General features: G+C 36.8%; 1 protein-coding gene across 3 annotated transcripts; it reads right to left on the reverse strand.

Moving 5' to 3' along the window:
* Positions 1 to 628: 628 nt before the first annotated feature.
* DNAJC10 (DnaJ heat shock protein family (Hsp40) member C10) lies at positions 629 to 62,330 on the reverse strand. 3 transcript variants are annotated; one of them, XM_089916598.1, is made up of 24 exons: positions 62,105 to 62,330; positions 61,494 to 61,544; positions 60,245 to 60,594; positions 58,295 to 58,457; positions 56,273 to 56,323; positions 50,530 to 50,612; positions 49,789 to 49,920; positions 49,129 to 49,222; positions 47,971 to 48,048; positions 28,716 to 28,759; positions 27,931 to 28,068; positions 25,842 to 25,931; positions 24,955 to 25,068; positions 23,307 to 23,361; positions 18,144 to 18,271; positions 17,727 to 17,843; positions 13,890 to 13,991; positions 12,518 to 12,673; positions 11,432 to 11,565; positions 10,724 to 10,777; positions 10,301 to 10,448; positions 6,759 to 6,878; positions 4,854 to 4,958; positions 629 to 3,718 (listed from the first exon to the last, which is right to left on the reverse strand). In XM_089916598.1, the coding sequence occupies exons 3-24, from the start codon at positions 60,446 to 60,448 to the stop codon at positions 3,707 to 3,709; spliced, it is 2,322 nt and encodes a 773-aa protein (XP_089772724.1). In that variant the 5' UTR covers positions 60,449 to 60,594; positions 61,494 to 61,544; positions 62,105 to 62,330; the 3' UTR covers positions 629 to 3,706. The 3 variants fall into 3 exon arrangements, with proteins under 3 accessions (XP_089772724.1, XP_022422907.1, XP_089772723.1); XM_022567199.2 differs by having other exon boundaries at positions 23,307 to 23,421; XM_089916597.1 differs by having other exon boundaries at positions 23,307 to 23,421; positions 62,213 to 62,320.
* Positions 62,331 to 144,179: the final 81,849 nt, after the last annotated feature.

The following is a 144,179-nucleotide window of genomic DNA, read 5'->3' on the forward strand; positions in this document are numbered from 1 at the left end:
CCACTTTTGAATCTTAAGCAAACCCTAATTTAGAGCAGCACAGACCTTTTCACATGATTACTAATTTTCAGGCTACTAAATAATTCACTCAAGTGACAAGATAATGCAATCAAGTGGTCAAGATACCACATTCCTGGATTTAATATTGATATGGGACAGTTTGGCATCAGCCTCTATCTGTTATTCTGGTTAGTTTCCGCTCACAAAATATATCCAGCTGCTAACAAGGGGATTGAGTGACAGTACAGTTGACCCTTGAACAATGTGTGGGTTAGGGTTGCCAACCCCCAGCACAGTCGAAAACTCATGTGTAACTTTAGAGTTGGCCCTATGCATCTGAAATTCTGCATTCATGGATTCAACCTACCAGAGATCATGTAGTACTGTAGAATCTATTCATTGAAAAAAAATCTTCATGTAAGTGGAACTGCACAGTTCAAACCTGTGGGTCATTTGTACAAGAACCTAAATGCAAATCTAGTGTTAAAAAAAAAAAAAAAAAAAAGACTCAAGCCAGTAAATCACTAACGTTTTTATATATGATCAGTAATACATTTATACTTAGCTTGGTGGTTGACCTAAATTTTCTTATTACTCTTACTAAAAACAAGGTTATTCACCAGAAGAATTTGGGTACATTTATTTATTTTATTTTTGGCTGTGCAGCATGGCTTGTGGGGTCTTAGTTCCCTGAACAGGGATTGACCCTGGGCCATGGTAGTGAAAACACCTGGTCCTAACCACGTGACCACCAGGGAATTCCCGTTGGGTACATTTAAAGTTTTGGTTTATATAAAGTGGTATACTATCAGAAAGGTTATTTCCTTCTCATATTCAGAATCAATTTTATCCTGCAAGTATCACTACAGAAAATTTTAAATGCATTTTAATTTAAACTTTGTACTATTTCTTAAACAGTCATGATGGACTGAACATGAGACATGTGAGTTTGTTGGTAGACCGAAGAAATTAGACTATTATACAAAAATTGTTTAAATGGCTTAGAAACACTACCTCTTCATTAAAAACTTTCTTATATAAGTATCTTTGTAAACTGTATCCCATAGGAAACAACATAGTAATGCTTTTCTAATAACTGTACTTCAAAGAAAATTCCTGCTTTGAATACTGTTAGAAAATAAGGACAAATTTAAAGAAAACCTTTAAAATATTAATAAAGAAAACCTTTAAAATATTAAAGTAGTTATAGTTATTTTGAAATAGTTATTTTAAAATCTTAATCATATCCTTAAAATGAAAAAGATATGAAAGACATTAAATAAAATTTGGGAAACTAGAGCAGGCAAGCATCATTAATGCCCCAAACGTACATTCCCAACAGTTTCACATAACCACATTAAACATCTAATTTTCAAGTCCTGCTGCCTGATAGAATGCACTCTGGTCTGCGAGAAATGGTGCTATGTTACCCAAGGCTAGCTGCACACAAAAATGGTGTTGCTGAGAAACATGCCATGTTTTACCTGGCACTCTAGAGGTGCTCTACTGCACTAATGTGGCCGTTAGAACCTTTAATCCTGTCAGCATGTCAATGATACTGACATGATTGCAGAAAATTCTGATGCATGTTACTTTTATGCTACATGTTACTTAACATGTCTCCCAGGTAGTCCTGGCTTTTGAGCTGATTCTACAGGCACATACCTAGGCCCAGTTACAGGATACATAATATTTACTATTTCATTTACTGCCTAAGATATTTCTCAACCAGTAAGTTTGGCATTCTATTTATAGGTAATAGTACAGGTATCTATAAGCTTGTTTATGGGTCCCATGTCAGAATTGTGAATTTACAGACACTAGGGAGACAGGGACTAAGCATTGGGTTTAGTTTACTTTTGCACACTTCTGTGTCCAGCATAGCGGTACTCTCATAATTGGTACAAGTTCAGTAAATATTTACCAAAACTTCTTTAGGCATTCCATTTTGGAATTCTTGTAGAAACAAACCAATTTTGAAAATGTTCTAGGCTTTGAAAATTTAATAAATGAAAGGCACTTGCCATTACTGATCATAAGTAAAAAAGGTGGTATAAAATTAAGGTTAGAAGTGGTGACTCTTCTGTATGTGCCCACATGTGTAAAGCAGAATTTAAGATAAGAAGTTAAAAGATACACAAGAAACAATATGGGTGAGAATATGAAGAATAGGGTTAGACTTGAAAATGAAAAAAAAATCGATTACTTTTTGGATAAATTGCAGTTATAAATTAACCTTTATGAGGAAATTTTGGGGAATGGGGTAAAACAAAACAAAACAAACAAAAACCCAAAATTCTCCCAACATAATAAAGCATGATTCAAATAGGTTTTTGGGAAAACTTAAGTTTTGAAAAAAATCTGTTGACCTCTTTTGATCAATTGGGATTTTACCATTCCATACATTCTGAATTATAACTAAATAACTACATGTTACAATGTTTTGTTAATGTGCAAGGAAAAACAATTTGGATTCCTTGAGCCTGAACAATTAAGAAACCAAAAGATCCCATCCTTAAATTTTTATCCTTGATTTTCTTACAAAATTAACTTCAGTTGTTAGGCCAATATTTATCTGAAAATGGCAGCCTCCAACAGTAAATAATTGGAATAAACACAGCATCATTACGAGCTTTAGGAAAACAAATCTACAAAGTTAATTTTTCCTTCTTGAATAATAAACATTGGACAAGAGTGAACAACCAAAACCATGAATAATAAACATTGGACAAGAGTGAACAACCAAAACCAGGAAAAAAGGCAAATGTAAATAAAGGATATGCATCAAAACCAAGTCCAGAAATCAAAAACAGATATTAGAAAGATGCTTCAGAAATCAATAACCATCACAGGGAAAACATTATGAAAGCAATTCAGAAAATAAATGAACACATATCTATAAAATACAGAAATATTTGGGGTACTCTACAATGCCCAGTTAATTGCTATAAATATTTTTTTCCCCTCAGGTATATGTGGATACTATAGAAATCAATAGGATTTGTTTACTTTCTGTTATAAAATTTTTTTCTCATATGTGAAAAATTAAAACCAATTCTTCAACCTTTAGAAAAGAAAATGAATCTCTTCACTATAATACAGCATGAAAATAGGGTATCTGTTTATTTTCCCACATTTTGAGTATGTTTTTTAAATGAAATACATGGTCAGATAATCAATTTCAGAGATATTTTTTAGGAGAACAGGTGACTGAAAACCAAGTTCTCTTTTCAGGCCAGCCACAAAACTTGAATTGATAAAGTACACTTTGTATAACTTGGCATGTACGTAGATCATAGAGCAGGCTCATGTTTGAGCCAGCCAGCCTAAACATCTTTCTGTGGGTCAGGTCAGCAATCTGTGGCCCATGGGCTGAATGTGGCTTGTGGCCTATTTGTGTACAGCCTTGAGGCTAAGAATGGTTTTTACATTTTTTAAAGGGTTGTAAACAAAATAAAAACAGAGAATATGTGACAAAGAACCATCTATGGTCTACAAAGCCTAAAGTATTTATGATCTGGCCCTTTAGGGAAAAAGTCTGCAGACCCTTCCTTTATATTAATGTTGTACAGAATTCAAGCAGTGCAATTACAAGTCCAAGATAATGTTCATTTATTCCCATCCAGAACATAGTAACATTCTGAAAAGGTGGCTTCTGACGTCATCTGTCAATTTCTTTTCAATTTTTTCTTCATTTTCAACATCATTAAAGTTCATCCTACAATAATAATGTAAAAGTGATTGAATTCCTTTCTCTTTCAACATCTAATGTTAAAAAGAAGTTAAAAATAATAAACTGACCTAAGTTTTACCTTTTCAAAAATAATTACTCAATATTCTTATTTAATAGATCAGATGAAGTATACCTCACCTGTTGTAACAATGGAAAAAGGGTATCTCACAATTCTCACCTGCCCGTGGCAGATAATACCAATTATAACTTTACCACACTTTCAAAGTCATATTTTGATGTGCTCTATAACTTAATTTCAGTTAGCATATTCTACTTTATGACTAATGTTTTCGATTTCAAATGTTTCACTTGAGATAAGTCACAATTTTAAAAATAAAACATCTTGAGAAAACGAACATAGCCAAAATATCAGAAAAACATTTTTGTTCACTAAAACAAAAAAAATAAAGTTTCATAACTATCTCTTTTCTATCTTTTAGGTTTGGATAAAACATAATTCTTGAGGTAGCTTGTAAAGCTTCCTATACCAGGGTCTGTAGTTCTAATATGGATCTATAAAGCTAGACATCTCTAGCCCTCTTCAGAGGCTGTGCTGTTCTTTCGTCTTTTCACCTTATAGGGAAAGAATCCAAGAAACCTCGCGTGTGACTGTATTAAATTCCATTCAGAAAGCACTCTAGCATTTGTAAACTCTCTGGTCTGTTTCTAAATATGTCCTAGAATGATACTGATTTAAAAAAGGAAAACATGAATAGCCCTCTGAAGAATAGCAGGAAAGAGGCTGCAATGCTTCTTGATAAATAATTCAAGGATGGGGGGCAAGATGAATACAGGTTTTAATACATCCTGACTATACCAAGAACAAAAGAAAACTTGCTCTCCAAAGTGTTATGAGGCTCAAATCAATGCTTTTACATTTAAACAAATTTTAATAACTTATGACCATAGTCACTATTTTTCTGTTAAATGGTTTTACTTGTCCCAATTTCTAAGCATTTAAGTGTCCAGAGGCTAAATTTGTCATATTTTCCAAAGAAGAAATTTCTAACTACTTACTAATTTTTGAAGCTTCATTTTACTGTTTATTGATACATATACTATATAGTAAGAATAAATTCAAATACTGTTTGCCAGAGTCAGTTCTAGATTTAGTCCTTACCTTATTTCTCTTTCCATGATTTTGGAGGTTTTCCAATTTTTCATATATTAAGGTAGTAATCTCTTTTGCATCTCTGGAATCTATTTCCTCTCCCCAAGTATTTCTCTACAATTGAAAACATTCTTCTTATAACCTTTTAAGTATCTAATCAAAACATGACATTTCCATCTAAGAAACTTGATTAACTATTCCTTAAAGTTCCAAGTGTTTAAAACTTCAATTTCTTCAAGGAAATGCTGCTGCAAAAGCAGTTAACCAATAATTTACCTGAAATAAATACTAACAATACTTTTATGGAAACATGTAAATTAATACCTCGATTAAAATGCATTGCTAACTCCAAATGCCTCAAAACGTCTAAATTGTTTAAGATGTCCCCAGAGGACTCAAAACATTCTAATCTAAAGTCACTGGCATAGACAAAACCTTGACCAACTACAACAGTGCAAAGCAATGTATATTTCCTGGTTCTCGTCTGCCCACAGCAGGAAGGTGGCTAAAAAGCAGGAGAGAAGACAGGTCAATACATCCAGGCCCGCTTATTTTGGATCTGGAGCCACCTGTTTCCTTCTTCCTGGTGGGAACTCCAAACTGTATGCTAGGATTTTGTTTCTGTGTATAGCTGCTCACCTGGTTTGAATTTCTCACTTCAATCACCATTCTGCTTTGGCCTTCTCTGCTGGACTTCTGGATTCTACCCCTGCCTTTCTGTTTGGACAGGGATATTTTGGGTCCTAATCTTATCCTCTGGACACATGGTAACATCATGTTTTCAAACAGCTCCCTGTATAGCCTGGTTAATTCTGTGACTGCTCATTATACTGATACTTCCCTAACATCATTCTACCTGAATAAGACGCCTATATATGTCACCTAATTCTCAAGTGTTCTGAGAGCTGGGAAGCTAGTGATTCCAAAGGAATTAAGATTCAGGCTCTGGTATAAAGCTCCTTTACTATCACTGAGTTCTGCTTACCCCAGACTGTTCTTAAGACAGAGATAGCTTCCTCATAAACCAAAATCCTTCACTGAAAAATCTAGATGTCTGACAAATCTACATTTCTGAAATTCATCATCTAATTTCTTTAGCTCTATTTCAAAATGTATTATAATCACAAGTAAGTAACACAAGATCTTAATCTGATATTCTTAAAAAGTATCTATTAAAACATTTGAAATTATTCATTTCAATGTTTTACAAGAAAACATGAATGCATGGCAGATATTTATTTTTATCACAGTTCTATTGTCAAAAATGTCTTATTTTACTTGGGAAGACAGCAAAGGTCATGAGTCCTTTCAGTTAGCAATTATACTGGCTGAAAGATATACGCTTTTGTATCAATGGCCATAGAGACCCACTGGTAAATGCCAAATTTTCTTGTTAAAAAAAAAAAAAGCATATTGTCAGTGGCCCAAAAAAGAAATTATGAATGAACCATGGAACCCTAACTTTTATTTTATAGTCTAAACCATTAATAAGTATTCCTCAAGGTAAATGCTCAGGTACTAAGGCTATTTTTAAGTATTATGACAGTATTCTCTTAATTTTCTCTTTCTTTCCCAGAAAGACTAATTATAAAGATAATATATGTTAATTCTATAAAAGTAGGAAATACAAAACTTCACAGAAAATAATTACCTTGAATTATACGACCCACAGAAAACTACTATTAGTATTTTGGTGTGTCTATTTAGTAGCTCCCTATTCAGGAGTATAAAAATTTTAAGGCAATGGAGATCATATCAACTGTGAGGCAGAAAAATCTTTTAAAATCACTTGGTGTGTATGTGAAAAGAAGCTTGTTTCAGTGACATGCAGTGAAATTAAAAATGACAAAGGGAAAGAAGCTAGAAAACGTTACCTGCTAAAGGAAAGGCACACAGAAGAAGGCATGTACATACCTTTGCCCTTTCATAGGGATAAAATTTAACAGTTGGATAGGCTCTGATACCAGCTTTCTGGCAGGTTTGAGCATAAGCTTGACAGTCTACTTTTCCAGCTTTCACTTTTCCTTTAATCATCTAAAAAGAGAAAAATATGCTTTGCTATTCTCTTTGGCATATACTATTCTGGCAACCACAAAGCAATGATACTAAAAATTTTAAATATATATAAATCTAAGGATTTGTTACTTAAAAAAATAAGTAGTTTTAATCATTTCCATTCAAACAAGATTGCTTCCAAATTCTTACTATCTCTGAACTCTTATGTACCTAGCACAGCCCCGCCAATAGCAAATAAACTCTCCTTTGCCTTATCAAGAAAATTGAGAAGCTTTATCCTGAACTCTTCTTCGCCTTCCTCCTGTTACCCACAATGTGTCTGTCACACCACAAACATCTCAGATTCTGTCCTCCACCTCCCTCAGATCTCTGGTCTCACCTGCTGAGGCAGCACTCTTCCTCCTGTGGAAGGCTGACTATGTCTATATTCTCTGGTCCCTCTCTCTCGGAGCTCTTTCTCACTCTTCACTATATACACATATGACCAAAATGAATTCCTTCCTTAATTGCACTGGTTCCTCTAGTTACCACCCTGCTTCTTTCTCTTTTTGAGCAGTTTATTCTTTGACCACTTCCTCATCATCTACTTATTATCAACACATTTTAGCTAGCTTCTGTTCTTACTGCTCCCTTCACTGAAACCACGAGAAGTTCACCAATAACTTCTATTTAGCCAAACTGAATGGACAGTTTTCAGTCTTCTTAATGGGTATCTGTCACTACTGACCACACCTTTCTTTCCTGGCTTATCACTATTCTCTTGGCTACTCTACTTCTCTGGCTATTCTTCCTCATTTCTAGCATGGGGACCTCCTCCTACACCCGCCCCTCAAATTAAAATGTCCAATCACAGATCCATCTCTCATCAACAATTTTTTTCACTGTGAAAAATCTCCCAGGGAGATTTTATATACCTATATGCTGCTGAACCCTATTATTCCCCTTGATTTCAGTCAACTATGTACTGGCCTGTTTCACTTAAATAAGCACCTTAAACATAACATTTCTAAAATGAATCCTTTCGCATTAACCCACTACTCCTTCTGTCCAACGATTCACTCAGTTCAGGCCAGAAACTAGGGCCATCCTAGACTCCTTTTTCTACTGTACTTATCACAGACAAATACTAAATCCCAGTCATTCTTATATCTCTCACACTTGTTCCATTCTTTCTATCACCACAGCCATAATCCTGGTTCAGGTTGTCACCTCTCACTTCAGGACAATTAAAATATCTTTGCTACCTCTAATTTTGTCCCCAGGTCTGGGGTACTCAACAGGTGGACTAACTTGTGCTAGGGCACCAGCAAAAATGCATCCAGAAGCATGTATGTGTGCGTGCACACACACACACACACACACACACACACACACTCATAGTGAAGGTCAGAAAAATCTAGTTGACTTGTACTTTGGGTTACAGAAGGACACCATATTGTTTTTGGTGCTCTGATCTTTCTCTGATCTTGATGGCTCATGTTCAGTCCATTCAATGTGATCCTTCTAAAATATAAAATGGATCCTGACACATCCAGCAGTTCTCTTCCAGTGCTTATATAGAATACATTCTGAACAGTATGAAAACAGTAAGGAAGAGTGTACAATGTGAGTAGTGTAGGCAAGCAGACCAAGCCATCTCCTTCTTGCTGCCTCAGTTTTTGCCACTCCCCTTCTGTCTTTATCTTCTGGTAATCCTGGACCAACAGTGGAGAAGCCTTAACATGCTCCACTGTGTTGTGTCCCTGTATCTTTGCAAATTCTGTCTTCTCTGTTTAGAGTACTCTCCAGCCAACCCTTTCAAAGCGCCACACTCCTAGTCATGTTGTAATTCTCATCTCAAATACTAACTTTTCTGTCCTCCTGGCATGACTCTGACCTTCTTCTTCCCATACTCTTGTTTCACTCTAATTTCACTATAGTAATGGTCCTCTTGATTTATATATATTAATTTGCATTTTATATTCCTACCAGATTAAAATCTTGTTAAAGACATGGAATTTTTGTCTTTCCATTTTTTTAGCCCTAATATTTGGCATAATGCTACTTGGTGCTTAGGATTTGCTGAATGACCTTTTTAATAATTTTCTGCTATATGCAAGATGTTGCTGCACTACAAAATATATAATTAAGTTTTTAAGGGATAAGGGAATAAAACATTTTTGTTAGACTTATTGGAGAAAAAGGAAGCATAAGAGGAAAAGAAGATATAAGTAGAAAAAAATGAATAACCTCTTATTTCAAAGACCAGTCAATAACTAAAATAATGTTTTACGGCTCCATAGGGCTTTTGAAATCCTTTTGCTAAAAAATTCCCCTGGCTTGGGATGTTCAGGTTTTGTTTTAGACTGGTGGAACTGGTACTGACTTTCTCATTCTAATGAATATTTCATAGCCAAAGGCAAAGTTCCTTGAGTATAGAGGTGAGGAAGCTATCAGTCTGGATGAGGCCACTGGACTGTTATGACAGAAACACCAAAACAGACTGCATTTAGTTTAATTTTATAAGCGTTTACTGAGTTAAGACAGAGGGGATATACAGATAGATAAGAAATGTATCTTGCCCTCACAAAGCTCATAGTTTTATAGAGGAGAAAGATATCTTAATATATAGTTAACACGCATTGTGTAAGCACACTGATGGAGTACCTGATATCCAGGTGACACTGCTTAAGTGGGAAGGTTAGAGAATACATAATGCCATTGGAGCTGGGTTTTGTACGATAGGGAGAAAAAAAATCTAGATGACCAAGGTAAGGAAAAGGCATTTTAGAGAGGAAACAGCATGTACATAAGGGTACTTGTTCAGAGAACCTGGAGTACTTTGTAGTGCCTGGAGTGTAAGGTGTGAGGTCAGGGAGAGAGATAAAGCTGAAGAGGTCAGAAGGGTCACATCAGAGATTTTTAGTCAAGGATGCAGGTCAAGTAACGTGGTTAACCGGAAGCCAGAGAAGGCAATATTTCAGAAAGATCATCAGGGTGGAACTGAAGAAGGTAGACTGGCAATATGAGACTTGTTAAGAGGCACATATGATTGAGTCTAGATGAGAGATGATGAAGGCTTGAACAAAAGGCTAGCAGAGGAGATGATAGGAGATGACAGATTTGAAGGGCATTTAGGAGATAGAACTGATAGGATCTAGTGACTGCCTGGATGGCAGCAGAGTAATGGTGATGGGAAGAAAATAAGGAACAAGCAGAAGTGAGGTTTCTGGCTATTTTGGTTAAGAAGACAATGTCAACCAAGATAAGGATGTTAGCTAAAAGCTTTAACAAAGAAGGAAGAAATCTACTGCAAAGATTATAATCACAGAAATGGAACAGAGTTTTTTAAATTCAAGGAAACTTTTAAGAAATATAATTATATTTACTATGTCTTATCTACTTATTAAAACATGCCAGTGACCACAACTTATTTAAGTAGATAGACATGACTTACTTACCCTAGCCAAGAGCTCAAACTCTGGAGCAAAGTTTTGGCAAGGTCCACACCAAGGAGCATAGAAATCAACCACCCAATGGTTTTTCCCTTGTAAAACTTTTTCACTGAAAGTCTGAGGCGTTAGATCTATAGATGCTTGAGGTAAAAATCTGTGACAAGGGATGAAAATTACTTTTCATTATACAAAACCAAAGCAAACATCTAAAATAGAATATTGCAAATCTTTCTAAGTTAAATGACTTCAAAGAATGACAATGTAATAATGTAATAAAGCACAACCTTATCTTGGTAAATTATAATTCTTTACTAAGTACTTTAAAATGCTAAAACCTTAAACAACTCAGTAAATTTAGCTATAGACATGAGAGGAAGGTAAATAGCATTGAATATAATTTATACAATGATACATATTTTAATTACTCACCCTAGACCCCAGATTCTTAGGGAATAAGCATCCCTATTCCAACCATTGTAACTACTGAAAGAAGAAAAAATACGTAAGTTGTAGACAGTTTTCTATTACTGGACATGTTCAGAAAACAATCTCTTTGTAGCAATTTAAAAGATAAGTTTAGTTGACTGACTTCATCTAGCATCTCTTTTCTCAGATATACCTAGCTGCAAATACTGCTTACATGGCTTTCCAAATACATTTTTCTCTAGTCTCGATGTCTTTTTGTACTCTGGACAGACCTGAATGTTTAGCCGCCTGCTGGACATTTCCTATAGATCTGTGGTAATGGCAGAACTCAAAATCTCCAAGGCCTTACTTTCTGAACCTTTATTCCAGTTATTACTGTCTATCAAATTCCTACCCACTTTTTAAGACCCATGAGGACTAGTGGAAATAATGTGAGCAAAAACCCACTGGTAGAATACCTGAAACCAAATAGGGGCTTAGTAAGTGTTCTTCCTCTCCTCATTTTGTTTACAAGATTGTCAGCTTCATGATCAGTGGGACTATTCAATTCACTTTTCATCTTGTAAATTTCTCATTAGCACACTATCTTAAACATGGTGGGCTCCCAAAAATACTGGTGGTTTAACTTTTATTTAGTTAGGATAACTTTTAAATTTTAACTGTATAAATAAATGATTATATAAACATCTTCAAATTTTAGAGAACACTTACTGATATTGATAAGCTTTATTTGATTTTGGGGGAAAAAATCTTATCTCAGGGTATCTCCGAACATTTTCTTGGGAACAAAAAGAATGATATTGTTGGCAGTTTATACTGCCCACATTGATCAGTCCAGTTAATGTCTATAAAAGAAAAAAAAGAGATCAAAGTAATTAGAATAAAATTACTATAACTATTTTATATATGTTTACAATAGAGAAATAGTCACTGTGAGATGATTATTATATTATTTATCAGTGATTTTCACCAAAAAAAATGGGTAAGGGCTTAAAACATAACAGAACATTTATAGTAATGCACTGGAAATCTAATTTTGTAGTCAAGAACTTATTACAATTATTGCAGATTAAATAATTGATTTTGTTCATCTATGACATGGGGAAAATTGTGTGGTTATAAAATTCAAAGTGTTAGAAACCAAGAACTAATGAAGTTCTTTGCAATGGTATTTCAAAGAGTTACTTTTTCAAATGCAGCCATGGGTCACAGCATACTGAGTCACGCCCAAATTTAAAAATTTTATTGAAAAGAGCAGAAAATTGTATTATTATGAATTTAAGATACTAAATAATTTTAACTCTTAGGTTTATTATTTATCTTAGAAATAAATACAAAATAGTAATTCCATTTTCCATTCTGGTATTTAAATAATTTGTTCCTGATCCTTCATGATTTATACCACTCTGTAGGAAATTTAAAAATCTGTTTCATTGAACAAGGCCAGTTTTTTCTTACTTTAAAGTCTCACAATATTGTGAAGAAACTGTATCTTTAAGCTGTAAAAATGACGAAGTAGAAAAAATGTTAATAGGAAATAAAGGAGATCCGTGTGTTTGATGCTAGCAGAAATTTGGTCAAATATACACCAAGTGACATAGAAAAAAGGGTAATTATTCTATACTATTCATATACCAGACAGAAGCAGAGTTGAAATCTAATTGGTATATAAAAAGTGATCAGAACTTTTATTAAGTGATAATCTAGAGGCGAGTTCACTCATCTCAGTTTCAAAATAATTGTTAAATAAACATTCTTAGTAAATGTTAAGATTTACAATAAACTATTTTACTACACCCGGGCCATTCTTTTCCATTCTGGCATTAAGACTTGACACGGATGACACCATGGAGAATAGAAATCAACCATCCAGACTTCGTCATGTTTTCTTTGTTTAACCAGTTCATTGAAAGTGGTGGGTGTCAAGGAGATCACTGAAGGATTCATAAGATCCTAAAGAGAATACAGCTTTCATTGTAACAGATATAAAAAGGAGTAGTTCATATATTCTTGGCAAATTGTTGGTATCTGTCATTTAGAAAGGTTCCTGTTTCTGAATAATCAAAAGATACATTAGGATATATAAAGAGAATCTATAGTGAATTATTTTAAAAAGTAAGAAATGATCCTTTATTTTTTAAGTTTGGATTTTGCCCATCAGTCTTATTAAATCAAGGTATATTTTCTTATTTTATACATCACTAAAATCATCTTAGGTAGAGAAAACAGGCAACTTGAATTAAGGTTAGAGGTAGATGAGGCAAGAGTTCCAAGAGCTGCCCAGATGTCTACACAGGCCATATAGTTCTTTTTGGAACCAATAATTGGTTTGGAAATGACCCTTTAATTATTTATGGAAAGCCTACTATTCTATTTTTCTGACATTCCGACGAGATACTGCACAACCTCAGATCACTTGCTCCAAATACTGTTTTAACAGAGCTTCAGTCTATCATGATTGGGTAATACTAATAAAGATGTTCGCTTCCCTGGGGAAACAATTAAAAACAACACAAAACAAAAAACTATTACTTTGGAGGAGGAGGGAGAGATGAGCAGGACAGAAAGTAGAATGGTCACTGCACAGATAATAAGCTAGAATTGTTCATTTCTTTCTTAGGAGTTCCCCTGTAACTATTTTAGTCAATTAAGACTATTAGTGAGAAAAAAGGAGATGTTGTAGATGTAGAGCACTTTTGGGCTAATAACACAGCAGGCTCGGCATAAGCTGCCTGGGCTTGAAGAAGCCCTCCATTGGCAGTTGGGGTAAGACTGTCCTTAGCCACATATTTCTTGGAATTATACAAGAATGGGGCTCACTGCTATCTCATCTATATAGGACTGAAAAGGAATAATCTGTGGTAATTCTACCTGAGAAAACAGGGAAAGGGGGTGACAAGGCTTTATGTAAAAATTACAATTTCATCTGTTAATAAATGTCCATAAGTACAAAGCACTATACTAGGTAACAAACAAAACATATACTTGCTATAAACTCTGAAAATAAGTCTATAATATTTAAAAGAGTAGAAAATTTAACAAATTAATGTTGTCAGAAAATGTTTTGGCATAAAAAGAACAAATCCTATTATTAAACATCATCAAATATTCATACAAAGTGTAAACATACATGGAAGGATTTATAGCCACAGGCTATAACTTAAAATACCTCTACGAACTCCAAGATCTGTTCTGCAGAGTGATGCCCTTCATATTCATGAATGTTGGACTGGTTGAATACCACTGTTGTTGGATAAGCCTGAATGTTATACTGTTAGGAATGAGAATACAAATTAAACAAAGATTTTATACACTTTACCCAATTGTTTCAAATTCATAACCAGCTTGCCTTTATTTAAGTAACAACAAGAAGATTTTTAAAACTCATTGCTAAACTGCTGGTGACTGAAAAATTTTAGCCTGGCCTGATTTAGCAAAGGAAATAGATTTATTGTTGTACTCCTGAGTATCTGATCCTTATAGTTACTCCATTAGCCATAAAATCCACAGGCACTGAAACACTGAGAAGTCCTCTTCTGCTCTCCTGAACCAAGGTGATGAGGATGTAAAGAGCAGACTAATCTCTAGCTTGAGTGTTTTTTTTTTAATACCATAATAAACACTCCAATTTGTTTAGAAGTAGAAGAAAAATCAAGGAAATAAAAATAGCAAGAATAAGGAAATAAATTAATAATTCATGTGTATAGAACCATATTTTAGGTTAAAGAATTATGAATCATGCCCTAAAAATGAGGTCACTTTTTATTCTTTGCTCAATTCAGCTTTTATGGTAAAAAATACTATAATTTCCTCCTCAGAATTAGTATGAACACTAATCCAGAAAGCACTTCTCTAAAGTTTTTCTTCTTATTTTTTTTAAAAAGTTATAAAGAGATCCCTATCTGTGGATTTGCTGTAGCTGAACTTTGCATCCTCAAAGTTGAAAAGCACTCATTAGCAAATTGGAATCTTTGACTAGGATTCAAAAATAATTTTAGAAAAAACAATGGAAACATTTATCAAACTTTCGTAAATGAGCACAAATAACCCATAAGATGAACAAAACAGTAATTTTATCTAACATTTGACAAGTCCTTATTATGTGCTGAGCACCTTTTTAGCACTGACATGTGGAGTTTCTCATCTGTTCCTCACAACAATTCTATTCAGAAGCTAAAATTACTAAGTCAACTTTATAGATGAGGAAACTGAGGTACTGAGAGGCTAAGTGACTTGGTCAAGTTAACCAATTAGTGAGTAGTGAATCCTGACCTCTATTCCAGGTGAATTTGATGCAATAGTTTTAAATCTTTAAACTTTGCTTAATTATCTATAGGATATTTAAAAGTTGAGATTAAAAGTAGAAAAACTACAGGAATTCAAATTAGTTTATCACAATATTTTATCTTTGCTTAGCACCTTTTTAAAGTCGCATACAAGGCATTCAAAACCAAAGAAAGGCCTTATTTATTTCATTTTTTAAACTTATTTTAATGAAATTTCAAACATAATGAAAAGAGAATAATCTAACAAACACTCACGTATACCTCTGCTACATTTAAAGATGATTAACTTTTCTGCCATTCTGGCAGACTGTTGAAAGTTCTTTCTTGATCCCATTTCCTTTCCTCCCTGACACCAGGAAAGAGCACGTATCCAATCCATTGATGTTTTAGACTCTGGCTACATGCATATGTATCCCTAAGCAGTATATTGTAATGTTTCAGCACTTATAAATAAACTTTGTATAATTTCATCATACTCTATATACTATTCTGCAACCTGCTTTTTTCATTATATTCTTGAGATTTACCCATGCTTGTAAAGACAGATCTAGTTTTAAGTCCTCTATGGTTATTCCACTCTGTGACTGGATAATTTATTTATTCATGTAATTGCTATTGTCAGCTAAATTAAAAAAAAAATTTGATGGACGGGGTGTATGACTATTGCTATAATTTGTACTTTCTTGATGACTAGTGAAGTCGAACATTTCCCATATTTATTGAATTTCCTCCTTTACAAAATTTCTGTACACTTTTCTCATTTTTCTTCTATTTAAAAAAAATTGATTTGTAGTCTTTAAATATTCTGGACAGTAAGGTTTTGTCAGTTATGTGTGCTGCAAATATTTCCTCACTCTGTTGTTTGCTTTGACTTTATAATGTCTCTTTCTCTGGCAATAGTTTTAAACACTTAACGTAGCCAAATTCATTCCCATTCATAATTTTTATCCTTAGTGTATGTGTGCCTACATAGGCATGCATGTCTGTGTGGAATGAAATTATTCCTCACACAGATGCATAAAGATTTCACCCTACATTTACTTCTATTATGTTCTTAAAACATTTTTTTTAAAAAAAATTGAGGTATAGTTTACAATATTTAGTTTCAATTGTACAGCAAAATGATTGTTTTATATATATATATATTTCAGATTATTTTCCACTAGAGCTTATTACAAGATATTGAATATAATTCCCTGTGCTATACAGTAAGTCTTTGTTGCTTATCTGTTTTATGGATAGTAGTGTGTATCTGTTAATCCCATACCCCTATCTGTCCCCCTCGCAAGCTTTGGTTAACGGTAAGTTTCTGTGAGCCTGTTTCTGTTTTGTGTATATACATATTCGTATTTTTTAGATTCTACATGTAGGTGATTTCACATAATATTTGGCTTTCTCTGTCTGACTGACCTCACTAAGTATAATACTCTCTAGGTCCATCCATGTTGCTGAAAATGGCAATATTTCATTCTTTTTAATGGCTGAGTAATATTACACACACACACACACACACACACATCTTCTTAAGCCAGCTGTCTGTTGATGGGCACTTGGGTCGTTTCCATGTCTTGGCTATTGTAAATAGTGCTGCTGTGAACACCAGGGTGCACATATCTCCTCAAATTAGTTTTTGCTTTTTCCGGATATAGATGCAGGAGTGGGATTGCTGGATCATATGACAGCTCTATTTTTAGTTTTTTAAGGAAACTTCATACTGTTTTCCATAGTGGCTGCACCAATTTATATTCTCACCAACAGTGTACGAGGGTTTCCTTTTCTCTACACCCTCTCCAGCATTTATTATTGTTTGTAGACTTTTTGATGATGGCCATTCTGACTGGTATGAGGTGATACCTCATTATGGTTTTAATTTCTCTAATAGTGAGTTGAGCATCTTTTCATATGCCTGTTAGCCATCTGTATATCTCCATCATAATAATTACTGAAAATCATCAGATATCCAGTGTTCAAGTTTCCCCAATTATCTCTATTGTTTTTTTCTGGAGTTAGTTTATTTGAACTGCATCCAAACAAGGCCTAGACACTGCATTTGAATGATATGTCTTGTAAGTCTTTTTCATCTCTTTTTTCCTTCTTTCAATGTATATATCCAATAAACTGGTGTTTGTCCTGTAAAGTTCTCTACATGCTGGGACTTGAAGATTGTATGTACCTGGTGTCACCTGACATGTTCCTCTGTCATTGGATTTCCTATACACTGGTATCTGGAGGCTTGATTTAGGTTTTTTTTTCCCCAAGGATATTTTATAATTTCTAGTTCTTCCTAAACTGAAGAGTATTTATTAACCTAAGAAAATATTTTGTATGTAAACAAAAGTTAAGAAGCTTGTTTAATTTCTATTAACTACACTTAAAAGACAAAGAATAAAAACTATAGACCACCAAAAGGTAATATTAAGTTAAAAAAAATCTTAAATAATTGAAAAATTGAATGATCATCGAATAATCATGTATTTTATCAAGTCAACTAAATATTTTTCTGAGTTTCATAAATAAGACCCTGTCTACATTGAACCACATATTATCTATTTACATTTAGTCCAATCATAATTTTATATCATTTTGTTGAAGTTATTTAATTTGTTACTACTCTAAATGTTAGATGTACATTTGAAAGTTATTTTATTGCTTTAACATTAGGCTGCCAAAACATTTTACAAAAATATTAATTAGAATAAATTTTTTGTACTTTGCCTTACCATGTTACAGAGTCCCTCGTGAACTGTACAATCTAATGTACCAAACTTAAGCTGACCGTAAAGATGCTTTGATGCTTTTCGTAACTCTGGCAATAAAGCTCGACATGGTGGACACCACTATGAAAGAAAAAATATTCATAAGCACTGAGCCAAATGAAACAAAAAAACACCATGTTTACAACAAGCAAATTCTAAGTAAGACAAACCATACTTAGTTACAAATCTTATGCATTTATATTCTCAATCCTTGGAGGGGAGGGGCAAGTATATCAGCCTTTCCTAGAAGTAATATGTGGCAGTGGCCAAACTGAGTAACATGATTCTAGTATTCATGGTTCAAGGTTACCCAGAAAATGTTTTTTTGCTGCGACAAGAGAAAATGACAATATCGAGATTTGACAGATAAACATAACTTACAGGGGCAAAAAAATCAACTAGCCATGGTTCTTTGTCATTGGCAGGAAAATTTTGAGGTCCCAGTGTGGTAACATGAGAATTAACACTTTCTTTGGCAAAGGCAAGTATATCATAAAGAATCTTCTTTCCTTTGAAACAGAGAAAGAGAAAAATTTAAATCTACATTCTGTCTTTTTATCCATAGAAACATTTCAAAGCTTTTGTACTTGAAATATTAAAGAGAAGATAAACTTATTAACAAATTGATTTTGTTGAGGTTTTAGTGTTATGTATACTATATACACATAGGTTTGCTCTGCCAGGAGAAACCTTTCCTTTACTCTGTTTCTTAGAGGATCAGATAAAATGTCAAGATCTCTTTGAAAAGTTGCTTCATCCTCAGAGGCAGAATAATTTCCTTGCAGTGTTGAGTTCTTTTTGCTTACCTGAACTACTGTTACAGCCTCTTAAATCTGTTTCTTCAACCTAGACTTCTCTTATGAATTCAAAACCTGTATTACCAACTGCCCAGTGGAAATATTTACTGATGTCATATAAACATTTTAAACAAAATATATCCAAATTGATGTTGAGCTATTTTCCCCTAAACTTGCTCCTTTTCTCACCTTCCCTACCTTGGCAATGGCATAATCATCCACTAGGTGCCTAAATAAGATTTCCCGGAGTTATTCTTGCCTTCTTTCTTTGTATCATAGCTCCATCTCCTACCATCTCCAACCCCAATTTAGGCTACTGCCTAAATTTAGTCTGACCTACTGAAATAACCAAGCTGGTCTTTCTGTTCTGCCTTCCTTAACTAATTCATTTTCTACATTGCTACCACAGGCAAGTTACAAAAACATTCATCTGATCATGTTGTCCCCTTGCTTAAAGACCACTGCCTAAAGAATATACTCCTTAGGGCTTCCATGGTGGCGCAGTGGTTGAGAGTCCACCTGCTGATGCAGGGGACACGGGTTCGTGCCCCAGTCTGGGAAGATCCCACATGCCGCGGAGCAGCTAGGCCCGTGAGCCATGGCCGCTGAGCCTGCACGTCTGGAGCCTGTGCTCTGCAACAGGAGAGGCCACAACAGTGAGAGGCCCGAGTACCGCAAAAAAAAAAAAAAAAAAAAATACACTCCTTGGCTTGGCAAATAATAGCTTTCTTAGGACCAGCACATAGTCCATTTTCCCATGTGCCCTCTGATTTATTCACTTGATAGTCAATATTAAGTCAAACACCTTTTATGTGTCAGGTCCTGTTTTAAATGCCATACTGCATGCAAAATTAAAAAAGATACAGACCTTCTCCTTAAGGAGTTCACAGGCCAGTAGGAGAAAGAGAGAGAGATTTTCATAAATATTTAGAGTGAAAAATGACACCACATTCTCCTGCTTTTTTCTCACTCTTTAGCTGCTGCTGCTTGAATTGCTTCATGAATTCTATCTTTGACAAGTGACCCATAGGGCCCTGATTTTGTCTCTCTATGCACTTTTGACAAGCTCATACTCACCCAAGGCTTCAATTACCATTGATATGATGATCATTTGTACCTACAGCTTTAGCCCAAACTCTTCTCCTAAGGACCAGGCCTATATTCAACTGTGAACTGGGGGTGTCTACTCCATGGCACCTCCCCCCGCAGGGTTCTCTTCCTCACGGAATGGTGCAATCAGTCACTCAGCTGCCAATTCACCAAGTCAGAAGCCTCGGTTTCCTTTTCTTATTCCCCTACATCTAAAATCTAAACACAATCATTGGGGCTTCCCTGGTGGCACAGTGGTTGAGAATCCGCCTCCCAATGCAGGGGACACAGGTTCAATCCCTGGTCCAGGAAGATCCCACATGCTGTGAAGCAACTAAGCCCGTGCGCCACAACTACTGAGCCTGTGCTCTAAAGCCCGTGAGCCACAACTACTGAAGCCTGCACGCCCTAGATCCGGTGCTCCACAACAAGAGAAACCACTGTAATGAGAAGCCCATGCACTATAATGAAGAGTAGTCCCCGCTCACCGCAACTAGAGAAAGACTGCACATAGCAACAAAGACCCAATGCAGCCAAAAAAAAAAAAAAAAACAACCCCCCCCCCACAAAACCAAAAATCCCCCCAAAACCCCCCACAATCATCAAGTTATACTGATTTTGTATTCTTGGTAGTTAAAAACTCTGTCCACTTCTTTTCATCCACATTACCACTATTTAGATAAGGTAGCCATCTACTCTTACATAAATGACTGCATCAGACTCTACCTGCTCTCCTTTCGTCCAATTTTTGTTTCTATCCATTCTAGGCAGCCAGTAGCCTTTCTAAAATGTAGAACTAGTTGAATCATATCTCTGCTTAAATCCATGAATCCCTCTGCTTTGCCTCCAGGATAGAGTCCAAATTACTTTACCTGACAGAGGAAACACATAATTTGGACCCCTGGTGCCCTCTCAAGCCTCAAGTCTCATTCCTTTTCACACTCAACATTCCAGTTATCCTGAAATTCTTGCTTTCTAAGAATGAATGAGGTACCCTTTTATTTCAGAGTCCATGAATACATTTGCTGGTTCCTGGGGTTGGAATGTGTTTAACACCTCTTTATTTGTATAACCATTACTTCTACTTTAGATCTCAATGAAGAGCTTGCTTTCTCTAACCTCAGAAAATTATTCCATCTATATGTTCTGCCTAAGTGCAACCCATACTTCTCTCTTATGGTAGTCAGTCTCCAAGATAGCCCCCAATGATCCCTACCTCAGGTTCTCATACCATTGCTGTACCGGGGTTGGTGGATGTGACCAATAGGATATGGTGGATGTGACGGTTTATATCATCTGAGATCAGATTATCATTGCTTGTGTGTGTGTGTGTGTGTGTGTGTGTGTGTGTGTGTGTGTGTCTCTCTCTCTCTCTCTCTCTCTCTGATAAGTCATTCTGAGAGAAGTGAGTAGCCATACAGAGAGGCCCACCTGGTAAGGAACTGAGGCCTCCTGACTATGCCATGAGTCAGCTTGGAACCAAATCTGCCAGCCTCAGTCTAACCTTCAGATGGCTGTAGTCCTTACCCACCCTGACTGCAACCTCATGAGAAAACCTGAGCCAGAACCACTCAGCTAAGCTGGTCTCAGAATCCTGAACACCAAAAACTGTGTGAGTTAATAAATGTTTGTTGTTTTAAGCTGCTAAGTTTTGCGGTAATTTATTACTCAGAAATAGATAATACTCCTCACTTCAGACATTTTAAAAGTTGACCATCTACATGTCTGTTTTCTCTACTAGTTCATAATGTTCATAAAAAACACCTATTTAAATCCAATACTCAACACCTATTTAAATCCAAAGAAATAATACAAGTTACACTATAAAGTTAGTGACAAAATACAAAAGGAAGTACTTGGGTATTCATGGTATATTACAGGGAGAAAATGCTTTATGCAAAGTTTTGAAGGGTGACTTGGAGTTTGCTAAATATTTTGAGGGGCAGGAAGAAATGATTACAATGCAGGAGCAAGAAAAAAATCTTGTGTAAAGGCACAGGAGTGAAAGAACATATTTTCAGTGATCTACAAGTAGCGGAGCTAAGATTATTTGGAGGGGCAGAGGTGGGAGATGAGGCTGGAAAAACAGGCAGAGGCAGAGAGTGAATGTACCCTATTAATTTAACAACTATTTACTGAGCTACTACGCACCAGCATCCTAGGTGCTGGAAATACAGTGGTGAGCAAGACGAAGTCATTGCTCCTATGCTAAGGAATCTGAAGTTTATTCTAAAAGAGATCAGGAGATCCAAGGCAAAAAAGTGACATGTGAATGTTCTAGGTATTCTAGGGTAATAAATCAGCAGATAAAACAAGTAATTAATTGTAAAGAGAAAATGCTATGAGACAATTATATTGGAGAATATTAAAGAAGATGAAGGAGATGATGGACCTGAAATAAGGCAGCGAGGGGGAATCTGAGAAATATTTCAGAGGAACAGAACTCCATTATTAAAACTTGGGTCATTTCCAGCACTTTCAGGAGGTGGCATAGTTTAGCGTGGCTATAAGCATAGGCTTTGGAGTCAGACACATTTGGATACAAAATCTACCTTGACCAATTACTGGTTGTCATGGGCAAGTTACTTTATCTTTCTGAGCCTCAGTTTTCTCCCTTGCTGGGTTGTTGTGAAGATAAAGATGGATATGCACAATATGCAAATTCTTTTAGAAAAACATCTCATTTATAAAAAGTACTGAATAAACAGTAGTTACTGTTAAGTTTATCTTGTCAAGTCTTTGATCACAGAATTCCTTCAGTCTACAGGGCCTCACTTGTTTTTCTCTTATTTGCTTTGGGAAATTGAGTATTCAAATGTCATTTTAATTCAAAGATCACCTCCTGACCTATACTATGCAAAAGTCTCTTTATTTAATCTTAGAATTTATACATAATGACTATTACAATGTTTTTCATATTTTCTTATAAATCTCCCTCCTCTCACCCACCGCTAGATGATATTTTAAGCTTCTTGAGAGCAGAGTCCATGTCTTATAATTTTGCATTCCTAACACCTAAAAGAGTGCTTGTCATGTAACAGGCATAGTTATCAATATCTGTTATTTACTAACTGTGTTATAGTCAGTAGTTTATGTCTCTCTTTTGCTACATTTGACCTTTTTTAGGACAGGGACGATGATGTATTCCAAACCCTAGGAATTGGAACTGTACTTTCATGATGCAGGGCTAAAGTCCCAAACAAGGTGAAATGCAGAAATATAAATTCAAGAGAGATAACAAAGCAGTTAATGGAGATGTCTGGTCATCTAGTGTTTGAAAAATCCAAAACAATGTCTAGAAATTGCCCCTAATGATTGAGATGCTACATTTGGCATACTGAAATGGAAACTAGGTGTTTCTTATTTTTGTCAACAAGACAAACCCTGAAATTCCTTACTAGCCTGACAAGTCATCAGAGCTCTTACTGAAACAGTGATCAAAATACTGGGGAGAAAAAAGGGATTTATTTTAAACAGTAAAGAAAATAAAACAACTATATTTAATTCAAAATATCCTTCCCCACAAGAAACAAATTTACTAATAAGTGAGAACAAAGTTATTTTTCATAATCATGTCCATATAAAACAAGGTTAAAAAGTAGAATTAAGAATTACTATTTGAAAATTGAGAAATTTTTATCACTTTTTCCCTTCTTACCATGATGAATTTCAAATTCCTTAGTTCCTTGTCCTTTAAATACTGCTAGACATGGCTGAAAAACATAGAGATTACTACAGATGTCTGGTGCAGAGGAACAGTCAAACTTGCCAACCTAAAGTATAAAGAGAAGGTTTAATCCGTTGAAAATAAAATCTTACCCATTCAGTTAAATATTCATAAGGATAATCCAAAAATGACATTGCATAACAACACAGCTTCTAAACAGAAGTTAATGGACCATGAAAGTAAGAGACAGAACTAATTAATTTACATTTAACACTGAAACTAAATTTAGTTATTAAAAAAAATGCCTCCTAGAGATTTCAAAAACCTGAGAGGAAATTTCCAAGAAAATATTAAGTTGTTTAAGAAACCACCCTTCTAAAAATGTAGAGAATATTTATATAATCGTGGGGTGGGGGAAAGAGAGAACGTCTTAAGAGAGACCCTACAAGCAGAAATAATAAAGAAAAAGGTTCACATTTTCATACGGTATGGAAAAAAAATCCAGTGGGCAAATGATAAACCAAATATTTGTAGCATTTAAGACAAAGGATCTATTAAGAAATAAAAATATGAACATCCTATCAGGAGAAAGAAAATGGGCCAGAGACACACATGGAAAATAAAGTAGAAAGCAAATAAATGAAAATGAGTATTATTAACAAATCACTTTTGGCCTATCAGGACAGTGCTAATTATAAAGAATGATAATACCAGGGCTGGCACTGGTATAGAGAAATGGTCACTTACATGCTGTCAGTAAGAATATAAACTGATATAAACTTCCTGGAAGACTCTGGTAATGAGGATAAAAAACTTTGAAGAAAATATATAACCTGGGTTCAAAAAATTCCTCATACTGCATTTTTGCAGTATATCTTTTTGATATAAAAATGGAAACAAAGTCACCAGTAAAAGAGGATTTGTCAAACAATCATGGTGTAACCATACAGTGAAATACTGCTTGGTCTTTAGGACGATGACTGATACATTTACATATACACACACACATATACACATATATATTACACTGGTATGTGGAAAAATTTATATTACTAAATGGAAAATTTTACAAAAGAATTTAGTGAATCTAATTTGATTAAAAAGCATACATATAAATTTACATGTATGTCTATTACAATGGCCATTACAATATGCATATATGTGCACACACATACATATGCCCACACTTAAAAAGCTTGAAAGGTTATAACAGTAAATTCTTAGTAGGTTTATTAACAGTGGAGAAAATGTGGATAATTTTTAGGCATCTACTTTAATTCATTTTAGTGCTTATTTATATATGCTAATTTAAAATAATGAATATGAAATTACTTACATAAAGAAATAAGAATTTAAAAAAGGGAAAGATATCCTATTCTATAGTATGCATTCCAGAAAAACTATCATACAGATTTATCACATACCAACTACCCAAAAGAAATGAAGGTTAACCTTTTTTGGATATCATTTTAACTTTTAATACAAAAAAGAAAACGCAACAGAAGAACAAAGGCATTTAGGGGTTTCTTAACCTAGAATTTCAAATAAACATTTTTATGTTATTTAAAACATAACTTTATGTACTAAATTAAGAAGAGAGCACGTAAGCAGAAGGCTAGGCAGAATACACTTTTCTTACTTGAATATGTTCATTTTTAAGTAGAGTTTTTAGCTTCTTCAACTCAGGATCATTTGAATTTTCATTTTTTCCAAAATGAAAAAATAAGAGCCACCGATGATGAGCCAAACGATCCTTAAAAGTGATTAAAGAAGAAAGTGATAAAGGAAAAGAAACATGAGAGATGGGAAATCCTAAGAGTTCTATCAATAATTTCTATTTCTTTGACTTAATTTTAACTATCCTACCCATTATTTCAAAATATTGTCTAAAATTCAGACCCAGTCATATTCTTATTTTGTAGTTTATTTGTAATAATGCTATATAAATCAATTATATAATATTACACAAAGAAAAGAGTCACTAAATCATAAAATCTTAAAGACGATGACTGTGCCAGGAAAAAGTATGATTTCAACAACACAGAGCCAAAAAGCTGAAAGGTGGGGAAGTCAGATTTCTTCAGGTTTAACAAAAAGTTTGGTAGGGATATAGACTTAGAACACTCTGGGATCAAAAAGTAGAAAAAATAATTGATTCTACTACAAACTGAATATTTCTAAAGTTGCCTCTTAATTCTCAGTGAACAATACAGATAGTTCTGTAAGCGAGAACTAAGAGTTCCAGATCAGATCCAAAGTTGCTTTGTGATCAAAATCTTGCCTTTCCTGGTGCACCTCCTGCAGCCTACCTTCAGGACTAGTTAGGTTTCCAAAACTACAGATCCACACTGAAGCTGCAACGCCAGCAACCCTGGCATTAGAGTTCAACCTAGAACCAACTGATATATATATAAGTCCTTTGAAACTGCTACTTCTTCTCCAAAATGAATAAAACGCTGATTTTAAAATGTTAAGTTCTGAAATGTTACCAACATTTAATACTATTTATTATTAAAAAAATATTACCTCTAGTGTGTTTGCCGAAAGTAGTTCAAAATCTGGAAGGTTATGCATTATTTCCAAATATATTTCTTTAGCATCCAATGAATTAAGAAACTAGAAGTAAGAGAATCATAATCTTTTTAATCAACGTTCACTTATTTTAGTATCTTAGTTTTTCAGTTTTCAGAGAAAGAACTTTTAAGGAAAGTAATCAGAGAAGTTACACAGTTTTTAAGCTAATTATCCTAAATGTTGTCCTTTTCCAAAAAAAAGAAAAGGACAGTATATCATATTGTGGCAATTATTAAACTGGGTTGTTTCTTTAAAAAACAGTGATGTAAAATAAATTTCATTATTAGGTGTTTCATTACCTGGAATTTTCTATTAACTATGCTGCATATTCTACGATAATCCTCAAAATAACCTGGAGTGACCTCTGGCTCACTGGGAAAAAGCTATGGTATGTTCAGTTTAATTTTAATGCTAACATGTGTTACAGAATGCCAATGCTTTACGAATTCTTGCTAGAACACTAGAATATTTGGTGATCTAAGATGCTTCATACCCCAATCAATAATTAATAGGAATTAAGAAAAACTTATTGGAAAACTGGAATGGACTTTATTATAGAGATTTTTAGAAATAATGTACCAAAACCAAACCACTTAGGAGTTTTACAGAGTAAAATGTATATATATAAAAGATATATTTTAAATTAAATATATTTTAGATCTAGGTCTCTTATTTAAAACAAAACAACTGAAATAGACACAACTTGATTCTAACAAACCTTCTTTATTTCTGTCCATATTTTATCCTCAGCATAATTTTCTCATAGAGCTCTCTTTGCTCTTCTAATTCTCATGGAAGCAGCTGCTATTACAGAGTGCAGCAATAGTTACATCAAGAAAATGTATACAGGGGTTGATGAAACAGTTTATTGTATATCTTTAATTATAATAAACTATTTGAAATTCATATATTACTTGAAAGATCTAAAACTCCATTAAAAACCTGTAGGAACTACCACTGTATTCACAGTTTAATTGTGTTTGACATGAGAATAATCAATAGAAACAATGTCTATAACCTAAGTACAGAAAACTCAATTTTCAGCTTAAAAAAAAAATCTATAGCATATTCCCAAAAAATCTATGAAATAACTTGTTACCAAAGGGCTTAAAAGGCCAAAACAGAAGACTTTCATGTCTCAGTACTATAAGCTCATTCACTTTAGTCACATTCATGAAGATTTTACTAAAAATACTCCCATAACAGCTTACATAAATATGTAAGTTACAAATCCAGTAGAACCTCTTATAAACCTGTTTGTTTTAGAGTAAAATTTGGCTGTTACATCTAGAAGGGTACTGTCCAGCCTCTGAATTTCACCTGCCAGACATATTTAGCTGGCATAGTGTTTTACATTTTTTAAAACCTGAATGCTTTTAGGAGGGACAGGGACTGCTAATTTGTCACTCTGTGTTGCCACGTTTCTAATATCACTCATTTATGTTTCCTAAGATCATATCTGAGCTTGCTGTTTTATATCAAAAATTAAAATACAGAAAAGAACACTAAAGGTAGTCTGTCTTATATCAGTCTGTTTTTCTTTGTGGGTTCTCTAGGGACCTATCCGATATGCCAGTATTTGTCTCAGCTCCTTGACAACTATCTTGAACCTCAGTTTCCTCATTTATAAAATTAGGAATGTGAACCACACCAGTAGATTGCCAAACTGAGTCTACACCAGAATCTAACAGGGTGCTTTAAAAAAACAGATACCAGATTCCATCTAAACCTACCAATGATCTATATTTTAACATTAGAAAATATACAAATAAATGGAAACCAATAAATATTCATTTAACCTAAGCATGTATTCCATACCTTTGGGTTTTTAAAACTGTAATGGTTTATGCCAGTTTAAAAATAATCCTTATAGCTTAACTTTATAAACTGAAATATTAAACAGAATCCCAGAAATTAAATATTCTAAATAATTAAGTGTCCTATAATCAGATGATATAAACTCGTTCCTTGTTTTGCTCATTGTTTACAAAATGATGTATTTGAATACGTGTGTGTGTAAAGAAATTAAAGTGATTCATACCAAAATACCACTTTTCTCTTTGTTATTTAAAGTGGCTCCAGGAGGAAAATATGCAGTAGTACTTGTTGTAATGTCCAAACTTTTACAAAGGTTGTCCTGGGTGGCACAGTCCATCCATCCTACATTAACAAGACCATCCTAAAATGGAAAGAAACAAAAAATCGTGTTGTAAGTGGAAGAATAAGTTAAAAGGATTTATATCTAGCAAAAACACAACTTTCCTACTATTAATTAAACTTTTAAAAAGAACACTCAAAAAATGATGCAGATTTGAATAACATGATTAATAAATTTAATCTAATATATATAAAAATTACACCTTACATAGGAAACATTTTCAAGCATACACAGAACATTAACAGTCTTCGTAAGTGGCAAACTCCCAAACCATAAGGCAGCTTCAATATTGTTAAAGTATCAACAACACACAGACTGCACTCCCTGACCATAATATGATGAGACTAAATAAGTAAAATAACAAAACGACAAAAAATAATGTTTAGAAATGACAAAAACACTAATATATAACTTTCTGGTTAAAGAGGAACTCTAATGGAATACTTAGAAGTGAATGATAACGAAAACACCACATGTTAAAATGTATTGAACACAGCTAATTAATTAGAAAGAAACTTACAGCTATGAATACATTTATCAGAAAACAAGAAAGATTACAAATAAGTGAGATAAATGTTTAAGAAACCACCAAAGAAAATATTTGGAATCAGTTTTTAAATGTGTTTCTTAACATGGTGATACAATTTTACAAAGTAATTGATGCTTACCAACATCCCACTTAACCTGAGACGTGTCTGTGAAGTCAAACAATCTGGTGGGGGAAAAAAAACTTATGAGGCAATTTCAGCTTAAGTCTGTACTTTCATTAGCTGTTCCCCCAAACCATCATGTTGATTCTTAGGCAATTAATTGGGCTGTGCTGGTAAATACTGAGACTTTTATTTACTAGGTAGACAAAGAGGTCAATGTCTCATTCTTCTCCCTCCCGTCCCCTTTTCTCTCCTTACCCCTCCCTTCCCTCTCCTTAGTCTTTTATTCTCTCCCCTTAGTTTCTCAGGATTTCCAGCTAAAAAAAAAAGAAGGAATTCCCTCTCAAGTACCTCTTTAGGAACAATTATGCTCAAATGTCTCCTCCTATCAACAGTCCCCTTTATCCAAGGGATCTCATGATTTGGGGTAATAAAATGTAATGCCTATTTGATAAATAACAATATGTGCAGAATCCTTAAAATACAATACAATCTTAGAATAGCTTCTTCACCGTTTTTATGTAAGTCCTATAAATATGAATGCTACCATACAATGAGACAGATTTAGAAGAAAGGGAGATGCAGCATGACAGAGCTCACAGGGATAGGTGAAATCAATCTACCTATGGTAAAAGTAAAATAATGTCAGAAAGCTTTAAAAGTTTTCCTTATGTGTGGAATGGAGAGAAACATGTGCATTAGGCCAAAATGAGGGAAAACCCCTCAATGACAGACTAAGTTTAAGGGTGATTTTTGCTGCAAGGCAATACATTCCTAAGATGGGCCTTACCCCATGAGGTGAGTGGCTGATTTTATCTGCAAGGCAATACCTTTCCAACACAGCAGCATAAAGGCTGAGAGGTGAAGTATGGGGAAAAGATCCATGTTGGGATTAAACATATGAAAATGCATTCATTAATTAGGATATTTTCTAACACTAGGACCAATTTTTAACCAATCTTATTGCTTGAATACAGTTTATGTTTGTGTAGGGTACTGAACTTCCAACTTAATTTACTAGGGGAAAGGGTCCTAGAAACAGAAAGTTATCATCTTCAAATATATATATATATATATACTTTTTTTTTTTTTAAGGTTGCAGCACATGACATGTGGGATCTTAGTTCCCCAACCAGGGATTGAACCTGTGTCCCCTGCATTGGGAGTGTGGAGTCTTAACCACTGGACCACCAGGGAAGTCCCCCAAATATATACTTTTATGAGGCAAACATGTACATTTTTGAAATGAATACATATGAGGGAAAGGCAGTAACTGCAAAAAATTATTATTTTGTGAGGGTTGTTATCTGTCAACAACTAATTATTTTTTTGAAGTGTCAAAAACATTTATAGCTATCTGATGGTATAATTTACCATAAGTATAATTAAGCTGAAAAATTTGCCTATTGAATGTAAACCATATGATACTTTAAGAAATTAATAACTGTAGAGGAGAGATCAAGATGGTGGAGTAGGAAGACATGGAGCTCATCTCCCCTGACAACATACCAAAAATACATCTACATGTGGAACAATTCTCATGGAAAACTAACTGGAAAATGGCAGAACTCCTACACAACCAAGGCTGCAAGAAAGATTTCCATATAACCAGGTAGGATGGAAAAGGCATAGGGTTGGGACCCCCACCTGAGATGGATCTGAAAGGAAGAGAAGGTCCCCATGGGCAGACCCTCAATGTGGGGAGCAAGTGGGTTGAACCACAGACTGGACATTCCAGTCCTGGGGTCCTGCAAGGAGGAGACAAGCACCCTTGGCTGCCAGAACTGCTGGGACAGACGAAGGGCTAGAGAAGCTTAGACTCTACTCATGAGGAGTACGCATGTGCTGGTTTACCAAAAATCAGGGCGGAGAGAGCTTTGCACTGGCAGCTGCCACTTGGCCACACTCCCCAATCCAAGCTGGTTGAACATCCCGGCCCCGCTCACTCCATACCACAGCCTGGTGCTAGATTTGAGCCAACCAAGCCCTGGGAGAAGACTTGGTCTAGCTATGCAGAGACAGACTGGGGTCCTGGGATGTGATCTGGGTGGAGTGGAAGTGGCCACTGTCAGCACTTGCTCAGGCAGTGTTGCAGGAGCACCCCGCAGTTTGCCTCCCAGTGGAGCCAATGCTCTGGCTCCACCCACTCCACACAGCAGCTTAGCCTTGGAGCTGGGGCAGACAGGTCTGGGAGAAGACTGCCATGGGGTCAGCCCAGTGCTCTGGTGGTAGCACAGCCACCTCAATTCCTGCAGCCACTACACCCCAACCCCCAGCCCCAGCCTAGTGAATGTCCCAGCCTCACCCACTCCACACCACAACCTTGCACTAGGTCTGGGGTAAACAGAAGAAGGGATGAGACCTTGGGCTGGTTCCGACTGGAGCCTCAGATGCCTACAGAGGTGGTGTACTGGTCCTTTGTGAGCACATGGGCCTCACTTGCTTCAGCAATCACCTCCTTTGGGGGCAGGGCACCACTCAAGGGGAATGGAGCCTGATTGAGCCCGACCCACAGGGCATTTACTCCAACAGCTAGGGAGCAGGCCCTGTCCCTGACAGGGCGGCAACAGCTATGCAGCAAAGAGGAAGTCCCACCTCACACCCTGCACAGTCTTTAGATCCCTCAAAACCAACCAAACCCCCTATCTAGGTGATAACGACCAGCATACCCCGAAGAAAGACATGGCTGGTGTCCATCATACACACAGAGTCTACACAGGGATGCTACCACATAAAAACACCCCTTTAAGACCATAATAGATAATTGTTTCTCCTATATTCAGAAACAGAGACTGTTAAGTAAAATGAAAAGGCAGAGGAAATACTCCCAATTAAAAGAGCAAGAAAAATCCCCTGAAACAAATAATGAAACAGAGCTCACCAGTCTACCAGACGCCAAGTTCAAAAAGGTGGTTATAAAAACGCTAAATGAATTAAGAAAGATCAATGTAAATGCATATCACTGTAACAAGGAACTAGGAACTACAAAGATGAACAAATCAAAAATAGATAAATAATTCAATTTCTAAGATAAAAAGAAATCTAGAAGCAATGTACAGCTAACTAAATGACACAGAAGAATGAATAAGTAAGCTGGAAGACAGAATAATAGAAATCGCCCAATCAGAAGAGCAAAGACAAGTGAAAAAAAAAATGAAAGGAACTTACAAGATCTATAAAATAATATAAAATGTGCCAACCTATGCATAATAGGGGTTTGAGAAGGAGAAGAGAGAAGGGGATCAAAAACTTATTTGAAGAAACTATGGCTGAAAATTTGCCAAACCTAAAGAAGGAAACAGATATCCAGATACAAGCAGCACAAAGGATCCTAAACAAGATGAACCTGAACAGACCCACAAGATATATCATAATTAAGATGGCACAACTTAAAGACAAAAAGAGCATCCTAAAGGTAGTGAGAGAAAAAGAGTTAATTACAAGGGAACCCCCATAAGGCTATCAGCTGACTTGCAGGCCAGAAGGGAGTGGCATAATATACTAAAAGTTCTGAAAGGAAAAAACCTGCAACCTAGGATACTCTATACAGCAAGATTATCATTTAGAATAGAAGGAGAGATAAAGAATTTCTCAGACAAGCAAAAACTAAAAAGATTCAGTAATACTAAACCTACCCTAAAAGAAATATTGAAGGGTCTTCTCTAAATGGAAAAGGAGCAAGACACTATAGGAAAGAGAAAATCAAAATAGGCAAGGCAAATATATAGTAAGAATTGAAGATCACTTAAATAAACTAGTATGTAGACTAAACAGTCAAAAAAATTGTAGAAGTGACTCTATAATAAAAATAAAAGGATAAGTTTAAACATGTAAGATAGGATATCAAAATTGCAAAGTACCAGGGAGGGGAATAAAAAAATGTACATCTTTTAGAATGTGTTTGAATTGAATGACTATCAGTTTACATCAAGTAGATAGTTATGGGTCAACACACCTGAATTCCATGGTAACCACAAATCAAAAACATAAAATAGATTCACAAAGACCAAAAAGAAAGGAAGTCATGCATACAACAAAAGAAAATCATCAGACCAAAAGAAAAAACAAAAAAAATAAACAAACTACAAAACAACTGGAAAACAAGGATTACAATGGTAATAAATACAAACCTATCAACTACTTTAAATGTCAACAGACTAAATGCTTTGATCAAAAGACTGGCTGATTGGAAAGAAAAACAAGAACCTGAAATATACTGTCTACAAGACACTTACTTCAGGATAAAAGACACACACAAACTGAAAGTGAGGAGAAGGAAAATGATATTTCAGGCAAATGGGAATGACAAGAAAGTGGGGGTAGCAATATTCATATCAAACAAAGTAGACTTTAAGACAAAGGCCATAAAAAAAAGACAAAGAAGGGCATTATATAATGATAAAGGAATCAACACAAGAAGAGGATATTATACTCATTAACACCTATGCACCTAATATAGCAGTACATAAATATATAAAGCAAATACTAAAAGACATAAAGGGAAAAACTGACAAAAATACAGTAATAGTAGATTTAACACTCCACTGACATCAATGGACAGATCATCCAGACAGAAAATCAAGAAGAAAACAGTGGTTTTAAATGATACAACAGACCAGTTGGACTTAATAGATTTCTACAGAATACTACATCCCCTGAAAACCCCAGAATACACATTCTTTTCAAGTGCACATGGAATGTTCTATAGGACAGACCACACGCTAGGTCATAAGACAAGCCTCAACAAATTTAAGAGGATAGAAGTTATTTCAAGCATCTTTTCTGACCACAATGATATGAAATCAGAAATTAACTATGGAAAGAAAAACAGAGAAAGAACAAACATGTGGAGGCTGAACAACATGCTACTAAGAAACAAATGGGTCAAAGATGGAATCAAAGAAGAAAGTATAAAATACCTTGAGATTAAGGAAAATGAGAACACATTACAAAATCTCTGGCATGCAGCAAAAGCAATTCTTAGGGGGAAATCCACAGCGATACAGGCCTAACTCAAGAAACAAGAAAAATTTCAAATGAACAATCTCACCAACCACCTAAAAGGATTAGTAAAAGAAAAAGTGCAAAGTCAGCAGAAGCAAGGAAATAATAAAGATCAGAGAGAAATAAAATAGATCAGGGAAAAAAATAGCAACAAAAAAGATCAATAAAACCAAGAGTTGATTTTTTGAAAAGATAAATAAAATCGACAAGCCAGGCTCATCAAAAAGAGAGGACCCCAATAAAGAAATTAAGAAATGAAAGAGGAGAAATAACTGATATCACAGAAATACAAAAAATCAGAAGAGAAATACAATGAACAGTTACATGCCAACAAACTGGACAACCTAGAAGAAATGGGCAAATTTTTAGAAACATACAGCCTGGCAAGACTAAGTCAAGAAGAAACACAGTTTGAACAGGCTAATCACTAGAAGTGAAACAGAATCTGTAATAATAATTAAAAGAAAAACTTTCTGCAAACGAAAGTCCAAGACCAGATGGCTTCACTGAAGAATTCTACCAAACATAAAGAACTTAAACTAATCCTTCCCAAACTATTCCAAAAAACTGAAGAAGAGGGAACACTTCCAAATTCATTCTATGAGGCCACTTTTACCCTAATTACAAAACTAGACAAAGACACTACAAAAAAAAAAAAAAAGTTACAGGCCAGTATCTATGATGAATATAGGTGCAAAAATCCTCAACAGAATATTAGCAAGCTGAATCCAACAATACCTGAAAAGGATCATACACCATGATCAAGCTGGATTCATTCCAGAATCACAAGGATGGTTCCACATATGCAAATCAATCAGTGTGATACACCGCATTAACAAAAGGAAAGATAAAAACCACATGATCACATGATCATCTCAACAGATGCAGAAAAAGCATTTCACAAAATTCAACATCCGTTCATGATAAAAACTCTCACCAAAGTGGGTGTAGAGGGAACATATTATGACATAATAAAGGCCATTTACAACAAAGCCACAACCAACATAATACTCAGTGGTGAAAAGTAAAAGCCTTCCCTCTAAATTCAGGAATAAGCCGAGGATGCCCACTCCCAGAGCTTCTATTCAACCGAGTATTATACGTCCTAGCCACAGCAATCAGATAAGGGAAAGAAATAAAAGGTATCCAAATTGGAAGGGAAAAGGTAAAACTGCCACCCTTTGCAGATGACATACAATACTCTTATATACAAAACCCTAGTCTTCACCCAAAAAAGTATAAGAACTAATCAAGGGATTTGGCAAGATGGCAGCATACAAGATTAATACAGAGAAATCTGTCATGTTTCTATACACTAAAAAATGAAATATAAGTAAAAAAAAAAAAATCCCGTTTAAAATCTCATCAAAAAATTTAAATACCTAGGAATAAACGTAACCAAGGAGGTGAAATACCTACATGCTGAAAACTATAAATCACTGGTAAAGGAAATGAAAATGATTCAAAAAAATGGAAAGATATCCTATATTCTTAGATGGGAAGAATATTGTTAAAATGGATATACTACCCAAAGCAATCTACAAATTTAATGCAATCCCTATCAAAATACCATGACATTTTTCACAGAATTAGAACAAATAATCCTAAAATTTATATGAAAACAAAAGGCCCAGAATTGCTAAAACAATTCTAAGGAAAAAGAACAAAGCTGGAGGCATAACCCTTCTCAACTTCAGAATATACTACAAAGCTACAGTAGTCAAAAAGCATGGTATTAGTACAAAGACATATAGATGAACAGAACAGAGAGCCCAGAAATAAACCCACACACCTACAATCAATTAATCTATGACAAAGGAAACAACAATATAGAGAAAAGACAGTCTCTTCAACAAATGGTGTTGAGAAAGCTGGACAGCTACATGTAAATCAATGAATTTAGAATACTCCCCTCCCACCATATACAAAAATAAATTCAAAATGATTTAAAGGAGAGAGTAATCAAGATGGCAGAGTAGTAGGACGTGATGCTTACCTTCTCCCACAAATACATCAACATGTGGAACAATTCTCACAGAATATCTACTGAACACTGCCAGAACACCTCAAACTGCTGAAAGGGCAAGAAAATCTCCATGTAACCAGGTAGGAAAAAAGAAAGCAAGAAAGGAATCGAGACAGGACCTGTGTCCCTGGGAGGGAGCTGTGAAAGAGGAAAGGTGCCAGCCCCCCTGGCAGGGAGACTGGCCAGGACAGAAGGGGAGCTTCAGAGACTCGGAGAAGAGTGCAGCAGCTAGCTTGCGGCAGCCAGAGTGAAGGAAGAACTGCACAAACGGTCAGTGCCACCACCCTGCACTCTCCAGCCAGAGGCATGTGTCTGTCAGTGCGGGCAGGGGCTGGGTACTGGAACTCAGGCTTCAGAAATCAGAACTGGGGAGAGGACTGGGGTTGACTGTGTGAAGACAGCCCTGGGAGGTGCTGGAATCCAGTGCGACCATGGCTGGTGGTGTGCACAGAGGAAGCCTGGGCCACCTTAGAGGCCAGATGCCATTATTTGGGGGGTGCGTGAGGGGAGGGGCGGGATGCGGGTTGTAGCCTTTTTCCCTGTGCACACACTTGCAGAGGGTAGGGCAGTGCCTGCAAGGGAATGGGGTGACGTCACAAGCTGCCACCACTGCCTGCCCAGATGCCAGGAGCGGTTGCAGGCTGCTGCCGCCTCCCTCCCAGACCTCAGGAGTGGTCGCAAGCCACCTCTGCTCCCATCGCATGCTCCAGGGGGTCGCCTGAGCTGCCACTGTTGTCAAGAACCCCAGGACTGGGCACCAGCCACTGCATCTGCACACCCCCTATCAAGGGGATGACAACAAGCACATGCTGAGGAAAGAGGTGACAGGCATCCATACTAAAAACAGCCCCTACAACAAATAAATTAAACCCACACAAACTACACAGGGATGCCCCCACATGTAAACAGCCATTCAAGACCACAAGATAATTGTTTCTCCTAAACTCAGGGAGTAAGAGAAATATAACTAAAATGAAGAAGCAGAGGAACCACTTTCAGTTAAAAGACCAAGAGCATTCCCCTGAAGGAACAAATAATGAAATAAACCTCTTCAGTCTAACAGACACCGAGTTCAAAACGGAGGTAATGAAAATACTAAAGAAATTAAGAAAGGCTATCAACAGAAATGCAGAATAGTGTAAAAAGGAACTAGAAACTATAAAGAGGAACCAAGAAAAATTAGAAAACTCATTTGCCGACATGAAAGCTGAGTTAAAGCAATGAAAAACAGAATGAATAGTGCAGAAAAACAAATAAGTGATGTGGAAAACAGAGTAATGGAAATCACCCAATCAGGACAGCAGACAGAAAGCCAAATGAAAAAAAAATGAAAGCAATATAAGAGACCCACAGGATAATATAAAGCAGTGGTCCCCAACGTTTTTGGCACCAGGGACCGGTGTGGAAGACAATTTTTCCACCGATGGGGGTGGGGGTGGGGGATGGTTCAGGTGGTAACGCAAGTGATGGTTCAGGTGGTAATGAGTGAGGGGGAGCGATGGGGAGTGGCAGATGAAGCTTCGCTCACTTGTCTGCCACTCACTTCCTGCTGTGTGGCCTGGTTCCTAATAGGCCACGGTAGTTGGGGACCTCTGATATAAAGCATGCCAACCTATGCATAATAGGGATTCCAGAAGTGGAATAAAGAGAAAAAGGGATGGAAAGTGTATTAGAAGAAATTATGGCTGAAAACTTCCCAAACCTAAAGAAGTAAACAGATATCCAGGTACAGGAAGCACAGGGGATCCCAAACAGACCTACACCAAGACATATGATAATAAAAATAGCAAAAGTTAAAGAGAGGGTTCTAAAGGCAGCAATAGAAAAACAAAAGAGTTAATTACAAGGAAACCGCCATAAGACTATCAGTTGATTTGTCTACAGAAACACTGCAGGCCAGAAGGGACTGGCAAGATATATTCAAAGTCCTGAAAGGGAAAAATCTACAACATAGGATAATCTACCCTGTAAGGTTATCATTAGAATAGAAGGAGAGATAAAGAATTTCTCAGGGGACTTCCCTGGCGGTCCAGAGGTTAAGACTCTGCACTTCCACAGCAGGGGCATGGGTTTGATTCCTGGTCCAAGAACGAAGATCCTTCACGCCACATGACGTGGCCAAAAAAAAAAAAACATCAGAGAGAAAAGAAGCAGGACAATATAGGAAAGAGAAAAATCACAACCTCAAAGTAAGTCACTTAAATAAGCCAGTACACAAATTAAAAAAAAGAAATCAAAAACTTCTGTGAACATGATGATAACCACAATGAACAGCAAAAGATGTAAACGGGGACATCAAAAATCATAAGATGTGGGGAGTAAGAAAATGTGTATATATTTTTTTCCTAGAATATATTTGAGCCTATAAGACTACCAGTCTAAGGCAAGCAGAAATAGGAAGGGTTAACACGCTAGAAAAGCAGGGTAACCACAAATCAAAAACATACAATAGATTCACAAAAACCAAAAAGAAGAGAACACAAGTATAATACAAAAGAAAATCATAAAACCACAAAAGGGTCATCCATTTACAATGCTTGGTGTCAGTTTATTTATCTCTTGTAAAAATAAAATACAGTGTGCATGTGTGAAAAAAAAAACGACAAAAGGGAAAACAAAGAGACAAAGAAGAAATATAAAATCAATGGGAAAACAAGGTTTAAAATGGCAATAAATACATAACTATCTATAATTAACTTAAATGTTAATGGACGAAATGCTCCAATCAAGAGACACAGAGTGGAAGACTGGCTAAAAAAACAAGAGCCTAAAATATGCTGCCTACTAGACACCCACTTTAGGGCAAAGGACAAACAGATTGAAAGTGAGGGGATAGAAAAAGATATTTCATACAAAGGGAAATGATAAGAAAGTAAGAGTTGCAATGCTCATATCAAACAAGATAGATTTTAAAACAAAGATCATAAAGAAGGATAAAGGACACTACATAATGATAAAAGGATCAATACAAGAGGACTTCACACTCATCAACATACATACACCTAATACAGTAGCACCCAAATGCATAAAACAAATATTAACAGAGATAAAGGTAGAAATTGATAGGAATACAACAGTAGTAGGAGACTTTAACACCACACTCACATCAATGCACAGATCTTCCAGACAATCAATAAGGCAACAGAGACCCTACATAATATAACAGAACAGCTAGACTTAATTGATATTTTCAGGACATTACATCCCAAAAAAATCAGAATACACCTTCTTTCCAAGTACACATGGAGCATTCTCTAGGATTGACCACATACTAGGGCACAAAACAAGCCCCAACAGATTTAAGAGCATAGAAATTATCTCAAGCATCTTTTCTAACCACAATGCCATGAAAGTAGAAATTAACCACGGAGAAAGAAATGAGGAAAAAACGATTACATGGAGACTAAATAACATGCTACTAAAAAACCAATGGGTCAACGATGAAATCAAAGAGGAAATTAAAAAATACCTTGGGACAAATGACAATGCAAACACAATGATACAAAATCTCTGGGATGCAGTAAAAGCAGTTCTTAGAGTGAAGTTCATAGTGATACAGGCCTTCCTCAAAAAACAAGAAAAATCTCAAATAAACAAACTAACCTACCACTAAAAAGAATTAGAAAAAGGACAACAAAACCTAAAGTCAGCAGAAGGAAGGAAATAATAAAGATCTGAGAGGAAATAAATAAAATAGAGATTAAAAAAATAAAAATAATCAATAAAACAAAGAGCTGGTTCTTTGAAAGGGTAAAGAATAGACAAACCCCTGGCCAGGCATACCAAGAAGAAAAGAAAGAGAACACAAATAAACAAAATAAGAAATGAAAAAGGAGAAATCTCAACTGATACCACAGAAATACAAAATACCATGAACAATTATATACCAACAAATTGGACAACCTAGAAGAAATGGATAGGTTTCTAGAAACATACAGCCCACCAAAACTGAATCAAGAAGAAATGGATAATTTGAAAAGACCAATCATTAGAAGTGAAAGAGAATTTGTAATTAAAAGACTCCCTACAAACAAAAGTCCAGGACCACAGAGCATCACAGGTGAATTCTACCAAACATACAAAGAAGAATTTATACCAACCCTTCTCAAACTCTTCCAAAAAACTGAAGAGGAGGGAACACTCCCAAGAACATTCTATGAAGCCACCATCACCCTGTTACCAAAACCAGACAAAGACACAACCAAAAAAGAAAATTACAGGCCAATATCTTTGATAAATATAGATGCAAAAAACCTCAACAAAACATTAGCAAACTGAATCTTACAACACATAAAAAAGATCATACACCACAACCAAGTGGGATCCATCCTAAATTCACAAGGATGGTTCAACATACACAACTCAATTAATGTGATACACCACATAAACAAAAGAAAAGGCAAAAACCACATGATCATCTAAACAGATGCAGAAACAGCAGTTGACAAAATTCAGCATCCATTCATGATAAAAACTCTTACCAAAATAGGTACAGAGGGAACATATCTCAAGATAGTAAAAGTTATTTATGACACATCTACAGCCAATACAATACTCAACCGTGAAAAGATGAAAGCCTTACTAAAATCTGGAACAAGACAAGGATGCCCACTCTTGCCTCTTCTATTCAACATAGTATTGGAAGTCCTAGCCATAGCAATCAGACAAGAGAAAGAAATAAAACACATCCAAATTGAAAGAGGTAAAATTGTCATCATATGCAGATGATATGATACTATATATAAATAACCCTAAAGACACCACCAAAAACTACTAGAACTGATAAATTCAGCAAGGTAGCAGGATACAAGGGTAACATACAGAGAAGCAAGAAGAACTACAATCCTGCAGCATGTGGAACAAAAACCACATTCATAGAAAGAAAGACAATATGAAATGGCAGTGGACTATGTACCAGATGAAAGAACAAAATAAAACCCTAGAAAAACAACCACATGAAGTGGAGACGGGCAACCTTCCAGAAAAAGAATTCAGAATAATGATAGTGAAGATGATTCAGGACCTCGGAAAAAGAACGGAGGCAAAGATCAAGAAGATGCAAGAAATGTTTAACAAAGACTTAGAAGAATTAAACAAACAGAAATAAATAATGCAATATCTGAAATGAATAATACACTAGAAGGAATCAATAGGAGAATAACTGAGGCAGAAGAATGGATAAGTGACCTGGAAGACAAGAATGGTGGAAATCACTGCCATGGAACAGAATAAAGAAAAAAGAATGAAAAGAAATGAAGACAGCCTAAGATACCTCTGGGACAACATTAAATGCACCAACATTTGCATTATAGGGGTCCCAGAAGGAGGAGAGAGAGAAAGGACCCGAGAAAATATCTGAAGAGATTATAGTTGAAAACTTCCTAACATGGGAAAGGAAATAGCCACCCAAGTCCAGGAAGTGCAGAGAGTCCCAGGGAGAAACACGCTGAGACACATACTAATCAAACTGACAAAAATTAAAGACAAAGAAAAATGATTAAAAGCAACAAGAGAAATATGACAAATAACATACAAGGGACCTCCCATAAGGTTAACAGCTGATTTCTCAGCAGAAACTCTACAAGCCAGGAGGGAGTGCCAAGATATATTTAAAGTGATGAAAGGGAAGAACCTACAACCAAGGTTACTCTACCCAGCAAGGATCTCATTCAGATTCGACAGAGAAACCAAGAGCTTTACAGACAAGCAAAAGCTAAGAGAATTCAGCACCACCAAACCAGCTCTACAACATATGCTAAAGGTACTTCTGTAAGTGGGAAACACAAGAGAAGAAAAAGGCCTACAAAAACAAACCCACAACAATTAAGAAAATGGTAATAGGAACATACATATCAATAATTACCTTAAAGGTGAATGGATTAAATGCTCCAACCAAAAGACACAGGCTCGCTGAATGGATACAAAAACAAGACCCGTATATATGCTGTCTATAAGAGACCCACTTCCCTAGGGACACATACAGACTGAAAGTGAGGGGATGGAAAAAGATATTCCATGCAAATGGAAATCAAAAGAAAGCTGGTGTAGCAATACTCATATCAGATAAAATAGACTTAAAAAATAAAAAATGTTACAAGAGACAAGGAAGGACACTACATAATGATCAAGGGATCAATCCAAGAAGAAAATATAACAATTATAAATATATATGCACCCAACATAGGAGCACCTCAATACATAAGGCAACTGCTAATAGCTCTAAAAGAGGAAATTGACAGTAACACAATAATAGTGGGGGACTTTCACACCTCACTTACACCAATGGACAGATCATCCAGACAGAAAATTAATAAAGAAACACAATCTTTAAATGACACAATAGACCAGATAGAGTTAACTGATATTTACAAGACATTCCATCCAAAAACAGCAGATTACACTTTCTTCTCAAGTGCACACGTAACATTCTCCAGGATAGATCACATCTTGGGTAACAAATCAACCCTTGGTAAATTTAAGAAAACTGAAATCATATCAAGCATCTTTTCTGACCACAACACTATGAGATTAGAAATGAATTACAGGGAAAACAAGTAAAAAACACAAACACATGGAGGCTAAACAATACGATATTAAATAACCAAGAGATCACTGAAGAAATCAAAGAGGAAATAAAAAAATACCTAAAGACAAATGACAACAAAAACACGATGATCCAAAACCTATGGGATGCAGCAAAAGCAGTACTAAGAGAGAATTTTATAGCAATACAATCCTACCTCAAGAAACAAGAAAAATCTCAAATAAACAATCTAACCTTACAACCTAAAGGAACTAGAGAAAGAAGCACAAACAAAACCCATAGTAGAAAGAAAGAACTCATAAAGATCAGAGCACAAATAAAAGAAAGAGAAATAAAGAAAATAGCAAAGGTCAATGGAACAGGATAGAAAGCCCAGAGATAAACCCATGTACCTATGGTCAACTAATCTATGACAAAGGAGGCAAGGATATACAATGGAGAAAAGACAGTCTTCAATAAGCGGTGCTGGGAAAATTGGACAGCTACATGTAAAAGAATGAAATTAGAACACTCCCTAACACCATACACAAAATAAACACCATACACAAAATAAACTCAAAATGGATTACAGACCTAAATGTAAGACCAGGCACTATAAAACTCTTAGAGGAAAACATAGGAAGATCACTGTGACATAAATCACAGCAAGATCTTTTTTGACCCACCTCCTAGAGTAATGGAAATAAAAACAAAAATAAACAAATGGGACCTAATGAAACTTCCAAACTTTTGAACAGCAAAGGAAACCATAAACAAGATGAAAAGACAATCTTCAGAATGGGAGAAAATATTTGTAAACAAATCAATGGACAAAGGATTCATCTCCACAATATATAAACAGCTCATGCAGCTCAATATTAAAAAGCAAACCCAATCCAAAAATGGGCAGAAGACCTAAACAGACATTTCTACAAAGAAAACATACAGATGGCCAAGAGGCACGTGAAAAGCTGCTCAACATCACTAATTATTAGAGAAATCCAAATCAAAACTACAGTGAGGTATCATCTCACACCGGTTAGAATGGGCATCATCAGAAAATCTACACACAGCAAATGCTGGAGAGGGTGTGGAGAAAAGGTAACCCTCTTGCACTGTTGGTGGGAATGTAAATTGATACAGCCACTATCAAGAACAGTTTGGAGCCTCCTTAAAAAACTAAAAATAGAACAACCATATGACCCAGCAATCCCACTACTGGGCATATTCCCAGAGAAAACCATAATTCAAAAAGACACACGCACCCCAATGTTCACTGCAGCACTATTTACAATAGCCAGGTCATGGAAGCAGCCTAAATGCCCATTGACAGACGAATGTATAAAGATGATGTGGTACATATATACAATGGAATATGACTCAGCCATAAAAAGGAACGAAATTGGGTCATTTGTAGAGATATGGATGGACCTAGAGACTGTATACAAAATGAAGTCAGAAAGAGAAAAATATCGTATATTCATGCATATGTGGAATCGAGAAAAATGGTACAGATGAACCAGTTTGCAAGGCAGAAATAGAGACACAGATGTAGAGAACAAACGTATGGACACCAAGCGAGGAAAGCAGGGGTGGGGGCTGGTGGTGGGATGAACTGGGAGATTGGCACTGACATATATACACTAATATGTATAAAACAGATAACTAATAAGAACCTGCTGTATAAAAAAATTTTTAAGTAACATACAGATATCAGTTCCATTTCTTCACACCAACAATGAAATAACAGGAAGAGAATGTAAAAAACCAATGCCTTTTAAAATCACAGCCCCAAAATAAACTACTTAGGAATAAACCTGACCAAGGAGGTGAAAGACTTATACGATGAGAACTATGAAACATTAAAAAAGGAAACTGTAGATGATTCAAAAAAATGGAAAGATAACCCATGCTCCTAGATTGGAAAAATTAATATTGTTAAAATGGCCATACTACCCAAAGCAATCTACAGATTTAATGCAATCCCTATCAAATTACCCATGACATTTTCACAGAATTAGAATAATCCTAAAATTCATATGGAACCATAAAAGAGCCAGAATTGCCAAAGCAATCCTGAAGAAAAAGAACAAAGCAGGAGGCATAACCCCCCCAGACTTCAGACAATACTACAAAGCTACAGTAATCAAAACAGTGTGGTACTGACACAAAACCAGACATATGGATCAATGGGACAGAACAGAGAACCCAGAAATAAACCCACACACCTACAGTCAATTAATCTTCAAAAGAGGAGGCAGGAATATACAATGGAGAAAAACCAATCTCTTCAGCATGTGGTGTTGGGAAAGTTGGACAGCCACATGTAAATCAGTGAAGTTAGAATGCACCCTCTCACCATACACAAAAATAAACTCAAAATGGCTTAAAGACTTAAACATGACATGACACCATAAAACTCCTAGAAGAAATCATAGGCAAAACATTTTCTGACATAAATCATACCAGCGTGTTCTTAGCTCAGTCTCCCAAGGCAATATAAATAAAAACTAAAATAAACAAATGGGACCTAATCAAACTTAAAAGCTTTTGCACAGCAAAGGAAACCATAAACAAAAACAAAAAGACAACCTACAGAATGGGAGAAAATATTTAAATGATGTGACCAACAGGGGCTTAATTTCCAAAATACACAAACAGCTCATACAACTCAACAACAAAAAAACCAAACAACCAAATCGAAAAATGGGTAGAAGACGTAAACAGACATTCCTCCAAAGAAGAAATACAGATGGCCAGCAGGCACATGAAAAGATGCTCAACATCACAAATTATTAGGGAAATGCAAATCACAACTACAGTGAGGTACCACCTCCAGTCAAAATGGCCATCATTAAAAAGTCTACAAATAGCAAATGCTGGAGAGGGTATGGAGAAAAGAGAACACTCCAACACTGTTGGTGGGAATGTAAGTTGGTGTAGCCAGTATAGAGAACAGAATAGAGGTTCCTCAAAAAACTAAAAACAGAATTACCATATGATCCAGCAATCCCACTCCTGGGCTTATATCCAGACAAAACTCCATTCCAGGGCTTCCCTGGTGGCGCAGTGGTTGAGAGTCTGCCTGCTGATGCAGGGGACACGGGTTCGTGCCCTGGTGGTCTGGGAAGATCCCACATGCCACGGAGCGGCTGGGCCTGTGAGCCATGGCCGCTGAGCCTGTGCTCCGCAACGGGAGAGGCCACAGCACTGAGAGGCCCGCGTACCGCAAAAACAAAAACAAAAAAACCTCCATTCCAAAAATATACATGCACCCCTATGTTCACAGTAGCACTATTCACAATAGCCAAGACATGGAAACAACCTAAATGTCCATCGACAGATGAATGGATAAAGAAGATGTGGTACATATATACAATGGAATACTACTCAGCCATAAAAAAGAATGAAATAATGCCATTTGCAGCAACATGGACGCAACTAGAGACTATCTACTAAGTGAAGTAAGTCAAAGAGAAAGACAAATACCGTGTGATATCACTTATATGTGGATCTAAAATACAACACAAATGAACCTATGAAACAGAAAAAGAATCACAGATATAGAGAACAGACTGGTGGCTGCCAAGGGGGAGGGGGTTGGGGGGGAATGGAATAGGAGGTTGGGGTTAGCAGATGTAAGCTTTTACATACAGAATGGATAAACAACAAGGTCCTACTGTATAGCACAGAGAACTATGTTCAATATCCTATGATAAACCATAATGGAAAAGAATATTAAAAAAAAGAATGTAAATATATGTATAACTGAATCCCTTTGCTATACAGCAGTAATTAACACAACACTGTAAATCAACTATACATCAATTTAAAAAAAAAAGATTTAAAGACCTAAATACAAGACACGACACTATAAAATTCCTAAGAGAGAACATAGGTAAAACGTTCTCGGACATAAATTGTAGAAATATTTTCTTAGATCAATCTCCCAAGGCAAAAGCAATAAAAACCAAAAATAAACAAATAGGACCTAATCAAACTTACAAGCTTTTGCACAGCAAAGAAACCTTCAACAAAATGAAAACTTAAGGAATGGGAGAAAATATTTGCAAATGATGTGACTGAAATGGGGTTAATATCCAAAATATGTAAATAGCTCATATGACCAAATTAAAAAAAATAACCCAATCAAAAAATGGGCAGGAACTTCCCTGGTGGTCCAGTGGTTAAGACTCTGTGCTTCCAATGCAGGGGAAGAAGGTTCACTCCCTGGTTGGGGAAGTAAGATACCACATACTGTGTTGCGTGGCCAAAAAGGAATAAAAAAAAAAGGGCAGAAGACCTAAATAGAGATATCTCCAAAGAAGACATACAGATGGCCAACAGGCACATGAAAGTTGCTCAACATGGCTAATTATTAAAGAAATGCAAATCAAAACCATGATGAGGTATCATCTCACACCAGTAAGTATGGCTATCATCAAAAAGTCTACAAATAAATGCTGGAAAGGGTGTGGAGGAAAGGGAACGCTGCTACACTGTCAGTGGGAGTGTAAACTGGTACAGCCACTATGGAAAACAGTATGGTGGTTCCTCAAAAAAAACTAAAAATAGAGCTATCATAGGATCCAGAAATTCCACTCCTGGGTATATATCTGGAAAAGACAAAAACTGTAATTTTAAAAGATACATGCACCCCAATGTTCATAGCAGCACTATTTACAACAGCCAAGACATGGAAACAACCCAAGTGCCCATCAACAGACAACTGGCTTAAGATGTGGTATGGATACAATGGAATATTACTCAGCCATAAAAAGAATGAAATATTGCCATTTGCAGCAACATGGATGGACCCAGAGAATATTACACTTTGTGAAGTCAGACAGAGAAAGACAAATATATGATATTATTTATATGTGGAATCTAAAAAATAATACAACTCAATCTATTTAATACAAAACAGAAACACATTTATGGACACAGGAAACAAATTTATGGTTACCAAAGGGGAGAGAGCGGGAGGAAAGGACAAATTAACAGTGTGGGATTAACAGAAACAAGCTACTTTACATGAAATAGATAAGCAACAAGGATTTACTGTATAGTACAGGGAATTATACCCAATATCTTGTAATAACCTATAATGGAATATACTCCATTATTGGAATATATTCCACAAAAAAACCAAACTGAGTCACTATGCTGTACACCTGAAACTAACACAATATTGTAAATATATACTTCAATTTCAAAAAAAGAAAAAGGAAATTAATTAATTTTATAACCTATGTGTAAAATAATCAAAAAGAAATATTCATTAAATAAAAAAATTATAACTGGGTACAAATTGTATTTTGAAAATAATCAATTATAGAAGCATACTTAAGACTTTCACTTTATCTAAGGGTACATACTTCCAGTTACAAGATTAATAACTTCTGGGGATCTACTGTACAGCATATAGTGATTATAGCTGATTATAAAATACTTGAAAGCTGCTGAAAGAGTAGATCTCAAATGTTCTCGCCCCAAGAAAGAAATGGTAAATAGGGGACAGGATGGAGGTGTTAGCTAATGTCATGGTGGTGGTCATCATTTTGCAACATGTAAGTGTTGCAAATCAACAAACTGTACACCTTAAAGTTACAGAATGTTCTATGTCAATTATATCTCAATAAACCCAGGGAAAAAAAAAGATTGTCACCTAAAAATCAAATGTCATGGTCTCTTCATCATAACAAAATAACAAATATTACCTCTTCCTTTGGAACAAAAAGTGATCAGCCAGCCAATACCAGCAGCAAATGCAGTTTGTATGGAGTTAACAAAATTTCCTTAAGAGAAAATAAAGAACATTTCTGATCATTTACTACTCCATAATGGAAACCGTTTTCTAAATGGGTTTTCCCTTCTAATGTCACCCATTTCCAATCCACTCTGAGTAGTTTTCAGGATTCCTAAAAATCCTCTTGAGCATATCAAATTCCTTCCACTATTTATTTTTTAATTACATAAAATCTAAATTCATTATTTCATTAAGAAACAAATTGGCAAGTAAGGCCCCTTGTGATCTGAGCTTTGTCTACCCATTCAGCCAGCCATATTCTTCCCCAAGCCACTCTACCCATTACCCATCTTTTTGTTAGATTCATGAAATACTGCCAGTTTCCCAAATATAGTGACCTTTTAAGGCTTCCTCTTCACTTTCAAGACAGGTTATATCTGACCCCGTTCAAGAAGAATTTCCTAACCCTTCCTCCTTTCCCCACCTGAGTTCTTTCATATCCTTCATGCTTCCCTAAGCTTACCTCTCATAATGGTTACTACACTGCATTTTAATGGTTTACTAATGGGGACCTGGAAGGCAGGGATTACATAGTTTATTACTACAGCCCTAGTATTTAACATAGTTTCGGAGACATAACTGTATTCAATGAATAAGAGCATCCCTTTAGAAGTAAATACTATAATTTCATGGGTAGTACAGATAATTAAATAACCCACTTAAAGTCACTTGATGAATTCAAAACCTAAGATTAGAAGAGTTTTTAAATTTCAAAATTAAACTGAATACAGGCATGAATTTACTGCCTGATGTAGTATACTTATGAAAGCAATAAAACACTTGGTTTACTAAATATTTAGTTGCACTTTCAAAGTTGCCTTTTCACCTAGCCCCACCTCATACCCATGTCCTACATCAAAACTGTTTTAGTTTATGTCTAAATATAGTTAATTTATTAAATGCCTACTATTTAGTAGGGCTCAGAACAAATGATACAATTCCCTTCTAAGAAGCATGGAAAAGATATTTAAAAATTTCAGTATCATGACCAGAACATTGCCACTGAAAAACTTAAAATACCAATTCAAAGTATCCTTGAAAATCAAGCAAATTATGAAAACAAAATTACCTGTCCATAATTCTGTCACTGTGCTTCTAACATGCTGCATGGCGAAATTCACTAAACTTTCCTTTGATCTGTCACCATGGTACTTCACTGCAGCCTATATTTTTATTTATAAAAAGAGAAATGTCTTTTACTTTTTCTTTTTAAAACTCATACCAAATACCTTGATTCTCCAGTATTCTGAATAAGTAAGCTCTGTCTCAATAGTACAGTGTATTTCTCACTGACATGCTAAGAATCCTGATTGCACACATTCCATGTCAGACATTTGAACAATACTATTTATAATGTTTTTAGTTTCACTTTTATCACAACACTGGGGAGAGGAAGGGAAGTCAGAACTTTACATTCAATGACAGAAAACACCTGTAAAGTGCTTTGTAAATTATAAAGTACAACATGCATACTGGTTAACATTATGTTCTTTAAGATGGAAACTGAAATTGGCAAACATTTAATTTTGAAATAGAACAAAGACAAACTAATGGCATCTAAAAGTATTCACAGTATAATAAAAAATGTTTATTATGACTACAGTTAGATGACATCTAAAATAAGACTTAAAAATCAAAAGATTCTACAAATTCACAGTGTTTTCTCTAGTATTCCCCTTGTTATAATGTTCTACCAATTAAAAAAAAAAATGCCAATTTTATCTCTTACCATTCCAGACCTAAAAATGAAGAGGCTGGGATAACTGTTCACTCCTTTCATTCGGCAAAGCATTCTATCATCACCACAGTTAACAGCTCCAATTCGAAGCAATCCATCTACTTCTTTAGCAAAGTCTCTCCACTATGAGGGAAAAAAAAAGTTTCTTCTGATAAGATCATTTATCTTTCCCTGAACATTCTTCAAGCTGTACTTTCCTCTTTTTTAAAATTAATTAATTATTTCTTTTTGGCTGCACTGGGTCTTTGTTGCTGCACGCAGGCTTTCTCTAGCTGCGGAGAGAGGGGGCTACACTTTGTTGTGGTGCGCAGGCTTCTCATCGCAGTGGCTTCTCTTGTTGCGGAGCACGGGCTCTAGGCGCGCGGGCTTCAGTAGTTGTGGCTCCTGTGCTCTAGAGCACAGGCTCAGTAGTTGTGGCATACGGGTTTAGTTGTTCCGTGGGTTTAGTTGTTCCGTGGCATGTGGGATCTTCCCGGGCCAGGGCTTGAACCTGTGTCCCCTGCATTGGCAGGCGGACTCTTAACCACCGCACCACCAGGGAAGTCCCCAAGCTGTACTTTCTTAAAGGAGATTATGCTCAGGAAATAAAACCATATACACGTGAAAAAATATTATAGTCATTTCTGTTATAGTTACTACTAATAGAAAAAACACTCAAATTTAAAAAAACACTCAAATAACAGATCAGTTGTGAATAGTAAAACTCTAAATCAGGATGTAAAAAATACGTACTGTGGGAGCTAAATCATGGCAGTGTGAACACCCTGGGGAGTAAAAGTTCACAAACCACAGTTCTCCAGAATTAACAGCAGCATCTGAAAGTACATAAAACCAAAACAACTTAGAACAACCAAAACAACCAATTTACTACAGGTTTGTACCTATTTTAGTTAAAAATTTTCCTTGAGATCAGAATGAAAAAAAGTCATATATCTCTCACACTGCCTTTATGATTTTCTGTATAATTTTTTCTTTAAGAAGAAAACGTACTATTTCAACTGTCAAACTAACAATACCTTTTTTTTTTTTTGACTCTTCCAAGCCCTACTTGAATAAGAAGCAACCTTGAACTGCATGATCAATGTCACCAAGAAGCTGTAAAAAGAAAGGAAGCAACAAAAGGAAGCAAGAGCCAAACCTGATGACAGTCTGTGTGGTTGAGAGAAATGAAGAGAAACAGTGCGAGAGACTGACATTTAAGCTCTTCTACTATCTGCAGCACTGGTTAAGCACACAGTCAATCAATTCTGACAGCTACTCCAGATTCTGAAAGAATGAAGAGACCTACACGACACAGTAAGGACTGTGGGGATTAAATCTAATCTTTGCTCTTAATAAGACATTTTCCTTGGAAAACTGTGTTATTTGAAATATTGGATCAAAGTTTTTAACAATTCAAAACATGAATACATATTTGCTAATAGATCTGAACACTAGATAATATCTACCCAACAATACATTATACGTTATAATCTAATCTATAAGAGGACCTGATATAAACAAAATTTATTCATTTAAAAATTTTATCATTGTAAGGATGTGCGCTAACAGTCAAGATAAAAAAGTTAAGAAAATTTGCTTTAAGTTAGAGTCTCCATGTAATTCCATATGAAAATCACTTATCAGTAATTTTTAAAGAAAATATTTTCATAAGTTATAATAAATTATACCAAGACATCAAAACATGCACACTATTCTAAATATGTGTAACTGATTCAGATTAATTAGTAACATGCACAATAATGTTCACCTACATTTCAGTTACAAGACACACAGATCTATGTGAAAAACAGTTAAACCATACATTACAAGCAAAGTGTATACATTAGCATTTTATCAGCTGTTCTTTGGCAAAGGTTAGAAAGTCTGACAAATAGACCACTCTATCTAGGTTGTCAAAATAATTGCCATGCTGACTTAGATCAACTGGTATGAATTTAGGTAAAATCTTATATGTTCTCGGCCCCTTTCCTCTGGGACCTCTATGATGCAAATGTTAGTACACATGACGTTGTCCCAGAGGTCTCTTAAACTGTCCTCATTTCTTTCTATTCTTTTTTCATTTTCCTGTTCAGCTTCAGTGATTTCCACTACTCTGTCTTCCAGCTTGCTGATCCATTCCTCTGCATCACCTAATCTACTGTTGATTCCTTCTAGTGTATTTTTTCATTTCAGTTATCGTATTCTTCATCTGTTTGGTTGTTCTTTATATTTTCTAACTCTTTGTTCAAAAACTTCTAACTTCTCACTCTGTTCATTCAATCTTCTCCCAAATTCTTTGAACATCTTAACAATATATTTAAAGTGATGAAAGGGAAAAACCTATAACCAAGAAGACTCTACCCAGCAAGGCTTTCACTAAGATTTGAAGGACAGGGCTTCCCTGGTGGCGCAGTGGTTGAGAGTCTGCCTGCTGATGCAGGGGACACAGGTTCGTGCCCCGGTCCGGGAAGATCCCACATGCCGTGGAGCGACTGGGTCTGTGAGCCATGGCTGCTGAGCCTGTGCGTCCGGAGCCTGTGCTCCGCAACGGGAGAGGCCACAACAGTGAGAGGCCCGCGTACCGCAAAAAAAAAAAAAAAGATTTGAAAGACAGATCAAAAGTTTTACAGAGAAGCAAAAGCTAAAAGGTCATCACCATGAAACCAGCTTCACAAGAAATGTTACAGGGACTTACCTAAGTGAAAAAGAAAAGGCCACAACTAGAAAAATGAAAATTATGGAAGAAAAAAAATCTCATTGTTAAAGTCAAATATACAATAAAGGCAGTAAATCAGCCATGTATAAAGCTAGTAGAAAGGTTAAAAGACAAGTAGGAAAATATATACTCAATAAATAATTAAGGAATATATAAAACAAAAAGATATAAAATATGACGTCAAAGTCAGTAAATGTGGTGGAGGAGGGAGTAAAAATGCAGGGCTGTTAAAATTAGTTAATAAGCACACACACAGAGACTGCTACGTACAGTGTGTGGAGTAGTCAACGACTATGTAATATCTTTGTATGGTGACATATCATAATCAGACTTACTGTAGTGATCACTTTGAAATGTACAGAAACACCAAGTCACTATGTTGTGTAACAGGAACTAACAGTGTTGTATGTCATTACACTTCAGAAACAAAACTCACAGAAAAAGAGATCAGGCTTATGGTTACCTGAGGCCGGGGTCGGGGGGAAGGAGAGTTGGATGAAGGTGGCCAAAAGGTACAAACTTCTAGTTACGAGACAAATAAGTACAAGGAATGGAATGTACTACATCATAAATATAATCAACAATGCTGTATATCATATATAAAGTTGTTAAGAGCAAATCCTGAGAGTTCCATTACAAGAAAACATTTTTTCCGATTTAATTTTGTATCTGTATAAGATAATGAATATTTACTAAACTTATTTTGATCACCATTTCACGATGGATGTATGTCAAATCATGCTGTACACCTTAAACTTATACAGTGCTGTATGTCAGTTATATCTCAATAAAACTGGAAGGGAAAAAAATAATGGCATTTAATTTGACACAAAACCTTATTTAAAGTTGGAAAAAAAAAATGTCTCCCATCTTGGTACTTTGTTTTCATAGACTACTTCTAACTTGTTTGCCCAGTTCCCACTATTATTAAAAATATTTTTAATACTGTATTATCAAAGCTCAATGGGATGTTTTTGCATAACCCAGTAACTCAGAATAGAACAAGTATATTTCAAAATGTGATTTTCAGCTTCTAAACTATACAACTATAGCTAATGTCTGTTAATATTTATGTGATTATAGCTAATAGCTTGTTAGCCTAGAAAAATGTAAAAAAAGGCAGAAGTGCTTTGAGTTCCTCTTTAATTTCTTGAGCTTGTCTTCAAAAGGAGAATGTATTGTGTGGGTACCACTCAAAATGACTACTGTTAAGTGCAAGATGTTCTCTGCTTTTGCAGATACTATTTAGAACTTGTTTTAATAACTGCGTAATACTTTTCTGTGACATATAAAAAGATAATATGCATCATGTTTAATGGGAAGGATAAGAACTTCAAAGTGAAGTTTATTAGTCACATTTTTTCTTTTGTACTATAGCTGAACACTTCAGAGTTCCACTCCTGATAAAAATGAACTATGTAATTTGGATTAACTCTTCCACTACAACTTCAGAACTGGACAAAATACAAAAGACTTCTGTTGAAAGCATCAGAGAGTTACCAATGCAGAGAAGAATTACAGGGCCCAGGAATGGGAGGAGGTAGAAATCAGGGGGGCACTGTTTGCCAGGAGGTAGTTGATAGGCAAGGAACTGAGCAGAGCTTTCAACAGATTCATGAGACTAGAGGGACAAAGATGGAGTTCAGGGCACATGTAGAGAAGGGTCCTGTAAATAAAGATGAACTGGAAGGAGACCAGTCCTGTACAAGTACAAAGCTCAGCTTTTGAATAATTTCAGTCTCTGTTTGGATAAAGCTGATCTGAGATTGTTAGTGACCCTAGTCAGAAGAAAATATAACTTCTCTCTGGAGCAAGAGAACATACATAACTTAAAAATAACTCCATAATTGTTTATATAATTAGTTACACAAAAGACCAGATTAAGTGACCCAAACCAATAGAAACTACTGGTAATGGAAAGAGACCCACAAGCAAGTATGCTAATGTGATATTTACATAGGCACAAGTTGATACAACTATCCATCCTTATTTATCGTCCTTCCTAGGCTTCTTCAGCTAAAACTTAAGGATCAGCTTGTCTTAGCCTAGTAATACACAGGGTAGTATTAGAGTTCAGACTGAATAGTGGCAACTTTGCACCGAACCTATCAATGTCAGTTAATTATTTCTGAAAAACTGTCTCTAAGGTTTTGTGACTGTTAATTAATTCTTAACTACTATTTGGAGTTCCATATGAATTATGAGCAGTTCTTAACCTTTTCTCTATAATGACAAATTTGAAAAAGTTTGAACCCATGTGCAATACAACCATCAGGAAAGTCTTTCATTCTGGGTGGATTCATGGATTAGTCAGCTTGCAGGTTTTGCTCAGTTTCTCTAATTCTTTCTCTAATTCCAAAGTTTTCTGCCCCACAGGACCACAAAATACTTACTGATTGACTAGCAGATGAGAGACAATAACCACAGAAAAATCAACAGGTTCATATAACTACAGTCCAAAAAGTTATGATTCTGCAAGCTTGTGACATGGGTGTCAGTTCTGTCTACCAACAGTACAAATGAATCAAATTATCCTCCATTTCCTCTGTAGAGAAGACACTCATTTTCCTTAGAGCTTGTTCAAGTGTTCACTACAAGACTTTTAACAAAATAATGTACTCAACAGCTACCTTGTAGGCCTGAACTCGCCAACATGATATACAAAGTAAGAATCCGATGTAATTCTTGCTTAGAAGGAACTGTACAGAAACAAGTGACTGCAACACATTGTTTATGATGATAACATGAGAAATTATATAAATCTATTTTGCATCTAGTATGTTATTTTAGTTTTTTAAATTAAATGAGACTGTAACATAGCAAAATAAAACTGAAATATGATTTGAGGTAAAATATGTTGGTTTGAAGTAGAAAAGAATATTTTATTACAAGTGTACAAATTTGAAAATGTAAGAATCTTTTAGGTTTTCTACAATGCAATGCAAAGTGCAGAAGTATATTTTTATATCCATTTTCACACAAATCACAGATCAAATTAAATCTGCTTCCAAAAATAACCACATACTTATTCAAAACCCTGAAATATAAAAGTTCTAAAACCAGAAGTATTTCTGCAAGTTTGCAGGAAGCTCACGTGGCATACAAACATATCCTGAACTGATATGGGGGCTATGTGTTATTTTTACTTCTTTTATTTAGTATACACACTTATGCATTTCACTGCTATTTTTTAAAAAATAGTATACTGCCCCACATTCTGCTAAGAGCTTTTTATCAGTGCTAATATTTTTATTTTGTTCTCATCCAGCTTTTATCCTCTATGCATATATGTGTATACCTTTTGTATGATTTGTATTATACTGCATACACAATTTTGTATTAGGCTTTTTTTTTTTACGTAACTACTCTTAAATATAAACACTTTTTAATAATGTGAAAAAATATAGAAAGAAGAATATTGGTTCATTATTTCAAATGTGTCAATTATATACAAACACACACGTACAGAATGTTGAGGATGTTGCTAGCTCTTCTAAGGTTTCATTTCAACTGCCAAATGAGAGGAATAATTACTGTTGCTAATACACAGAATGTCATAAAAGTTCACTGACATAATGGAAAGAAAAGGTGATGACGACAATAAAAGGAACTACGTGAAAACCTCAACTATGGTTATAGAACATTATTTAAAATACAGTATATACCATTTTACCTTGCTAAAATTTTAAAAATTTCTAAATACATTTGTCCTTGAGCATTTTAGTTAGGAGACTGGTCTTGAACTAGCTTTGGAAAATCATATACCCACAAACTTACCGAATTCTCTTCTATCCAATGTTATGATTTCAGGATCATCGTCATAAATACCTATTTTGAAAAGTACATAAAATTATAGTTAAAACTTCATCATAAAAATAAATTACCACATGAAAGATGTTACTTATTTTTGTTTCAATCATCAAAAATCATATTGCTATACTAAATCTCCAAGTGGAAGAATATGCAACACACTAAGAGAAAAGCAAAGAGTAATAATACCATTGGTGATACATTTAAAGAGTATCAAAAGACATCAGTTTCCTGATATGGACTGTCATGGAGTGTGTGTGTCTGCGTGTGGCAGGCGGTGGGGATTCCCAATATTCACACAATGTCATCTCCACAGAAAATTTCTGTTATACGTTTTTTAAAAAAAGTTTTTATTTTGAAATAATTATAGACTTGCAGGAAATTGTAAAAACAGTTCAGAGTCCTACTTATCTTTCATCCAGCTTCCCCTAATGGTGACATACTATGTAATTTTAGTACAATATCCAAACCAGGAAATTGGCACTAGTACATTACTGTTAACTAGATTACAGACCTCATTCACTTTCAGACTGCATGTTTTTTTTAATGTGTTATCGTTTAAAAATATTTTGTATTACTAAAAGTCTCATATAATTAGAATAGTTGAAGAGGTAGAAGCAAACTTAAGTAAATATAAATTTTATTTATAATAATAATTAACACCAATGTGAGAAAGTTTCTCATTACTACATAAATTATCTAAATATTAGTGACGGATATATACCAGGGGTTAGTAAATATTTTAGATTTTGTGGGACATATGGTTTCTGTCACAGCTATTCAACTCTGCCCCTGAAGTGTGAAAAATAATACGTAGATAAATGAACAAAACTGTATAAATAATACTTTATTTACAAAAGCAGGTGGCAGGCTGGACTTAGTCTGTGAAATATAGATTGCTGACACCTGTTAATAGACTATTAAGCTATAGTGACTATACCTGAAAATACTATTTTGGAAACTCAATCTTGAGAAAAAAATACTCCAGATATAAAGTGCATATATTTTATTTAGTCTAAGATAAAAGCATACTTCAGTTCTCTGACTGCATTTGAGGCTAATTAAGAGAGATTGTAAATATTATGTGTTACCCTTAAAACAATCACAAGAGAACTACTGGGTACCGGAATGCTCCCTCTTTGCTTGACACCTGTATTTACTTTCCCCCTCCCTCAATCTCTTTAACTTGTTTACTCTCTCTGCTCTTGTCTCATTTCTCATTCCTGTCAATACCTTCAACCATTATTAATCATTACTAATTAAGAAGAATGGCATTTCTACTGAAGTGACCACTATTAAAGGAAACTTTAGTCTTCCTTGGAAAATATGATGCTCTAAAAATACTGAAAGGCTTCAAAATTTAACTTCTAATACAAATATTTTTAAAAATTAAATAACAATCCTTATTTTAAAAGTATTTAGCAAGATTATGACCAAAACACCTTCATATTTATACAGATATCTATAAACTACTTGACTTTCCTTTTGAATTCCACTCTCATGTTATATTAAAAAGGTCAATGGGGGGCTTTCCTGGTGGCTCAGTGGTTAAAAATCTGCCTGCCCATGCAGGAGACATGGGATCGAGCCCTGGTCCGGGAAGACCCCACATGCCGCAGAACAACTAAGCCCATGCGCCACAACTACTGAGTCTGCAGTCTAGAGCCTGCGAGCCACAACTACTGAGCCTGTGTGCCACAACTACTGAAGCCCGCGCGCCTAGAGCCCGTGCTCCCAACAAGAGAAGCCACCACAATGAGAAGTCTGCACACCACAACGAAGAGTAGCCCCCACTCGCTGCAACCAGAGAAAAGCCCACGTACAGCAACAAAGACCCAACGCAGCCAAAAATAAAATAAATTAAAAAAAAGGTCAAGGGGACACATGTTAACTATGTAATAGTTTATACATTAGCTAAGTGGTGAAACAAAATTTTCTAAATTTACTCGAATAAACAATAATTTCATAAGAAATATCATATCATCTTACCAAAATCATAACGATAATAATTCCAGCTTTCATACTGGCCTCCTTGATTATCTGCAAGTCCCTTTTCTCCATATTTGTCATACTTTTTCCGCAGATCTTCATCTTTGAGTACTTCATATGCTCTGTTTATTTTCAAAAAATCACTATGTGCATCTGGGTTATTCTATTAAAAAATATTAGATATAATATTTGTTTCAGATACACAATCGATTTAACTTAATCCTGAGATTTCTGTGTGAACAGATACCAAGATAAGGAGTAGTACAATATGAAATGGGTGCTCATGCTTTGAAATAAAAAAGTCAAAAAGTATTTCTAAAGAACTCCAATCTTAAAAAATACGAAAGTAGGGGCTTCCCTGGTGGCACAGCTGTTGAGAGTCCGCTTGCCGATGCAGGGGACACGGGTTTGTGCCCTGGTCCGGGAAGATCCCACATGCCGTGGAGCGGCTGGGCCCGTGAGCCATGGCCACTGAGCCTGCGCGTCCGGAGCCTGTGCTCCGCAGCGGGAGAGGCCACAACAGTGAGAGGCCCTCGTTAAAAAAAAAAAACAAAAGTAATAGAAATGAGAATTGATGCTTCAAAAGGTTGATAGGGGTGGTCATCAAATACAAATCACTACTTCTAAGAGATGCAACAGAAAAAACTGACTAATGAACCCTTGGAAACACTTAATATTGTAAATATTATGTGTTACCCTTAAAACAACCGCAAAGAAATTTGTAGGTTATTTTTCTATTTGAGGCAAAACTCAGTACTTTAAGTAAAAAAAAGTTATGTACTCCAATCTATCAGATAATGACATAAGGACTAATATCAGAGTAACAACTCAAAAGTGGATTAATACGTTTCATTTGTTACTGTTTCATATGATTGTTTTTTGAAGAATGTTTTCATCTAAATAATACTTCGTTGTAAGTGGTCTACCATCTTTCATGTAGAAACTTAAAAGAAATAACGTTCTGAAATTTTAAAGAAAAATCTGAAAAAATGAAAACCCTAAACACAATACAATGTAGATCTCAAGAAACGATTACCAATTAACAAGAGTTTTAGAGAAATACTGATTCTATTGCTCAGCTTTATGTAATCAAAATAAAATAATCCTATTTAAAATTCTATCTAGGGACTTCCCTGGTGGCCTAGTGGTTAGGATTCTAGGCTTTCACTGCAGTGGCCGGGGTTCCATCCCTGGTCAGGGACTGAATCCGTGGTGAGGCCAAAAATAAAACATAAAAAATAAATAAAAATAGTAAAAAAAAAAAAAAAACAAAACTGCAGTTACTGAAATTAACAGTAAAAAAAAATTCTATCTAGATATAATTAAATCTTTCTCCTTGATGAGTATCAAATCTCATTAAGAAAAAAATGAATGAGATAAATTATAAAAATACCTTAAGAACTAATACAGTTTTGAAGGATTACATCATAGGATACATAATCAAATATTTATGATTGGAATTAACTGGATTTGGCTGCTCCCAAGTTTTAATTTATAATACTTTCTGACTCTGTTCTTAGACTTGCACATGGGAGAAAATAGTTAAAGTTGAAGCATACTATTATTAGCTATTACTGCCATTTTTAGCAAGACATACCCTCTAAGTTCTAAGGAAATAATTTTTGTTACTGTTCTAAAATACTTGATTTTAAACTACTTTACTAGGAAATCTACTGCTTTGTGATTAACATCTGTAATATAACTTGGAAATTAGTTTTCAAATTAAGAGAGAACTGTATTTTTGGTACTGACATTCCTTTACACTATTCTGAACTTAGAACATTTTGCTTCTTCTGTTTTTAGTACAGAAGTTGAATTATGATTTTTGACGTGATTGTTCTTAAGCATTTTGAGCACTTATTTAAAATAATTTTTAAAATAATTTAAATACATACCAAAACTTACTAAAACACATTAATTAGATATGTTTAAAAAGAAATTTTTACCTACCGGGTTTTTATCAGGATGTAGCTTCAATGCCAATTTCTTGAAAGCCTGTCTTATTTCCCTACTGCTTGCAGTTTTGGATACACCAAGTAAACTGTAAAAATCCTGATCTGTACCCACTAAAATGGCCATATACACTATTAGAAAACAGAGCATGACCCTTTTCAAGTCTCTGAGATAGTCATCTTTATTTAACCAGACTCCCATGGTTTTTCTTGTCCAAGTTCTGACTCAAGTGAACATTAAGATAATGCCACTGGTTCCGGTTGATGTAATACGCAAATCTGAGAACTTCTGTCCACATTACTCCAAAGGTGAAACAGGTATCATGAATTTTTTCCCAAAATGTTAATCTAAAGAGAGAAAATCAGATAGTTGAAATACGTTAGTAAAAAACCAAACATATCATTAACGCTATTTACTAAATAACATGGCCAGCAATAAAATCTCCAGTAAATGACAAATCAGGCTCTGTTCTTTGGGGGCCCCCTTCACTGCTTCCGTTATCTAGGTAGCCAGATTCGTGAGGTCACTCAAGGTAGCAGATAAAGGTAAAAGGTAGCTAGTGAGGTGGCAGCTACCTAGAACTCTTTACAAACAAACAAGTGCAGCAACTTGCTCTATCAGCACCAGAACACAAGGGGGGAGAATGGGGGGAAAAGCTATTTCCTTCCATCTTCTACCCAGCTTAAGCTTGCCTCTTTTGATGTGCTTCCTTTTTGGTTATTTCTTCACCCCTTTAAGGCTATTCAGTTTTCATTTCAATCAAATTTCACTTGTAGGAAATACCCTTTGGGGGTACTAGAAAGAAGCAACAGATCCTTCTAAAGGGTCTGTATTTTTCATATAAACCATCCAAGAATAGCAGTGAATTTATATTGCTGTAACAACTTACATAGTTGGACGTTTTTTCCCCTGAATTTTCTCAGAAGGTGCTTACGTTATACCTAAGTAGTTACTATTTTATAAACTAGAAGACTAATAACTGCAAGTTAACAGTAATTTTACTGCAAAGTTTACATTTGGCATTAATAAAAATAGAAAAAGAAACAAAAGGAGAAAAGCAATCAGTTATTTAGATATGCTCACCTGTGTAGGGTAAAAATAAAATCAGATCACATGTAAACTTGTATACTTTATCAATAGTTCCAAACATGTCATAATGCTTCGAAAAATCTAACCTTCCTAGCATCCTCAGTTCCTCCTTTCTTCATTTAATCTTAAATGCCTATTAAAAATTTTTTTTCCTTACCTGTGAATGGCTTTGGTTCATTTCTAATCCTTTTCACGCCACCAGAAAACCCTTTGTAAAATAGAGTGATGGAGATTAATAAACATCCAGACTAAAAAAAAACGTTTAGAATAGAGAATATATTCTCAAACACCACTTTCAGACAAGCGATGTTTGTTCCCTGCCTAGCGGTGGTTCTCAGACGGCGTGGGCGTGCCTGACGCTGTGCACCGAGCTGCGGGGACAGGTGGAAGCTGCAGGTAAATGCAACACTAACTCCTCGCTGCCACCACTCCAGGATGGGTTGCGGGGAGAGGGGAAAGATGGAGACACTGGGTGAAAGAGACTGTCAAGTGCTGCTGGTGTGTGAAATCTCAGGTTGGATTAGGGAGAAAGGAACCTGGATAACTGAAGGTAAAGTGAGAAATTGGAGCAAAAAGTGGGGAATTGCTGGGTGGAGGAATGGCGGTGTAGGTAAAAAGGAAGAAGACTGGAAGCCAGAACACAATAAAACAGCCTCGAGAGCGAAAAGGAGGGGAGATTCCGGTGCACAGGCATTTAGCCCCTCCCTTCCCGGAGGGCCCAGGCCGCCGCCAGCTCCAGCAGAGCCCCGTTCCCCCGCCCATGCCCACCTCGGTGCTGCGAGGTCGTCTCCTGCAGCTACTTCCCCATCCTCAATCCCTGGCGGCGGACCCCACTAGGCCAAACACAAGCTGTGCGTGCGGTAAGGAAGCACGCACTTCTGACCGCTAGCCCGCAGGGCCCGAGATGTTGTAGGAGCAGCCAGCCGCACCGGCAGCGACGAGCGGCCGGCTCGGCTCGGCTCCTCGCGCGGCCGTCTCCTAGGCGAGGCGGGGCGGGGCCTGGCGCGGGGCATTGTGGGAAAGGCGTGGAGGACGCTGCTTGGGAGGACTTGTCTCAGGATCTATGGGCGCAGTGGGGTGGGGAGGGCGGTGTAGGTTTAGGTTGACGTGGCCGTTTGCGCGGAATCCGGCTCCGGCTCCGGCTCCGGCTTCAATCCGGAGCCGAAGAACACGCAATACCCACAAAGCCCGCGCCGCCGTACCATCGCGGCTGGCTCACGCCGCGGACAGGAAGCTGGACGACATAGTCCGCCCCTTTCTGCTCCCGTTGCTGTGGTGACGGGACCAATTTCCCTCCCTCCCTTGGAGGGCGGGTTTAGGCGTGCAATTTCCCCGTGACCCTGTTCTTCTTAAAGGGAAAGGCACAGCTGTAGAGGATTTTTCTGGTCGTTGGGTGGGTGGGGCAGAAAGGGGAATTTAACTTAAGTGACATTGATAGCAGTGTCGGTCTAGAGGGCTGAAGAGGCAGTAGGAAATTTGGAGGAAATAAAAATATTTATGAGTGTGTGGGTGACAAACCTTTGAGCATTCTACAGTATTGCCTGACTTCCTAGTCATCCAAGCTGGAAACTGGAGAGTTATCCATACTCCTCTCTCCCACATTTACATCTAAATGATGTGGTATAGAAACTGCATTTTTGATCTGCAGAAATGTAACTAGAACAATGGAAGTAGCTGCATTTGCAACCATCAAAAGAGAAAACATCCTGATGAAGAGGATGCTGGCTTATGACATCAACCCTAATATAAGTTGTAAATGGTAACAATTTCATGTGTAGTAAATCAAATGTCAGCTTGTTAAAAAATGATGACCACGTAGGATCCATAGCTAAACTAATATATTGCCCGAAAGAAGAGAAAGTAGTCAGAGCAAAGGCAGAAATATTAGAAGCAGCCTAATGTAATAGTAGCTAATAAGTGCCAGGAACTGGTCTAAGCACACATGTAATTCAGTCCTCCAAGTAATCATATGACAGGGACTATTAATATATCCATTTCACAGTTGAGGAAACCAAGGTAAATATACGATAGAGCTGAGATTCACACCTGAGCAGCCTGGCTCCAGAGACTGTAATGTTAATCATTATGTCACCCTGTGAGCCACGAAAATCTTCAGAGTAAATTGAAGAGCAAAAAAGAAAACTGGAGAATCAAGCAGGGGCCAAGATTACAGTGGGTTTTATGCCATGATGAAGACATAGACTACCTTTTAGGTAATCAAAGCTTAAAGCTTTTAAGTAAGGGACTGAGATTGTATTTTAGATCATTCTGGTAGCTATTGGAGAGTGAATACAAAGGGACCATGACTGGAGAAAGGGAGAGCAGTTAGGAGAATGTTACAGAAAGAGTAAATTTGGCAAGAAAAGGTGATTAGTTGGTTGTGGGAGATAAAAGAGAGAAAGGATCTAGGGTTAACTTATGGTTTAGGTGGCTGAGTACCACTCACGGAATGAAGATCTGTTTAGGGAGAAGATAAAGGATTCTGATTTGGATATATCTATTTCAAGTTCCCTAGATTATGTCCAAATAAAGATACACAGCAGGGTCATACTGCTCGCTGCATGACAGGCCAATAAATCAAGAGACCAGTTTTGGGGGCAAGGAAGAGCAACTTTATTCAGAAAGGCAGCAGACCAAGAACATTGCAGACTTGTGTCCCAAAAAACCATCTTGCCTGAGTTAGAATTCAGCCTTCTTTTATACTAAAAGGGGAGGGACATTTCCTGGTTCTGGTCAACCTCCAGAGGGGATGTGTTAATTTCTTCCTTGCAGTCATTCACAGGTGGGCCTGGTCAGGATGTTTCCTGTGAGCTCTACAAAGGTATTTTACCTTAATGCTCGTTACCTGGGAGGCAGGGTCCTCCCAGAGATGGGCATTATGTGTAATTTAAGCTTATAGGCAACATCCCTTTAGTGATTAACTTGTAATAGAATACAATGGTTCTTCCCTATTACATAACCATCAGGGAAATGCAAATCAAAGCCACAATGAGACAACACCTCACACCTGTTAGAATGACTATTGTTATAAAGATAAGAGATAACAAATGCTGGAGTGGACATGGAGAAAAAGGAACCCTTGTGCACTGTTCGTGGGACTCTAGATTGGTATAGCCACTATGGAAACCAGTACCAAGGTTCCTCAAAAAGCTAAAAATAGAACTACCATGAGATCCAGCAATTCTGCTTCTGGGTATTTATCAGAATAAGATGAAAACACTAATTAGAAATGACATATGCATCAATATGTTCGCTGCAACATTATTTACAATAGCTAAGATATGGAAAGAGCCTAAATGTCCACTGAAGGATGAATAGATAAGAAAATTATGTATATATAGTGGAATATTATTCAGCCATAAAAAAGAATGAAATATTGCCATTTGAGACAACATGAACGGTCTTTGAGGGCATTATGCTAAGAGTAATAAGTTGGCGGAGAAAGACAAATACTGTATGATCTCACTTATATGTGCATTCTAAAAAAAACCCCAAAACAAAAAACCAAGCTCTGCATAGATACAGAGTACAGATTGGTGGTTGCCTGAGGCTGGGGGTAGGAGGGTTGGTAAAATGCGGGAAGGAGTCAAAAGGTGCAAACCTCCAGTTATAAAATAAATAAGTCCTGAAGATGTAATGTACAGCAGGGTGACTATAGTGAATAATACTGTATTGGGTATTTGATTGCTAGAAGAGTAGATCTTAAAAGTTCTTATCACAAGAATAAACTTCTGTAAAATTCTTATTGTGGCAATCATTTCACAATACATAGAAATATCAAATCATTATGTTGTACACCTGAAACTAATATAATGCTGCCAGTGAATTCTACCTTAATTTTAATAAAAAGAATGTAAGCTCCACAAAGACAGGAATTTTTGTTTGCTTTAGTTACTGTCAGTTATGCCAGTTCTTCTTGGCATATGGTAGGTACTAAATACATTTTTTTGGAATAAAACAAGTTAATTTGAGAAGTGATCTGAAAAAGAAGAGCTCATCAAGGAGTCAAAAATGAGATGATTAGATATATTCAAAAACAACTGAACATGAAGGAAGTTAATGAGAATGATTCAGGTAAGATACTGACTAAAACTTGTTAATTGGGTCTGGCAGTTAGGTTATAGCCATCACAGAAAGCACAAATTTAGTGGGTGGTAGGGGTGGAAGCCAGATTGCAGTGGACTGGAGATTGGATGAGAGCTGAGGAAATGGAAATTGTAAGTCAATAGGAATCTACTGAAAGTTTGGATGAAGAGAGAGGCAGGTAAACTTATTGCAATTCAAGGAGGATGTGGATTCAAGAGAGGAAATGCTTTAGGCTTGAAAAGACTTGAACAAGTTTAAAAGCTGGTTAGGAGCCAAAAAAGAGAGGGAGGCTGCAGATATAGGAGAGAGTCAAGGGCCCAAGTGAATGGACTGATCATAAACAGTTCATTTATTCATTAACATTGTTTATTGTCCTCTGGGCTAGGTCCTTGGGGTAAAGTGGTGAGCAAAGTTATAACTCTGCCCCAAAGAAGTAGGATAATGGAGGACACATTAATCTTTTATTCAAGCAAGTCTATAATTATGCAGGGAAAATATATAGTGCTGTGAGGTTAAATAACGGAGAACTGACCTTTGGGGAGCAAAGTGTTTGAAAAGGTATTACCAAAATAAATGAAATAAAATAAAAAATAAATTTAATGTATATGGGCAAGGAATTAGAGAATGTTTTAGGCAAAGGGAAGAGCAAGTGCATGGTCTTTGTACTTGAATAGTCCATGGGTTGATTGAGGATCAAAAAGAACAGAATGCAGTGAGCCTAAAGGAGAGAGAGAGTCAGCAGGATGACCCTGGTAAAGTACACAGGGACAAGATCATGCAAAGTCTTGTAGTTCATTTTAGGGATTCTTGTCTCTTTTCCTAAGAGCAATAAAAAGTCACAGCCAGTTTTAGACAGTGGAATATCATCATCATCATTGTTATTGTTATGATTTTACTTTAAAAAATTTGGGAACAATCTCAATGTTACAAAAAATTTCAAATTTTCTTTGTTTTCCTCAACCATTTGAGAGTAAGTTGCTGACATGTTTTCCCATTGTTTCCCAAAACTATGGTGTGGATTTTTTACAGACAAAGACATTCTCCTATATACCCACAACACAATCATCAGAGAATTAACACTGATACATTATTACCATCTAATCTACTATCTAATCCTCATATCCCTTGTAGGCTTTGCAATTTGTCTCAATTATGTCCTTGTAGGATCCAGCGCAGAACGACGTGTTTCATTTAGTTGTCATAACTCCTTAGCTCCTTCAGTTAGAAACAGTTCTTCAGTTTTTCCTTGACTTTCAATATCTTGATACTTGTAAAGAGTACAGGCCAGTTATTATTTTTTTTTTTTTGCGTTACATGGGCCTCTCACTGTTGTGGCCTCTCCCGTTGCGGAGCACAGGCTCCGGACGCGCAGGCTCAGCGGCCACGGCTCACGGGCCCAGCTGCTCCGCGGCATGTGGGATCTTCCGGGACCGGGGCACGAACCCGTGTCCCCTGCATCGGCAGGCGGACTCTCAACCACTGCGCCACCAGGGAAGCCCCAGGCCAGTTATTTTATAGATGTCTCCCTTTTTTGGTTTGTCTGATGTTTCCTCATGATCAGATTTAGGTTATGCATCTTTGTCGGGAATCTAGTAGAAGTGACATTATGTTGTTTTCATTGCATATTATGATGTGGTCCCAAATCTTGATTTGTCCCATTATTGGTAGTGTTAAATTGGATCGTTTGATTAAAGAGGTTTCTGTGAGGCCTTTCCACTGTAAAGTTACATTTTTTCTCTTTGTAATTAAGAAGTGCTTTGTGGGGAGATACTTCAAAACCCTATAAATATCCTGTCGCTCCTCAAACTTTCAATTTATTCGTTAATTTATGTTATTATGGATTCATGGATTCCTATTTTGTTTAAAGGGTTAAAATCCATTATTATCGTTTATTTAGATGCCCAAGTTGTTCTAGATTTGACTATTTGGAATTCTTTCAAGCTGACTTTCATGTTTCTTTGACAATCCCCATCATTTTTTGAATATGTTTCTTTTAGAGCACAGTAAGACATTCTACACTCATCCAGCATTTTTCCTGCCTCAGCCCTGATACCAGCCATTTCTACAAGAAGTCCTGATTCTTTCAGAGAATGGTATTTAGATAGCAAGATCTTGGTGCTAACCATGCTCCATGCTTTTGGGTTGCTGTTACTCCCAATTCTTACCAGTGGACAGAGGTTGGGAATACATATATGTATAGATACACACACACACACACACATACACACACTTACACACATACACATGTTCACATTTACATATATATAAAACTATGAGGTCCCACCAGTACCTCCAATTCCAATATAATGCCATTTCATTTCGTTCATTCTATTTTCCTCCTTTCCCTGAAAATGAGAAAACTGATTCCCATTATCCTTGATACATATGTACTTAATGTTCAATTCCCCCTATGTAACCAATCTCCCATTGCTGATGCTAGCCCTTCCGCTGTGCAGTTGCCCTCTTCATCCCACTTGGTTTCTCACATTTTATACTGGGTCACTCTCCTGAGCAGATGCTCCACCCACTTCATGCAGGTTCCAACCTATGCCAGGCTGCACTCCCACAGGGACACCCAGAAATGGTTGCAATATGCACTCACTTGCTCCCTCATCTCTTTTCCTTCTCCCAGTATGGACACTCTCCTCACCTTGGTTGGGCTCTAACTCGTGCCAAACCCACCTAATGGCTCTTGGTCTGAACTATTCAGGATGGGGAAGGGCCAGGATTATTTTTTAATAATCATTTTAGCTATAGTTTGAAGAATTTATAGTAAGAGGGCAATAGTAAATATAGGAAAACTGGCTAGGAGACTATGGCCTAGGTGTTAGGGGATAATGTCTTGAACTAGGGTACAGTTAGTTCAGATGTAGAAAAATGAACAGATTCAAGAAAAAAGTGGGAGGTAATATACATAGGATTTGGTGATGAATTGGTCATGGCGGGGAAGAGAAAGATATCTGAAGACAGATCTCTACTTCAGATAATTAATGTCCACTTTCTTCAGAGAAACCGAAGCCTTGCCAGCTTCAGTACAATAAATTAAAACTTGATAAAATAGCTCCATCATATATGCATGAGATATGTTATAAGGAGGGGACTGTTTTGTTTCCTTTTATTTATTTATTTATTTATTTATTTATTTATTTATTTATGCTGTGTTGGGTCTTTGTTTCTGTGCAAGGGCTTTCTCTAGTTGTGGCAAGCGGGGGGCCACTCTTCATCGCGGTGCGTGGGCCTCTCACTATCGTGGCCTCTGTTGTTGCGGAGCACAGGCTCCAGATGCGTAGGCTCAGTAGCTGTGGCTCACAGGCCTAGCTGCTCTGTGGCATGTGGGATCCTCCCAGACCAGGGCTTGAACCCATGTCCCCTGCATTAGCAGGCAGATTCTCAACCACTGCGCCACCCGGGAAGCCCATTATTTATTTATCCTTGTTTCTTTTTTAGTTCCATCTGGGGAATTGCTATTTATCTTTTAAGATCCAGTTCACGTTTCTTCTAAAAATTATTTTTCTGTGAGCCATTCAAGCATGTTTGATCACTCCATCCTTTATTATTCCATTTATCACACCATATTGTAATTACATTTCATTGGTTGGTCTAATGAATTCTTTGAGATCAGGAATCAGATATTATTTACTTTTTTTCTCACTGCCTAGTTAGAACAGTTCTTGGCACTAATTCAATACATGCATTACAATGGAATGAAGAATCAATATTTATTATGTGCAAAGAGGAAAGAATAGCCCTTTGTCTCTAAAGTCATCAATGTCTGTCCTGGGAGGAGAGGCATGAAGAACATACATTCACATGTAGAAAAATAGTAAATGTTGAATGAGTGATATAAACAATGTATTCCAGAGGGACTCAGTTTTGGGCTCAAGTGTACAGAGTAGAATGAGAGGACAGTATAGGTGTTTCTAAATTTTAAAAAATTCTTTAATAAATTTGGAATTTTAGAACCAGGTAGAATCTTTGAGGTTGTAAAGTTTACTTCTTAAATTCATAGGGGAGGAAATGGAGGCCCAGGAATGTTGATGAGTGACTTGCCTAAAGACTCAGATGAGTCAAAATACTCATTACTCAAACGTAAATGAATGTAATGGGACTACTACCTGTGTTTTTTGATTTCTTAGCCAGTATGAAATGATAATCATAATCATAATAACTGAAACTTAATATACATTATATGTCCCAGGCACTATATCAAGCACTTTACTTACATTAACACATTCAATTGTCATAACAACTCTATGAGGTAAGTGTAATCATTATGTCAGTTTTACAGATGAGGAAACTGAGGCTAAGAGAGGTTAAGCTACTTGCCCACTGTTGCACAGTTGGTAAGTGGTAGAAGCTGGATTCCAACCTGGGCAGTCCTGATCTGGAGTCCATAATCAGTTAATTAACTGAAGTATTTTTGATAGCTTTTATTTAATAAGGTGTTATTTTCATAGTTTTTTTTTTCATAATAACCTATCACAAGTGCTTGACTTTGGGAGTAAATTGTAATAGTCTATTAGATCAGACCTTATTTGTAAAGACAAATTGGTTGATGTCTTAAAATCACCTACAGCACCTACTGATAGAATTGACATTCATTATGTGTGTTAAATTCAGCTGAATTTTCAGTTGCTTATATTTCTATGATAATTATAATTTCACATTTTAATCTCCAATAAACAGGTCTCCTTTTACCTACAACTGACCTTTCTTTTAAGCTTATTTTATTATATGCTTATTTCCCTATATCCCAATTTTTTGACACTACAGTTTTTAGTGTTAAAAAAGTTATGTAGTAATTAAATACTTAAACAAAAAAGTCACAATAAAGCATACATAAAATGTATAACATATAAATATACATATGTATATATACACATATCTGTATATATATTTTGTATACATTGGCTTTTCTTGGAACTAATTCCTAAATAAATAATTGGTAAGTTGAATTGAAAGCAAACAAATATAGGTTGACAGTCCTAATGAAATATTTTTTCTTTCTATTTTACTCGATTAAAATATGGGGGTAGAATTCCCTGGCAGCCCAGTGGTTAGGACTCAGCACTTTCACTGGAGTGGCTAGGGTTTTCAATCCCTGGTCAAGGAACTAAGATCCCACAAGCCACGTGGCATGGCCAAAAACAAAAAAAAAAAGAAAAGAAAAAGGGGGACCAGGAGATTGGAATATAAACTGATAAAATGTGCTTGACAGTCTACCACATCCCAAATCTTTAGAGATGATAGAGATGTTTATTTAAAAATGTCCAAATCATTGCTGCAGAACAACAAATGCCCTCGATGGACCAGAAATTTTGAGGGATCCCTGAAATGTGGAAGACAGGAGGTGTTGAGTTAACAGAAGAAATCACTGAGCAAAGCCCAAAGGAGAAGAATGCTGCAAAATGTGAGAATGGCTCTGGATGTTATTAAGAAGAGAATGACATGGGAATGAAAGGACATGGAGATGTTGGTTAGTTGAAGCACTGAATTTAGGGTAGCTATGCAGGTGAGCCCCTGTATTGGGCATACTCAAGGCCATCCCCAAGTTTTATGATTCACTAGAATGACCCATCTGACTGAGAACGTAATTGCACTCATGGCTAAGATTTACTATAGGGAAAGAATACAAAGCAGAAACAGTAAAGGGGAAAAATGCATGAGCAGAATCTGGAGGAAACCAGGTAACTTCCAAGAGTCCTCTCCCAGTAGGGTTCACGGGATGCACACTTCCAGCAACGAGTTGTGACAACACATGCAAAGGGTTGTGTACAAGGGAAGCTCATTAGAGACTAAGTGGCTAAGGTTTTTATTGGCAACTGGGCAGGTAGGCATCCTCTGCTCAGTAGGCACCAAAATTGTAGACCGACCATCAGAAGGAAAGTAAATGTTCAGCACAAACGACATTGTTTTAGAGTTGAGGTACAGTGAGTCATTTTTATCATTTAAGGAAAGTTTTGTACTAGGAAACTGTTTACCAGCCAAGTTCCCAGACCCCAGACAAAGTCCAGCTTCCCAGCAAGACTTTCCAAGGAGAGCAGTCTCAGGTTTGCTATGTTAACTCTTTTTTGCACAGCCTCTTCTAATCACTCTCTTCCAACCAATCAAGCAGTACACTGTGGAGGCATCTGCTGCCAGACAGGTACAGTGAGGGCATGAGATTTTTCAAGGTGTCAGGGAAAGGTCCTGGTTTGCTAGGAGGGAGGAGGAGAAGACATACTCAGAAAATTAGTGAACGTCACATTCCTCTCAGCAGCACATTTTCCCTTCCTTCATGAACACAAAGGAGATCCTATCGTACATGGGAATAGCATATACATATAAGCTATCAAGAAGAGTTGTAAAAACAAAGATAGCAACTAAGAATCACCAAAATTTCAAGATCAACTCAACAAAGAAGGCACAAAACTAAGAAAAAAACCCAAAACAAATAAAAATACAACTAACAAAAGATGGGGGACTTCCCTGGTGGTACAATGGTTAAGAATCCACCTGCCAATGCAGGGGACACAGGTTCAAGCCCTGGTCCAGGAATATCCCACATGCTGCGGAGCAACTAAGCCCGTGCACCACAACTACTGAGCCTGAGCTCTAGAGCCTGCAAGCCACAACAACTGAGCCTGCGTGCCACAACTACTGAAGACCTTGCACCTAGAGCCCATGGTCCACAACAAGAGAAGCCACCCCAGTGAGAAGCCCATGCACCACAACCAAGAGTAGCCTCCGCTCGCTGCAACTAGAGAAAGCCCATGTGCAGCAACAAAGACCCAACGCAGCCATAAATAAATAAATAAATTAATTAATTATTTTTAAAAAGTGGAGTTAATAGTGCACACAAAGTGGGCTATGTGCATCCCAGGAGGAACACAGGTGATCTTTTGGGGGTAGGAGCAGGGAGGAAATTTTTCAACTATTTTTACCAAAATATAATTATAAAAAATTCAACTTTACTTATGTTACTAGAATGTCAGCTACATGGAATATTGTCTGCTTTGCCTATGATATTCTAGAGGTATCTGTTAAAGAGTAGATTTTAGTATTTGTTGAAGGAATAGATGAATAAATTTAATATGTGAATTAAGAACAGCAATGTTGGGACTTCTCTGGTGGCACAGTGCTTAAGAATCCTCCTGCCAATGCAGGCGACACGGGTTTGAGCCCTGGTCTGGGAAGGTCCCACGTGCCGTGGAGCAACTAAGCCCGTGTGCCACAACTACTGAGCCTGCGGTCTAGAACCCGTGAGCCACAACTACTGAAGCCTGTGCACCTAGAGCCTGTGCTCGGCAACAAGAGAAGCCACTGCAGTGAGAAGCCCACACACCGCAACAAAAAGTAGCCCCCGCTCGCCGCAACTAGAGAAAGCCTGCGCGCAGCAACGAAGGCCCAACACAGCCAAAAATAAATAAATTAAAAACAAAAAAAGAACAGCAATGTTATAGAATTTGTAAAGAAATATACTGATAAAAGTACAACCCTCATCCTCTTGTCTGCCCTGTCCCCCTCAAAAAAAAAAAAAAAACTTGGAGACCAGGACAGGTTGTTAAAACAAAGAAGCAAATTCAATGCAAATGCAAATGAAAAGTATAATCATTAAAATAAAAATCTCAAAGATGGACCGAGTAGAGGGATGTTTACAGAAAACCAGCAAGCTAGAAGATCAAATGAGGAATTCTCTAGGAATGTAGGACACAAAGATGGATCCATTGATTTGAGAAGTTGGGAACTCTTACAGAGATTCCAAGAAGAGATGAGAGAGCAAATGCAATGTAAGAAATTTCAGACATATTTCCTACAGTAGGAGACTCAACTTTTCAGATTAATAGGACACACTGTGCTGAACAGGATGAATGAAAAACATATTTTGTGATAAAACCAGAACCTCAAAGGAAGGAACAAAATGATAAATGCTTCCAAAGGAAAAAAGCATATATGATATTCAGATTAAAGGCAAACTAAATACAAGAAGGCATTTTTCCTCAAAGTTCTAAGAGAAATGATTCTGAACTTTATTTTATGATGCTATTATAAATTTTATAATTTATATTTTTCAGTATTTTTTCTTCATTGTGAGTATACAGTAACACAATTATTTTTACTTATATCCTGCAACATCATTAAATTGACTATGGTAGGTTTTTTTGTAGGTTACACTGGATTTTCTTTGAAAAATATGTTGTGTATGAATTAAGACAATTTTATTTCTTCTTTCCAACCAATGCTTTTTATGCCTTTTTCTTGCTTTATTGTAGTGACTAGAACCTCAGTACAATGCTGAGTAGAAGTGTTGAACAGATTGTTTTTAATCTTAGGGGGAAAGCATTCAGTGTTTCACCATTAGGTAAGATGTTAGCTATATTTTTTTTGGTAGACGACTTTTACCAAGTTAAGAAAATTCTGTTCTCTTCTTAGCTTGCTGAGAGGCTTTATTAGGAATGGATGTTGAATTTTCTCAAGTGAATTGTTTATATTTATTGAGATGATCATGTTTGGGTTTTTTTCTCCCCAGTTTGTTAATATAGTGAATTAAGTTGATTGATTTTTGAATGCTAAACTGTCCTTGCATTCCTTGGATAAATTCACTTGGTCATAATACAGTTCCTCTTAATATATTGATGGATTTGATTTTCTGAAATTTGTTTCGGATTTTCACTTCTCTTTCATGAGGGATATTGGTTTGCAGTTTTCTGTTCTCATAATGTCTTAGTTTGGTTTTGGCATCAGTGTAATGCTGGGCTCATAAAATGAGCTGGGATTTATTCACTCCTTTTCAATTTTCTGGAAGAGTTTGTGTAGAATTGGTATTACTTCTTCCTTGAGTATTTGGTACAATTCACCAAAGAAGCTATCTGAGTCTAGGATTTTATTTGCGGGACGGTTTTTAACTTTGAATTCAATTTAAAAAAAGATACAGAGCTATTAAGTTTATTTCTTTTTGTTTAGCTTTTTATTTAAAAATCATGGTACATTCACAGGAAGTTAAAAAAGAAAATACATAGATGCCCTGTGAAGCCTTCATTCAATTTTCCCCAATGGTTATATTTTATGTAATTATAGTACAATATCAAGACAAGTAAATTGACATTGATACAATGTTTGCATAGTTTGGTGCCATGGGTGTCACTCAAGATACAGAACTATTCCATCACCACACAGAGGTCTCCTTTATGCTACCCATTTAGTCACGAGATTACCCCCCCCCCCACGTCATATCACCTTTAACCCCTGACAACCATATTTCCATCTTTATAATTTTGCCATTTTGAGATTTGATTTTCACTCAGCCTAAAACCCTTGAGATTCATTCAAGTTGTTGCAGGTGTTAATAGTTTGTTCCATTAGTTTTATTTCTGAACAGTATTCCATGGTACGTTTAACCATTCATCTATTGTAGAACGTTTTGGTTGTTTCCAGTTTTGGACCTTTGCAAATGAGGTGCCATGAATATTTGTGTGTAGTTTTTGTGTGTGTATGTAAATGTAAATTTTAATTTCTCTGGAATAAATTCCCAGAAATGTGATTGCTGGGTTGTGTGGTAAGTATATATTGATACTTATTTTTTAAAGAAACTGGCAAACAGTTTTTCAAAGTGGCTGTACCATTATGCATTTCTACCAGCAATTACTGAGGGTTTCTGTTGGTAAAACTTCTCTCATCACAAAACCAAAAGATGGGACTGCATTGCCTGCTCAGGAACAAATGGATTTGCATTCCTTCCTGGAATTTACAGTGATAAATGAACTTCCTAATTTCTGATGGCAATGTCAGCAGAGCTAACTGCATAAGATTGAGAAGGGGAATATGCCACATTTCTGGAGTAGGGCTCAGAATTGTACCATCCATATAGGACAGGAGCCCTGGGAGGTGCTAACCTACCAATGTAGAGCAGGTTCTGGAGCACATACAAATACAAAATAGTACTAGAGGAAGAGGCAAAAGTGGAAGGAAACTTCCAAGAAAGATGAGCTCTCATCAAGAATTTTAAGTCTGGGGCTTGTATAGTTAAGACATCAGCTATAAGACATATATGAGAAATGGGTTTATTTCTTCTTCTAAAAAACCTAATTTAAAATAAGAGGTGGAGAAGGAGTAAATGAAAGGAAACAACAGTATTCTACATCATGATATAATATACTTATTCTGTTGTGAGAGAGATAACCTTATACATTTTGTTGCAGTCAGAAACTTTTTTTTCCTATGAAAGAGCCAATTAGATCAAAAAAAGGGGAAGATTTTACACTAGAGGAAATGGGAAATCTAAGCATTACAAAAAGGACTTTAAATGTGTATGTTGAAAATACACAAAGGAATAAAGCAGAGTGAAAGTTTAGAATAAACTTGTCTGAGACTTATTCCTTGCAGGCTCTCTTCTCAGAAAGGGATTTGACCTTTCGCTTCTCCATGATTTCCCATGGAAATAAGTCATAGCTGAGTGTTTAAGGACCTCAGTGCTGGTAGAATTCTCAGGTGATAGATCAAGCCACTGATCCAACAACAGCAACCACAAGGTTTAGATCCAGAATGCTGATCATGACAGAGAGGGGCTAGTGTTTTCCTAGTCAAAATCCCCACAGCACTAGGGCCCGGATGCTCCTTCTGAGTCTAATGTCTGGCCTTCCAGATGCCTGGGGGTCCTAGCCAGGTTGTGATAGGCAATGGAGGACCTGTACACCTACTACTTCTTTCTTAGGAATTTTATACAGGCCTGGAGGTTTGATGTTGTTCGCTTAACAACTGGCCCCAAAAGTAGGGCATCTGTCCCAGCATACCAAGGCACCACAGATCAAAGACCTACTGTGGAAGTAGGAAAAGCCCAAACAGGGCATCATGACTAGCTTCAAGGACTGGGATGGATAATTACCAACTGGTTGCAGGAGCTAGTCCTTTGAAGTCCCATGTTTCTAAAGCAATAAATTTGCTAAGAATGTTAAGCCCTGGTGAGATACAGATTGTCAATATTCCATAGTTGTTATTAAGGCCTGAGAGGGAGTTACACGGAGGTGAAGCAGAAGAGGAAGTGTGAACTAGAACCGGAGGTGAAACTACTAGTTGAATATTCTGATGAGTGGAATGGGCAAAGAATTTTAGGTAAAGTAAGACCAAATAAATGAACCATTTCCCTAATCCACTTCCTATAATCAGAGCAATGTAGGTTGTCATGTAACCATGTCAAGATTAGGTGTCACGTGTTCTGTCAAGATTAGGTAGCATAAAAAAAAAAAAAAAAAAAGATTAGGTAGCATGAGACAGAGAATGTTGTTAGGGCACTATGTAGAGCAAGAAAAGTGGGGGAAGTATAAAGTATGTGACCCTTATGATCATCCACACATACACCCCTACCCCAATCCCATGACAGTGATAACCTTGAATCAGACCAAGTGAACTGAAAGAACTGCTGGGTGGACCTCCACCACGAGGCTGCCTCTTGGAAGACTATGAAGTTATGGCATCTAAATAAAGGGGCCAAGCAGAATAACTTTGAAGGTGTCCCCAACTATGTTCTATGGAAATAATTAGGGCGTAGGGGGCCCTTCCTGTAAAAACCAGACTGAGTGCTTAATGTGTGAGATAAAGGGAATATTAGGGGAGGGCCCAGACCATCTGGAAGATGAGAACAAGGAGGAACCAAAAATTATATCCCCTCCTATGACATTTAAATAATAAAATGGTTTGTCTGGTAAGGTATGTGTCCTCTAGGTAGTTGCTAACCAGTCCCAGCCCATCATCACCCCAGAGTCGTCTGATGATTCGTATATTAAAGCAGAGGCATTGGCTGTCCAGTCGCAGATGCTCATACACATGGTTGCAACATTGGAGGTATGATGCTGTCGACTCTTGGGTTGTCCAGAGACCCTCCAATCAGACACTGGATTATACTTCATGGCCCAGAAAATATTAAGCTGGGCCTCCTAGCATAGGCTATTCCATGCACATATCACCTGCAGAGTGTGTGGCAGTAAAATGCTGGGATAGGTCTCTGAAAAGGACAAATTTCATCAGTCTGCTGTTCATCATCCCATTGGTGGACTGGGCCACATGCCTAATGCTATATCTGTTTTAGGTACATCTCCTCAGGGGTCTATCTGTTCTTAGCTATATTCTAGCAATCCAGAAGGGGGCATGGAATCTTCTGGAGTGGAGCAAATACAGTGCAAGACCCAAGCCTAGATAAGACTTCCCACGATCACTCCCTTTCCCTCCACCCTGACTTGATCAATCAGTTAGGAAGCCTAGATTGCATCCTGTGCCAGTGGGTGGATGGACACCAACCTGGAGGCACTGCTATATCCTGATCCACTGTTGTGGCCACACAACCAGGGTCATGCCCATCCTCTACCTTGTCCCTTGAAATATTGCACTTCTGGGCACAGACAGTCTGTTGTGTGGACACTACACTTATCATTCTTATTACACATGCATTCATTCTTAGCTCTATAAAAGGTGGGAGATTGTGGTGGCAACAGGGGAAGTCCTACATCCCAGAGAAATTGATTTATGTTTGGTGGATCAGATAACACTCAGTTTGTGATTCAGTTTACTTGGTAGCCCAGGGTCAGGCATTCAGTATTTACCAGGGTCTAGGAGAAAACTGAGAGCTAATTTCACATTGATAATATTTGTTACAAGAGGACATCATTGCCATATAACAAAACTCTAAAAGCCTAGGCTGTGCATCTTCTATTGGGGCGTATCAGAAGCACCTTATAGTATCTCTGTCTGCCAAAGCCATTTTCAATATCATTGGGTCTGCTGGTCATAAGTTCCAAGTAACGACAATTTGCATCACAGTGTAGATCTACTTATTTCAGACCCTTTCTTAAGTCAGGTCCATCTAAAACTGTCCAGTCTCATGAATTAATTGGTAAATGAGTTGGAGTAACACAACCAAATATTGTAAATATTTCCTCCAAAATTCAAGGAGCCACCAAATGTTTAACTTCTTCCTTCATGATAGGTGCAGCAACTCATATAATTTTACCATTTATACCACTTATACCATTATAACTTATATTAACTCATACCATTATACACTTTAAAAGAAATATTTCAACCTGTCCTAGACCACTGGGCCACTAGTAATTTTACCAGAGTAGCAAATCCTGAAATGTATCTCCTAATCTCTGGCATATGTATGCCTTAGTAAGGCTTGGTACATCCTACTTATCTGTTCCACATTAATATAGTGGATCAGTATGCTAGTCTTTAGGATATCAGGATGATCAAGGACACTTTAAAGCATATTATGACAATAAGAGGTTTGACATAGTCCTGGAATAAGGTAATAAAAATATATTGTTGTTGGTGCCAGGTACATGCAAATTGCTTCTCTTTTCTCTTATCCAACTGAAAAAAAAAAGCATTTAACAGGTTAACAGCTGCACACCATGTGCCAAAGACTGTGCTAGATATTTTCAGCTAAGAAAACTTAGCTGAAAATGTAACTTCCTTTGGCATCACCATTTTATTCTCTGAGAGTCAGTGACTTTTGACCCAGCCAAAAAGGCAAGTTAAATGAGGATATATTAGGAATCACTAACCCTGCATATCTCAGGCCTTTAATGGTGGTATTAATGTTTGAAATTCACCCAGAGATGTGATCTTGCTTTTGGCTTGCTTTCTTTGTGTCTGTGTGCAACAGTTTCAGATGCTTCCATTTGGCCCTTTCTATCATAAAAGCCCTACCTCCCCCTCAAGGAACCAATTCTTGGGATTCTGCCAGTTACTAAGCATATCTATTTATACTATACAATCTAGGACTGGGGAAATAACCACAGGATGGGTTCACATCCTCTTGGGCCTACTATTAGACTCAGGCCAAAACTGCATTGAGTCCTACCTTCTTAGTGGATCATGGTGACATGTTGAGTTTCCAGGGATCAGCAAAAACTCAGAACTAGTATCTGAAAAATTCCCAGAAGATCTGGCTATTTCCCTTTTGCAAGGCCAGTGTCAGTCTGGCAAAAGGGCACTGGCTCCCCTGGGGAAGGCCCAAGGGGAAAAATCACAGTATGTTCCTGTTGTCACCTTGCCGGCATCTCTCTCAATTGAGGGACTCTACATTTGGGAACTGGTTAGGTCTGGGATCCAGGTAACAGTCTGTGAATTCCAGCTATGGTGACTTGAGTTACTTTTCTGCCCTGTAGACCCAGAAGTTTTCCTTCTATAAATGTCAAACAGCACCATATTAGGTGCCTATCTTTCTTATTCATTGGGACCCTATAGTCAATTAGCCATTTGCTACAGATCAATGCGGTCAAAATACTTTGATTTTCATTCCATCTCTTTAATAATTGCACCCTTCGATTGCTGCCAGTTGAACCGTACCACCTGGCTTCTACAATTCTGGGATCTTATTCTCAATGAGATCAAGCAACTCATTTCTACTGCAACATTCCCCACAACCATTTCTGACCTATAGCATGTAGCCACCACAGAGCTCTTTGAGGATGCTGCTGCCTCTTCCCAGTGCATTTATTAATACTTTGGTGAAGGTAATGTTCTTTTGGTCCTCCTGAAGGGATGGTTTGGGAGTGGCAGAGCATAATAGATCCATTCCAACTTACCCTTTTTCCTGAGACTTTAGACTTCTTCCTCTACAGTATGCCAAGAAAATTCTGACATTTTGACCTCATCAACTGGAAGTCATCATTTAATCTAGGCTTTAGATTAACCACCATTCTACTCTCTGTTTCTATGAGTCTGACTTTTTTTTTTTTAGATTCTACATAGAAGTGATACAATACAGTATTTGTCGTTCTGTGTCTGGCTTATCCATGTTGCTTCAAATGGCAGGATTTTCTTCTTTTTTAAAGCTGAATAATATTCTATTGTGTGTGTGTGTGTGTGTGTGTGTGTGTGTGTGTGTGTATACATCTATCTATTATCTATTTATTTAGCTAGCTAGCTAGCTATTATCTACCTATCTTCTATCTATCATGTTTTCCTTATCCATTCATCTGTTGACACTTAGGTTGTTTCCAGAATAATACTGAAATGAACAGGAGAGTTGGATGGTCAGGCCACTCAAGATGGCTGTTCTCTTGCTCTTTGTACATTCCCCCGCCTGATGAGTGCCTGCTTTACCTACGTCTTACCCACAGACTGACCTTCCTACGTACTTGCCCCAGGCCCCAGCTAGTGATTGTTCTTATCAAAGGGGGATAAGGGGTGTGCCCCTCTGCTGGTTTCCCTGCTAACTAATGAGCCCACCTGACGCCAATTCCCCTATACTGATAATCTCCCCTTCCCACCAGGAGCGGGAGCGCAGACTACCACCATGTCCTGCCGCGCACAGTGGGGTGTCGCTCCAGGACAGTGTTTCAGACGTGTAAGTTACTCCATCCATTAAACTGTTGACGTCTCTGTTGCTGACTCTGGGCTCTTTCTTCGGTCTTGAAGCTGTGCAAACACAGGACTTGCAGGCCTGCGGGGTGCAGCACAAGAGTACAAATATCTTTTTGAGTAATGATTTCATTTCCTTTGGACATATATTCAGAAGTGGGATTGCTGGATCATATGGTAATTCTATTTTTGACTTTTTGAGTAACCTCTGTACTGTTTTCCATAGTGGCTGTATCAATTTACATTCTCACCAGCAGTATACAATGATTCCCTTTCTTCCATATCCTTGCCAAAATTTATTTCTCATATTTTTGATAATAGACATACTAATAAGAGTGAGATGATACCTCATTGGTTTTGATTTGCATTTCCCTGATGATTAGTGATGTTGAGCACCTTTTCATGTACCTGTTGGCCATCTGTATGTCTTCTTTGGAAAAATGTCTATTTAGGTCTTTGCCCATTTTATAATTGTGTTATTATTATTATTGATTTTGATAATGAATTGTATGAGTTCTTTGTATATTTCAGATATTAACTCTTTATCAGAGCTGTGGTTTGCAAATATTTTCTCACATTCAGTAGGCTGCCTTTTCATTTTGTTGATGGTTTCCCTTGCTGTGCAGAGCTTTTTAATTTGATATAGTCTCACTTGTTTGTTCTTGCAGTTGTCTGTTTCTGGTGTCAAATCTAAAAACTTATCACCAAGACCTATGTCAGGGAGCTTACTGCCTATGTTTTCTTCTAGGAGTCTTATGGCTTCAGGTCTCATGTTCAACTTTTTAATCCATTTTGAGTTGATTTTTGTGTATGGTGAAAGGTACAGGGTACAGATCTTTCACCTCATTGGTTAAATTTATTCCTAGGTATTTTATTCCTCTTAATGCATTTGTAAATGAGGTTGTTTTCTTAATTTTTCTGATACACGTTGTTATATGTTGTTAGAGTATAAAACAACTGATTTTTGTATCTTGATTTTGTATTCTGCAAACTTACTGAATGTATTAGTTCTAATAGCTTTTGGGCAGAGTCTTTAGGATTTTCTATATAAGCTATCATGTCATCTGCAAATAGAGACAATTTTACTTTTTTCTCTTGAATTTGGATGCTTTTATTTCTTTTTCTTGCCTATTTGCTCTGACTAGGATTTCTAGTGTGTTGAATAAAAGTGGTGAGAGTGTCTTCTTCCTGATTTGAGAGAAAAAGCTTTTAGCTTTTCACCACTGAGTATAATATTAGCTGTGTGCTTGTCATATACGACCTTTATTATTTTGAGGTATGTTCCTTCTACATCTAATTTGTTGTGAGTTTTTATCAAGATAGAATGTGGAATTTTGTCAGATCTATTGGGGTGATTATATGATTTTTATCTTTTATTTTGTTAATGTGGTATATCAAATTTATTAATTTTCATATGTTGAAACATCCATGCACCCAAGGGATAAAAATCTCACTTAATCATGCTGTATGATCCCTTTAATGTATTGCTGAATTTGATGTGGTAATATTTTGCTGAAATCCTTGCATCTATATTCATCAGTGATATTGATATTGACCTGTAATTTTCTTTTCTGGTAGTGTCCATATCTGGCTTTGTATGAGGTTAAAATGTCTTGTAAAATGATTTTGGAAATGTTCCTTTCTCTTTAACTTTTTGGAAGAGTCTGAGAAGGATTGGTGTTAATTCTTCTTAGAACACTTGGTAGAATTCACCTGTGAAGCTACTTGGTAGAATTCACCTGTGAAGCTATCTGGTCCTGGGCTTTTCTTCGTTGGGAGGGTTTTGATTACTGATTCAACTTCCTTACTAGTAATGGGTTTGTTCAGATTTTCTGTTTCTTCATGATTTGTCTTGGTAGGTTGTATGTTTCTAGGAATTTATTTCTTCTAGGTTATCTAATTTTTTGGCACATGATTGTTCACAGTAGGCTCTTAGAATTCTTTGTATTTCTGTGTTATCAGTTGTAACCTCTCTTTCATTTATAATTTTATTTGAATCCTATTTCTTTTTTTCTTGTCAAGTCTAGCTGAAGGCTTGGGTATTTTGTTTATGTTTTTGAAAAACCAGATTTCAGTTTTATTGTTCTTTTCAGGCTCCATTTCATTTATTTCCACTCTGATATTGGTTATTTCTTTCCTTCTATGAACTTTGGGCTTAGTTTGTTCTTCTTTTTCTAGTTCTTTGAGGTGTCAAGTTAGGTTATTTAGTTGAAATCTTTCTTTTCTCATACAGTAAGCATTTGTTACTATAAACTTCCCTCTTAGAACTGCTTTTGTGGCATCCCATAAGTTTTGGTATGTTGTAGTACCATTTTCATTTGTCTCAAGGTCTTTCTTGATTTCTCTTTTGAATTCTTTTTTGACCCATTGGCTGTTTAGGAGTATGTTGTTTAATCTCCATATATTTGTGAATTTTCCAGTTTTATTCTTGTAAGTGTTTTCTGGTTTTATACCACTGTTGTTGGAAAAGATGCTTGATATGACTTCAATCTTCTTAAATTTATTAAGACTTTTTTTTGGACGAACATATGATCTATCCTGGAGCATGATCTGTGTATAAGGAGAATGTGCACTCTGCTCCTGTTGGCTGAAATTTTCTATATATGTCTGTTAGGTCCTCGGTGTATGGCTGTGGGGTTGCTTCTGTATCATTTAAAAACTGCTTCTTTTTTTGTTATTGTCCTGTGGGACCCACGCATGCAAGCTCTGTGAGAAGGTGAAAGGTATGCCCACCAGCTCTCCAGTCTCTGTGGAAGATCATAGCCAGTCCCTAGATACATGTTAAATTGGAATTTGGACATTTACGCAGCAGCTTGTGAAGTATGCAGTCAAGACTCCTTTCAGGGAGAGAATGGGAAATGGGCATTTTTACCTGCTCCCTCTGTATTGAGCTGTAGAGGGATAGCTCTGGCCAGTGCTCATGCCCACACCTGTTAAAAATTGTTTCTTTGTTTATAATCCTGTAGGACTTGTGATTACAAATCATGTTGGCTGTCAGAGCCAGGCAATTTAGGGCCCCATCCCTCAGGCAGCAGGTGGAAAAGGTGGAGCTCCAGAAGCTTTTTCCAGAGAGATCCTGGTGACCTGTTTTTATTGTTGGAGTTAGTCAGGAGCGGTGCGCATCCCTGCCCACTCCCTTTGCACTCAGCCCCAGGGGGATAGCTGTGTCAAACATTCACGCACCCTTTAAGAACTGTTTCTTTGTTTGCCTCAGTTCCAAGAATCTCATGGATGCAGGCCCCTTAGGCCCTCAAGAGCCAGGTGTCTTGGAGGCCCGTCCCTTGGGTGGGAATCTTAAAAGTTGTGGTGCTAGATGTGTGGTCCAAGCCTCTCACTTCTCAGGGAGAAGCTGGAAGCTGGGGCTTCCCTCCTAACTGTGGGGTGCTGTGCTGAGTGGGGTTCGTAGCAAGAATGTGTCTCAGCTTTTCTCACCCATCTCACTGTGAGTGCATTCTCATTTGACTAATGTGCCAGAGTCAATCAGCTAGTTCCTGGATTTCTTTCAGAGGGAATTGCTCTATGTGTAGCTGTACATTTGGTGCATTAGTGGAAGGAGGGAAGTTCAGGAGACTCCTATGTCCCCATCTTGGTCCCTCTTCTGCTATCATTTTAGTGGTATCTCACTTGTGTTTTCATTCTTATTCAGTTAAAAATATTTTAAGTTTCCCTTATAATTCTTTGGCCCATGGGTTATTTGGATGTAACAAGGGGCATAAACTAGTGCTTACCTCGAATAATTGTTGTGAAGAAGTAAGTGAACAATTGTAGAAGTGATGCACTTAGAAACAGTTCCCCGCATATAATGATCGCTGTGCAGAAGCTATCATTTTCACTGCCAAATTTATGTTTGAGTCTCCTCATTCTGCTTTAAGGAGAAACCTGAATTTTCTCTTACCTCTGGTACTGTAAACCCTGGGACTCATTAAAACCACTGCTTACTCTTTCATACTCCTTTGCTACTACCAGTGTAAAATCAGAATGCTTTGAGGGCCCAGTCTTTCTTATATTGCTAACATTGCTTAGTCTCTAATTAACCAGACTTTTCTGTGGATAAGAGAGAACCATTATTTGTTTTGTGCAACTTCTGCTTGCTTTAGCAGCCATGTGTCCTTTAAAATTCTGTGGTGGGGACAAGAAAACAAACAAAAGAATATGGGTGTGGTGTTTTAAAAATAATCTTGTTACTTCTTTGTTTTTTTTCAATCAGAAAAGTTTACTTTGACCATCTTGGAATATATTACTCAATGTAACCAGTTTCAAGTTATATGACTCCTTGTTTCTTGGTGAATTTATTTTATACCTAAGAATTGCTTTACTAAATGCTGTTTCCAGGGTTATTCATTTTTCCCTCCCAACATTTTAAAACATCAAACAGAACCGAATGTGCCTTTTGCCCAAATTAATATACTCAAAACCAAGATTAAATAAAAATATTAAAATTTCAGTTGCATGCTAATATGCAGAGAACCTTCCTCAATGTTTAATGGAGATGCTAAAGAAAAAGGACAAGCATTCTCTATCTCTAAATGAGGGAATAGGGTTTCAGGGAAGGGAGTAGACTATGAAAGACAATGAAAGGCTCTCTGAGATTTTTTAAACACTGAACCACTGTTCCTATCTGTCTAGATGCAAGTGCCTGACCTGGTGATGATAACTTTGGGACTTGTCATACCTAACAACAGCCTCTCACATATTGATATAGGCTTCTATCCTGTTCTCCACTGAGAGGTTTTAATTTCTATAATAGTCAGACTTTTCAACAAAAGCTTAGTATTATATTGAACAATTCTTTTGGCATAACTGACTACAAAAATCTGATATATTCCCTCTTAATAGCAGTGGATACTTTAATGCAGTTATTACACTTATAAGAGAGTTTTTTGTTTTTTGGGTTTTTGTTTGTTTGTTTGTTTTTTCGGTACGTGGCCTCTCACTGTTTTGGCCTCTCCCGTTGCGGAGCACAGGCTCCGGACGCGCAGGCTCAGCGGCCATGGCTCACGGGCCCAGCCACTCCACGGCATGTGGGAACTTCCCGGACCGGGGCTCGAACCCATGTCCCCTGCATCAGCAGGCGGACTCTCAACCACTGCGCCACCAGGGAAGCCCTATAAGAAAGTTTTATAGCATCATAATGATATCAGCAATATTCTGCAATTAAATATAATTGTTTAATTCTGTTGTCATAAATTTTGCATTTGAAGAGTTAGTCTTTATCAAGATCAATTTATATGCCAAAGACCTAATCTACTTCTTGTAAAAAATTTTCTCTTCAATGCCTGTTTCTTTACTAGTTAGCAATGTTAATTAGTTGAATAATTTTTTAATTTACAAAGCTAAGGGGTAGATTGCCACCAAGTTGATGGTAACAAACATACTGTCACTATGCCTGTCTCCTCCTATCTCCATTATTATTGTTTTTGTTCAATTCATAAAAATGCAACTGAGCCAGCAGAGTGTCACCCACTATTAATTAGGTAAGGTGAGTTGCCAGAGTATGCTGGGAAAGCAAACTGTCTTTCCATTGAGCAAGACTTCACTTCATATAGAATTTTTGTTTGAAAAATTATTGTACATGATCTTTGGTCCTTCAGGATACTTGGAGGTTTTCTATACTCTTAAAGGTAAACACTAAAAGTTTTATTTGATTTTGTTTCTACTTGATCAATTTGTCAGTTGCAGAAACAAGAAAACCATAGGCTGCAGTTTGCCACATTCTCCAGGACATAACTGAGGAAAAAATAATCTTTAAATACTTCAGTCATTAGGACATGAAGTATGATCTAGGGACTCTTGGGGACCCCGGTATCTTTCCAGGTATCCATGAGGTCAAAACCATTCTCATAATAATAATGAGATGTTAATTGTGTTTTGTTAACTTTCATTCTGTCACAAATATACAGCGAAGTTTTCTAGAGGCTACATGATGTGTCATATCACAGTACATTGACTGTAGAAACAGATATGAAAATCTAGCTGTCTTTTATAAAGTCAGACATTAAAGAGATTTATAGAATTATAAAATACTGTCATCTTCATTAATTTTGGGGAGAAAATTTTCATAAACATGTATTTTAATATGTAATGATTTATTTTTAAAATGAAAATTAATAAAATATTTTAAATTTCTCAGTTTATTTCTAATATGGTAAATATCAATAGACACAACAGATATAAACAAAGGCTCTTTTAAGTTACCAATTTTTAAGAGTGTAAAAGGACTCTGAGGCAAGAGTTTCCGAACCACTGATCAATCCAAGTGCCAAGAAGACTTGGTACTTTTCCCACTCTATTCTGAGAACAGTGTACCTGAATATTTATTTAATATCCTTACTCATTTTAATGACTTCAACTGTTTTTAGTTTATGTATCCTGTGTTACCCTGCCTCCCCCTCCAGCTCTAGATTCACTGTCAGATCAATTACCTTGGATCTTAAATTTTACAGAGTTCTGAACGCTTGCAGCAACTTGATTGAAAAGCAGAATTGATTGGAGAGATATGAAGAAATAAGAGTAGGAATGGTGAGCTTCAAAGAACTAAAGTTTTATAACTGGTAATATTTCTCCTATAACCCCTACATTCATGGAACCAAGGCAATGAGACCGGACTAGAGCTAGAAACTTATCATTTATAGATGGTTTGTAGTATGTCAGATATTCTATTACCTGCTTTTATTATTTTTAGTCCTCAGTTTCTTTGGAGGTATGCATATTTGACTCATTTCATGGATGAGGAAACCTAGTTTGGAGAAGTGAAATGATTTATTCAAGGCAACACAGCTAATTGGCAGAATTGGAATTCCCAGCTTGGTCTGATTAGCCCCCCAGGCCATGTGAGCAAGAGGTGTGTTGTTTCTTCTTCTTTAGGTTTCACATTGGGGAAGGTCTGCACCATAATAGATATTTAGTAAATAATTTCTGTAGAATGGGGACATAAATTAGACCCAACTAAAGAGGTGAGTCCTGCTTAGCTGTGTTAAAATTATTTCTATTTTCTCTCAGATCATTCCAGCCCCCTGATCAGAATCAGAATTTCCAACTGTTCCCTCTGCTCATAAAAGCATTTTAATCAGAGATCCTTTAGCATGGGGAGTCACTGACCTTTCAAGGGCTGTGAAAATTAATGAATGGAAGATAGGTCAGTTTCTTCCAGAATGTAAATTAGAATTAGTCTAAGAGAAACTTAAAAATAAATTGCCACTGGGGACTGAAGAGTTATTAGAAATAAGATCAAATTCCAAGAAGGATATTTTACATAACATGAAATATATATCTTGAAATACTTCCCCATACCCCCTCCTGAAAAGAAATTCTATTCTGCTTTTATTAGTCTGTCTAGAACAAATTGGTTGGTTCTGTTCTACTTTAACAATCAACTTAAAATACATGAACAGTTTCATATCATTAATTTTCATCTCTACTTGTTATTATAACTTGAAATCTTAAAAAGTAATGGTTATCTTTTTAGAAAGTACTTTGTGTGATTTACCTATCTGAAAGATCACAAGGAAGAGAATAAATAATTCACAAAAATCCAAACTGATATATTTTGACTGCCACCTATTTACTAATTTTATTTCTAATAGGAAAAGACATGAATTTATACTAGTCACATCAATGGTGTGATGAGGGAGCAACACCAGTCACTTTGCTAAAAAATTTAGGTTTAGTGAAAGCAAAGATTACAAATATGGCCTATGATAAGTTAAAAGTAACCTACATAATTAAGAAATAGTTTTAAAAAGTATTGTTCTCATTTAATATTAACGAAATACATATCCTTAATCAGGAATGTCTTTTCCATAGCTTTTATAATTATAAAAAATAAGACGAGTCTCCATTTTCTCTGACTCCATCTGATAATTCATTGCACATATTTTATTATGTGCATCTCGTACAACCTATGTGTACGTTTATCTGGAAAATAAGGTCTTGTCCATTTTCTTCAGGAGAGAAACAGAGATTAATAACCAGCAGTGCTGGCAGCAGCCTCAGTACCATGACCAAAAGCAGAGATCACAGGATGATGAGAAAGACCTGGGTTTGAACCCCAGCTAAGCCATTTTAGCCCTGGACAAATCAGTTAACCTCTTTTATCCTTATCTGTAAAACAGTCATAATGATTATCTCACAAAATTGTTTTGAGAATTATAAAAGAGCATGTCTTTAAAAAGCCTGGTATATGATAAGCATTCACAAATGGTAACATAAAAGGAAAAAGCAAACAACCTTTTTCTTTCTACAGAAATATTCTTACAGCAGAGAAAGGTATTTCATCATGCTGTTTAAGCTTAGTGGAAATATTTCTTAAGCACCTATAACTGTCATCTAAAATTCCACATACTCTAAGTAACCTTCTATAGTCTATTCTATTATTTTTTTGAAGAGGAATTAACTCAAGTGAGATAACAATTGTCTTACAGTGTAAAATCATACATCTGCATTCTTGACTTTAAATGTTTCTAATAAAATATATTAGTGTATCAAAATCATAGTGCTTCATTATCTCCTCAGGGAAGTGATAAAATCAGTTTTTAGAAACTAAAAAGTAAGAAAAATTTGGTATAGTAACCAAAATGCAACACCTGTGAGCCTGAAACAATCAGCAGGTCGTACCCATTTCTTTATTGGGAAAAGAAATTGAGTAAATTGCCTCCTGAGAGTGGATAATCAGCTATTTCATACAGAGCTTTGTCTAGAAGCATGAGTTATCTTGATGAGTATAATTTCTAGCCTGGTTTCCTTTGTGAAGATTCAGGGTAAGGCCCGAGGCCTTAGTATTACCACTTATCCCTTCTCCTTGAGTTATGATTAAAAGAGAATAATCACGGAGATTTGAGTCAAACAGGAATCAAAACATCAATATTATTACTGATAAGGGCTATGTCAGAGATAGTCTTTAATACTCAAGAATAACTGAAATACATTATTGCCTGATCCTCCTGTTAGTTGACAAGTGCTGCCAAGTGTCTGTGGACATTTCTTGGAAACTAGAGGTCTCAGGGCCAAATACACTGTGTTCACATGTTCTCCCACATGAATATATTTAGAGATGAAGTCAGCTTGAAATGAATATTAAGAACAACCTTAAGGGGAAATGAAGTCATAGCCAGGCAGTTTTATCCCTTTGCCTTGGTGATGTGGTATGTGATGTGCTCACTATATGCAAATGTCTCTGGGCTTTAAAAAGAAATATATATTTTTCATAATAAGAATAGGCACAAAAAGGAGTAGAAAAAGATGATGCTCATCCTCCACTACCCCAATATAATTACTATCAGCACTTTTCTGTATCTCATTCTGTTTTTACAGATCTATAAAAATATTTATTCTGTTCTTTCTAGTTAAATTCCTAACATAAACATTTTCAATATTACAACATAATCTTTATAAACATATGTTTAATGATAGTGTAGTGTATAATATTTCACCGAATGGATTTAGCATAATTTATTTAAACAGTCACCCTGCGTTAATTTCTAGTTTTTAAAGTTGTTTCTAGATTTCCTTTTGCTGATATAAACAATGCTGATGTAAGTATCATTCTGCATAAAACCTTTGCTGTTTTAGATTTCTTACCTTTAGAATCTCAAGAGTTGAACTTTAGGATTCAAAGGTATATTTAGGGTCTAAGGTATATTCCCACAAGACATTAGGGTAGGAGGCAAGAAACCATTTTTTCCTAGTAAAAACCTAATCAGCTTTCTAAAATATGGCGCCTGAAAGTTGTCCTGAGGAGCTATAGTTTAGGAATAGCAACAAGGTGCATGAGACCTGTATGTGGAAGTTGCATTCTGTCACTGATAATAACCATTTAGCAGCACTGCTACAAGAGTAAAATGCTGACTGTCTTTGCTGCTCTTCTGATGCACGAGAGGAGTTTAATAGAAAATTGAACATATTTTCAACTTGGTAAATTCCTCAAGAAGGGAGAGGGGAGCTAGTATTTGGTGAGTGCCTGCTTGGCTCCAGGCACAGTGATTGTTATTTTACATTTATTATTGTTTAAGTTACACAGTAGGGGTTGTTTTCTCAATTATACTACTCACCTCTTTTCCCCTCCAGGGTTCTGGTCAATAGAATACAGCATCAGAGACCTAATTCAAACTGGGCTCAAGATTTCAGACATATTACTGGTAAAGTTGGATTGAAGGATGTGAAATGCCTCCTAATTCCTTCCAAGCCTACATTTTGGAATCCATCTGTCTGTTATTATCTCTCTGCTTACAGGTGAAAAGTTGGAGTTGGGAAAGCAGGCCCTCTTGGTCTGCTTATCACATAAAGATTATAAATACAGGTACTCACTGTGTAAGAGAGCAAGCAGGCCCCAGAGGACAAAAGGCAGTTTCCCGTCCACTTGGCAGTGTAGTGTCTTGCCTTCTGGTCAACATAGACCAATGGAGAACTGCTTCTCTGTAATAGGTAAGAAATCTGAGGTTCAGATATGTTAAGCAACATTCTGAGGTCACATAGCTAAGTGGCAAGTGGCTGAGTCAACATTCAAACCTAGACCCCAAGGCCCATGTTCTTTTCATCGTGCCGATGAGCACTACTGCCTTCATGAGCCTCATTTCCCCCCAGCACATTCTTATTTTAATAGAGGATTTCTGGGGACATAATATCTTAAGGGATAGGACTGACTCTAATGGTGGGAATTTCATGCATCTTAGAAGACCAGGAGGATTGAGATTTGGGACAGTTTGGCCTTTTGACATTTCTCAAATGATAAATCCATCTACAAATCTTGGAACAGCTATAGCAATCAGCCTAACTAAGCTCAAGACAGAAAAAAATGAGAGCGAAAAGTCAACGCCTAAGCTCTAAGACAAGATTTTGTAATGAGAAACACTTTAAAACTACATTTAGAAGTATTTAAGAAACTATACATAAATATTGTTGAGTTCTATGATTTAAACTTAAATCATGACTTTATAACAGTGATCTACAAGAAATAGTATTGTTTCATTCTCCATATATTTCAGAAGATATGCTTGGTTTTTAAATCACATGAGGAATGAAATTCTAAAAGACATCTTTCAAAGAAAGAAATACTTTATCAGTCAAAGCTATTAAATTCTTAAATTTTATAGTATGAGTTCTTTCTCCAGATTTCAAAATTTGTCCATAATAGTGATTGCTTTTTAGATTATAAAAATAATTTACTTTCAAAAAAATGGAAAAGTAAATGAAGTAAAACAAATCAATAATTCCATAATCACACACAATCACCTTTTAAATTTCTTTAGTATTTCTTGTCTTAAAATTTTTTTGCCCATTTTTTTCTCTATGTAAAATCAATAGTCTTTCATTTCCTCCCACTAGAGCTCTGGGTTCCAAAATCCATTTTCTTGAGAGCTTCGTCCATTAATTACTCCTCTTCTTCCTGAATCTTTAAACTTTCTTCTCTCTGGCTTCTTATTTTTAAGCATATGAATAGGCTGTATTAGTTAAGGGTATGTGTCCTTTATGTAGGAATTTGTTCTAACACAGACACATCTGCCCTTTCCAACTCTAAGTAGCCTTTCCCCCGTCAGGAGAGACAGTCGCTCATGGGTCTCTTCTCTGCTGAGTGTACCAAAACTGCCATGTCCTGACTGTTCTTTTACGTGGACCATTTCTCAGGGTTGTTTGTGTATCTAATACTTTAAGACATGGGATACATCCTCCTCTAGACAAAGAGTAGGCTTAATTACTGCTTGCTGTAAAAGCAGTAAATTCCCCAAATCCAGTGTTCCTCAGGTGAAATACAAACCCACTAAACGCATGGTGTTCATCTAAACTCATTGTATCATCTAGATTGTATGGTACTGGTATAAAAATAGACATATATATCAATGGAATAGACTTGATAGTTCAGAAATAAACCCATACATTTGTGGTCAATTGAGTTTCTACAAAGGTGCCAAAACACCTCATTAGGAAAGGAGTAGTTTTCCAATAAATGGGGCTAGGATAGCTGGATATCTACATGCAAAAAATGAAGTTGTATTCCTACCTCACACAATATATAAAAATTAACTCAGAATGGATCAAAGACCTAAATGTAAAAGCTAAGATTATATAATATATATCTTATATATAGTATAGGTGTAAATATATATAATATAGGTATAAGTCATCATTACCTTGGATTGGCAATAGTATTTTAGACATTTAGATATAATACCAAAAGCAGAAGAAAGCCCCCCAAAAATAGATAATTAGACTTCATAAAAATTAAAAGGTTTTATGCTTAAGAGGACACTATTTTGAAAGTGAACACACAACAAACAGATAGAATGGGAGAAATATTTGAAAAACATACATTTGATAAGAGTCTAGTATCCAGAATATAGAAAGAACTTTCACAACTCAACAATTAAATGACAAATAACCCAATTAAAAAATGAGCAAAGATACTTCTCCAAAGAAGATACACAAATGAGTTGTAAGCACATCAAGTTATGGTCAACATTATTAGCTATCAGAGCAATGCAAATAAAATCAAAGAGATACCACTTCTCACCCACTAGAATGGCTAGAATAAAAAAGACAGATAAAAACAAGTGTTGGCAAGGATGTATAGAAATCAGAAACCTCAGACATTGCTGGTGGGAATGTAAAATGATGCAGCTATTTTGTAATGATTTCTTAAAATGTTAAACAGAGTTACCATATACTCCCATAATTCCACTGTTAGATATGTACCCCAAAGTAATGAAAATGTATGTACATACAAAAACTCATACACAAAAGTTCACAGCAGCATTAATCATAGTAGTCAAAAAGTGTTAACAACCCCAAAGTCTATTAACTGATGAATGTATAGACAAACTGTAGTGTATCCATAAAATCGAATATTATTTGGCTATATAAATGAAGTTCTGATATATGCTACAACATTGATGTACCTTGAAAACAAGCTAAGTGAAGGAAGCAGACATAAAAGGGCATATACTGTATGATTTCATTTGTACAAAATGCCCAGTACAGGCAAATTGATAGTTTCAGAAATAAATTAGGAATTGCCATGGGGTAGTGGGAAGATGGAGAGTGACTTCTAATGAGATTTTGGGCTGATGAAAATGTCCTGAAGTTATATAGTGATGATGGCTATATATCTTTGTGAATTTACTAAAAATTACAAAATTGTACAATTTAAAAGGGTGAATTTTATGGTTTGTGACTTATTTCTCAATTAAAAAACAAAACAAAACAAATCTGTGCTGAGCCATAGTTTAGAAAGAGGTGAGTTGGATTAATGGCAATTACATGATGAGATTTTATCTATTCCCTCTAGGAAAGGAACGTTGAAAAAGAGCCAGAGCAGTAGTCTCTCAGATAGAAGGTCGAGATCATTACACAGGGGCATACTTTAGATATTACATTCCTTTTTTAAAATTTGAAACCACACCAATTCTCTTGTGGGAATGAAAGGTGAGGTCTTTTATTTTTTACGTTTAGTTCTGAAAACCAAAGAAATACAGTCAGAGAGAAGGTGGAAACTCCAAGATATCAGGGCTATGACTTCCTGTGGCAACAGTGGGCCAGGGGAAGGAAAACCTATTTCTTTCTTGAATAGTGTGACTTTGGTAGAAGTCAAGGACTTAACCTAGGATGTAATATCAAGGACTAGAGTTAGGAAGTAACCTCTCAGCAGCTGTGTGGGACACTGCTCCCTTATCCCATTTAGACAGCAAGGAATGAGTGTGGAACCTGTTGGTGTCACAAACTGGAACTTGCTTGAGCCAACTTCAGAACATAAACTGGTTTATATTCCTGTGGGTATTTTAGTAGATTATTGGTCATATGCAAAGTGAAATTTAATCTATTTGCCTCTTGGAATCTGAAAAAACTTATACTTAAGATCTTTAGAGATTCTAGGGGAGAGGGAGGCCCAAGAGGGAGAGGGTATATGTATACCTATAGCTGATTCACTTCACTATGCAGCAGAAACTAACACAACATTGTAAAGCAATTATACTCCAATAAAAAAAAATCTTTAGAGATTCCATATATCTCTGAGTAGAAATATGAATCTTAGTAGTTGAATGGGTTACTTTCTCGTCATTGGAGATTTCTGTAGCCATCTCAAATTGTCCTGTTACTAGGAAATAATTTCAATTTTTTCCAGTTTATAAAATAAAGCATTGGTTTAACCCTATATATCTCTATTGCCTCTACCTTCCCTTGTCCTTCATTTTAGCTGAAATACTCTTATGGGATTGTTTGGCTGTCCTGTTTTCCTCCTGTGCTCTATTCTAGGTGGGCCACAGATCATGACCTGTCTTTCCTTGGAGGCATCTATCTTTCCTCAGATTTCAGGCTAGTTGGTTACCCTGAGATCTCTGATCTTTGATGGGTTCAAGGGAAGTTATGCTTTTATAGATTATCTGGATTTTTCTTATTGTTAGTGTGGGAGTGATGCTCTTTTCAGATTTCTACATCCTAAACAGAAGATAGAAGATACATCACTTACTAAATAATTCTTTTCTCTAGTGAATTGAAAGACACCTATCATCTTTTAAATTCTCATTTATACTTGTTAACTAAATTTTCTTATAATTATAAAATATTTCAAAGGATAATTTTGAATTTAAGGATATAGATCATAACATCTACAAGTAGAAATTAAATTGTCTCATTGATTTCAATATTTATTTTCAATAATTCAATTACTCATCTTAAATCATTGTCTAGGATTTTTAGAAGGCTGTTGAATACTAGAGGTGATTATAGATATTTCTTGTTTTCTTGCTGAATTTAGTGGTAATTAACTTAGTATTTTACTGTTTAATATGATAGCTATTATTGGCTTTTGTTAAATAGTAGTCTCTTTTCATTCTCATTTACTTATATTTTTACTAGGTATGGCTATTTTATATTAATGAATGCATTTTTGACATCTAGGTAGATAATGCAAATATGATTACAACATAAGTCAAATGAATATAGAGGAAACAAAAAAAATCTCTAAAAGTAATGGAATAAAAATAAATTCAAAGAAAAATAAAATTAAAAAACAGTTCCTTAAACATTAAAAATATATCACATCTCCTTTTTAGTTTATTTACATTTAAAGTAATTATTGATAAGTATGTGTACTTATCTCCAGTTTGTTAATTGTTTTTGTCTTGTTTTTGTAGTCGTTTTTGTTCATTTCTTCTTTTTCTCTTTTCCCTTGTGATTCAATGGCTATCTTTAATGTTATATTTGGATTCCTTTCTTTTTGGGTGTGTGTGTGTGTATCTATTATAGATTTTGGTTTATAGTTACCATGAGGTTTGTATATAGCAATCTCTCTCCTCTCTCTCTCTCTGAAATACATATGTAAATATATTTCAATCTTCTGACTAGTGATTGGTCTGTTCAGACTTTCTATTTCTTTGATTCAGTCTTAGAAGGTTATATGATTCTAAGAGTTTATCCATTTCTTCTTGGTATTTCAATTTGTTGGCATATGGCTATTCATAGTATTCTCTTCTAATCCATTGTAATTTCTCCTCTTTTATTTCTGATTTTATTTATCCGAACTTTCTTTTGCTCTTAGTGAGTCTAGCTGAAGATTTGTTAATTTTGTTTATCTTTTCAAAGAACAAGCTTTTAGTTTCATTGATCTTTTCTATTATCTTTTAAATCACTGTTTTATATATTTCTACTCTGATCTTTACCATTTCTTTTTCTTTTTTTTACTGACTATGGGCTTTGTTCTTTTTAGTTCCTTTAGGTGTAAGGGTAGACTGTTATTTGAGACTTTTCTTGTTTCTTGAGGTAGGCCTGTATTGCTATAAACTTCCCTTTTAGTACCACTTTTGCTGCATCCCATATATTTTGGTATGTGGTATTTTCAGTTTCATTTGTCTTCAGGTATTTTTAATTTTTTCCTTTGATTTCTTTGTTGACCCTATAGTTGTTCAGTAGCATGTTATTCAGTCTCCATTCATTTGTGTCTTTTTCAGCTTTCTTCTTGTAGTTGATTTCCAGTTTCATTCCACTGTGGTCATAAAAGATGGTTGATATGACTTTAATCTTAAATTTATTGAGACGTATTTTGAGTCCCATATGGTCTATGGTCTATCCTTGAGAATATGGTCTATCCTTGAGAATGTTCCATGTGTATTTGAGAAGAATGTGTATTCTGCTCCCTTTGGGTGAAATGTTCTATATAAATCTATTAAGTCCACCTGATCTAATGTTGCATTTAAAGCCACTGTTTCCTTGCTGACTTTCTGAATGGATGATCTATTCATTGATGTTAGGGGGCTGTTAAAGTCCTCTAACATTATTTTTTTGCTGTCAATTTCTCCCTTTAGGTCTATTAGTAATTGTTTTATATACTTTGGTGTTCCTATGTTAGGTGCATATATATTGATTGATAACTGTTATGTCTTCTTGATGAATTGTCCTCTTTATCGTTATATAATGTCCATCTCTGTCTCTTGTTTCCTTTTTTTGGAGTGAAGTCTATTTTGTCTGGTATAAGTATGGCCACACCCACTTTCTTTTGGCTGCCATTTGCTTGTAGTATCATCTTCCATCCCTTCACTTTAAGCCTGTGTTTGTCTTTAGAACTGAAATGAGTCTCCTAGAGGTGTGTGTAGTTGGGTCTTGTTTTTTAATCCATCCAGCCACTCTATCTTCTGATTGGTGAATTTAATCCATTTACATTTAGGGTGATTACTGATAAATGAGGACTTAGTACTGCATTTTATCTTTTGTTTTCTGGTTGTTCTATATCTCCTCCCCTCACACCTTGTGTTTCTGTGTGTACTTTTGGTTCGGTGGTTTTCTATGATGTTTTTCTCAGTTTCTTCATTTTTAATGTTTCATGTTTCTGCTCTAGATTTATATTTTGTGGTTACCATAGGTTTGTAAAAAAAAAATCTCATAGATAAAATAGTCCATTTTCCACTGATAGCATCTTATCTCCATTTGCCTATATGGGTTCTCTCCATTTCCTCTTCCCCTTTTATGTTTTTGTTGTCTCAAATTATCCTTTTTTACGTTGTGAGATCATTATCAAATTGAAATAGTTATAGTTATTTTTATTGCTTTTTTCCCTTTAACCTTTATGATATAATTAAGTGCTTAGCAACCTATTCTAATACAGAGTTTTAATTTTCTGATTCTGTCTATCACCTTGCTCAAAGTTTTGTATACTTTTGTCTTTTCATTTCAGGTAGAAGATAACTTTTCTGAGTAGAGTATTCTTGGCTGACAGCTTTTATCTTTCAATATTTTGAGTATGTCACTCTACTTTCTCATAGTCTGTAGAATTTCTGCTGAGAAATATGCTGATAGCCTAATGAGGTTTCCTTTGTAGATACCATCCTTCTTAGCCCTGGCTGCTTTCAAAATTCTTTCTTTGTAATTGACTTTTGAAAGTTTTAATATAATGTGTCTTGGAGAAGGTCTTTTTGTGTTGAGGTAATTAGGAATTCTCAGCTATTATTTCTTTAAATAAACTCTCCTCCATTCTCCCTCTCTTCTCCTTCTGACATTCCCATTATCCTTGTGTTGCCCTTCCTAATGGAGCTGGATAAATTTTATAGAATTTCTTCATTTTTTTAGATATCAGTTCTGTCTCTTCTTCTACCTGTATCACTTCTAGATTTCTATCTTTGAGCTTGCTAATTCTCTCTTCTATATTGTCTGCTCTACTTCTGCTTTTTAATGCATTCTTCATCTCATTTATTGAGTTCTTCAGCTCCAGAGTTTCTGTTTGGTTGTTTTTTAGAGTTTCAATCTCTTTGGTAAAGTATTCCTTCTGTTCATAACTTTATTCCTGAACCCACTAAACTGCCTTTCTCAGTTTTGCTGTAGTTTGTTGAGTTTCTTTATGACAGCTATTTTTAATTCTCCATCATTTACATCACAATATTCCATGACTTTAAATTTGGTTTCTGGAGAACTGTTACTTTTCTTTTGTAACACAGTGTTCCCATGATTTTTCATTGTGCTTGATGAGTTGTTCCTCTTCTGGCACACTTGAAGTACTGAACACCTTTCTTCATAGGTACACTTTTTTTTTTCACTTGATTCTAACAATTCAACAGGTTAGTAATTAAAGGCCTTTCTTCTGTCTTTCAGTAGGTGGCACTATAACACAAGTTTGTGGTTTCTCTTACCTCTGCTGCCTCTGGCTATATCTGGGAATCAGTACTTTCCACACTCTACCACCTCTCTCAGAAGTGTCACTCAGTACCTTTGTTGCCTCTGCTTTTCTCTTTATGGCTGCTGGTGCCTGCTGCTGCTAGTGTTGATGCTGTAGTTGGTATCACTGCCTGGGCACCAATATGGTGGGTGCCTCTGTTGTGTCCAGGGTCTCCTGGGTTGTGGGCTCTGCCATCACTGGAGAAGGGGGAGAGTGTGGAAATTCAGGGTCAAAGACACCTTGTGTCCAAGATTTTTGGGTTTGCAAGCTTGCCGCTGCCGGTGGAAGGGCTAGAGTTGCAGGTACCTCTGTGGCTGGAGGGATGCGATCACAGGCCTTGCTGCCACTGATGCCTGGTTCCCTTTGGCTGGGGGCAGGTCTTTGGTCAGGAGGCTGGACTCATGTGTGCCACCTCTCCTTCTGCTACCAGGTTCTCTGGGGCTGTGGGCTCAGCTGCCAAGTCTAGGGGGCTGGGATTACAGGTACCGCAGCTGCTGTTCCCTCAATCTGCCTTCTCTATGCATTCCAGTCCACCTGCCTTTACATGTACAGATGTGTGGAACACTCTGGCATCCTGTTGTTTTGGACAGAAGGACCTTTGTTGAGTTACGGATATTTTACTGGTTGTAGATGGAAGGATGGAAGGGGAAAGAAAAAGTGAGCATTTGACATTGCCATGATGCTGACATCAGTAACCAGGATGTCTGGTTTTGAAAATCAGCAGGCCTTAACTCCAGAGAGCTGGAAGACTGTAGAAATCTGAGACCTCAGTCCTCAGAGGTGTGAACAAAAACTCACTCAATCTGAGTCCCAGTGCAGAAGCAGCAGTTTAAAAAATGCCTGGGTAGACTCACTTGCTAATCTTGGAGAGCCTCCTGGAGAAACAAGAATAATCTCAAAAAAAAACAAAAACAAAACAAAACAAAACAAAAAACAATCTAACATTACACTTAAAAGAACTAGAAAAAGAAGAAGAAAAAAAATCTTATTAATAGAAGGGAGGAAATAATGAAGATCAGAGAATAGATAAATAAATAGGAGACTAAAAATACAATAGAAAAGATCAATGAAAATGAGAGCCAGTTCTTTGAAAAGATAAACAAAATTGATAAACCTTTCGCTATAGACTTATCAAGAAAAAAAGAAAAGAGAGCTCAAATAAAATCAGAAATGAAGCAGAAGTTACTACAAACACTACAGAAGTAGAAAGGATCATAAGAGATTAGTTGAATGATTAACTGCTAACAAATTGGGCAATCTAGAAGAAATGAATATATTCATAGAAATATTCAATCTTCCATGACTGAATCAGGAAGAAATAGAAACTCTGAACAGACTAATTACTAGTGGTGAAATTGAATCACTAATCCAAAAAACTCCTGATAAACAAAGTCCAGGACTAGACAGCTTCACAGGTGACTTCTAAGCATTTAAAGAAGAGATTATACCTGTCGTCAAACTATTCCAAAGAATTGAAGAGGAAGGATCACTCCCAAATTCATTCTACAAGGCCATCATTACCCTGATACAAAAAACAGACACAGACACTACAAAAAAAGCTGAAAAGCAAAAAAAAAAAACCACTACAGGCTAATACCCCTGATAAACATATAGGCAAAATCCTCAGTGCAAAATACTAGCCAACCAAATTCAACATACATTAAAAGGATCATACACTATGATCAAATGAGATGGAGCCCAGGGATGAAAGGATGGTTCAATATCTGCAAATCAATCAGTGTTATAAAAACAAGACCAAAGTTAAAAATCATGTGATCATCTCAATAGATGCAGAAAAAGCATTTGACAAAATCTAACATACATGTATGATAAAAACTCTCAACAAAGTAGGTGCAGAAGGAACATACCTCAGCATAATAAAGACCATATATGACAAACCCACAGCTAACATTATACTCAAAGAGGAAAGATAAAATCTTTTCCTCTAAGATCAGGAACAAGAGAAGGATGCCTACTTCACCACTCTTATTCAACATTGTATTGGAAATCCTAGCCATGGGAATCAGCAAGAAAAAGAAATAAAAGGCATCCAAATTGGAAAGGAAGAAGTAAACCTGTCACTTTTTGCAGATGACATGATTTTACATATAGAAAACCTGTAAATACTATGCCAAAAATTATTAGGAAAATAATTCAGTAAAGTTGAAGAATACAAAATTGATATACAGAAATCTGTTGTGTTTCTGTACACTAATGATAAACTATAAGAAAGAGAAATTAAGAAAATAATCCCATTTAAAATTACATCACAAAGATGCAAAAAAAAAAAAAAAAGGAATAAAATACCTTGGAATAAATCAAACCAAAGAAATATAAAAGACTTGTACTCAGAAAACTATAAGACATTGATGAAAGAAATTGAAGATGACCGAACAAATGGAAAGGTAAACCATGCTCATGGATTGGAAGAATTAATATTGTTGAAATGTCCATACTACCCAAAGCAATCTACAGATTTTATACAACCCTATCAAAACAATTGCTTTTTCTTTTTTACAGAGCTAGAAAAAATAATCCTAAAATTTGTATAGAATAATGAAAGTTCCAGATACCCAATGCAATCTTGAAATAGAACAAAGCTGGTGGTATCATGCTCCCACATTTAAAACTATACTACATATTAGAAAAATGAAAATCAAAACTACAATGAAGTATCACCTCACACCAGTTAGAATGGCCATCATCAAAAAGTCTACAAATAATAAATGCTGGAGAGGGTGTGGAGAAAATGGAGAAAATGGAACTCTCCTACACTGTTGGTGGGAATGTAAATTGTAAATTTAAATTTAAAATGTAAATCCAGCTGCCATGGAGAAAACTATGGAAATTCCTTAAAAAACTAAAAATAGTTACAATATGGCCTAGGAATCCTACTCCTGGGCATATATCTGGGAAAAATGAAAACTCTAATTTGAAAAAACACATGCACCCCAATGTTCATAGCAGCACAATTTACAATAGCCAAGACATGGAAGCAACCTAAGTGTCCATCAGCAGATGAATGGGTAAAGAAAATGTGAGATATATATATATATATATATATATATATAATTTTATACATATATTTTATAATTTTATTTTATAATTTTATATATATATAATTGACTGTAAAAAAGAATGAAATAATGCCATTTGCAGCAACATGGATGGGCCTAGAGGCTATCATACTAAGAGAAGTAAGTCAGACAGAGAAAGACAATAAATCACATGATATCACTTATGTGTGGAATCTAAAAAAATGATACAAATGAATCTATATACAAAACAGAAATGGACTCATAGACATAGGAAACAAACTTATTGTTACCAAAGGGGAAAGGGGAGGATGGATAAATTAGGAGTTTGGGATTGACAGATACAGAGAATTATATTTAGAATCTTGTAATAACCTATAATGGAAAAAAATCTGAAAAAGAAAAAGAATCTGAAAAGAATCTGATATATATATATATGTGTGTGTATGTATCACTGAATCATTTTGCTGTGTAGCTGAAACTAACACAACATTGTAAATCAACTATACTTCAATAAAAACTATACTGCAAAGCTATAGTAATCCAAACACTATGGTACTGACAGGAAAACAGACACATTGATGGATGAAACAGAATAGAGAGCCCAGAAATAAACCCATGCTTATATGGTCAATTAATTTACACCAAAGCAGGCAAGAACATACAATGGGGAAATGGCAGTATCTTCAATAAACAGTGCTGGGAAAAGTGGACTGATAAATGCAAAAAAATGAACCCAAAACTCTTTCTTATACCATATGCAAAAATAAACTCAAAATGATTAAAGACTTAAATCCAAGACCTGAAACCATAAAACTCCTAAAAGAAAACATACAGTAAACCCTCTGACATCAGTCTGAGCAGTATCTTTTTGGATTTTTCTCCTCAGACAAGGGAAATAAAAGCAAAAATAAACAAAGGGGGATATATCAAACCAAAAATCTTTTGCACAGTGAGGGAAATCATCAAAAGAACAAAAAGGCAACCTATTGAATGGGGAAAGATATTTGCAAGTTATATATCCAATATGGGGTTAATATCCAAAATGTGCAAAGAACTCATATAACTCAATATAAAAAAAAAAAAACAAAACACAACCAAACAAGCAATCCAGCTGATAAATGGGCAGAGGACCTGAATAGATATATTTCCAAAGAAGACATATAGATGGTCAACAGACACATGAAAGATGCTCAATATCACTAATTTTCAGGGAAATGCAAACCAAAACCACAGTGAGATATCAACTCATGCCTGTCAGAATGTCTGTTTTCAAAAAGAAAACAAATAACAACTGTTGGCCAGGTTGTGGAGAAAAAGGAATCCTACACTGTTGGTGGGTAGGTAAATTGGTACAGGGACTATGGAAAACAGTATGAATACTCCTCAAAAAATTAAAAATAAAACTATCATATGATCCTGCAATTCCACTTTTTGGTATTTATCCAATGAAAATGGAATCACTAATTCAAAGAGATATATACAGCCCTATGTTTATTGCAGCATTATTTAGAATAGACAAGATATGGAAGCAACCTAAGTGTCCATTGATAAATGAATGAAGAATAAGTGGTACATATATACAATGGAATATCGGCCATAAAAAGGGTGAAATTTTGCCACTTGCAACAACATGTATAGATCTAAAGGGTATTATGCTAAGTGAAACATGTCAGACAAAGATCATATGATTTCTCTATATGTGGAATCTAAAAAAACAAAACAATGAACAAACAAAACAAAAATAAAACAGAAACAGACTCATAGTATAGACAACAAACTGGTGGTTCGCAGAGGGGAGGGAGATAGGGGAAATGATGAAATAGGTGAAGGGGATTAAGAGGTACAAACTTCCAGTCATAAAATAAATAAATCATGGGAATATAACGTACAGCACAGGGAATGTAGTCAACAGTATTCTAATAACTTTGTATGGTGACAGATGCTTACTAGACTTATCGTGGTGAACATTTTGTAATGCATATAAATGTCTAACCACTATATTGTGCACCTAAAACTAATATATATAATACTGTATGTAAACTATACTTCAATAAAAAATAATAAAAAAGATAACGTTATACACACACACAATGAAAAATTGTTCAGCCATAAAAAAGAACGAAATCTCGCCATTTGTGAAAACATGGATGGAATTTGAGGGCATTATGGTAAATGAAATAAATCAGACAGAGAAATACAAGTACTGTACTATCTTTCTTATATGTGGAATATAAAAAACAAACAAAAACCGCCACAAGAAACAAGTTCATAGTATACAGTATAAATTGGTGTTGGTTTGGGTGAAATGAATTAAAGGGGTGAAAAGGCACAAAATCCCAGTGATAAAATAAATACGTTATGGGGATGTAATATACAGCATTGTGAGTATAGTTTATAACACTGTACTGCATGTTTGGAAGTTGCTAAGAGGGTAGATCTTAAAAGTCCTCATCACAAGAAAAAAACATTTTTGTAACTATATATGGTGACAAATGTTAACTAGACTTATTGTGGTGATTATTTAACATTATATACAAATATTGAATCACTTTGTTGTAAACAAAACTAATGTAATGTTATATATCAATTATACTTCAGTAGAAAAAAGAAATTCTTGTTCCTTCAGTTGTAACAATAGCATTGTGATTATGCTAAAAAATTTCTTGTGTAGATAAATACTACAAATATCTATAATGACATGATATGGTATTTGTGATTTGCTTCAAAATAATATAGAGCAGGGAGAATTGGGTAGAAGTTAAATGAATACATGAACCAAAATTGGTAGTTGTCAAAGCTGGTGATAGGTACATCGGAGTTCACCATATGTTTCACTGACTTTTATATTTGAAATTTGAAGCAAAGTTTCACAGGACTCTGGGGAATTGTTATAAAGACTGAAATTTTGCCAAATAATTACAGCAATAAAAATGGAAAATGGATTTATAAAAAAATGAATAAATTAGGTAATCTATGATTAAGTTGGATATAATTACAGATATCTATAAAAATACAAATTACCTAAAATGATCCAAGAGGAAGTAGACATGTATGTCTACATTGATTACTGTATAAGAAATGGGAAATGTTTTTAGAGGTAATAATAAAAAGTCACCAGGTCCAGATTGTTTTATATCTGAATTCAATCTAACTTCCAAAGAACAAATAAGTTCTCTATTATTTACTATTTCAGACCATAGAAAAAGACTACAATTAATTTTTCAAAGATAACCTTAATACTGAATACTAGTAAGAACAGTTCAAACAAATGTATACATGAATACAGATACAAATATCATAAAATATTAGCAAATTAGATTCAGCAATGTATTAAAGAGTAATAAACCATAATTAAGTGATTTTTTGGTTTTCAGGGTTGAAAGATAATTTAACATCAAGAAATCTATTAACATAAACCATTACTTCAGCAGATTAAACAAGAAAAACCATGTAATTGTATTAATTGATGTTTTTCTCTTTTTGGTATTGCTGGCATATTTGGAATGTATATTTTAGTTCAGTTCTCACCCCGGTTTGCAGATAGCTTCTGGAGGAACAAGCAGATTTTCCAGTCCGTAAACTTGTGTAGTAGAGAGTAAGGAAAGGAAGTGTATAGAAAATCTTTTTCAGTTCCTCTGGAAAAGCAGGTTGCTAAGGCCATCCAAATCAAGTTCAAATTGATTTAAATCAAGTTCATTATGTAGTACAGAATCATTATATGATATATGATGATTAAGATTGCTCTAATGACTAATGGAATAGATTTTGTGCCTTATTAAAATGCAAATTATTTCAGCAGGGATAATGAATTCAGCTCCATTTGCCAGTAACAACAAAGGAGACTTCATTAGGAAAGTGGAAAGGAGGACAAATATATTGAATACTTAAGATGGGGAGAAGAAAGGTGCACCATCAAGAAGGCAAAAGTAGTTCAGGAGACCAACTTTACTGACCTAATACTTTGGCTTAGGGTGAGCCCAAATGTCTGTGCTCACCCTAAGCCAAAGTATTACCTGTGTAAAGAATCAAGACAAAAAAACCGAGACAGTTGGCTTGGCTGTTTTTTTTGTTTGTTTCTTTTTGTTTTTTTTTTTTGCGGTAAGCGGGCCTCTCACTGTTGTGGCCTCTCCCATTGTGGAGCACAGGCTCCGGACACGCAGGCTCAGTGGCCATGGCTCACGGGCCCAGCTGCTCCGCGGCATGTGGTATCTTCCCCGGACTGGGGCACGAACCCGTGTCCCCTGCATCGGCAGGCGGACTCTCAACCACTGCGCCACCAGGGAAGCCCTTTACGCAGGTTTTTAATTGTAAAATATGATATGTGTACTGAGAAGTGCACAGGACAAAACTGTCAATGTGACAAATAAAAAGAGAATACTTACATAACCACTACTCAGATCTGAAAGTGTTGACACTTGTCAGCATCTCAAAACCCCCCCATATCATTTTCTCATCACAAGCTCCTTCCTTATTCCCAGTTAAACACCATCCTCATTTCCTTTCTTTTTTTTTAAATAAATTTTTTTAATTAGTCATCAGTTTTATACACGTTAGTGTATAAATGTCAATCCCAATCGCCCAATTCATCACACCCCCACCCCCACCCCACCCCCCGCCGCTTTCCCTGCTTGGTGTCCATACGTTTGCTCTCTACATCTGTGTCTCAATTTCTGCCCTGCAAACCGGTTCATCTGTACCATTTTTCTAGGTTCCACATATATGTGTTAATATATGGTATTTGTTTTTCTCTTTCTGACTTACTTTACTCTGTATGACAGAATCTAGGTCCATCTACCTCACTACAAATAACTCAATTTCGTTTCTTTTTATGGCTGAGTAATATTCCATTGTATATATGTGCCACATCTTCTTTATCCATTCATCTGTCGATGGACACTTAGGTTGCTTCCATGTCCTGGCTACTGTACATAGAGCTGCAGTGAACATTGTGGCATATAACTCTTTTTGAATTATGGTTTTCTCAGGGTATATACCCAGTAGTGGGATTGCTGGGTCGTATGGTAGTTCTATTTTTAGTTTTTTAAGGAATCTCCATACTGTTCTCCGTAGTGGCTGTATCAATTTACTTTCCCACAAACAGTGCAAGAGGGTTCCCTTTTCTCCACACCTTCTCCAGCATTTATTGTTTGTAGACTATGGTAAAAAGTGGGGTCATGTTACTTACCTCTCTGGGCTTCATTATCTTCTCATAAAAGTAGAAACTTATATTAGATTTCTTTCATATCCCTTCAAATTCTAAAGTTTCATGAATTTCTGATAAAGGAATCCTAATGTATCTTTAAAGTACATGGATACAGAAAATGAATAAAATTTATTGATCCTTTTAAGGTAGGCTACATATAAGTAAATCATTTGATTTATTCTTGAATACTCCCATAACTATGTAAATGTTTTTATTAGATACTAAATTTTAGTTGATATTATTTAGAAACAATATGTTTCTTCTTAGCTTGGACAATTAAACTTTGCTATCAGAGTGCTGTATGGAAAAGCCTGCTTTCATTACAGTGACACATTTGGTAGCAACTGGTGTAATTCCCATTTTTAGAAAAATGTAAATGATTCATTGTGACCTGTTAGGAGCCAATATATCTACTTCAGTCTAATTTATGTTATTCTCAAGAAATTTTAAGAGCCTGAAATTTTTCCCTATTTGCAGGTTAACAAGTTAATCTCATGGATGCTGCTGAAGACACGCGATCACTAGATGAGAGATAAAGGACAATTTAATTAACTATAGCAATAGTGGTAGCCAGAATATCAATATTTTTGTATGGGTTCCCTGAGCCTCTACACCCACGGTATGATGTGAATAGGACTAGATGATGCCTGTATACATAGTGAGTTGTGTGACAGGAGAGAAACCCTGAACTCATGGAAATCTGAATCTTTTATAATGAACAATAAGGAAACCTTCCCTTTGCTCCAGGTGAAACATTATCTCTATTTACCAAAGCTATTCACTATACAAATACACTTGAAAAGATAGTCTAGAACAAAAGACGGTGCCTCTGCTCACAAGAAGCTCAGAAGCAAGAGACTCATGGAGAATTGTCTCTCAGTACTTATACCTCTTGGTAATAACTTTACAAAATTCCAATTAATTTTTAGTAACACTACACGTTCAGATAAAGACGTCAAAACTTGAAAATTTAAGCTCAGCCTATCACATTTACAAAGTCATCAATCTGGAATAATCAGAATTATAGAAGTTTCCATACTGAGTTAGACAATGATATGTCTGAAATGGCATGTGGCTAATTATAAAATAGTATATCTTCACTAATATTTGGTAGCAACTGGATTCTGATAATATTTTGGGAGTTGTTATGGTTATTTTTCTGTCCTAGTGTCATTCTTTTCATTCTGGGGAAATTACTCTGATATTTTCTGAAATTCAGTCCTGGAGTGATATCAGTAGCAGAATGACAACTCTATTGGATCAGTGGATAACCACTGAACATACACATAAGAAGATGAAATGGACAATGCTTTAGAATGGGGATTCCCAATCGGGGGCCATAAAATCATTATGACAAATTAAAATGAAGTTCAGGGATTGCCTAGGGAATTGAGAAATCATGAGGGGGCAAATGCTGCAAGTTTAATTTAACTAAAGTTAATGTGTTGACAGAAGAATTCTGGCAGACATTGCACAGAGGCAGCCTGTCATAAATGTTGCTCAACTAAACTCTTAAGGTTTCTCAGAGAATCCAGAAGTAACTAAAATAGCTTTTACTAATGACTAGCCAACCTGTTCCATGGCAGACTGCCCAGACTGTTTTTTTTTTCTTTAATGGTTTCCAGCCAATCAGCTTACCCGAAGAAAAGTAGAACAAACACATCGTTCTCAGAAAATCTGTGTTTTTTTTCTACTTCATCTCCTCTGTTTTATAAATTCGTTTTTTGCTGTTCTTAAAAAGTGTTTAATGACTGACTCTCTTTTATAAAAGAAACCTTTGTGTGAATATTAGCTAAATGTTTCTGAGTTATTTGTTCACAGTCCAAATTCATAATATCTCCTGTGTGTAAACTATTTTAAAGTGTATATGTGCTATTTTATTAAATAAAAGTTTATATAAAAGCGTTAACAAGTGTACAGTAATTTTTAAATGTGTATTTTCTCAATTAACTGATAATAATGGAGACAGTGGCGCTTATAATAACCGTTAATCAATTAGCCAGTATTTAAAAAATACCTATTATTTACTTAGCATAGTCCCTGAAGACAGCTAGTCAGGGATACCAGAAACACAAAATGTTTACATAATTGCTATTATTCTATTAAGCATGAAAATGATCAGTTTAGACAATAAATATTCTAGCAGTTTAGAGGAGAGGTTTAGCAGGTAGAGGTCGAGGTGGGGCTAGAGTGATGGAGGGATTGTGGAGTGTGGTCATGAAGAAAGGAAAGAACATTTTGGAAAGTTACAATAACCAGAGCAAAGAGGCAAATGGTGCTAGTAAGGAAGATGGAGCAAATATATGTATAGGGGAAAATGGGGTTTGTATACTTTGAATGCTGGCTATTAACAAAGATTCTCTCATTGTCCAAACTACTCAGACTCCTCTGAACTTTTTTTCAGCTAGGCCTGACTCTTGTATTTCCATGTTTCCCTGCATCGTCCAATTTTAGCAAGTATCCTGCTAACTCAATTTAATCAGTATCCCTTTCCCTGGATATCTGATTTGGCTCCTCATCCTCTGCCATCCCTCAGGTGATATCTGATCACCCTAGACTGCCTTAAACAAGAATCCTATTGAGTTGGTTTAGCCACAATCCTCCATAATCCCCGAAGTTTCCTTTTAGTAATTTTCCATCCACTGATCCCCACCCTACTCTTTGGCTATAAATTCCCTCTTGCCCAAGCTGTATACAGAGTTGAGCCCAGTCTCTCTCCCCCACTTCAGTATCCCATCTCAGTGGTCCCTGTACACATCTTGATAGTCTCCCCCCACCCCCCTTGAATAAAGTCTTCCTTATTATGTTTTAACAAATCTCATTGAATATTTTTTTTTCTTTAACACTACTCAAAAGTGTGAACCATAGACCAGCAGTACAGTCATGAACTGAGAGCTTATTAGAAATATAGAATCTCAGATTCCACCCTACATTTAATGAATTAAACCTGCAGTTTTACAAGATTTCTCAGGTGATGTATATGCACATTAAAGATGGAGAAACATTGCTAGGTGATTGGTTTCCAATGCTTGTCACTAAACCAGGACCATTTTGGCTAAATAAGAATGCCTAGAAAGCTTGCTAAAAAATAGAAGTTCTCAGAAACCTCCACCAGAGATTCTAATTCACTAAGCTTGAAATTCAGGAATGTTAACAAGCTTCCCCAGGTGATTGTGATGCACCACTGCCCTAAGCGGAGGACAGTATCTTCTAACTTTGACTTGATCTAGTTCCAGATCACTGATTCTCAACCTAGGTTGCACATTAGAATCACTTGGAGACCTCTTTAAAAATACTGATCACTGAGCTCCACTCTGAGAGTCTGATTTACCTGTGCTATTGTGGGACTGAGGAATCCTTTTATTTTTTAAAACATCTTTATTGGAGTATAATTGCTTTACAATGGTATGTTAGTTTCTGCTTTATAACAAAGTGAGTCAGCTATACATATACATATATCCCCATATCTCCTCCCTCTTGCGTCTCCCTCCCACCCTCCCTATCCCACCCCTCTAGGTGGTCAGGAATCCATATATTTTTAAAACTCCTCAGGGACTTTATTGTGCACCCAGGATTGAGAAATACTATTCCTTATAATTTAGTTTAAATAGCATAGGTGGGAATAAATGAAAGGAATGTAACAGGGAAGAGTCAGTTCTGACCCCATGTTGGATCTGTTCCTTTGACTTTAACCTTTGCTTTTCATTGCTTTTGTTATTATAATCACACAAGCCTGCCCCTCTGCCTGAAATGTTAAACTAAAGTGCCTTTGTTCAGCTCACAGGGAGAGAATCTGACCCTTCCCACCTGTGAATGGCTGCAGAAAAGGAGAAATTAACACATCCCCTCCCGATGCTGGCCAAGCCAGGCAAAACTAATGGCCTTTTTACTTTGCTTCCTCACCTCCCCCCACTCTCTGTTCTATAAAAGAAACTGGCATCCAGACCCCGATAAAATGGTTTTTTGGGGACTGTAATCTGCCGTCTTCTTGGTCTGCCGGCTTTTCCAAATAAAGTCGCAATTCCTTGTCTCAACACCTCGTCTCCCGATTTATTAGCCTGTCATGCAGCGAGCAGAGCGAGCTTGGACGCGGTAACAGGAACCTTGGATTTTTTTTTTCAAAACGGAAGAGTTACATATGAGATGGACCTAAATGGGAGATTATTTTCGTGGTGGTGTAAAGAAATAGATTAAAAAGAGATAAGCAGTGCGAAAACCATCTGTAATAGTGCAGTGGAGAGCTGTTCTACTGAAGCACTAACAGTAAAAATGGAAAGGAAGATTTTGAGAGAAGAAATATTTAGAATGAAGAATTATCAGGTCTTTGAAATGAACTCTTAGTAAGGAGTAGGTTTAATAACATAAGAGTCTGTAGAGAGGTCAAGAAAACTGAGTGTTGAGAAATTACTATTGGATTAGATGGTTCGGAAGTCATGGAGATTTTTGAGAGTATTATTTCAGTGAAGGGGTGGGAACAAAATTTAAAATGTAAGAGATTGTAGAGAGAATTAATGAGGAAGAAAATATGGTTGTGGGGTGACTTCATTTAAAATCCTTAACTAAGAAGACAGGAAAGAAATAACATGCTCCTAGAAAGGAGAAATAGTCTAGTGAAGGCGTTGTTGTTTTAAAGCGTGAAATTTACATGTAAAGAGAAGTTACAGAAGAGACTGAAAATAGAAAGCAAACCAAAACAATCCTTTAATTTTCTTTTTCTGAACATTAAAACTATGTAAAAAATTCAATAAATTTTAGTTAGCTGAGGAGACTATTTGTCAAAAGGTGCTATGGGTTTAAGAAAATGATTTAGATGCTGTCAAAACAATGAACTCTCATCACTTTAATCCATGGCATACCAGCACCTGAGCCCACTGGGCCATTGTATTAAAAGTTACACCTTAAAAACACAACTGGGCCAGAATAAGTAACACCCTTTCATTTTGAGAATTGATCTTTCTTTGTAATCCCGTGAATGGTGGGGTTGGAGTGGGAGGAGAAGTACACTTAATTTTGCCTATTAAAACTCACTTAGTCTCTTCTGTCTAGAATAGCCTCTTTGGGGGAAATTGTCAATTAATTCAAATTTCAAACTTCCTAAAAGGCTGTTTCTCTCCTTTCTCAAAGGACTTTCCTTTCTTCATTTCAGGAGAGTGTCTAGGTGTGTGTGTGTTGGTTGTGGGGCTTACATTTACTCATGGTGGACTCTCTATTAGCCTGAGTTTTGCCCCTTCATTGTTTCATCGTGGTTTCTACTGCAGTGGAGTTGGTTGATCTGGTATAGCCTTGTGGAAGCATGCTTATACCACCTTGATTTTTACCAGTGTATAAGCATCCTCTGCTTAAGTTCATAGCTTCTCCCGTCTGTCCCCAGTCACGATGTGCCTGCTGACCTATCTTATCTTGACTAATTGACCACAGCGTCACTAGGAGTGAAAGAGATGAGCAACCTACTAAAATGCTGCTTTATTACTCATAACAGGAAAAACGAAAGATCTGATGGCTAAAAACCTGACGTCAGTTACCTTGTGGATAGTGTAAGGCCAACTGGCCCGAGGCAGGGGAACACAATCAGATTCACAGGTTGCATCACACCGAAATTCTCCGGACCACCCAGTTCCAGAAACTGCCCTGGAGACATTCCGGACCACCCAGTTCCAGGAACTGACCTGGGGACTTTGAACCCAGCCCAGCCTTCCCGCCTTTCGAGGGGCGGGACTAACGGTCCACCAGGATACCCGAAAAGACCACCAAATAAGGAATAACCTGCGCCTTCCCGGATTCACCACACCCCTTTCCCTTCTTCCCCTATAAAATCTTGCCCAACCCTCGCCTGGGTGCGACTTCTCTGGCCCACTTTCTCTTGGACCAGTGAACCTCGCCCGGGAGCGCTCCCTAATAAAGCTCACTTGAAGCTTTCCTCTGTTTCGTGGTGCCGTTTGTTAAGATCCGACCTTACATTTGGTGCCGAAACCCGGGAGGGGTACCAAGCCCCGCGGGTTACCAAGCGGGCCGCTCCTCCCCTCCCCTAGGAGACAACCAGGGAACCTCTACTCATCTACCCGATCCGGCAGAAAACGGGGTAAGTCCCCCTCCCTTGTCCCCTCCGACCCTGCCCACCGGACTCCCTGTCCCTAATCGCGGCCGCGTCAGGGACTCCTCCGTCCTCTCTCCGGGCCTCGGGCAACTGTGGAGACGTCCCAATTGCCTGACCGCTCTCCGACCCGCCGGGCCTCGGGTGATTGTGGAGACGTCCCAATCGCCTGACCGCCCTCCGACCTGCCGTGAATTGGAGACTGAGACCAGGGACGCCTCTCTCCCTCTCCATTCACTCAGGGACAGACTGGGGGTCATGGGAACCTCACAATCGAATCCAGATCCTAAGACGCCCCTGGGGTGTCTCCTAGCCAATTTTACAGCCCTCGCTATTTTCCTGAAGGGACTTTCGATTTTAACATCCTCCGTGATCTAGATAATTACTGCCGCAGGACGGGCAAATGGTCTGAGGTCCCCTATGTCCAGGTTTTTTGGTATTTGCTCTCCCGCCCCTCCCTGTGCGTCAACTGTTCTACCTCTCAAATCCTCCTTGCCAAACAAACATCTCCTCCATCCAAAACCTCAATCCCCTTGGATTCCTCCCCACTAACCAACCCTCCCGAATCTCTCGCCTCTCCCGCTCCAGAACTCCTCTCCAACCTCCACCCTACCCTGAAGCGGTCCCTCCTCCTCCCGAACCCGGCCCCTCCAACCGCTCTTCCGCCTCCCTCAACGGTTTCTCCTCCCACGCCCCTTGCTTCGCCAATTAGTGCACATACACGCTCTCACGACTCCCAAGATTCAAATCTCCTGTGCCCTCTGAGGGAGGTAGCAGGAGCGGAAGGACTGGTCAGAGTCTATGTCCCTTTCTCTCTCCAGAACCTCTCTCAAATTGAAAAACGATTAGGCTCCTTCTCTGCCGACTCCTCCCACTACATCAAAGAATTTCGCTACTTATCTCAAGCTTACGATCTAACCTGGCACGGTATCTTTGTGATCCTATCTTATACTCTGACCCCTGATGAGAGGGAAAGAATTCAAACTGCTGCCCGAAACCATGCAGATCAGGTTCACCTTACCGACAACTCCATGCCTGTCGGAGCGACTGCCGTACCTGGCACCGAGCCAGGCTGGACTTATCAGGATGGCCAAGATGGCCGTCGTAAACGCGACCTCATGATCCAATGCCTCCTGGCTGGCATGCAGGCTGCCGCTCATAAGGTAGTCAATTTTGAAAAAACTAAAAGAGATAACCCAGGAACCTAACGAAAATCCAGCTATCTTTCTCAGTCGCCTTACAGAGGCCTTAACTCTCTACACCCGGCTGGATCCCGACACCCCGGCAGGGGCAGCGGTCCTGGCCACCCATTTTATCACCCAATCAACCCCGGACATCCGAAAGAAATTAAAACAGGCAGAAGACGGCCCTCAAACCCCTATTCGAGATCTGGTAAAAATGGCCTTTAAAGTCTATAATGGTTGTGAGGATTTGGCAGAATCCAGCCGACAGGCTCGGATGCACCAAAAGGTGGCCCTCCAAACCCAAGCTCTTGTAGCCACCCTAAGGCCGGCCATCTCCCATGGATCACAGCATCCACTGGGTCCGCAAAAGGCAACCCTGCCGGGGGCCTGCTTCAAATGCGGAAAAGAAAGCCACTGGGCTCGCCAATGTCCCAATCCCCAACCTCCTTCTAAGCCCTGTCCCAGCTGCGGGCTAACGGGCCACTGGAAGAGTGACTGCCCTACGACTGGCCCTCCCTCAGCGTCTCCACGCGGGGGGCAGGCCGACCCAACGGCATTACCACTCGAACTGCTGGGATTGGCTGACGACTGACGGCGCCCGGACTCGAAGGCCCCTATCACCCTCGCCGAGCCCAGGGTAACGCTACAGGTAGCGGGTAAGTCCATCTCATTTCTGGTGGACACGGGGGCTATCTATTCGGTCCTGCCTACTTATTCCGGGCCAGTTTCTCCTTCCCAGATCTCGGTCATGCGTACTGATGGCAAACCATCCTTCCCACTCCAGACCGGTCCACTCCCATGTCATATCGAAGGACTCCCTTTTACTCATTCCTTCTTAGTCATACCATCCTGCCCAGTTCCCTTGCTAGGCCGAGATGTCCTTTTCCACTTAGGGGCCTCCCTCCAGCTGGTTAGACTTGACCCTAAGGTCCTCCCCTCCCAACTCCTGCTTCCTCTTCTCGGCCTGTCTCTAGAACCCTCCCCCTCCTATCCCCCTCTTCCAATCACACCGAACCCAATCAATCCCCAAGTCTGGGATACTTCTAAGCCCATAATAGCAACACACCATTCCCCCGTTCTCATCCGCCTAAAGGACCCCTCCAAATTTCCATCAAGGCCCCAATTTCCCATCTCTGAGACTCACTTTAGGGGCCTACAACCTATTATCACCAGACTCCTAAACCAGGGACTCCTTATCCCCACTGACTCTCCCTGCAACACCCCCATCCTGCCTGTCCGCAAGGCCTCTGGGGATTATCGCCTGGTCCAGGACCTCCGAATAATCAATGAGGCCATAATTCCTCTCCACCCAGTAGTACCAAACCCATACACCTTGCTCTCCCATATCCCCCCATCCACAACCCACTTTACGGTTCTGGATCTCAAAGATGTCTTTTTCATTATCTCCCTACATCCCGACTCCTATTTCCTCTTCGCCTTTACCTGGACGGATCCGGATATTCATATTTCCAGTCAGCTCACCTGGACAGTTCTTCCCCAGGGCTTCCGCGACAGTCCTCACCTCTTCGGTCAGGCGCTCGCACTGGACCTCACTTCCTGCTCCCTTACCCCCAGCACACTCCTTCAATATGTAGATGGACCTCCTCCTTTGTAGCCCATCTCTCAGCCTCTCAAGACAACATACTGCAGATCTCTTCAATTACCTTGGCTCTCACGGTTATCGGGTCTCCCCAGCCAAGGCTCAGTTATCTGTATCTTCTGTAACCTACCTGGAGCTTCACCTTACCCCTACCACAAAAAGTCTAACAGCTGATCGCACCCGGATTATCCGTGAACTCCAGCCTCCGGAAACAGCGGAACAAATTCTCTCCTTTTTGGGCCTTATAGGATTTTTCCGACACTGGATCCCTAACTTTGCTCTCCTCGCTAAACCCTTATATCTAGCCGGTAAAGAAACCCCTCAAGGACCCCTCACCTCTCCTTCCGCCGTTCGACAGGCCTTTCTCACCCTCCGTAACGCTCTGATATCTTCTCCTCCCCTTTCTCTGCCCAACCCAAACCGACCTTTTCACCTTTTTGTGGATGAACGGGCCGGAATAGCCACTGGACTCCTTGCCCAGCCTGTAGGGCCTTCCTACCGCCCCGTGGCTTACCTCTCCAAACAGCTAGAGCCAACCATTCGGGGATGGCAACCATGCCTTTGGGCCCTAGCCGCGGCAGCCGAACTGACAAAACAAACACTCAAACTGACTCTGGCCCACCCACTAACTGTGTTTTCCTCCCACCGGCTGGTCGACCTCCTAGGCCAATAGTCTCTCTCCCTCCTGGGCCCCTCCCGCATCCAGGAGTTCCACCTGCTGTTCATTGAAAACCCTGCTATCTCCCTCGACCTCTTCCCCCGCCTAAACCCGGCCTCCCTCTTGCCTATCTCCGATACCGGGACCTCCCCTTCCCACTCCTGCCCCCAAGTCGTAGAGGCCCTCAGCCCGCCGAGAGAGGGACTCTTGGACACCCCTCTTTCAAAACCGGACCGCACCCTCTTCGGAGCATGCTTGCTCCCTGTTTTCTTAGGTTCCTTCGCAGGCGCATGGAGGAAGTCTCTCTGGTGGCCACAAACCAAATGCTCCTCGGTCCTTACACCTTGCTTCCTACAGAACCCCCCACTGGTCTCCCCTAAGCCTCGGACCTCTGGTCGCCCGACTCCCCTTTCGACGCCCCCATTCAGCATGAAGTAGCCAGAGATCAGAACGCCAACCCATTACACCAAAGATGTCGGGATGTAAGGCCAACTGGCCCGAGGCAGGGGAACACAATCAGATTCACAGGTTGCATCACACCGAAATTCTCCGGACCACCCAGTTCCAGAAACTGCCCTGGAGACATTCCGGACCACCCAGCTCCAGGAACTGACCTGGGGACTTTGAACCCAGCCCAGCCTTCCCGCCTTTCGAGGGGCGGGACTAACGGTCCACCAGGATACCCGAAAAGACCACCAAATAAGGAATAACCTGCGCCTTCCCGGATTCACCACACCCCTTTCCCTTCTTCCCCTATAAAATCTTGCCCAACCCTCGCCCGGGTGCGACTTCTCTGGCCCCTTTCTGTCGGACCAGTGAACCTCGCCTGGGAGCGCTCCCTAATAAAGCTCACTTGAAGCTTTCCTCTGTTTCGCGTTGCCGCTTGTTAAGATCCGACCTTACAGATAGTGATGAATTTCTACCTAATTTCTAGACCCAAATTAGTTCACAGACCTAGAACTCCTTGACGGAAGGGGAGACCAGGTCCTCTTGAGGAAGGATGCTGCACACAGCCACCAGGTAAGTACTGTGAATTCTCTTCCAAGCCTTTCCCAAAGGGCCACTACTAGGGGGACTGCACACTGGGGAAAAGGAAATACCCTGACTTTTCAGAGATTACTAGATACAGGTTATGAATTGATATTATTTCTGGGTACCCCATATTCACCATGATCCACCAATCAAAATGGGAGCTTACGGTGGCCAGGTGATAGACGGAGGCTTAGCCTAAGTTTGAGTTACAGTGGACCGTAGAGCATAGCTGGTGTTTTCTTCCTTGGTTCTTGAATGTATAATTGGAATAGACATACTTGGTAACTGGCAAAATCTCCACTTCTTGCTTCCTTGTTAAACTTTACTGAGTGTGTTATCTATTAATTTTTTCCAGCTTTACTGAAGTATAATTGACAAATACAATTGTATTTTTAAGATGAACAATGTGATGAATTAATATATGTATATATGTGAAATAACTACTGTAATCAAGTTAACACATCCATTACCTCACGTAGTTACTATTTTTTTTTTCTTTTTGTGAAAAAACTTAAGATCTATTCTCTTAGAAAATTTCAAGTATACAATACAGTACTATTACTGGTAATCACCATGCTGTATATTAGATCCCCAGATCTGATTCATCTTACAACTTGAAGTTTGTACCCTTTGACCAACACATCCCTGTTCTCCCACTCTCTAACCCCTGGAAACTAGTGTTCTACTCTCTGCTTCTATGCGTTCAACTTTTTTAGATTCCACATGTAAGTGAGAACATACAGTATTTGTATTCTCTGTCTGGCTTATTCCACTTAGCATAATGTCCTCCAGGTTCATCCATGTTTTTTTAAATGGTGTTATTTTTTATGGCTGAATGATTTTCCATTGTATATATACCACATTTAAAAAATCCACTCATCCATTGATGATACTTGGGTTGCTGTTTCCATATCTTGGCTATTGCAAATAAAGCTTCAATGAACAGGGGAATTCAGATACCTCCTCAAGATACTGATTTGATTTCCTTCGGATATGCACTCAGAAGTGGGCTTAATGGATAATATGGTAGTTCTATTTCTAATCTTTTGAGGACACTCCATACTATTATCCATAACGGCTGTACCAATTTACATTTCCATCAAGTGCAAAAATGTTCCCTTTTCACCACACCCTAGCCAACACATCTTATCTTTTGTCCTTTTGATAATAAACTTCCTAACAGGTGTGAGGTGATATTCCATTGTGGTTTTGATTTGCATTTCTCTGATGATTAGTGATGTTGAGCACCTTTTCATATACCTTTTGTCCATTGTATGTCCATTCAAGTTCTTTGCCTATTTTTAAATCAGGACTTTTTGTTGTTGTTGTTGTTTTTCTATTGAGTTGTGTGAGTTCCTTGAGTATTTCAGATATTAACCCTTATCAGATATACAGTTTAGAAATATTTTCTCACATTCAGTAGGTTGCCTTTTTGTTTTGCTAGTTGTTTCCTTTGTGGTGCAGAAGCTTTTTAGTGTGATGTACTCCTACTTGTTTATTTTTACTTTTGTTACCTGTACTTCTGGTCTAATATTTAGAAATGATTACCAAGATCAATGTCGAAGAGTTTTTCCCCATTGTTTTATACTAAGAGTTTTATTGTTTCAGCGTTTTTCCTATATTTTATTCTAGGAGCTTTTCACCTATGTTTTATTCTAGGAGTTTTATGTTTTCAGGTCTTATATTAAAAGTCTTCAATAGATTTCAAGTTAATTTTTGTGTATGGTATAATATAAGGGTCCGATTTCATACTTTTGCAAGTCGATATTCAGTTTCCCAAGCACCATTTATTGAAAAGACTATTCTTTCTTCATTGTATGTTCTTGGTATTTGTGTGGTATGTAGCATCAGTTGTAATGTCTCTTTTTCATTTCTTAAAAAAAATTTTTTTTTATTGACATATATTTGATTTACAGTGTTGTGCAAATCTCTGCTGTACAGCAAAGTGACTCAGTTATACACATATAGGCATTCTTTTTTTATATATGCTCAACATCACTAATTATTAGAGAAATAACTACAGTGAGGTACCACCTCACATCAGTTAGAATGGCTATCATTTAAAAGTCTACATAAGCTGGGACGAGGTAAGAGAGTGGCATGGACATGTATACACTACCAAATGTAAGATGGATAGCTAGTGCAAAGCAGCCACATTGCACAGGGAGATCAGCTCGGTGCTTTGTGACCACCTAGAGGGGTGGGATAGGGAGGGTGGGAGGGAGGGAGATGCAAGAGGGAGGAGATATGGGGATGTATGTATATGTACAACTGATTCACTTTGCTGTAAAGCAGAAACTAACATACCATTGTAAAGCAATTATACTCCAATAAAGATGTTAAAAAAAAAAGAATAAAGGGTAAATTTATATAAAAAGTCTACAAATAACAAATGCTGGAGGGGGTGTGGAGAAAAGGGAACCACCCTACACTGTTGGTGGGAATGTAATTTGGTACAGCCACTATGGAGAACAGTATGGAGGTTCCTTAAAAAACTAAAAATAGAACCACCATATGACCCAGCAATCCCACTACTGGGCATATACCTAGAGAAAACCATAATTCGAAAGGACACATGCACCCCAATGTTCATTGCAGCACTATTTACAATAGCCAAGACATGGAAACAACCCAAATGTCCAACAATAGATGAATGGATAAAGAAGATGTGGTACATATGTATAATGGAATATTACTCAGCCATAAAAAAGAATGAAATTGGGTCATTTGAAGAGATGTGGATGGACCTAGAGTCTGTCATACAGAGTGAAGTAAGCCAGAAAGAGAAAAACAAATATTGTATATTAATGCATATATGTGGAATCTAGAAAAATGGTACAGATGAACCTATTTGTAGGGCAGGAATAGAGATGTAGACGTAGAGAACGGACATGTGGAGACAGTGGGGGAAGAGGAGGGTGAGACGAATTGGGAGATTAGGTTTGACATAAATACACTACCATGTGTAAAATAGATAGCTAGTGAGAACCTGCTGTATAGCACAGGGAGCTCAGCTCAGTGCTCTGTGATGACCTAGATGGGTGGGATGGGGGGGTGGGAGGGAGATCCAAGAGGGAGGGGATATAGGTATACATATAGCTGATTCACTTCATTATACAGCAGAAGCTAACACAACATTGTAAAGCAATTTTACTCCAAAAAAAAAAAAATACTGTTTTGACCCATCTGGGGGGTGACTTTGATGGTTGCCAGTTTCAAGTGGGACCCATAGCAAAAGAGGGCTCTCCAGCAGGTCCAGGCTGTAGTGCAAGCTGCCTTGTCTCTCAGGTAGATCCAATTGTGCAAGAAGTAGATAAGGACTCCATATGAAGTATCCAGAAGCCCCAACAGGCAAGTTGCAGCACAGACCCTTAGGGTTTTAGAACGAGGCCATTTCCTCCACTGGAAAGAGTTACCAGTAGCTGTTTCTGGTGCATTGCTGAGCACTAGCAGAGACTGAGCACCTGCCCATCAGCTGTACCACAACCTGCATAGATCACTGAATTGTAAAGTTTGGATGAGCAAAGTGACAATTCATTGTAAAATGGTGCTATAATATGAATGTTTGTGTCCCCTTAAAATTCATATGTTGAAATCCTAAGTCCAAAAATAATAGTATTAGGAGATGGAGGTCTTTGGGAGGTGATTAGGTCAGAGGGTGAAGCCTTCATGAACAGAATTAGTGCTCTTACAAAAGAGGCCTGAGAAAGCTCCCTTGCCTCTTCTGCCATGTGAGGTTATAGCTCAAATGCAACCATCTATGAGGAAGTGGGTTCTCACCAGACACCGAATCTGCTGACATCATGATCTTGGACTTCCCAGCCTCCAGAACTGTAAGGAATAAATGTTGTTTACAAGCCATCTAGTTTATGGTATTTGTGTTATAGCATCCCAAATGAACTAAGACAAATGGAAACTGCATTTTGGGGATCAGGCCCAAGGAAGTCACAAGGGCAAATAAATGATGTCAACAGGTGACCCAAGTTCTGTTTTACCTATACCTCTGTTGCACTAATATATCTCTCTGAACTTATATATTGAACTATTTTATAGATAGTTTGGCTCCATATGTGGAACCAAATATGGGCTGCTGTCTCCCTACAGCTCAGAGGCGGCCCTAAAGGACCATTGGGAAGGAGTGAATATTCTCAGTGAGCAAAGGTGTGAGGTTTAGACATGGTTGTTTACTTTGTATGAAAGAGAAATGAACTGAGTTAGATATACCTCCCAAGAAGGTGGTCAATGTCTTGGCTTGGTCAGGAGGCTGGAATAGGCAAGATTAGAAGAATTGGGGGCAGGAAGGTCCAAGGAAGAATGGGCTGGACATATGAGTGTGTGACTTTTCCTATCTCTATTATTGTTCACTAGAATGCATCCAACACAGAAGAAAGACTGAACAACCAGGTGGACAGAATCATCCTTCTGGTGGATGTTGGTCAGCTTCTGTCTTCAGCCACCTCAGTGCTTATGCAGTGGGCTCAAAACAGTAGAAATGGTGGTAGGGATGGAGACTGTACATGGCCTCAATACGTGGAGTCCTACTCACCATGGCTGATACTGCTGCTGCTGAATGCTGAATCTATTAGAAGCAGAGATCAGTGGTAAGGTCCTGACATATTATCATCCCTCAGTAAGATCAACCAGTCACATGATAGCAAGTTGATTACACCAACCCCCTTCCATCCTGAAGATGATAGTAATTCTTCCCTACTATCAAATTCAAATTGATGTCTTCTCTAAATATGGTTTACCTTTCCTTCTAACAGTACTTCTGCAACACCACCATTCGAGCACTTACACAATGTGTGATTTACTAAAACAATACCATATAACATCCTCTCAGATCGAGGAACTCATTTCATAGAGAAAGAGGTGTGAAAGTGGGTGCCCGGCCAAGAGGCCCTCTTGTCCTACCACACATCACATCCCCTGGAAACAACTGGATGATTATAATTATGGAATGGCTCAGCCAGTTCCCTTCAAGATTGCCTTGAATCACTGGCTGATATATAATGAGGTGTCCTCATGGCTAAAACACACAGGTCCAGGAACCAAGACATTGATATAGAACTGGTCCCTCTCACCATTCACTCTCTGAGGTCCACCCGTGCAATTTGCACTTTCCTTTCTTGACAGCTTAGCTCTGCTAGGTTAGGAGAATTCTTTTACTCAGCAATACAAGGAAGTATCTAGTGAACCTGAAGTTGTGACTGCTTCAAAAGAATGAAAAGACAACCCTGATTTATTATGGGCTCCTCACGCCAGTGGACCAGCAGCTGAAGAAAAGAATTACTATATTCATGGGGGGAAATGAGCCTCAAGATCACAAAGAGCTAGGACTGCTACTAAACAATGGAGTTGAGGAGATGCACTGGTGCTTTCATGTCTGGTGATAATGATGAATCAACAGTTGTAGTGACCATAGCATGATAAAAACAAAGCAAATAAAAGCTCAGATTCTCAGGTTGAAGATCTGGGTTATTCCACTAGGTAAACAACCTGGATAAGCTGAGGAGAGAGTGAGCAACCTGGTAGACAGAAGGGAGAGAAAAATATACAAAGGGTGACAGAAGTAGGGTGATGAGTATGAATTTCAGTTTGGGTTGTAGCATCTGTAGCTTGTGCCTCTATCACTTATGTATTAAGCTTTCTGAAGAAGCAAATGCCTTGAATATTCAGTGATGGATTGTATTTAATGTAGGGCACAAGTTGATCTGAGTGGTACCAGGGTGGATTTATCAGGGTGCCTCTGGTGCCCTTACATACTCTTAGTCATTTCTCCTAGTCCAGCTGTGGCTGGGGAGGATAGTTCTAAGTATATTTTGACTCACTTTGTACTGAAAGCATCTTGCCTCAAACATATCATGTCTTTGATTTCAGCCCCACGGCTCCTCTGATGCTGTGGATGAAGGAGGTGTAAATAGGCAGCTGGAATATGAATCTAGATGTTAGGAAGTTAGTTTGTAGAGGTAAATTTAAGTGTTTCCAGACTGTAGAAGGTATTTGAAGGCACTGGAAGGAAAGAGATTCCTTAGGAAGAATTTCAAGTGGAAAGAAAAAGATCATGGGGAAATGTCCCAAAGAATATGTAAAACACTTATATTTGAGGAACAGTTAATATATGTGCAAAGAGGGAACACCGGCAAAAATCTTGAAGAGTGGCCAGTGATAATACCAGGAGAATGCTTAATGTTTTTAAGGATGGCCTCATTAAGCCAAATTTACTAATCTTCTCAACTTTATATAAAGAACAGAAATAATAACACACACACACACACACACACACACACACACAGAGTTCTTTGTAATTTATAAAGCCAGTCTATAAATTTTCACGTTTGATCCATACAAATATATGCAATAAGCTCGGATTTCAAAATTATTCCCATTTTAGAGATAAGGAAATTGGATCCCTGACTTTATTGATAAAGAGTGGATAGCTGGATATTAAATCAAAGCCTATCTCTTGTTAAACTGAAGGAAGTAACTGTTCATCGTTTTAGACTTTGAATTTTATCTTCTGGTTCAAAGTCTGCAGCTTCAGCCTTCACATGTTATTTAGAAACCTGCTCCTATTATGCCTATTGTTATACCTCATCCTGATCTGTGTGTCTTAAACAGGGCATTACTAGTTACGCCTCTATTTTAATCATTGTAGGTTGATTCATTTATTTGTAAAAGCATTAATTAGTTATCCTCATGCATTGTCTCAGTTTAAGGTAGAGGCTTCAAATGTTACATTAACAAACACTGTTTTGGGAACTTACAGACTGAAATGAATGCATAATATAAACAAATATGTATAAATAGGGGGCTTCCCTGGTGGCGCAGTGGTTGAGAGTCTGCCTGCTAATGCAGGGGACACGGGTTCAAGCCCTGGTCGGGGAGGGTCCCACATGCCGCGGAGCAGCTAGGCCCGTGAGCCACAACTACTGAGCCTGCGCGTCTGGAGCCTGTGCTCCGCAACGAGAGAGGCCGCAATAGTGAGAGGCCCGTGCACTGTGATGAAGAGTGGCCCCCGCTTGCCGCATCTAGAGAAAGCCCTCGCACAGAAACGAAGACCCAACACAGCAAAAATAAATAAATTAAAAAAAAATATATATGTATAAATAAAAGATGAAACTACCTTGCTGTTATTAGATTTGCTTCAAGTATATTTGTATGTGTAGGCCATAGAAAGAAAGTAAAATAAAAATGCAACACATATTAAATTAAAACTTTAGTTTTTTCGGTTCTATGTAGATAAGTAATGTTCAAAGATTTCTCTTGGGGGAAAATAACTATACTAAATTTTGTAGATACATACATTTTTGTAGCAGCAATAAACAAATTTGCCACATTTCTAAATTTTAATGAACATACCCAGAAATTGTCAAAACAATTTCCCCTTGATTTGGCATTAAAAATACAAGCAAGACTCTAGAGGGCACTCTATTCCTGTTTTTCAAGAGGTGGTACAATTCCTTTTAAATGCAGCAATGAATGCAGGTATTTAAAATTCGTCGTGAATACTTCCAAGAAGGTTAGAATTCTCATGCAAGATCTTGAAATTAGTATGTGTTAGTGGGATTTTGTGTTTTATGTTATATGCTTTCACTTGGGATAGTTTATGTTCTTTAATGCCTAGGATGTAATTAAGTTCTCAGGAGAATACACCTATATTTAAAAGGCTAAACGTTCTATCTAATACGTGTAGCTCTGTTTTCTCGGCATTGCTTAATTATGTTTAACTTAATTTCTTTACTTGATTGTTATTGCTAGTAATAACATATATTGTTACTTTAGTCAGAGTTTTGGGATTTTTCTGGGAGTGGCATCATCACATTACTTTGATTCTTCCCTAATTACCTGCACATTAAATGTATATGGGAGGGCCTCATCTAGTGCCTGGATTATAGCAGGTGTTAACTGAATATTCCTTAAATCTGAATCTGAAGGTTAAAAAAATCTTTTAATAGTAAATGAAGATATCACATTATATCTGTGCCCCCTTCCCTAGGCCATTAATGGGCTAGGTGATGGTAAAAACCTGGTCACTCAGGGTTTAATTTAGCTCAGAGATTATTCTGGTTTGTCAGTAGGTTATAAAAAAATCTGAATTTGACTGCATTTAAGCCATTGCATTTTATTGATAAATTCTAACAATACTCACATCCCCCCATTTTTGTACCTTACCTGCCTGGTACGTAAAAAGCCATGTGTGCTTAAAACCTCTGGATCTCTTTGCTGGTAGCAGATGTCTCTCTTAAATACCATTTTGTGTGAATAAGTGTTGCCTCCTTAGTTTGGTTTACCAGCCCTTGTGTATAAACCTCTAACTTCCTAAATCTCTCCACTCTTTAAGCTGAGATTTTATTTCCATTTGTACCCTCAGCTTTGCCAGAATTGACCAAGGGGAATTGAAGTTTTAGGAATAACTCACTTTTGTTTTCCTATTCTGACTGTGCTTTCAGGGCTAATAACTTGTGTTGCACAAAACTCCCATCATACATTCCATTTCCAGGAAGTGGGCAATGAATTTTTTTCCCATATGTCTGGATCTTATCTTGGTAACCTTCCAGCTACCCAGTTCGTCCCCAAGTAACTTGAATCTTACTTCTCTCTGTACAGTACCTGGAGACGGTAGTCGCAGGTGAACTACAGGCCACTAGAGGGGACTATGTTATCTGCTGCCACTTGACTGCATTGTCCGGTTCTTCCATCCGCATTCCCATTGTGGTGCTTCACCACCCACCATTAAGGACATACCTTGTTGGACTCCCCTGACACCAACACTTGCCCTCATCCTCTCTACCTGGTAGTCATAATCCCTTCCATTTATGTAGCACTTTCAAAACACATTATTTAACTTACTAAGTGTATCGGCTCTTATAACAGGCATCTATAAATTGGGTATCATCACTTCCTTGTATAGATGATAAAAATGTGGCTGAAAAAGTCAAGATTTGCAGCCATGTCTTCATATTGCAGATATCAGGATGCTCTTGTTTGTCTAAAGTAATTGCAACTGGTAATAGACTGTAACTTGCCTTAAATTCTTAATAACTAGAGTTACTTAATAGTTAGAGTCCACTTAAGCTCTCACCCCACATTGTGAGGCCTTGATATTTTTGTTCTGCTCATCTGAATCAGAGTTCCTATTCTGACTCCAACAACTGGATTATGATCTTATTAGGAATTAGGCTCACTATTCCCAAAGCTCAGAATATCACAATAAGCATATAAACACATCTTCTCAGCTAATAACTTGACATTCTCTTTTCAAACAGTGTATCCCAAAGTTACCTGAAAAGACTCGCTAACAGCCTTCTTATATGTACAGATTGCCAGGTTACCAGATTTCTTCCCCGGGCACACTGTAGCTTAGCATTTCTGGGCAGAGGTCTGAGAATTTTATTGTAGACAGTTATCTTCAAGCAAATTTGAAAATCAACTTCTTGGAGCAGAGTCTCTTAGAAAGGCGTGAAATTAATCTGTTTATACTCATTTCCTTTTCCGTGACTTTTTTCTCACTAGATGAATTTGAGCATCTTTCTTTTCCTTTCCCCTCCTCCTCTGCCTAGCTTCCACTGTCAATGACAGAATTTCACTTTGATAGCTTATCAGCCCACTGTGTAATTTGGGTTTAGAAAGCTATTTGATCTACAGACGCTCCTTGTCCTGAATTGAATTGGAATAAATGATTCTGAAATTGCACCCATCCAAGATGATTTATGCCATAGCATTTCTAAAGGCCACATATTAATGAAAGAGTTTTGGAACCAGACGGTGTTGGACTTAAATTCTTTTCTTCTCTTCTCAGAAGGTGACGTGACATGTCTTTCCCTAAATGACCCTATTCCATCCCTGCAGAAGCTTCCAGGCTATCTCAATGATGCTTAAGTTAAATTCTAGGAGGCCGTTGACACATTATAAAGACAAAGCACATATATAAAGATCCCACGAGAAAAATGACAAATTATGTAGTGGTTATTTGTGTGGCTAAATTTCTTATTTTTTTTACTTGAGACAATTTGGGGAGGCACTGCCAATGTTTGTAAAAGACTATGATTTTGTAGCATCAATCTTTCTGATCAATACATGATTTCTTCAGCTATATTACAATCTTTAATTGGATTACACTTATGTTTCACTGACTTGGGAATTATACTTTTGTGGTGACTTTGTTTAATTATTACTGTAATTATCCATGACCAATCTGACCTATATTCTTACTGACCTAATTACATGGAAGAGTGGCTAAAGGTCTTTTTTTCTTTTTTACACTATACCATTTCATTTATGTATTTTTTATATCTTCAAGTAGCCTATCAGAAGTTATTTTCAACTGAAAAATGACATTTTATTCCCCAAACAGAAAAGCAATGAATCACTAATTCAGCTATTTAGGAAAAGAGAAATTTTATTTTAGGAAAATTCTTTACTTCTGGGTGACATTATGATGAATAATAATTTATCTTATTAGGAGAGAGAGAATATTTGAAACATGGATTTCTCTTAACTATGGAACATGAAGCTGTTATAACTTTTACTGTTTTACTCTGTCATATTAACAATTCCAATTATGTTCTTGGATTTAGCATATTTTGTTCAGTACTGGCCACATTTTTTTTTTTTTCATTAGGGGTTGAAAACTTAAACAAGGTAATCTGAAAAAAAATCATGTTTTGTTTACTTTAGATATCCAAGGTTTTTGCCAATTTTTTTCCTGAGCATAATGATTTTGATAAACACTGTTCTACTATTATTTGAATATCTGACAGGCTTTCCATTATATTCCAAATGTTACAACAGTTGACTTCAGTTTGACAGAAAAAAGATAAGTTAGCCTGGCCTCCAACATTATTGATGTGCTTTGAATAAGAAATGCCAACCATGCTTCTGTGGCTTTGTACAGATGAGGAAAATGTGAAAAGAAATAAATTGGCAGTGATGATTTTATGATAAGTGACAATTTTATTAGAAAGAATACCCCAAAGAAATAATATTTCATCAGGCAAAAAGGAATATTTACATTAAAACAACAATCCATAACAGAAAACAGTTGCAAAAATGTGGAACATGTGGGTGTGCCTGAGGATGTAGGAAGTGATTTACACTATTTCAAATTACTATGCTTTTGAAAATTGAAATAATTTGATAGTATTATTTATCTTTCAAATATATATATTCACACAACTTTTCTCATTTTATTTATTTATTTAGTTTTTGCGGTACGCGGGCCTCTCACTGTTGTGGCCTTTCCCGTTGCGGAGCACAGGCTCCGGATGCACAGGCTCAGCGGCCGTGGCTCACGGGCCTAGCTGCTCCATGGCATGTGGGATCTTCCCAGACCGGGGCATGAACCCGTGTCCCCTGCATCGGCAGGCGGACTCTCAACCACTGCACCACCAGGGAAGCCCCAACTTTTCTTATTTTAGAATCCACTTATGTTCAAACACTTTGGTGAGTTTCACTGGCCTTGCTTATGTCTTAAATAGGATTGAGAAAGAAGAGGAAACCATATGCTAGTCACTCTGCCACTCATGCTACCTTCCTTGTCTCAGTTAATCATCACCATGATCCTCTGAAGCAGGTTGTATCCTTTCCACTCAGAGACATGAAAATGAGTCTCAGAGAGATTAAGTCGTACTGAAGATCACAGGCATAGCAGTTCTAGCAAAACTGGTGTTAGAACCTCAATCTTTTGGTTCAGTAACTCATTCTACACTTTGCAGTATATTTACTTTGTAAACTATAAAATGACATACACTTGTAAGAGTTATAATTATTACCTAATAGTATAGAGTTTTGCTAGAGTCTTTTACCGTATAGAAAAGCCTTGCATTTGATTCCAAACCTAATGAATGTTTGAACTCAATTAGTTTTTTTTCTTTAATTGAGTACTTCAATGCACGTGCCAGGTACTTTACATGCACTATATTGTTAAACCCTCACAACATCCCATTGCAGTAAATAATGCTGTTACACTCATGTTACAAATGAGGAAACAAGCTCAGTGAGATTAAGTAGCTTGCTCAATAGTCAGAGAGTGTGGAACCTACTTCCTTTCCTCTGAACCATGTTCTGTTTGCACATTGTCAGTCAGAGGTAAGAATTCCTTACATAAAGAATTATACACACAGAAAGACTTATATGCTGAGAACTAAAAAACATTGATAAAGGAAATTGAAGATGATTCAAAGAAATGGAAAGATATCTCATGATCTTGGGGTGGAGGGATTATAGTATTGTAAAAATGGCCATACACTCAAAGCAATCTACAGATTTAATGCAATCCCTATCAAATTACCCATGACATTTTTCACAGAACTAGAACTAGAAATAATCCTAAAATATATATGGAACCACAAAAGACCCAGAATTGCCAAAGCAATTCTGAGGAAAAAGAACAAAGCAGTAGGCATAACCCTCCCAGACTTCAGAGAATACTACAAAGCTACAGTAATCAAAACAGCTTGGTAATGGCACAGAAACAGACATATGGATCAATGGAACAGAACAAAGAACCCAGAAATAAACTCAAACACCTATAGTAAATTAATCTTTTACAAAAGAGGCAAGAATATACAATGGGGAAAAGACAGTCTCTTCAGCAAGTGGTGTTGGGAAAGCTGGGCAGCCACATGCAAATCAATGAAGTTAGAACACTCCCTCACATCATACACAAAAATGAACTCAAAATGACTTAAAGACTTAAATATAAGACATGACACCATAAAACTCCTAGAAGATAGCATAGGCAAAACATTCTCTGACATAAATTGTAGCAGTGTTTTCTTAGGTCAGTCTCCCAAAGGCAAAAAGAATAAAAGCAAAATTAAATAAATGGGACCTAATCAAACTTATAAGCTTTTGCACAGCAAAAGGAAACCATAAAGAAAATGAAAAGACAATCTATGGAATGGGAGAAAATATTTGCAAATGTTGTGACTGACAAGTACTTAATTTCCAAAATATACAAACAGCTTGCATAGCTCAATATCAAAAAAACAAACAACCCAGTCTAAAAATGGGCAGAAGACCTTAATAGACATTTCTCCAAAGAACACATACAGATGGCCAATAGGCACACGAAAAGATGCTCAACATGGCTAATTATTAGAGAAATGCAAATCAAAACTACAATGAGGTATCACCTCACACCAGTCAGAATGGCCATCATCGAAAAGTCTACAAATAATAAATGCTGGAGAGGGTGTGGAGAAAAAGGGTACCCTCCTACACTGTTGGTAGGAATGTAAATTTGTACAGCCACTATGGAGAACAGTATGGAGGTTCCTTAAAAAACTAAAAATAGAGTTACCATATGATCTAGCAATCCCACTGCTGGGCATATATCCTGAGAAAACTAATTCAAAAAGATACATGCACCCCAATGTTCATAGCAGCACTATTTACAATAGCTAAGACATGCAAACAAACTAAATGTTCATCAGTGATGAATGGATAAAGAAGATATGGTATATATATGCAATGGAATATTACTCAGCCATAAAAAAGAACGAAATAATGCCATTTGCAGCAACATGGATGGACCTAGAGACTGTCATACTAAGTGAAGCAAGTCAGAGAAAGACAAATATCATATGATATCACATATGTGGAATCTTAAAAAAAAATGATGCAAATGAACTTATTTACAAAACAGAAAGAGACTGACAGACATAGAAAACAAACTTATGGTTACCAAAGGGGAAAGCAAGGGGAGGATAAATTAGGAGTTTGGGATTAGCAGATATAAACTTTTATATATAAAATAGATAAACAACGTCTTACTGTATAGAGCAAGGAACTATATTCAATATCTTGTAATAAACTATAATAGAAAAGAATATGAAAGAGAAGATATACATAACTGAATCATTTTGCTGTACATCAGAAACTAACACAACATTGTAAATCAACTATACTTCAATTAAAAAAAAAGAATTACACATGCAGCTTTACACAGAATCCAACTCCTTATTTATTTAATCGTGATTTAGGCTTTTTCCATAATCAATTATTCAATTGGTTTTTGATCTGTTAGTTCTGGAAACCATTACCCAAACTCCATGATTTGGATCTAATAACAACTTTGGGTTTCATAGATTGCTTTATATATATATGTATATATGTGTGTGTGTATGGAGATATATATATATATATATATATGAATATATGTAAGGATATAGATGGATATTGTGATATATATATTTAAAAATATGTTAGAATGTATATAAGGAGATATATGTATATAAAGATATATATATATAAGGATAAATGCATAAGGATATGTGTATATATATATATATCATATATATGTATGTGTGTGTGTATATTCTCTGACACTGAGAAATCAGGAGGACAAGCCCACATTTAAGATTGGTTATTTGGTGGTTAGTCAATCTTCGGGTGTAGAAGCTTGTTATAATATTTTTTCATGTAATCACTGATTAGAAAGAAGGTATCTCTGACTTAACATAAATTAAATATGACCATTAGGCTTTTGAAGAGCATTGACTTATTTCAGGCAAACTGTAGGTTTCTGAGGATTTAAATGAAAGGGAAAATTGTAACAGATCAGTCATCAGCATTTATGTATCATCTGTCATAAGCTAAAGAGAGAATTTTGGTTTTATAAGCCAACAAGAGTTAGCTGAATTCCCAGTCTGATTTAACAAGAAATCAACATAAGCAGCTTAAATGTCTTGCAAATAAATTGCAATATTGTATTTTCCTGTACTTTCTCAGATGTGCCAGAGCAAGTACCTGATGGTTCTGATGAGAGTTCTGTCTCTCTCTTTCATTAATCCTCTTTTCCACTTTGACATTATTTTAATTACTTAAAAAAACAAACAAACAAAAATACTTCACTACCAAAATAGTACTGTTTGCTTTAGAACAAAGCTATTGGGAAGAAAGTTATATAAGGGTTAGGAAGGAAGCTGAGATGAGAAGGTAAGATCAGAAGAGACAAGGGAGGACTGAGAGTGGTCCCAGGGCAAGCATGTGAGGCTGACCCAGAGAGAACATGGAAGCTGGGTGTAGGGAAAAAAAACACAAGACCTAGGCGGAAGACCTGGCTAAATACTTTTTTAAAATTTTAATTTAATTTAATTAAGAATTTTTTTATTGAAGTAGAGTTGATTTACCATGTTGTGCCAATCCCTGCTGCACAGCAAAGTGACTCAGTTCTACACATCTAGACATTCCTTTTTTTAATAGTCTTTTCCATTATGGTTTATTACAGGATATTGAATATAGTTCCCTGTGCTATACATTAGGACCTTGTTGTTTATCCATTCTAAATGTAAAAGTTTGCATCTACCAAACTCAAATTCCCAGTCCATCTCTCTCCCTTCCCTCCTCCCCCTTGGCAACAAGAAGTCTGTTCTCTATGTCTATGAGTCTGTTTCTGTTTTGTAGATAGGTTCATTTGTCTGACTCGATACTTTCCTGTGCCAGTCTAGGCAATTAACTAATTAACTTCTCTGAGCACCACTTTTTAATCTCTAAATATTAGAATTATACCCACCTCAAAAGGAGCTTACAAGTGTAAAAATGTGCTGTAATTGTAAATACATGTAAAGTCTTAAAACTGAGCTGGAGGAACAGCAGCAAATAGCCAGGAATTGCGGAGGACTTGGGCTCTTGGAGGGCCTGGACCCAGTAATAGTTAACCTGGGACCTAAGCAGCTAATGCAAAGAGTAGGACTGTCTGGCTTGTAGGGCTGCAGGGGAAGGGTGCATGCTCCAAGAGGAGGGTGGGTGGAGAGAAATGACAGGCATCAACCCTCTTGTAATTTTTTGATCTTCCATGCTTGGCCATGTGCTTATTTGAGACTTGGTTTAAGGTTTGCCAACTTGTATCACTTGTTTCTGCCTATAGAAGTGTTAAGACATTTTCCAAGCCAATTAGAGGGAACAATGGATGCCACTAGAAAGTCTGAAGTGCCATTGGAAGATCCAATTCCCAGGACTGAAACCAGATGTATTCCCTGAAATAACTCAGGGTTCTAATGTGAATATGAAAGCCTTCAAAGAAACCCTTTTCAGAGCCTCTAAAGCTTATTTAACTGGCTTTGTTATCTTAGCATCAGATATGAGTAAAGAGAAAAATACAGAAACTCCTTTAGCACCTCTCTTTTAGGGAGCCACCCATTTTCCCATTTCATAACAATTGGCTAGGCCTGGCCAGTCTATATGTTTTCAATACCACTTAGCTTATGGTCCAGGCCTGACCATTCAGAGCACTGCACCCCCCCGACTTCAGTGGTTGCTAAAGGGATAAGCATGTAACTCAAACTGGGTGATTCAGAGTCCTCCAGGTTTCTAACTTCTACAATCCATATGGTTTTAGGAATACCTGCAACCATTTTGCTGATACACAGACAAATCCTATGTGATTTCAAGCAAAGCAGAGGCAAGCAGAACCAAAATCAAAGAGGCAAGAAAACAGAGTTCTGATGAAATTGTTTAAACCCCTGGATTCAGCAGGAGATGTACCTTTTGGTCTTACATTTTTCTATCACTTGATACTGAAAATGTTTTGGCTTGAACAATTCCATAGTGTTAAACTCCAAATATTTCTCATTATGTTATATAGTTTGTAATTTAACTGAATAAAAATAAAAGAGATTTTTTTAGCTAAAAATAACTTAATATTGTAGGATTTCTTATCATATGTAGACCCTGCTGAGATGTTTGCTATAGGTTTAGAAATAACAGATAAATTTGTGCCATAAAGCTTATTAACATGAAAACTTTTCTCATACAGGTCTTTATCTTATTAACTAGATTAAATGCAATTGCTTAGTAAAAAAATAGTTTCTACAGGGACTTCAGGTATGCCAGAGTAAATTAGGAAAATGTGCAGATACTCTTTCTTTGATATGTCTTTTGACAATTGAAGATTATTTCAACTGTCAACCATGAAGACATATATTGTCTCATGTACCATGACTAGGAGCTATACTGAAGTGCTAAAATTTTCAAGTGATTATCACGTCTGTCTAAGAAGAGTAATAATAAAAATGTTATTTGAAAACATTAAGATTTTTTTTCTTACCTCAGAAAAACTATGCAAAGTTCTTTAGTCTTTATTCAAGTTGTAAAATTAACTCATTATATGAAAATGTAAAGAAGACTAATGGTACTCTTAGAATATAAAACTATAGTAAATTGTTAATTATAAATTCATTTCCTTCTCCTTGTTCACATAATGATTTACTTTTTTTTTTTTTAAGATGATGTTGGGGGTAGGAGTTTATTAATTAATTAATTAATTTTTGCTGTGTTGCGTCTTCGTTTCTGTGCGAGGGCTTTCTCTAGTTGTGGCAAGCGGGGGCCACTCTTCATCGCGGTGCGCAGGCCCTCTCACTATCGCGGCCTGTCTTGTTGCGGAGCACAGGCTCCAGACGCGCATGCTCAGTAGTTGTGGCTCACGGGCCTAGTTGCTCCGCGGCACGTGGGATCTTCCCAGACCAGGGCTCGAACCCGTGTCCCCTGCATCGGCAGGCAGACTCTCAACCACTGCGCCACCAGGGAAGCCCATGATTTACTTTTAAAATCTGGAACGAATAAGCCCAATTAACCAATTTTGATTATGGGTTTGCTCTTGGTTAAAATATTTCAATTTATATTTGCTTTTATGGGGGAGGGAATGTTGAAATACCCAAGATTTTGGGAAATATTTAATAAATAATCACTTTAATTTTATATTAGTTATAAAATATTGGGAATAGCTTAATTATGATATGACAACAGATAGAAAGTGGGCCTAGTTTTTAATGATTGAATATATTTTTTATATTATGTTTAAATTAATTTTTGATTAGGTAGTATTAAAATTAAATTAAATTAAATTAAAAACACAGTAAAAAGTCTATACCATCCTTTTCCCCATATGCCTAGTACTCACTTTATATTCTTCTTCCCACCCCTCCCCTTGCATAGGTAACTCCCTTATATAGATTCCTATATATCCTTCCAAAGTTTCTTTTTGCATGTACAAGGAAGCATGTATATAGAAACTTAATATTCCCCCATATTTTACACATGTTTGAAAACTTTTACTATGAAGTCTGTTGTCTTTGCTTTCTATTCTTTATATGTCTTCTGACAGTTAAGGAGTTTTTTTCCCTCCCTTGTGGTTGCCTTTATAAATATAACTATGTATAGTCTACAGTATCAACCCTAAGACAACTAATAAAATAAACATGTTTCTTCTTCCTTCCTGTTCCCTCCGTTTTCTTCCACTATCTGATAGTATAGAATAAAATTATCTTTCTTAGTATTTACCCTTTTATGGTTAAATATGCATATATTTCTATTAATTGATTTGTCAGCTTCAAATAACATTTTTGACTCCCAGCTATTACAGACAAGACAATCAGAAAAATTATTTACTCTCTACCTTCCCTTTATGCCCTCCCTGTATTTATTAGTTTATCATTTCTACATTTTCAGAACATATTATATTTACATCCTGATTTTTTGCCCTTATCCTCACTTATAGTCAGTGTCAGTTCTACAGTTACATGTATTTCAGTCCTCATTTCCAGTCTCATTACTGCAGTTTTCCTGACCTTGTTTGGATAAAGTTCATCCTTTTGTATCTACTACTAGGAAAGAAACATTATTTGAAGAGAATATGATTGTATAATAACCAACCCCGCCCCCCACCCCCCGCCCCATGTAATCAGTTGAAAACCTGCTGTAAATAAGAACATTCAGTGAAGTAAAGGGACAAGGAAGTAACATAGAGAAATCAGTACTTTTTATTATATAAGGAACAATTATAAACAAATGACTCCATAAAATACCTAGAAATAAACACATCAAGAAATATATAAAACCTATATCTAGAAATTTTTAGAACAGTCCTGAAGAGCACAAAAGAAGAATTGAAATAATGGAAAGATATACCAAGATTTTGACAGGAATATTCAAAATCATGAAGTTATCATTTCTTCATAACTTATAAATTTAAAGTGATCCAATAAGAGAACCAAGTGTTTTTAAGCTAGAAAAATTGATTATAAAGTTTATATAGAAAAAATATACGAACAAGAATATTGAAAAGAACTTTGAAAAAAGGAGCAATAGTGGTAGGGGCAGGATTTCCTGGAGGCAAAACATTTTATGTCTCAATAATTCAACAGAGAGCTAGTATATAAATAAACAAATGGCCAGAAATAAATGATATGGAAATCTAGTATATTACATAGGTGTTATCCCAAAACTAATGGGTAAAAATGTATTATTAAACAAATGGTCCTGGGATGATGGGTAGCTCTCTGGAAAAAATAAAACTGGATCCACATTGTACATTATATACTATGATGAATTTCAGTTGCACTAAGAATTTACATGTAAAAGAAGAAGCCATTAAAATACTAGATGAAAATTTATTTTTCAGTGGGAAGGCTTTTCTAACTATGAATCAAAATCCAGAATTTTTAATAAAAAAAGATTAGTGGATTTGGAACTATAAAAAAGAAAAAATTCTTCATGACAAAAATACCACATGGTAAGTCAAAAAACAAATTGCAATCTTGAAAAAATTTTGCAATTCATATCACAGGCAAAGATTAAATCTTACCATTATACAGAAAGCTTCTAGAGCTCAACCAAAGACCAACAGCCTAAAAGTTAAGAGAGCAAAAGATATAAGCAGTTCACAAATAACAAAGTACAAATAATTAAAAAACATAAAAGAGGGCTTCCCTGGTGGCGCAGTGGTTGAGAGTCCACCTGCCGATGCAGGGGACGCGTGTTCTTGCCCCGGTCTGGGAAGGTCCCACGTGCCGCGGAGCGGCTGGGCCCCTGAGCCATGGCCGCTGAGCCTGCGCGTCCGGAGCCTGTGCTCCGCAACGGGAGAGGCCACAACAGTGAGAGGCCCACGTACCGCAAAAAAAAAAACAAAAAAAAAAAAAACAAAAAAAACATAAAAGAGGTAGTCAACCTCACTGAAAAATAGAGGTTTTTATAATGAAGAGTATCCAATTGATTTATTGTTCTAACTTTTTAAATTCAAATTATTCTATTAAGATCCTATAAGTTGCATGATATTACTTATAGGGTTGGTCAAAAGTTTGTTTTTCTGTACAACGTTATCAAAAAGGCTGAACGGACTTTTTGACCAACCCAATACAATAATTTCAACTGCAGTTTATATTCACATGGAGTGACATTTTATGCTATCTTTTATTGTGCACCTGTTTTCATATTTCTGGAGCAGGTTCCAATCATTAGGATGAATGCAGTAATTAAGGGCCTACTAAAGATGAATCTTCACCCGTACATGCTGTGTTAATTTTGATCACTATAATATCTGCCACTGCTATTAAAACAATTCATTCTCATTTCATCAAGTATTCTTATAAACTTATTTTCTTTTAGTCCTCACATTAGAGAGTTGTTTTTCTCTCTGAGTATCAAAAAGTGCTACCCATGTGAGATGAGGCATTCAAGGCAAGGGTAACATTATTCCCTGAATAATAGTGACACCTGCAATCCTTAGTATCACAAAATATGATAATTGCATCAGCTTTGTGCTACAAAACTGACAGCTGAAAACCTGCTTTGGCAAAGCAGGACTCTTTTGCTACTGCTTTGGTTTGTTTCAATTGTTTGTGTTCTTAGTCCACCCTGTTCCTGAAGTTATTTTCATTTCCTCCAATACTTGGTATCTTAGTATTATAAACATATTGGAGGTGGATGGTTATAATACATACTCCTTGTTTGATCTCTTCGGCAGAGGCAGTACCCGAGAGAACTCTCTGGGAAAACTGGATTTTCCTGTGTCTGGCTCAAGCTTTATTGAGTTATGTTGGTCTGTGAGATCACATTGTACTGAGTAGAGGCTCTCTCAGCACACCTTGATTTATCCAACTTGCCCACTGAACTGGTGCTCCACATTCCCTCTGCAAAACATATCCATGACCAGAGCAAGCTGAATGCAGATGGCTGAAGACTGCTCTCTCATGCACTCTGCTCCTCCTTGGATAGTTGCATACTTACCATAAATCAAGAAGCTTGTCCCCACACTTTCTTTTATGTGAGTTTTATTATAATCACTAAACATAATTTTTTTTTTTTTTTGCGGTATGCGGGCCTCTCACTGCCATGGCCTCTCCCGTTGCAGAGCACAGGCTCCGGACGCGCAGGCTCAGTGGCCATGGCTCACGGGCCCAGCCGCTCCGCGGCACGCGGGATCCTCCCGGACCGGGGCACGAACCCGTGTCCCCTGCATCGGCAGGCGGACTCCCAACCACTGCGCCACCAGGGAAACCCACTAAACATAATTTTAATTAAATATTCCATAAACTGACAAGAATGGAAAGAGAGTGTTGTTTGCATGATAACTAGACTGAATGCTTTGGAAAGACTCAATTAAAAAGGTCACTTAAAAATCCTGTCAGATAAAGTATTGGTGAGACAACAGTAAAAACATTAGAGAAATTATACAATATGAAAGGATTTTCTATTCAGATTGTTCTGAAAGATTGCATCCCTGAGATTTCTCTTCATATTAAAAAATTGAAATTGGAAATTGTAGACTGCATTGTGAGTTTGGTTCATGCAAGGTATCACACAAAACTCCAGTCAAGTAGTGGGCTCATACTCACAGAAGTTTTGCTCTACATGAAAAAAACTGGAAAATGAATGTACATTTGTATATTTTAAATTCAGGTAAAAGTTTTAAAGTATATATGCAATGCTTTTAAATGATTCAATCCTTTACACCAACTGGTTTTGATAAATTGACCAATTACAAATGCTGATGTTTCAGATAAGAGGATTTGTACTGAACTTAAACATGAAGCTGTCCTTTTAATATTTTCATGCGGACCTAAGCTTTTGAGATAGGTAGACGTTTGTTTTTGGAAGAATATAATGTTCTCTTAGGATGCAGGCAAAGTGATTAGAAAAAGTTTTGAGAATATCTGAAATAAGGGCAGGATGAAATGGAAGTGGGAGCAAAATGAGAAAACTGTGGACCCAGAAGTCATGTTCTTCCTATTCCTGCTAGAACAAATCCATGACCTAAATCACAAATTAACACCTCTTCTCTTTCCCCCATGGTTTCTTTTAATAAGAGACAAAGACTTTGAAGCTAATAGTAAGGGTATTCTAAGTACAAGTAACTGTACATAACACTAGCCATTTCTATTTTAGTGTGAATTAGTTTTTAGATTTTGTGTAAATGACAGACTGGTGGGGCTTCTGGAAGATGATGTAGATAAGAAACAGGAAGAAAAGTACAAACACCAGATTGGAGCAGGGCAAGACAGGGTGTACCTTCTTAAAGTGGTATTAGATGAGGAAAATCTCTTTGACTACATGGATAAAGATGTTGTTTTCAAAATTTTCCATGCAATCAATGTCACATTGACCCGAGCAACTGAAATCTTATTCATGTTGTGCTATCTACCCATTTCATGCTGACCTGCTATCACCCTGACAGTTTTTCTTAATTATATTTGAGTAAGTCTATTCATCATGCCATTTTATTTTACTTTGTTTTGATTGTAGCAAATGGAGCCAACATGAAATTCATCTTTATCTGTAATCTAGCAGGATTGGAAAATAAGTCTCTAAGACCTAAATGGATACAACATAACCTGAGTGCTACAAATTATGTGGTTTGAGTTTACCATGACGTCATGAAATCATTCTCCTTTTACTTAGATTCTGGAAAAAAATATGCTTTTTATTTAATGAATTAAGAAATTCAGAGAGAAACAAAGCAACACTGGCACCTGATAGTACTCATAATTTGAGATCGTCTTATAATATCATAAACTTGATCCTTTTACTTAAAATCGAAGGGTACTATATAAACTGTGTGTTTATAAGAGTAATAATCTTTTAAAATAAAATTTGAATTATTACAAACAATTCTTTGTTGTATTCCATTTTCTTTCAGTTATAGAGATACTTGAAAAAATAATTTAACTTTGTAAAACTAGGAAATTACTTATAGTAAGTCTAGGACCCAGTTGGGCACAGAAGCTGTGAAGGAAATAAGACATAATTTTCAAGGTAGAAGGATATTGCCTCTTATGGTGTCTAACAGAGCTATCCTATTGCTAGAGTGAGAAAAAGGGTAACTAGAGCAGCAGGAGACATAATTACAAATAAAAGGGGAAATATAACTATCTTTGAATTTATTGCCAAATGTTTAAAAAGGAAGTTTTAAGTTTGCCGTTATTCTTCCATTTACTCAGGTGAATGATAAATCTTGCAAAGTTGATAGGTAAAGCCTCAGATTTTATATATTTGGCCTCTAAGATAAAAGTAGTCTCGTTAAAACATACTGGCAATTAAAATTTTTATTTTCAATGGTAGTACAGTTAAAGAAAGCAGACTGTGTTTTTGTTTGACATTAAATCTGATGAAATACTTGTCTGGAAGAAAAATACGCCTGATTTTGTGTGTGTGTATCTGTGTGTGTGTGTGCATGCTCTTGTTTATGTGTTATTATCCTAAGGCTTTTTTACTTTTCCGTCCATCTCCTCGGTCTAAACCAACCTTCTCTCACATCCTATATACTTCAGTCTGGAAGTGAATAAAACCCTCTGAAAGTTGTTTACAATTAGCATAAGAAAGGGAGAAAGAAAGCCTTGACTATAATTTAGTATCAGTGTATCTGATTCCACTGATTTTATTAATAATGCTTCCCATTTGTGGGAAGTATAAAAGCAAATTAATTACTGCCATTTCTGCTGGACTCTTGAGTTCAACCTACATTTTTGAGAATAGCAAATATTATAAATTTTTACAATTTCCTGACATTATACTTGACAGAAATGCAGAGAAATACTTTCATGTGAAAACTTTGCCAGAGAGGAAGAAAAGTGAATCATACCAAAACTTTTATCTGCTTTTATATAAAATTAAGTTTTACTAACATAACTTCTGTTAAAGCAAATCCCCCAATAATAGGACCTCAACATGTTTAAGTGCTTTGCAACTGTACGAACTCAAATTCTCACTAAATGAATGAACATTAAAAAGAAAGAAGAAAATGGAGGGGAAAAGGAGAAATGAGAAAATTTGGATGAAAAGAATAACATTAAAATGTGAATATTCTAAATGTTAATATAGAAACAAAATTAATTTGTAATCAGAACTCCTCACACGCTATATTTTCAGTCTGATGAAGTGTTTTAAAATTTTTTATAAAGGTAAAAATGCATGAGATAAGTAAGATATTTTTGGAAAGGAGGACTAGAGAAGGAGAACTTGCTTTACTAGATGAGAACATTCAATAATTTACTGTATTTGAATCAATATGGCATTGGCATCAGAACAGACCAGTGGAAAATAATCCAAAATCTGAAAATAGATCCTGGTGATGAAGAGAATTTAACATATGGCAAAGGTGGTATTTTAACTCACTGGGAAAATGGTTTTTGCAACATATAGTGTTAGCCCAACTGGCTACCCATCAGGAAGTAAATAAAATTGTAACAGTAACTCACACCATATAGATAAATTTTGGATGGACTGAAAATTAAATTTAACAAAAACACAGTAACAAACACGTATAAGGAAATCTAGAAGACCATGGTTATAAACTGGGGGAAGGAGAGTTTTATTTTTAAAAAAGTAAATAGAAAAAGCAATATATTTGGAAAAGATATTTGTATGCAGAATGCAGACAGAAGATTAATGTTTATAATACACAAAGAGTTCTTAGAAATTGACAAGGAGATAATTCAAGAGAAAATGGGCAAAGGACAATAGGCAAATCATGAAAGAGTTAATCCAAAAAAGTTCAACCTCCTTATAGGCAGGCAAAAGTTAATTAATCTAATATCTGTATACCTCTCCAACTGGCCAAAATTAAAAAGAAGGAAAACACCACTTTCTGCCCAGGAATAGAGAGGTTAGAGTATTTTCAGGTGTTACTAACAAAAATGTAAATTATTGTATCCTTGTTGGAAAGTAATGCGGTAATGTCTATTTAAAGAAATAAATGCATAGTTGACTTTGATCTAGTAGTCCCTTTCTTAGGAATTTAGCCAGTAGAAATAATAGCACCCATGAAAATTGTATACAGACTATTGGTTGTAACATTATTCATAGTGGCAAAGAATTAGAAAAAAAGTGAATGCTTATCATAGTACATTTATACCATGGACTATTTTGTAGTCATTAAAAAGACTGTATTAGAACCGTACTAGGAAACTTGGAAGGATTTCCATAAGGTATTGTTGAGTGAGAAAAGCAGTATACTGACATATTGCATAATATCCAAATTTTGAAATATAAATAAGATCCCCCCACTATAAATATATATGCATTTTGTAAATACTTATAATTTTATAATCTAAGAAATTTTGTCACCTGGATTACCTAGGATGTGATGGTGCTGGTGATGACATGGGTAAAAGGGGAAGAGAAAGGAGAAAGGTAACGTATTAGTTTTTTGTTGTTATGTAACAAATTCGCACAAATTTAGAAGCTTAAACATCATACAGCAATTTTCCCACAGTTTTTATGTGTCAGCAGTCACATTTGCTAAGCTGAGTCCTCTGCTCAGTGTCTTATAAGGCTGCAATCAAAATGTTGGCAGGACTGAATTCTTTTCTAGAGCTCATGATGCTTTTCCAAGCTCACATGATTGTTGGTGGAATTCATTTCCTTGCGACTGCATGACTGCAGGCCTTGGCTTCTCCCTGGCTATTGTCTATAGGCCACCATAACGTCCTAGAGGCCACCTGCAATTCCTCATCATGTGTCCTTTTCCACAGGCAGTTCAAAACACAGCTGTTTGATTCTTCAAGGCCAGCAGGAGAGTCTCCTTTTGCTAAATCAGTTAAGATGTCTTATAAAATGGAATGTAATCTTGAGAGACAACCCACCCAATCACTTTTGCCATATTCTACTGGTTAGAAGAAAGTCATAGGTCCTGCTAACACCCAAGGGCAGGGGATTTTTACAAGGTCATGGATCATAGGCGGGGAGGTCAAGATCAGAGTGTGTTTTGTCATAGAAAGCCAAGCAAATAATGAAAAGAAACAATATTTCAAAAAGACCAAAAAACTAATTGAATACAGAAACTATTAATATGATCATACCTATATGTAATAAATAATTTTTAAAAGTAAAGACTTTTTAAAAAAGAAAATGATTGCCATGTGTCAGATCATTAGTATTGTGCATTTCCTTGTGTTCTACACAGACCATTAATAACGATACATGGTGCCATGTGCTTCTCTGGTTTCTTCATGAAGAATGTGCTCTATTGTTTTCCTTCATATTTCATCCATTCTAACATGGTCTCAATTGTCAGAGGCCCATTATTTTATGTATCACAATGAAAGAAAAAAGAATGCTAGTTAAACTGGGTTTTTCTAACACCATCAATTATGAGACATATGCCAATTTCAAAGACTTGAAAATGTGAAAATATATTCATCTTAGAATTGATGAAAATTACTTGGGGACATTTTCTTCTTGGGAAAGCTCTCTTTAGCTT

This window comes from Delphinapterus leucas, chromosome 8, assembly GCF_059928025.1.
Source record: "Delphinapterus leucas isolate spDelLeu-1000000601 "Yukka" chromosome 8, BTC_Dleu_Yukka2, whole genome shotgun sequence".
Classification (NCBI taxonomy): Eukaryota; Metazoa; Chordata; class Mammalia; order Artiodactyla; family Monodontidae; genus Delphinapterus; species Delphinapterus leucas.

What these genes read in the sequence shown, in the direction of transcription:
- DNAJC10 (XM_022567199.2), bottom strand. Translation starts at nt 60,448, where the DNA reads ATGGGAGTCTGGTTAAATAAAGATGACTATCTCAGAGACTTGAAAAGG. An exon ending in TCAGGTTAAGTGGGATGTTG is followed by an intron (nt 28,069 to 28,715) that starts GTAAGCATCAAT and finishes TTTCCATTTTAG; the next exon opens with GATGGTCTTGTTAATGTAGG. An exon ending in CTAAGAATCTGGGGTCTAGG is followed by an intron (nt 10,449 to 10,723) that starts GTGAGTAATTAA and finishes CCCTTGTCACAG; the next exon opens with ATTTTTACCTCAAGCATCTA.